This window comes from Aquarana catesbeiana, linkage group LG03 (genome assembly GCF_042186555.1).
Source record: "Aquarana catesbeiana isolate 2022-GZ linkage group LG03, ASM4218655v1, whole genome shotgun sequence".
Taxonomy (NCBI): Eukaryota; Metazoa; Chordata; class Amphibia; order Anura; family Ranidae; genus Aquarana; species Aquarana catesbeiana.
Genome location: NC_133326.1, coordinates 170,859,483 through 171,003,661, shown reverse-complemented (window position 1 = coordinate 171,003,661; position 144,179 = coordinate 170,859,483).

Here is a 144,179-nt window from a genome sequence, read left to right as displayed (position 1 = left end):
CTTTTTTATTCTATTTGTTTCTATTTTATTCTATTCCATTCTATTCTGCTCTTTTATTTTCTATTCTATTTTGCTCTATTATACACTATTATATTCTATTCTTTTATTTTCTGTTATATGCTTTTCTACTGTATTATTTTTTTCTATTCTATACCTTTATTTTCTATTCTATTTTATTCTCTTTGGAAATAGGAAAACTTTTCGAATTCGAAAACTATGCGAATTCTAAACTTAACAAGACAAATTATACCTCGGGTGAGGAACAAGGTGTGGCCAGTGCTTAATGCTTGGGAAATGGCATATTTCATATTTCCTTATTAAAGCGGATCTTCACCTAAAAGGGGAAGTTCCTCTTTAAGTACTCCCCCCCCCCCCCGCCACTTTCGGCATGTCATTTTTTTGGTGGGACAGAGGGTACCTGGTTTTGACAGGCGACCCGAGTGGAAGTTCTCCTCTCCCTCTCCCTCCCTGCAGTCCTCTGGGACATATCACAGGTCCCAGATGACTGCCGAACTATTCAGGACATTCTGCACGACTCGCACATGCTGTCACAGCCGGGTGCCTCTGCTGGGGAGAGAAGAGGGAGAGAAACAATGGCTCTGGTGAGCACATCGTTGGATCGTGGGACAGGTGAGTGTGTGTTTATTAAAAGTCAGCAGCTATTCTTTTTATAATTGCTGACTTTTAATAGACATAGAAACGTCGAGCTCCGCTTTAACGTTGTCTCACAATATCTAAGAAAGCCTCCAATATCCTGGTTACTTTAACTGACTTCATACCAAAGGAATGTCATTACAAACTGGCCAAGTCCTTAAAATGTCATATTGCTTGCAGTGGGGGTTGACCATCTCCTTACATACAAGTCCTATATACTACAGCTATAACTTGGAATATTCAGTCTCTACCAGGGCGAGCATGCACCTGGGTCTGATCATCTGTACCACACCCTATCAAAGCAGGCAGGACTCCATGATGAAACCACATCTTTAGTTAGGTATTCTTGTTATATTTTCTGATATTATTACATTTGTTGTCTGTATCTCTCATTACTTAAGTAAATGTTATACTTACAAGTGTTTGTGTGATCTCTCTTTGTACATCTCAAATACAACCCCAAAAAACGTAAACTATCATGTACCGTGATAAAATACTTAACTTAGGCCCCTTTCATACGGGCGACCCCCTGCACCCTACTACAGACCTTTCACTGCCACCCATTTATCTCTCATGAACCACAAAATCCTAAGCAGCAGAACAGGGGCTGTTTGTCATGTTTTTTACAGTTGAGCAGGAGATTACTGTGGTGCCAGGTGGAATGCTAGGTCCACACCAATGGGACCCACCTGAGCCAAGGTTCTTACATTACCTCAACGCAGGTGTGCCCCCTAGGTAACCCAAATAAAACACAGCCTTATTTAAATGAGTGAATTGGAAAAAACGAAAGCTGGAAGGAGGAGAGCCTGGTCATATGACCTGTCAAAGTCATGTGAACCTCCAGTCCTTAAATCACAATGTGTTTTCTGCAGCCTTATGCAGAGGCACTTTATGGGACACTTCAGCTTCAAAACTGGAGCTTGGCATATTATGTGGAGACACAGTAACTCACTGTAGCCTGTAAACGTATAAAACGCTGTGTCGGTACAGACAGCCAATCAGAAGCTGCCCTGAGATGTAGGAATATAGGGCAGCAATGGCAACTCTCACACTTCTGGCATAAAATTTGCTCCATCCAAAAGGTTGGAGTTCCACCGTATCCAAAAGTCTAAATCATACAAGTGAGGTGTTAAAGTGTAACTTAGGCCCCTTTCATACGGGCGACTCGGTGGAAGGGAATCCGCTTGCTCATCTGGGGATCGCTCCGCTGATCCCTGCTGAGCAGGTGGATGACAGGTCCATCTCCCCTCACAGTGCAGATCAGATGGGATAGCAGCGGATGTCAGTGAGCGGACATGCCACCACTTACATCCGCCGCTCCATAGGGGAGACTGGAGGGTCCGATCAGGTCTGCCTGAAAAAGTTAAGCACTTTTTCCATGGGCACCTCCATTTGCCGGACTCCGCTTGCACATCGGGGGATCGCTCCGCTGAGCAGGGGCGGACTAACAACTCATGGGGCCCTCGGGCCATAGGAGATTATGGGGCCACCCAGCCAGTGATGTAGCGTCGGTTGTCAGTGCCCGGGGCAAGGCAAGTAATTTGAGCCCCCTAACCTGCGGACTTTTAGCACTCCCTGAGTCCCTTCCCTTCCTACAATAGTACTGACCAACCTGATTCCTACATTGACCACTGCACTGACCTACCTGATTCCTACACTAACAACTATACTACACTCTACACTGTCCATTACACTACATTACACTACACACTAAACTGCCCACTACACTACATACTAAACTGCCCACTACACTACACACTAAACTGCCCACTACACTACATACTACACACTAAACTGCCCACTACACACTAAACTGCCCACTACACTGCACACTAAACTGCCCACTACACTACACTCTAAACTGCCCACTACACTACACTCTAAACTGCCCACTACACTACACACTAAACTGCCCACTACACTACACACTAAACTGCCCACTACACTACAAACTACACTGCCCACTACACTACACACTAAATTGGCTTACTGGCTGCTCCCTCTCCCCAGACCATGTCCACTCCCCCAGGCCAGCAATGCGACTCATGAGGGAGTCTCTCACTCACCTGCTTTAATTCCATTTGTTCTGCTCTGCCTCTGCGGTCTGTCACACTGCCAGACTGCTTGTCACAACAGGGAAACGATCTGGGATCCAGTCCAGACTCCGGAGGAGAGGAGGAGGGGGGAAGACAGCAGCGGCTCACAGCTAAGCGGAGGCCAGCCCGCTCACTAACGATCGAGGACAGGCCAGCCCCGCCCCGCCGCTGCACATGACCCCATTCGCCCAATCACAGGATGCCAGCGGCCATCCTGCGCCGGAACATGGGGGCCAAATCCCGAAGACATAGGAAATCATAATTAGGAGGACGGAGCTGGGGGGACACACACTGGCGCGGGATTTCACCCCCCAAATGTTGCACCCAGGGCCATGGCTCCCCTCGCACCCCCCACGCTACACCACTGCCCCCAGCAAGCTGCTTGCTGTGGGGGCACTCGACAGGAGAGAGGGGCCAGGAGCAGGGAAGAGGGACCCGAGAAGAGGAGGATCCAGGCTGCCCTGTGCAAAACCAACTGCACAGTAAGTAAGGTAAGTATAACATGCTTGTTATTTAAAAAAAAAAAAAAACGAGACTTTACAATCCCTTTAATTAAAACCAGCAACTGTTGAGACAACACCTTGGTCATGTCTATGTACAGCAAATTGTACAGAGTATGTGGGTCAGGAGTAAGTAACGAACAAAACAACATATAGAGTACAGCAGTCAGGATGAGTGCCACGCTCACATCAGAGTCCTCCCTTACACCAAAGTCCCAACATTCTCCCTATAATCACAGTCCACAGATTCAGTCCCCCCTTACATCAGAATTTCACCTTACGGCAGACCCCCCAGAGTAGCACCCTATGGCAGAGCCCCCAGACTGATACCCTACGGCAGAGCTCCCAGAGTGGCACCCAATGGCAGAGCCCCCAGAATGGCACCCTATGGCAGAGCCTCCATAGTGGCACCTTACGGCAGAGCCCCCAGAGTGTCACCCTACGGCAGAGCCCCCAGTGTGCCACCCTACAGCAGGACCCCCAGAGTGCCACCCTACGGCAGGGCCCCAGAGTAGTACCTTATGGCAGAGCCCCCAGAGTGTCACCTTCTATCAGTGTCCCCTTACACACGAGGCAAGGCAGAGTGGCACCCTATGACAGAGCCCCCAGAGTGGCACCTTATGGCAGAGCCCCCAGAGTGGCACCTTATGGCAGAGCCCCCAGAGTGCCACCCTACGGCAGAGCCCCCAGAGTGCCACCCTACAGCAGGGCCCCCAGAGTGCCACCCTACGGCAGGGCCCCAGAGTAGTACCTTACGGCAGAGCCCCCAGAGTTCCACACTATGGCAGAGCCCCCAGAGTGTCACCTTCTATCAGTGTCCCCTTACACACACCTTTGCACCTTAGTGGGAAAAGGCTTTAAAAAAAAATCCACTTGTTGCAGGCTCTGAACTGTGCAAGTGAGTTGTGGATGTGTGCCATGATATCACTGCACAGGTGTGCACCCAGACCTGCCCTGCTGCCTGATCCGAGGCCGAGCTCAGCAGTGCACCAATCAGCTGCCTCTGAATGGCAACAAGTGGATTTCACAGGCATGGGATTGTTAGATATTGAGCATACAGTACACACACAGTATACAGACACATACAGTATACATACACAGTATACACACAGACACACGCACAGACACACACATGCACAGTATACATACACATAGACACAAACAATATATATACAGTATGCATACACACACATAAACACACACATTAAGCATATACACACACACACAGTATACGCAAACACAGTATACACACACACAGTATACACACACCAGCACTTTTCATCTAGAAATTAGCCCAATTGAACACACTGCTGCTGCCTGCTGCTCTCCTGGCATGCTGGTACTTGTAGTGCCCCAGCAGCTCACAGACACGTTCGGTGGTAATACAGGAGAGGAGAACGATGTGCCTGTGTACTGGTGGGCAGGTAATCAGTAGGGAGATGTAGCAGAGATTGGGGGAGAAGTTCAGAACATCCTTCCTCCAGGAGAAGTGCAGGAGGAAACACAGCCTCCCCCTTCTGCTCACCAGAGAAAGCACTGATAAAACGAGATTTAACTCAGCCAAGTTAGTAAGCTTACCTTATTTCAGCCCGCAGCCCGTCCCACACTGCAGGCTGTGTCCCCGCCTCCCTCTAATCTCCTTCAGATGTCGGCGTGTTCCCACTGGCTGAGGAGGTAGTGGAGGGGCGGAGCAGCTATAGCCTCCGGAATTTTACATCAAAATTATGTCAGTGTCAGACATTTCAGGGACAGATGTAAAAAAACATAGATTTTTACAATCTGTCCCTGATGGGGCCCCCTAGTGTCCGGGCCCTTGGACAGTGCCTGAGTCAGATGACAGGTCCGTCTCCGCTTACTGAGCAGAGCTGACACAGACCCAGTCCCGCTCTCCTCTATGGGGAGATCAGATGAAAATGGACTGCCTGTCTGTTTTCATCCAAGCTTATCCGATCCATCAGACGGATGCAAAATAGGACCACCATTCGTTCGTTTTTTTTTGGACAGGATTGAATCAGACACCGGCGGATGTCAGCGGACATGTTTCCGCTAAAATCCACTGCTCCATAGGGGTGAATGGAGGGTCCGATCAGGTTCGCCTGAAAAGCTGACAGGCGCACTTGATCGGACAGGCCTTGTGAAAGGGCCCTTAAAGGCTAAACTCTTTCTTTTTGTTCTGGATAGAGTAAAGAGTAATTAGAGCACCTGCCAGCTTTGTATTACTGTCTGTGCCCCCGTTAGAAGGTATACCCTCTCTATTTGTCCTGCTTACCATTATCACTGAGAGTGAAAGTGAAAAAAAATCCCAAATTTTGAGTTGTTACAGAACAGGAAAAGAGGGAGATCTGGTGAGAACCATGGATTCCCTCAGTTTGGAGAGATTTCCTCCCTCTTCCTGTTTTAGCTATGGGACAGGAAGTGAAGGGATTTCACTCCAACTGGATACAGATAACATAAAAAACAAACTATACAAAATGAAAAAAAAAACAAAAAACGCCTTTGGTAATGGTAAATAAATGTGAATACGTTACCCAGTGAATAAATTAAATGCTAAACTAAGTCATTTTCTGGCTTTTGCAGGGCTTACCATATTTACATGCTGGCTAAGTTCTTTCCTTGCATAGAACACAATTAATTAGCACATGACAGTCATATTCAGCATTGGACACCCTATGAATATTTACAGTTGTTTCCTAACAGTTTGGAAAATGAACTAGAAAGTGTATTCACATTAACTGGTTAGCAGTCATTTAAAACACTTCTCTTTTCAATGTAACTAATAGTATATCTAGGTGCAGTTTTAAGAACTTTTTTATTTAGTAATATGTATTTATGGGGTATTTTTCAAAATTTCCTGCAAGTGCTGGGAATAGAAGTCTTGGAAGTGATCACCCTTCACTTATTTCACATGTGCTGGAATAATAGGTACTTCTCATTGCAGAAAATAAACATAAATTACAGCTGCTTCCAAAGCAGAAGTGACAGCATCCAAAAATACATAGCAAATAATTACCAAGCTAAATTTTGGTGCAATTTCCTATTTTTGCATGAAATTGAAAAGCTATTGTTTGTCCAAGAGGTTAAAAATATTTTTGTTTAAAAAAAAAAAACTCAGAGTAAACAAAAGTAATGTCTACAGAGCAAAAGAACTATCTATTCAAAAATGTAAAAAAGGGAGTTAAAAAAAAATGGAAAAGCAGTATGTGAAACTCTATGCCTCTGGACGGTCTTGGATCATTGGCAGTTGCATTTCCACTGATTACTAATGCATTGTTCAAATCAATGTGTTTATTTATGCTCTATGATGTGTATGCTTTATAATTTCAATAAAAATGTTATCAAAAGTGAAAAGCAGCACGTGACATCTACCACAGAGGCCCCAACCCCTGGGCTCTGGACCGGTGCCAGTCCGTGGCCTGTCGGGGACTGAGCTGGCGGCAGGCGAGCGACCGAGGCATAATCTGTATTTGTTGTTTGTGGGGGACCTGCTGTGGGCTGTGCGTGCGGGGGCCTGGGTTGTGCGCTTTTTCTAATGCCTGGTGGTCTGGGGTGGTAGGTGACAATTGGGCCTGAAATAAAAAGATCTGGGTGACTCTTGCATCATCATTGTTAGTCTTCCTCTTTCAGCACAAGCTGATAATGTCTTTGATGCATACTGGAGACTGTAGTTCCAACCTTTAGCAGATGAACTGCAGTGCCAGCCAGCAGTATAGGTAGGATGCAAAAGGCAAGGTGGGCCATGGATAAGTGCACAGGGACTTGTCACTAGTAATAGTTTGCATTTGTCTTTCGCGAGGCTGGTCCCTGGTGTCGGGGATGTTAGGTACTGTTGCACTACCTTTCGTTATACTGACCTAAAATCATTAACTAAAATACACATTTACACATACTCAAAGGGTAATTCCACTTTCATGGGAAAAAAAAAATAGCAAACAAAAAAATAATATTAAATATATAATTGCTGCACAAGCCATATGGCAATTGAATATTATGAAAAATTACCTTTTCTTTTCAACTGCAGCACTGAAGGTGTTCCATACAACATTGTTGTTTGAAACGCCCCCAGAAATGTAAATTCCGGCTTGTGTGATTCGATCACTGATTTTCACAGAAGTCTGCACTAAGACACAAGTACGATATAACCACTTCAGCCCTGGAAGATTTGGCTGCTGAATGCCCAGGCCTTTTTTTGTGACTCAACACTGCATCGCTTTAACTGACAATTGCGCGGTCGTGCGATGTTGTACCCAAAACAAAATTGACGTCCTTTTTTTCTCACAAATAGAGCTTTCTTTTGGTGGTATTTGATCACCTCTGCGTTTTTTATTTATTGCGCTATAAACAAAAAAAGAGTGACATTTTTGAAAGAAAAGAAATATTTTTTACTTTTTGCTGTAATAAATATCCCCCAAAAATATATTAAAAAACTAATTTTTTCTCCAGTTTAGGCTGATATGTATTCTTCTACATATTTTTGGTAAAAAAAATCGCAATAAGTGTATATTGATTGGTTTGTGCAAAAGTTATAGCGTCTACAAAATAGGGGATAGTTTTTATTATTCATTTTTTTTTTATTAGTAATGGCGGCGATCTGCGATTTTTATCATGACTGAGACATTTTTAAAGGGACGTACCTGTACGCCCATTTGCCTGCCTGTGCCATTCTGCCAACGTACATCTCGGTCGGCAAGTGGTTAACCATCTACTGCAGAAAAAAATGTAATTTTTGGTGAGATGCTCCTAAAGGTATCTTCTGAAGGTATCGCTGACACAGCAAGTTTCCTTAAACTTCAGAGTAAAGGGGGCAGAATACAAATGCACGCCACTCTTTCACATATTTATTTGTAAAAAAATTGGAAAACCATTTATTATTTTCCTTCCACTTCACAATTAAGTGTCACTTTGTGTTGGTCTATCACATAAAATCCCAATAAAATACATTTAAATTTTTGGTTGTAACATGACAAAATGCAAAAAATCTCAAGGGGTATGAATACTTTTTCAAGGCACTGTATATTCTACCTACTCTAGTAGTGAGATTCAATAGCTACATTAAGGAAGACCAAAGAAATTTTTTTGGCCCTCGCTTATTTCTCTTTTCCTGCTTTATTAATTACAATGACCGGAGCATAGATGCAACGTAAATGTGAATGTATAAGGCAGAAGAATGCAAAATTCCACTTTCTTTTAATGCAGATTTGTGTGAACAAAAAAGAGGTTAAAGTGCTCAAAATTGCCCCTTTAGATGACCCAATTCTTGCAGATAATCCTTAATCAAAATTTAATTGTGTGTGTCTTTTTTTCTCTTTGTTAAGTTTTGGTGTATTGTGTGTTATTGTGTGTAAAGGCCCTTAACACTAAAAAGGGCAAGCATAGTTTTCATACTTGGTAAACTTAGTGTTTGCCTTTAGATTCATACAGACATTAGAGAACATTTGTTAAATCAAGTTGATTATGGTCAGGTGATAGAATTTTGTATGTTTGTAAGTAGAGTTGGGCCGAACCCCCCCCCCCCCCCCCAGTTTGGTTCGCTCCAGAACTCTCAAACATCGCAAAGATTCAAACCAGAACCCCAAACCCCACTGAAGTCTATGGGACCCAAATTTTAAAAATCAAAAGTCCCCGTTTTGAAGGCTCATATGCAAGTTATTGGCCATAAAAAAGATATGGGGGCCAGGTATTTCCCTGGGGGACATGTATCAATGCAAATGTATTTTTTACAGGAGCAGTGATTTTAATGATGCTTAACCGGTTCCCGACCAGCCGCCGTAGTTATACTGCGGCAGGTTGGCTCCCCTGGGTGAGCCGTCGTAGCTGTACATTGGCCCTTTAAGACGCTGTAGGAGGCACGTGCCCACAGCGTGTCCCTGGAGCCGATGTGAGTGCCCGGCGGGCGCGATCACTGCCGGGCACCCGCGATTGCTCGTGACAGAGCGAGGACCAAGATCTGTGTGTGTAGACACACAAATTCCGGTTCTGTCGGGGGGAGGAGACAGATTGTGTGTTCATACTAAGTATGAACACCAATTGGTCTCCTCCCCTAGTCAGTCCCATCCCTCCCACAGTTAGAACACACCTAAGGAACACAGTTAACCCCCTGATCGCCCCCTAGTGTTAACCCTTTCCCTGCCAGTGACATTTATACAGTAATTAGTGCATTTTTATAGCACTGGTCGCTGTATAAATGTCATTGGTTCCAAAAATGTGTCAAAAGTGTCCGATTTGTCCTATGCAAATTAAAGACAGGAGGCAGTTTTTAAAAAACAATGTCCCCTGATGTAGATCCATTGTCAATCATGACGCCCGCCACACCACCGCACCCGAAAAAAAACCTCGCTCCATCCACAACGAAGGCTTACCACAGAATGCCTGCTCCGCTGTCAGGGCATGTGGCCTGGTATGGTTCATGAAAAAAAAAATGCGTGGGGTTCCCTTTAAAATCCACACCAAACCCGAAGGGCCTTCTTTTTTCTTTTGCCGGAAATTTTTTTTTTTTTCATTCAGCTATCTGGCTGTTGACAGCTGATGACTTATCTGTTGTTAAGGAAGCAACGGCCAGCTTCCCGGCACGTTCCTTAACAACCATCTATTCACTGTGCCCTGATTGGGCAAAGCTTTGCCCAATCAGGGCTTAGAATGCACTGTTCAGTGCGCAGTGCATTGTGGGTCACTCGTCGGGTGAACATTACGTTGATGTTCGGCCTGAACTTTTGCTCGGCTCCAACTGTTCGCTCAACTCTATTTGTAAGCTCCTGGATGACTCTTGCAAACAAGTTGATCAACAGGATGGATTTTCCCAGCTGATAATTTATCTTTCCTCTGAGGCAGGTTGGCACCTACAACATTCCTTTTTGCCTCCTTTATCGGTGCTTGAAAGTTTGTAGAATGATCTTTTATTAGATTGTTCAATACAGGGGGTCCCCAACTTACGAACATCTGAGTTGCGAATGACTCCTACTTACGAACGGGGCCGGACGAATCTTCCTCTCCTTGCTGGAGTGAACCGTTCCTCCGTTCCTGGCCTGGCTGCGGGCCCCCCTCATCATCCTGCCTGCCCTTCCACAGGCCTGGTACGGTCCGGTGGCCTGCCAGGCCGCTAAAACTGCCCGTCGTGGCCGGGGCCTTGTCCGGCCTAGTGCGGCCTAGTGAAGCCTCCAGGATCCCTGGTCTTTCCTGCGCCGCTGCCCCGCGGAGGTGCAGCACGGCCGGCCTGCCTGGACTCAGATCGCAGACACTGCTGCTTTCACCATCCATCCATCCATCTTCCTGCTGTGCCATCAGGTGAGCTGCCCGGCAGCTCCCCTCTCTCTGCTGTCCCCTGTCCCTGCCGCCATGTAAGCATTGAGAGGGGAGAGCTGTGCTCCTCCCCTCTCAGCTGTGACAGGAAATCTAGCACAGTGCTAGGACTCCTGTTTTGGAGGTGACAGGGTCAATAAAGAGAACCTGTCACCTCCAATTGCTATCACACAGGGAATTGTTTTCTCCTGTGTGATAGCAATAAAGTTAAATGAAAAAAAATTGATAAAAAAATAAATAAAAAAAATAAAAAAATAATAAGAAATACAGTAATAATTAAATTAATAAAATAAAAAACGAATTTAAAAAAGTAAAGAATAAGAAAAATAATATTAAAAATAAGAATATTATACCGACTTACAAACAAATTTGACTTAAGAACAAACCTACAGTCCCTTGTTCGTAACCTGGGGACCTCCTGGTAGTTGGGTCAAGAGTGCATGCCCAGCTGCTATTCATTGTCTGTATGCAGCTTAAGTTAGTATTATGGTGACGTCAATATCTCTTGGATTGGAAAATGATTAAAATGAGCTGGCACCGGGCCTCCAATTAATGCAAAACTCTGTCTTGCATTATCGATTTAAATCTCAAGGACAGATCTAAATGAATGAAACAAGAAAGTTCAACCATTTTCATTATCTATAATTATTAATTATTTGCACTACAGTGTACATATCTTTAGCTCAGCATATTACTTTCTATAAAATAATTGATTATTGGCTTTTGTTAGAACTCAGTGTTCCAACAACTAGCTCCAATTAGTTAAACAATATCCAGAACTTTATTTAATGGAAGCTACTGGCTAGTGTAACCTCTAAAATAAAGCTATCAAGTCGCTAATAACTCATAGTTGGTCTTCAAAAGCAAACCATTTAATTCCAGCTGTACATTAGCCATATTATCTGAATATATTAGCTAAATCCTTCTTTAAAAAAAGAAATCAATATTTCCTTCTTAAACTGAGGATCTCAACTAATGTGTATCATTAATATTCTTGCTCACGTTTCATGCAGCCATTACTAGGAAGAGCTGCTTATTGCTTAACACTCCTTTAAAGGGAACTTGTTAGAAATGCTTATATGCATCTCAACAGGGACTTACTTTTAGCATTGAAAAAAAATGTTGTTTGTGTAGCTGCACTGGCCCTTCAAATGTGTATATCAAACGATGCCTCAAAATTTCAGCTTTATCACATATTATAAACAAAATAAAAATTACTGCGCTATCAAAAATCAAGTGAAAATGTGAAAGCTGCGACTTCACACCTTTCAATAATTAAGTTGCTCTAAACTCCTAAATCATTCATACATAGATATAGTGAAAAGATTGTAAAATGAATATCATAAATAAAGTCCATGCAATGTAAGATGAAAAATTGATGTGAAACTAACAAACGATGCACCCAAATAATGTGATAGGAGAAAGATGACTTCCACCGCAAAACACACTGCAGCTTACCGACTTCCAATGATCTCCTTTCATGGGAGATCACAAGCGCTTTCGGCTTAATACCCAGCCCAGGCCTTTGGTAAACACAGTAATGGTCACAGCATCTTCCTAGATTACACCACTCAAAGGGACTTATTGCCACATGATCCCCATAAAGAAATAAAGGCTTCCATAGTGTAAAATCTTTATGGTAATTTAATAGGTAAAAAAATATTGCACTTACAATTAGGTAGAATATATAAAGCATAAAAATCAAGCCGGCCGGCTCTCCAATGCAGCCCGTCAATCCAGGATCTGCGTGAACGCGTTGACTTCAGCACGTTGCTCCTCCCTATGCGTTTCGTCAGACCTGACATCGTTCAGGGGCACGGCGGCAAGCTGACTCGCTGCCTTATATTCATCTCCATAACAGGAAAAAAACCACACCTCGCTCTGAGCTTTGGGTAGCGGCCTCATTTTGGAAAATACCCTCACTAATGGGGAATGAACAACTCACAACCTGTTGACAATCAGGACGATCCTTCTCATCTAAAGTCAACCGGAAATATAAAAACTATCCCGACTATATTAAGTTAAACACTATCATGTAATATCTAAGATACCAATGGTCCCACCGCTCGCTGTGCAACTCTCGATGGGACTTCATAGGATGACTTTATACTCCTGCTACAGCAATTTGAATCGGAATAAGTCTATCCATTATTTGGAGGCATGATTAAGTATTGTGTAATTCCTCCAAAAAGTATATACATATAAAAAATTAAAAGAAATCAAAGGAAAATAATTTTTCTCCACCAGTTCAACCGGCCGGAAAATAATCAGAGCACGGAAAACGGAGGGGATGAAATGCCTCAATGGTGACACCCATCCATAAGGGCCAAGCTACCTCTGGTGGTAATTTCTCCAAATGAGAGTTGCAATAATCACCGTCACCACTAGAGACCAAACGACCTTTAGTGAAGAAGCTATGCAGATCTCTGGAGCTCTATGTTTTGGACAACTATTGACAATGGACAAGAGATTGAGTAATCTAAAAACTGGAATTGGTTTATAAAAGGCCAATCCGACCAACAGGAAAATTATCCGGTATGGAGGTCTAAAGTCCTTACAGAAAAAAAAATTAATAACGAGAAACCAATGATTTCTAGTTTCTTAAATAAAAAACTAACAATATATGGACATTAGAAATTAACAATATAAAGACATTAAAGATAGATATGAAAGTCACTCTCCCTATCATAAAGATTATGGAGGAGTGACTATTACAGCTATAGGGAAAATTTTACTCAATACAGCATGAACCCCCCTCCCCTTTACAAAAAAACTCTAGGTAAAAAGCAAGCAATACTGTCATCCCAAAGCTCAGATCGGGTTAACAATGTTACATACATCTTTCAGTGTTCAGGAATTATCTATGAACGCATTAACATCCACCTCTACGTTAAGACTGAAAGGAGTGTAACAATGTACCCTATGTATCCATGACATTTGTAGTCTCGACAACTCCCTCACCAAGGAGCTACCCCTCCAATGGGCACTGAATCTATCTATGCCCAAAAAGAGGGTATTTACCGGATTCCTATTATGATGTATGGCATAGTGTTTGGAAACCGAATGGTAAAAGCCCCTAAAGCCGCTTTTCATGTTATTAATATGTTCACCAAGACGTACCTGCAAGGTACGCTTAGTCCTGCCCACATACTGCAACCCGCATGGGCATTGCAGCAGGTAGACTACACCTGTCGTAGAACAAGTAATGAATGTTTAATCCGATGTTCCACAGATTAAGTTGATGAAACAAAAACATCAGTCCTCCTATTAGTTACATAGTTACATAGTAGGTGAGGTTGAAAAAAGACACAAGTCCATCAAGTCCAACCTATGTGTGATTATGTGTCAGTATTACATTGTATATCCCTGTATGTTGTGGTCATTCAGGTGCTTATCTAATAGTTTCTTGAAGCTATCGATGCTCCCTGCTGAGACCACATGCTTGCCGCTCTTACAATAAAGAACCCTCTACGTAGTTTAAGGTTAAAGCTCTTTTCTTCTAATTTTAATGAGTGGCCACGAGTCTTGTTAAACTCTCTTCTGCAAAAAAGTTTTATTTCTATTGTGGGGTCACCAGTACGGTATTTGTATATTGAAATCATATCCCCTCTCAAGCGTCTCTTCTCCAGAGAGAATAAGTTCAGTGCTCTTTCCTCATAACTAAGATCCTCCAGACCCTTTATTAGCTTTGTTGCCCTTCTTTGTACTCGCTCCATTTCCAGTACATCCGTCCTGAGGACTGGTGCCCAGAACTGGACAGCATACTATCACGGGTACTCACCAAAGCCGAGATGCTGGGAGTGGCTTCCCTTGCAGCTAAGCGCACTATACCCCTGGTGATGGTACAGAGGGTACAGGGCACAGAGAGGCACGGGTCACCAGCAGGCAGATAGCTCTTGAGAGGAGGACTTCTGTAGCGTGGAGATGAGAGCAGCGATGACTCTGGCCCTGGAACTGGAGAAGAAGACCCGGCTGGGGTTCTAACCCGTAAACACAACGGAAGCTGAGTGGAGTGCAGGAGATCAGGCACGGAGAACCCGGTAATAGAAAGTCTGTGGTGCAGGCCGGGAACATATACTGGAAATAGGTGGATAAGGAAGTCCTTTAAACGGGCCGAGGGTCAAACACAGCAGACAGTAATCGGAGAAATCCTGAAAGCAAGCCGGAGGTAGTGCACTGGAGACGTCAGCAGAGGGGTCCGTTAGACAAGCCGGGGTCATACACAGGAAGGCAGGAGAATCCAAAGACAGGCCGAGGGTCAAACACTGGAAGCAGATAGCAGAGAAGTCCTTTTAAACAAGCCAAGGTCAAACACTGGAGAGAAGCAAGGTAGGTCAGGCAAATCCGGGTCAAAACAGGCAAATATAGTAGCAGGAATCAGGAACGGAACACAGGAAGCTGAAAGACAAACCAGCAATTAAACAGGGAACAGATCAGTCTTTATATAGGCCAGCAAGGGGGTGCAACGCTGACGTGCGAACGTTCGTATGCCATTACGCCATTGCGCCATGTCGTGAACCCGTGTGTGCCGCTAATTTGCTAACCCGCATGCGCCGAAGCGCGGCTACGCCGCGCAGACGCACAGGAACCTTTCGATGTTGGCAAGCTCTTTTCTTATTGCTTCTCTGACACATACTCTAGGTGCGGCCGGACCAGAGTCTTGTAGAGTGGGAGAATTATCGTTTTATCCCTGGAGTTGATCCCCTTTTTAATGCATGCCAATATTCTGTTTGCTTTGTTAGCACCAGCTTGGCATGCATGCCATTGCTGACCCTATCATCTACTGGACCCCCAGGTCCTTTTTCATCCTAGATTCCCCCAGAGGTTCTCCCCCCAGAGTATAGATTGCATTCATTCATATTTTTGCCACCCAAATGCATTATTTAAAATTTTTATACATTGAACCTCATTTGCCATGTAGTTGCCCACCCCATTAATTTGAATTTAATCTTTTTGCAAGGTTTCCACATCCTGCGGAGAAGTTATTGCCCTGCTTAGCTTAGTATCGTCTGCAAATACAGAGATTGAACTGTTTATCCCATCCTCCAGGTCGTTAATGAACAAATTAAATAGGATTGGTCCCAGCACAGAACCTGGGGAACCCCACTACCCACCCCTGACTATTCCGAATACTCCCCATTTATCACCACCCTCTGAACTCGCCCTTGTAGTCAGTTTTCAACCCATGTACTCACCCTATGGTCCATGCCAATGGACTTTATTTTGTAGAGTTTATGGGGAACTGTGTCAAATACTTTTGCAAAATCCAGATACACCACGTCTATGGGCCTTCCTTTATCTAGATGGCAACTCACCTCCTCATAGAAGGTTAGTAGATTAGTAGGAGGGACCGGATGACTCCATCCTGAATATTGTCCTCCTCCGTTCCCCCCATGTTGTTCTATATGGTGATTGGTATGAAGGACGTCTACCTTTATTTGGGGATTTTCCAGGGTTCTGAGGTGTCCTCATAGGTGATCTATGTGGTTCACCCTGTGCCGGGGAAATGTCAAACCTCTGAGGAAGCACCTGACCCTGAGTTATCAGCCTGGGTGATAGCCTCCTGAGTCAGTTTTTTGCCTGCTGTTCAGCAGCCAGTTTCTTCTGCCACTCTAACAAGCTACCAGCCATAATCTCTATTGTAAGTGGTGTTTTTAACCTTATGCTATATCTGTGTAGTGACTAAAAATAAAAAAAGGAAAAAACTCCTTAACTCTAAAATGATACCTATAGGGGACCTTTGAAGTGTCACCTATAGAAAATATAGGATACTGAAGTTTGACGCCAATTTACGGGCGCAAAAAAACCTGTAAGGTTTGGGTATCTATTTACTTGGGGGAGGGGGGTGACTTATCCGAATGACAGCTCCCCTGCCTATCCGCCATGGGGGTTACACGGGGATGTCATTGGTGACCCCCCCTTGTGGCAACATCAACCCATCATGGCCCACTAGTTTATTTAGCGGCGGCTGGGCAGCAGGGCTGTCATTCAGCAGGAGCTAAGCGATTATTTTTTCTCTTTTTCTTGTGTGGGCCAGCGGCCAGCATTCATTGTGATTGACACTAGATTTACTTAGGGGGGACATTTCTTCTTTTTTCTTGGGCTTTTGTAACCCCTTATAACACATATATGCAACCTCAGTGGACTGGGCTTATTGCCATGGGGCTGTAAATGCGTAGCTGTCTTTGTGCTCTCGCCGAGAACCCAGGGTCCCAATCATTAGTACTGGACCCAAGGCTCCCGATTTTGGGTAACCTGATTGCTGTGGTAGCCTCTGATTGGCTGCCACAGTGATCAGTCACTGTGAAGCCCGCCCTGTGTTTCTCTCTCTGTGAATGGAAAGGAAAGATACATTGGGGTTGATTCACTAAAACTGAAGAGTGCAAAATCTGGTGCATCTGTGCAGTGGTGTAACTAGAACCATCAGGGCCCGGGGGGGGGGGGGGGGGGGGGGGTGTCAGGATAAAAAGTAATGTGTAAACATACACACGCATGTAAACACACATGTACGTACATACACACTCATATACATACACATATAAATACACACAAACACACACACACATATAAAACACACACACAAGCACACACACAAACATGCACACACACATATAAACATACACACATACACACACCTAATTGCACACACACACACACATATAAAACACACACACATGCACACACACAAACATACACACACACCTAAATGCACACACACACATATAAAACCCACACAATTGAACACACACAAACATGCGCACATATACATATAAACATACATACATGCACACACCTAAATGCACACACTCACACATATAAAACACACATGCGTAAACACACACAAACATGCACACAAACACATATAAACATGCACACAAAATAAACGCACACACACATAAAATATGCACACACATGCAGATACACACATGCACACACCCAAACATGCAGACACACACACATATAAACACACACACATGCATACAAACATATATATATATATATATATATATATATATATATATATATCACCTTTTTAAAAGCCGCAGCTGCAGCACTGTACTTTTACTCTCCATGCCGGGTACTGCACTGTAGGGGGAGGCAGAGAGTACAGCACACACTGCAAGACACCTCTCCCTTGCTTTTACTTTCAGAGTAAACACAGCATGACTGAGCTCCTGCACTGCCGATTTACGCATTGGCTGAAGATCGGGGAGCTCGGTCCCATATGCAGCCACCGCTCGGGGAGTCGGGGGGGCACACGGGCCCCTGCAGCATGAGGCCCAGTCGCAATGATGACTTCTGTGATCTCTATACTTCCGTCCCTGCATCTGTGCATGATAGCCAATCAGCTTCTTACTTTAGCTTGTTCAATTAAGCTTTGACAAAAAATCTGGAAGCTGAAAAAAAACAAGGTATATTCTACCTGGATGCACAAAGAAGCTGTGATGATATGTACGGTTTACTAACACATGTCAAAGTTGCAAAATTGTGCTTATTAGGCAATAAGGTAGAACTATAGGCAAAACTTTTTTTTCATTTTGGATAGAGTAAGGAAGGGATATAACCCCTGTCAGATTTGTTTTGGTCATCTGTCTCCCATTGCGGAGATTTCCCTTCACTTCCTGTCCCATAACCAAACAGGAAGTGAGAGGAAATCCCTTCAAATTAAGGGAATTTCTTGGGGACCCCCATGTCACCAGAACTAGTGTTCCCATTGGAAGATTTCCCCTCTAATTCTTTTCTGGAGACAACCCAAAATTTTTCAGGCTGCATTCACACCTAAGCGTTTTCAGCGCATAAAACGTTCATAAAACGCCCGAAAAACCGCCTGAAAAACAACCAACAAGCAAAATCCCATTAATTTCAATGCCACCTGTTCACATCTGATTGTTTTGTCACCTGAAGCAAAACGCCTGAAAAACGTCCTAAGCTCAAAAAGGAACATGAGCTTCTTTGGGGCAGATTACAGGCGTTTTTCTGCCTTTTACATTGGTGACCTGAACAAAATCACGTCAAAAACAGGCAAAATCGCGGTAAAAACGCGCAACTTTGAAGCGCTCAGATGTGAATGCAGCCTCAGTGATAATGGTAAACAGGACAAATAGAGAGGGTGAATCTCCCTAATGAGGGTACAGACAGCAATACAAACTGACAAGTGTTCTAATCCATCTCCACTCCATGCAAATCTAAAAAAATAAAGTTTGCCTTTATTTTTACTTTAATATTTGTTTTACCCTTAGGCGTGAAGGGGTAATAAAGGACTTGTCAAAAACTGTCTCTTTGTTTTGGCAAATCAGTATGTGTATTATGTACCCCATACTCATTCATGGGGGGGGAGCGGGATCTGGAGGCCTCCTTGTTAAAGTCACCCCCTGCAACCTCTGGGCCAGGATTGTGGGGAAGAGGCCCCTGTCCTCAGCAACATGGGACATGGAGCTTCCGATGTTCAGGAACATTATTGTGTCTATACGAGCCGCTCTTCCGCAGTACCAGAAGCGGATAACTATCACATACCTAGACCACTTCTTTAACGCATGCATTTATTTATTTCCTTTAGTGAATTGATTTTAATGCTGTTTTATGCGATATTTACAGAGCGTTTACCGAGCGATAGTGAATTGACATTTTCAGTATCGCATGTGATATTTGGGAAAAGATTTGTCACGTGACCCAAATACAACACGTGATATGCTTTAGCAAATGGAGCCCAATGCTCCATATGCCACTATTGGATAGAGGAAACACACTTATCCATAGTTCCATGCTTGTTCTCCTCACCCTCTACATCTCCATGACGCCAGGCTAGGTCCCTAGGTACTCTGTGCCACAAGGTCAGTCACAGTATGTGAGCAACCAGCCACTAGTGGAGGGACCAAGTATAACACCCCTTCACTGCCAGAGCATCAGTCAGTCCTGCCATGGCACCAGTTTCCTGGCTGGTTGGTTGGTTGCATTAGCAAGTGACAATAATATGGTAGTCATTAGCAATGGCAATATAGCCTCTTTAGGACAGCTTCTTATTAGACTCCTGTACAGTATGTTTTCTAACCTCTTCAGTCCCCTGTTGTAAGCCCTGTTCTTTTGATACACCTTAATGCACCTCTTTAGGGACTACAGACTAGGCAGATTAGATGAATAACAGAGATCTTTTACTGAAGTAGTTAAAGGTAACAAAAGTAACAGTTCTTAAAGACATCTATCACACACTTTCCTGTACAAAGTGCCCCAGAGTAGTGCCTCATGAGGTAGCCATACCTGAATTAGGTAATGTCCATAAAAAGAGTCCTTTTCAGTGAATGAGTCAATAAGTGGCAGTAATCCACACGAGGTAGCAATAATCCACAAACAGGGTCCAGTTAAGGTAGCACAAGTCCATATAGATCCACAGGCTCAATACCCCACTGGGAACCCCAACTGGGCTCCCTCCAAGGGGTGGTATACCCCAACAGCATCACTGCCACATCTTGGCAAACTTTCTCCTAGCCAAACTCCTAAGGAAACTAAGGAGCCCCTATGTATATGGTATGACCTGTATGGGGTGGTAACCTTTTTGGAAAGAGTGGGAAAACCTGACAAGCAGTGTTAACCATTTTTTCTAAGGAACCATCAGCCTAATAGGTCAACCCAGCACACAGTGCAATAAACCTATTGCACTATACCATTGTAGCAAATGACCCACACACAGTGCCGACTGGTGATATTTTTCGGGGGCGGGGTGACAAACAATGCACGCACAGGGCTTGCGCCCCGAGCCCACCCTTTTTTGAAGCCTATTAGAGCCTCTGGCTCTAATCATGTGCTTCAAACCCCCCCCCATTGGAATCCATGCATCTGGCGCCCCAAATGTAGATTAGGGGGGCTGGATGCATAGATAGTGGGGCGGCACCCCTGCACCCCTAATGGCCCCTGCCCACACATATAAACATAGTTGAAAGGATCAAACACAGGGCATATATAAAGCAGAATAAAACCTTTAACACAGAAAACATTTTGGAAGCACCTGCTTCCAAAACCTCCTTACAGCAAATAGAACATCAGCCCTTTTAACTGCCTCCAGTACTAGCACATGCCTTTTGTGGGCCTTGCAGGTTTCTTTGGACAATTTGTGCCAGCTATGTCTGTGCTTTGCTTGAGATAATTGTCTTAAGTGATCTGGTTGGCCAAAATTGATAAATGAGTCTTGGCTTATAACAGCTGTGCTGAAAATGACTGCTGGAATATAGTTTTCCCGTACATTTCTTAGCAGACATTACCCCCCCCCCCCCCCCCTCCAAATGCTTCAATATCAATCATTTAATTTGATTTAAGGCTTTTGTGCTGTCACTAGCTTTTCCAATATTAACTTTATGTATAGTCAGTTTAATTACCATAGAGATCTGTTAGAAAATACTCCATCAGTGAATGGCATTCACATTTTTGTGTGTATGAGACCAATATCTATTCATTTCTCAGGACTTGGAGCATTTATGTGGAATTTCTTCTGCATTCTGAAAATGTTTTCCTATCTTTTACAGATATCCAGTATTTATGGTGGTGTAAAGAACCTCATAAACTATATCAGGCTTTGCTGTACTGGAAATTTCTTACCTGCCTAATCAACCATATATCCAACTTCGTTATCTTGATGTTTTCTGTTGCATTTTTTTCTTCCCTAATCTGTCTAGTTTCTATATAAGCCATAAAAACTCATTTTTATCATAACAAAAACCTAATCCAGTCTGCATGCTTCTGTACGTTTTAAACTGAAACCATAGTAAAGGAAATTCCCATTGCCTGCCCCAGAAAGTACCTTTAATAATGAACATGTCATCATTACATTTAAATTGTACTTAAATGCAGTTTTTAACAAAGTACTGTCAATGCTATTGATGTAATAATGTTAAATGCGGCATACAAAAACATTAACATGAAGTTTATTTGCTGTAAATTTCAAAGTGAATTTTGTGTAAGCAAAGGGAAATGCCCTGTCCTCTCGATCAAATCATCCACCATGAAATATAGGGCCGTGTTTACCATAAGGCTAATATGAGTCTGTGCATGAAGGACAGTCACAGGGCAAAAAAGGTCAGGCACGCTGTAAAACAATTACAATTAGAACATACTTTTTTATACTTATGCCATGTGTGCCAAAGAGAGAGAGTACATTGGCTGTTAAGAGTGACAATATTCTTTGTAGCTGAAGTAACATGCAGCTCTCTCTTTTTAGGTCGGTGTACTGAACAGTCCAATAGGAGTTATGCACGCAAAGGTGTTGATTTACTAAAGGTAAATAGATTAAATAGATGCACTTTGCAATGGAATTTTTCCTGGAGCTTAGTGAATGAGGGGATCCTCTGCTGACCTTCATCATCCAAGTATATGCAAGCAAAAACACTTTTATTTTTTTACTTTCTTTGCATGTGATTGGAACCACATTCACTAAGCTCTGGGGAAAGTTCCCTTGTAAAGTGTAACTTTCCTTGCAAAGTAACTAGCCTATTTGCCTTTAATAAATCAACCCCAAAGTCTCTAATAGCATTTCATTTTTGTAATACTGTTCATGTAAACGGCAAAGCTTAAGGCCCCTTTCACATGGAGCGGATCCGCTCAGTGGACTCAGCTAGCTCAGTAGGAGATCGCTCCGTTGATCTCCGCTGAGCTGGTGGATGACAGGTTCATCTCTGCTCACTGAGCGTGGAGGGACCTATCAGAGCCCCGCTAATTTCTATGGGGAGATCGGACGCAAACAGACAGCATGTCAATTTTCATTAGATCCCATCCCATCCACCAGACGGATGGCAGACGTATCACCATATGTCTGTTTTGAGCGGAGCGGATGGCAGAAAGGGGCCCAAAGCCTAGTACACACAGACCGTATGTTGGTCAACATCGGTCGGTTTAATAAAAAACGGCCAACATTCGGCCTGTGTGTACGGCAGCCGGTCTGACAGAAGCCATACATGCTGGAAAAACAGCAGCTGACCGACAGCCGATCAGCGCTCTCAACTAATGGCTGAGAACGCTGACCGGAGTGTTCTGACAGGGGGCCATCCCCCTGTCATAACACAATAGAACGGCAGGTGACACTGCTATAAGTGACACTAAGCCTCTGAAGAAGGACATTTATGTCCGAAACATGTCAGGCGTTTTTTGGCATTGATCTGTGCTAGCCCAGAATGCTTGTCCAGGGCAGCTTATGCCGCGTACACACGATCGGACTTTCTGGCATACTTGGTCCGGCACACTTTCTGACGGACTTTGTCCGCCAGGTGCGCCGGACTTTAAAATGGACGGACTTGCCCACACTCGACCGGACTTTCCGGCGGGCTAAGTCCGCCCGTCTTTCCGACGGACTTTCGCCGAAGTTACGGCGGACTTTCAGAATGAACGGACTTGCCCACACATGGACAAGTCCGTTCATTTTGAACGTGACTCAGGTGCGATGGGACTAGAAAAGGAAGTCAATCTTGCCGCTTTTATCGGCGAGAGTGACACCTTGCGAGCCCCGCCGCGGGGCATACCAGGCCCTTAGGTCTGGTATGGATTATAAAGGGAAACCCCTACGCCGAAAAAACGGCGTGGGGTCCCCCCTAAAATTCATACCAGACCCCGATCCGAGCACGCAGCCCGGCTGGTCAGGAAAGGGGGTGGGGACGAGCGAGAGCCCCCCTCTTCCTGAACCGTACCAGGCCGCATGCCCTCAACATGGGGGGTGGGTGCCTTTGGGGAGGAGGGCGCCCTGCGGGGCCCCCCACCCCAAAGCACCTTGTCCCCATGTTGATGAGGACAAGGGCCTCTTCCCGACAACCCTGGCCGTTGGTTGTTGGAGTCTGCGGGCGGGGGGCTTATCAGAATCTGGGAGCCCCCAATAATAAGAGGGCCCCCAGGTCCCGGCCCCCCACCCTATGTGAATGAGTATGGGGTACATGGTACCCCTACCCATTCACCTAGGGAAAAAGTGTCAATAATAAAACACACTACACAGGTTTTTAAAATAATTTATTAAACAGCTCCGGGGGGGTCTTCCTCCGGCTTCGGGGGTCTTCTTCCGGGCTCGGGGGTCCCTCCGGTTCCTCTTCTCCCGGCGTCCGGTTGGTTCTTCTCCACTCTCTCCGGCCTCTTCTCCCGGTGTTCCAGTTCTTCGGCCGGCTCCTCCGCTGTCTTCAGGCCGCTCTCTTGCCAGCGGAGGTCCGGACTTCTGGGCTTCTTGGCTTCTGGGCTTCTTGTCTTCTTCCCTCTTCTCTTCTCCAGATGATGACACGACTCTCTCTCTGGCTGGACTGCTCTCTGAGGGCTCCGTTGTGACTTATATAGGCGGAGACCCCGCCCCCTTATGATGTCACAGTCCCTGGGCATGCTGGGACTGTGGCGTTTTAGGGGGCGTGGTCACCGGGTGATATTGACACTTTTTCCCTAGGTGAATGGGTAGGGGTACCATGTACCCCATACTCATTCACATAGGGTGGGGGGGCCGGGACCTGGGGGCCCTCTTATTATTGGGGGCTCCTGGATTCCGATAAGCCCCCCCGCCCGCAGACCCCGACAACCAACGGCCAGGGTTGTCGGGAAGAGGCCCTTGTCCTCATCAACATGGGGACAAGGTGCTTTGGGGTCCGGGGGCCCCGCAGGGTGCCCCCCTCCCCCAAAGCACCCACCCCCCATGTTGAGGGCATTCGGCCTGGTACGGTTCAGGAGGGGGGGCGTTCGCTCGTCCCCACCCCCTTTCCTGACCGGCCAGGCTGCGTGCTCGGATCGGGGTCTGGTATGGATCTTAGGGGGGACCCCACGCCGTTTTTTCACCGTAGGGGTTTCCCTTTATAATCCATACCAGACCTAAGGGCATGGTATGCCCCACGCTCGCCGCAATAGGAAAATTTGTTTTTCTTGTTGCAGCGAGCGCGAAATGCAATACCCTGCCCTTGCGTCGTATCTGGTCCGTTGGAGCATACACAGGAGCGGGCTTTCCGTCGGACCAGCACACAGACGAGCGGACTTTCCACCAGAAACTGAGTCCGATGGAAAGATTTAAACCATGTTTCAAATCTAGGTCCGGCGGGCTTTTGGGAAAAAGTCTGCCGGAAAAGTCCGCCGGAGCCTACACACGGTCGGGTTGTTCGGCGGACTCTGGTCCGCCGGACCAAGTATGCCGGAAAGTCCACGGCATAAGTTTCATTTCTATCATGCTTTTAATGGTTCTTGAATAATTTTTTGATACTTGCATGTTATTTGTATTTACTTACTACATTGTGATTAATAAATATCTACATTTTTATTACAACCCCCTGGGTTCAAGGAAAACAAAAAACTAGTGGTGTGCACCAGGCTTTAAACTAGCCTTACATGGATCGAAATTCGGCTGGTTCAGCAGCGACTGGCTGAATTTCGATCTATGTATGGGCACTGTGGTTGTACGGAATTCGGTCTACCGATTGACTTCTATACAACTGCCCTGTTGGGTTTTCCCCACTTGACCAGCACTGCAGGCTATAGCCTGCAAGGCTAATGAGTGTATTGTGATGGTGGAGACGTCTCCCTGCTGTCAGAATACAAAGACACAGCGGGAAAGATGCCGTCATCCACCTCAAGTGTGTGGATGGGGGAACCAGGCCAGTTTGTTTAGTTCCACCCTCTGAGCCCAAAAAAAATCTATGGGCTGCCTTACAAAATGATTTTTAATCAAAATGTTGTTTAGGTCATACAGATGGTTTTGAATTAATATATTGCATTTCTGGTTTTCTTCAAACCCGAGTCTATAACATGATGTCTTTTTTATGAACGCTAGATGATTTTATTAATCCTAACAAATGAAGAGCATGTTATTATAGTTGCATACATGTCAAAGAAAATAATTTACCATTGTATACATCTGCGGATGTCACTTTGTGTGCTCGCTGAGGCATGCTACAGTTTTTCCCTTGGGGGCTGCTCACTGCGATAGCTACTTAAAAATAAAAAAATATTCTCATTTACTCCAGCTGAAATCACAGAGCGCCTTTCTCAATCTGGATTTAGACTCTTTTTGATGCACATCTTCTAACATACTGTACGTGTAATTATCTATATTTAAAACACAGTGCAGCTATAATAGTTGGAAGGATCATGCAATCTTTGCCTCCCCTGCATGGGCTATATTTCGTATTCAGAAGCTAGTGTTGTTTACACTACATTGCACAGAAACATTCCATTATTTAGGACAAAACATTCCTAGTTATCTCTGCTGGTACTACAACCATCAACTGCCTGATTTACTTAGCCTTGCCGAGAAACCAGAAACATCGAACAGTGCACATTATTTGGATATAAATAATAGATAATGAGCATATTCATGCTTTCAACATTGTTCAGCATCATTAGGGCCATTTAACGGTAACATCAGACTTCTTAGTAGAGTGTTCATTCTTTGTCGTTTATGAAATATGAATGAAGTTATGGGCCGCAATGCTGTGTGAATAATATTAGCATATTATGCTTTCAGACACTGCATTATTTAATGTACCTCTTGTCTGGTGAACCACATAGCACTGAACTTGATGTAATCTTATTACACAAGTGTCAGATGTAAGAGGGATTGTCATTACAATTCACCTATCAGTCACATTGATGCAGCAATTAAAAAAAGCTGAGAAGTTGAAATATGTGAAATAGTTAATATTTATTCTTCGGGGCTATAAGAGATGAATTATTGAATTGGCAAGTATTCATCTTGGTACCAGTTATAGGGGTGAATTTACTAAAGGCAAAAAGACTGTGCACTTTGCAAGTGCAGTTGCACTCATTTTACCCAGAGCTTAGTAAATGTGGTAAAGCTTCACTTAGAACTTAGAAAGAATACCCAATCAGGTACAAGGAAAAAAAAACATTTTGCTTGCATATGATTGGATGATGGAAATCAGCAGAGCTTCACCACATTTACTAAGCTCTGGGGAAAAACAAGTGTAACTGCACAGTCTATTTACCTTTAGTAAATCCACCCCATAGTATTCTGTCGCCTGCGTTTTGGTCAACCGAGGCAAAGGGAAAATGGTATTGTTATCCATGTAATCAAACATTTTAAGAAATGGTTATATTTACATTAAAGTGACCAAATTAGTTTAATTGAAACTTAAAAGCGGGCTTGTTTTATATTCTGTAATGCAAAATGATTCCAGGAACTATACTTGGTAGATAACATTCATATTATTGACATGTTGGTACTAAAATGTTTTTTTTAAATTATTGACTGAATTCAAAAAGTAGGACACTAATAATCTCTCTATTGTGTTCTGCTTTTGCCTCCTATCCTGAATTACATGAAGAACGGCCAAGGAGAAGAGTCAGCCATTAAAGCAGATGAAGTAGTTTCTGGCAGTGAGGCCTTATCAGGTAGGACAAAGAAAGTGTCTCATATCTAACATTTCCTGTCTGCTAATTGTTTCAGGTTGGATGGGTTCTTTCACTGACAACTTTAAAAACAAGTATATCTTTATTTGATTGCAAGCTAAGTGATTATGACAGAGGACATATAGCAGACTTCAAGAAGGCAATTACATCACGCTAAAGGCATTCTTTATTATCTCTCAACTTTAGAGTGATTAGCAGATCAAGAGGACTTCTCCTTTCCAGTTAACTAAAACCCATACCAGTATGTTGAGGAAGGGAAGGGTGTTTATTGTAAACAATGGAGGCTGGACATGCTGGCACAACCCAAAAATATTTTTTATTAAACAACTGGTGAATGAGTGTGTATGCTTATATCAACTGAGCATGCATGTTCATGCACAAGTCCAAGGCTGGCCATACGTTGTACAATCTGAATGTACAATCTCCTTCAGATCTCCCAACAAGTAATAAGTACGGGCCTGCCTGATTGGATACGAATTAAATCAGATGGTTAGGCTTGTCCTCATGTTGCAAAGTTTGGTAAAATAAATTGTACAGGTTGTATAGTGTAAGGGCACCCTTAACAATGTGTTCAGAGATGCTGGTAACATACATAGCAGGTGGTATCCATATAAGTATAGAGCGGTGAACTGAACCTCAGTGTGGAGCAGTGAATGAGTATAGACTGGGGCAAACTGCAAGGCACTGATGGGAAGGAGAAAGATACCCCTTTATGCTTGAGCTGGTTTTTATTGTGCTACTGAGCACTAATAACATGTGGGTGTTACATTGAATATTGTGAAGCTGCTTTGCACTATGTGCGATCTTTTCCTGTTTTCTTATATGGTGGATATCAGTGGCGGCCGGTCCATAAGGCGCGCAGGGGTGCCACCCCCCAAAATATTGTGGGGTACAAGTTGGAAATGGAGAGCCAAGAAAACATCCATATGAGCAGACTTTGGAAATTGCTCAAAAGTAATTACTGCAGACCAGAAAAGGGTCTTCAACATCTTGGTCAGCTGGTAGTATTCCACACACAAGCAGACTTGCTATTTAAACCAGTCCTTCGCACTGTGCTGGGCGCCGGACTAATGGGTGTCTATCAGGTTTGTCAATTTTTGAAAAGCATGTGATTTAAGGCTGTGGCTCTGATTGGCTTGTTTCAGGTTGTCCTTGAGGCCCGAACCCTTTCCACTTTTGATTTTAGTGAATTAATATTGGTCTTCGCGTCACTTACGGTTTCTCATCCCGTGGAACGCAAGGCGTCCTCTGGTGAGTGCATACATGGAAAAGTTTGTTTGCGCCCCCCCAAAATTTTTTTGCATCAGCCGCCACTGGTGGATATGTAAGAATGGATAAGTCAATACAAAGAGTTTGTTCTATCTGATCGTGTGCTGCTAGAACTGACCCTGTCAAAATAGGAATTACCAATGTTTTTCCTGTCTTGAAAGAGAAAGGCAAAGGAGATTTCAGTTGTTGGTGGAGGTTCATGTGTGTTGGGTGGGAAAGAAATGTATTGTGAGGAAAAAAATGAACTTGTTTAAAATTTTAACGGCAGTGGAAAAATACAGATACATCCCGTTTTGGATTTTTTGGATTTATTTGATTACATTGAATACATATATTCTTGTTTAGTGCACAGAGATCACACAATTTGGTATGTTCGATTGTTAATTACAGAGTATAGGGAAGTGGATATAATTTGAGCACTACAATATATGTTTATATGTTTGGGTCTGGGATCAAAAGTAACATTTCTGTCTTTGCAGATGACACCAAGCTATGCAGTGGAATAACGTCCTTACAGGATGTCTCCAATTTACAAGCTGACCTCAATGCTCTGTCTAATTGGGCGACTATGTGGCAGATGAGGTTTAATGTTGAGAAATGTAAAGTTATGCACTTGGGGGCTAAGAATATGCATGCATCATACATACTAGGGGGAGTACAACTGGGGGAATCTGTAGTGGAGAAGGATCTGGGGGTTTTGGTAGATCATAAGCTCAATAATAGCATGCAATGCCAAGCTGCGGTTTCCAAAGCGAGCAAAGTTCTTTCTTGTATTAAGAGAGGTATGGACTCCAGAGAGAGAGATATCATTTTGCCCCTGTTCAAATCATTAGTAAGACCTCATCTGGAATATGCAGTTCAGTTTTGGACACCAGTTCTCAAAAGGATATCGGGGAACTGGAGAAAGTGCAGAGAAGGGCAACCAAACTGATAAGAGGCATGGGGGAGCTCAGCTATGAGGAAAGATTAGAGGAACTGAATTTGTTCACTCTTGAGAAGAGGAGAATAAGGGGGGATATGATCAACATGTTTAAATATATAAGGGGTCCATATAGTGAACTTGGTGTTGAGTTATTCACTTTACGGTCAACACAGAGGACAAGGGGGCACTCTTTACGACTGGAGGAAAAGAGATTTCATCTCCAAATACGGAAAGGTTTCTTCACAGTAAGAGCTGTGAAAATGTGGAATAGACTCCCTCCAGAGGTGGTTCTGGCCAGCTCAGTAGATTGCTTTAAGAAAGGCCTGGATACTTTCCTAAATGTACATAATATAACTGGGTACTGACATTTATAGGTAAAGTTGATCCAGGGAAAATCCGATTGCCTCTCTGGGATCAGGAAGGAATTTTTTCCCCTGCTGTAGCAAATTGGAGCATGCTCTGCTGGGGTTTTTTGCCTTCCTCTGGATCAACTGTGGGTATAGTATTGGGTATATTGGATTGTACGTTTTTTTTGTTTTTTTTTTTTTTTTTTTTTTTTTTTTTTTATGGTTGGACTGGATGGACTTGTGTCTTTTTTCAACCTGACTAACTATGTAACTATATATATATATATATATATATATATATATATATATATATATTTGTATGATTGTAAAGTGTATGGCCAATTCAAGAGTTGGTAGAGACCACCAATGTGCAACTGAAGAAAGAACAATGATTAGGCAAAAGAAAATCGTCTTTGGCTTATGGGCGTTTCTTCAAAGGACAGTCAGCTGGAGGTGTCACTATCTCCTGTATAATCACTGGATATTGGCTGGATTAGAAAAAAAAGCCTCTTTTTGTCTTTTTGTGGACACCTTTATGTTTGCTTCTGTGTGAAACAAAAATGCTAATAAATTCATGTTCAAAGAAGTAACTAATGCTATGGTATCCTCTTGACGGATGGATGCGCAGATTGCTGAGGCTCCGGCTACCTATAACAGTAACAATTGACCACTTCCTTCCCCTCCAAAATTAAGCAGACGACACAGTAAATTTTGGAGTTGAAATGGCCATAGCAGCCTTTGTTTTATTATTTCAAACAATTGAAATACAACAATTCCATAAACAGGGAATGCATAACTACATACAATACATAACCCATTAACAAAAAACCTCAGTCTAATCTTACCCGGTCCAAAGATCTTTGAAGGACTGTTTTCTTTTTACCAACCAGTTATATCTGTCACCCATGAAAGGCCCCCAGCCGCAACTTACACCAACTCGGGGACAAGTACCCCTTACTTACTACCAGATACAACCAACTTAAAAACCCCAGATGTTACCATTGTATTATTATGAGGGAAAAGGACACCCATACCTCCAGATGGGCCCAACCCCCCTACTTCTCCAGTATTTTTTCCAGCACCACCTTCAAAGACCCAATAGACCACCCGCTGCTGCAGTGACAAGTAACAAAAGAACCCAAAAATTGAACAGTAAGGCAAAATCTAAACCCCCTACATATCCCATCATAGAATCAACCACACCCTTATTAATCGTTGACACATATCCCCAAACCCATCAACTAGGGAGGGTGGGTGGGAGACACCTTCCTTATCCTGTGAGAAGCTCCGACTACTCTCAAACTGAACACCTCCTCCCTCCACACCCTGCGGGCCTCCCCCCCATCCCCTCAGGACCCAATCAAGTAAGTAAATTCCCCCATTTTTCAAATAATACCCCTTATTCACTCCGCCTCACTGCCCACCCCCGTCATGCTGGCCTTCTTCCCAGTTTCACTTCTGCTCCGGGCCATATACTGAAATCCACGTAAGATCTAAGGCATCCATATTCCTTTTCTGCAATTATTTAAATCAGATGGAATTTTTCAGTGTCTAATCATATGAATTTTGTTTACTCTGTAAGCAGACATAATTGTGCACAGGGACACTTTATTTATCATAAAACTAAAACACATTTGTAGAAGGGCCTCATTTCTAAAAAACAGAAAAAGTTTAGTTAAGAAATAGATTTATATCTGTTATCTGCACTAAAAACAAGATAGCAGAAAGTGTGAATACATGGGCCAGAACTCTTTTGGTTGTAGTAAATGGAAGGATATATCACAGCCAGGAAAGATTTATGTGTCATATGCTAGAAATAGCTTATTTTAATTATATTTTAGAATGAGATATATTTTCTGGCTCCTGAATAACATTTATAATCTTTGTACCTGCTCTGGATATGGAGATTGCCTAATACTGTATATTGGCCTTTGTATGTAAAAGCTGGCAGAAAAAATCATGAATTGTCTTATAGTATCCAATCAAAATGCATGTTTTCGTCTTCTAACCGGTCCTAGCAAAATGACAAAAAGATTCCTATTGGCTGTTACATGCAAAGTATCCCTTAAAGGACATGTAATGCCTTATACACATGATCGGATTTTCCAACAACAAAACCGTGGATTTTTTTCCGAAGGATGTTGGCTCAAACTTGTCTTGCATACACACGGTATACATACGGCATACATACAAAATTCCGACCGTGAGAACGCGGTGACGTACAACACGTGCTACAGGACTATAAAAAGGAAGTTCAATAGCCAGTGTGCCACCCTTTGGGCTCCTTCTGCTAATCTTGTGTTTATCTCGTGTTAATAGAAGTTTGGTGAGAGACGATTTGCGCTTTTTCTCTTTGAGGTAAAAAAACACAAGATAATAATGGTGTTGTGGCAACTTGACACACAAAACGACAAAAAATATTATGGAGATCTGGAGAAATTAAAATTAAAAAAAAAAATTAAAAACAAAGATTATTCAGGAGATCACAAGAAATAATAAAAAAATCTGTTTGTCAGAACTCTGTGTGAATATCAGCAGCAAAGCAACTTCATTATTCTAGCATTCTAAAGAAGAAGAGAATGCGCTGCATTGAAAGATTTAAAAATTTGCAGCGTGACGAATGTGCTATCTCCATTGCGAACACTAGTTTTACAAGGCTGAGCGTTTCCGTCTCGTACTCGATTTCGAGCATGCGTGGACTTTGGTGCGAGGACTTGTGTACACACGCTCGGACTTTCCGACAACAAAGTGAAGTTGTCGGAAAATTTGAGAACCTGCTCTCAAACATTTGTGGGCGGAAATTCTGACAGCAAATGTTCGATGGAAGCTCACATCGAACATTTCCCGTCGGAAAGTCCGACCGTGTGTACGCGGCATTAGACTAAAACACAAAACTGTAATGTATTGCAACTTACCAGTCTTTAGATGTGGTGGATTCATTTGTTTTATTTTTTTTTTCTGACTAAAGACATTTTCTGCAAGTACATAAAAGGACCTTTGATTCTTCTAAAACTCCAGTGCCCTTGAAACTTCCTTTGGATTAAACTGAAATATCAGAAAATATTATCTGCTTTCACAGCATTGTTATCTGCACTACAAAAGAACTCCCCTCTATGTAATTTAGATGAGGCATGAGGGGGTGTTTTTAGTCCAAATAAACATCCTAAAGCAGCCTTTCCCAACCTATTTAAAAATGGGGGACATCTTTTTGGGTTCAGGGAACCACTGCTAATAATTACTATATCTACAGCACGCAGTTCATTATTGTGCTGGTCATTGGGAGGAATGTTCCTTACATTTTTGGTCATTGGGAAGAATCCCCCTTACAGTTAGCCAAAAAGATCACTGTTATCAGTAGTTACTCATTTGAGAAGCATAAATTGCTCATTGCTCAAGGAACCTTTAGCAACCTCTGGAGGAACCCAAGGGTTCCACAGAACCCCTGGTTGAGAAAGGCTAACCTAGGGTGACAACTCTGCTACTAATATAATACAGTGAGTGAGCATTTTTATTTCATGGGCCAGTTTACATAGAAAACACATTCTCGTGCGGTGTGTTTTTACTGCCCATTCATGTCAATGGGTTGCAAAATGCACTAGACTGTGGAAAAGTAGTGCAAGGACTACTTTTCCAAAACACACTGCACCAAAGCGCATGATGCTGCAGTACCATGCAATTTGGTGCTCACAAATGCACTGAGTTTTAGGGTGTCATTTCCAAAGCATTGGCACTTGCATGCAGATTGCAAGGGCAATGTGTTAACCTGTGATGCAGAAACAAGTATTGAACTTGCCTTTGCCACACATTTTGGTGTTAACTGGTTCTAAAACAGGATGGGCGTTACTGGCAGGGTTGAGGACTGGTAAACTGCAATATATTACTTTTTTGTGTTTAGATACACTTTAAGTTGTAAGAAATAATTATTACATCTAAAAATCACTTTTACAAAATCTCACTTTTGTCTTTATTTCTTGACAACTCTTTTTCCAGGTGTAAATGGCCTGTGTTTAGTAGTAGAGTAGCACAGACTCGTTAGGGATCTGGATTGGTTAAAAAAGATATAATAAGATGGGGAACTTCCCAAGCCAAGAATATGATGCTGTTTTATACGGTATGGTCTAAGAAATGGAGTGGATACATATTAAGCCTATTTTTTTCTCAAGAATTATAAAATGGATTTGATTAGAATTATGCAAAGTATACTCTACCCCTTATACCTATGATATAAAGAATTTAAATTAAACATACAGTGTATCTGCACACTAAAATATCTTTTTCCATTTCTCTCTAAGTGAATAGTACTTGGACTGATTATGAAGCAGACTGTTTGGCAGCTGAGAGAGCTGACTTGTGGGAAAGGAATCATCAGCTGTAGGAGAGAGCTTGATAGTGCGGAATGACAGTAAAACTCACTTTGGTATGCTTTCAGAGAAAAGGAAAAAATAAGTTATCATTCTGGGCTAAAAGCCCCTCCTAAAATATGCTGAGGTAGCTGGCATTGATTATAATAGTATATCAGAAACACCTACAGTATTCATTAGGAATTATGCCAAGCAAAATGGTAGCATTGTACCCATCTAGAGATGTCATAACCAATCCAAACCTGCGTTGAAAAAAAAAGAAGAGGGCTAGGTGTTGAACTAGCAGGCTGGTCACATAAGAAATAACACCTGCCTTGATAAGCGTTGGGTGATGAGCCTAGGTATCTAGTATAATGCATACCCACACACACACATACAGTAAGCATATGCATTATCTGACTAAGAGGACAACAAACCACAAAATCGACACTTTTTGGCCATTTATTTTAACTAACTTGACCACAGCTGGCTACTTGTGGTCAGGCTGTCCCGAGCTGGCTGCCCCTCTTTCCCACAACTTTCCATTACTCTGATACCCCGAAGTATCAGCATATAGTACTCACACTCTTCTTCTTAGTATACACAGACCAGACCACATGCTGCATTTGAACAGTTTTCCTTTGAAATCCAGTAACAGAACATCATTCCACATAATGGCATATTGATGCAAAACATTCTTTCCATGCCCTTCCATATAGTGCTGTGGTGTGCATACCTTCACTGAATCAAGAGGCCCTCTACTGACAAAATAGGGAATAATCCAAGTCCATGTCCATCATCCAATTGAAGGGTCCCACTCCACCAACTACATCCTACAGTGTGTAGATCCTAACCCTGGCATCCCCTCCCAATCTTCTTCCTCCTGTATTTATAATCCCCAACCAGACCTGACAGGAAGTCACACAGACAGGAGGAAGTACACCACAGCATAATAACTATTTAACCACCTGTCTACAGATTATGTAACAAATTATGGAAGAAGTTACTTTCCAAATGTAGGATGTGTTAAAACAACTAGTAGTTATTTAGACTATCCGAGTACTTAGATGTGCCATGGCCAGGACTCTGAGACTAAGATCACACACAAAAAAATATAACAGCTGCCTTACCAAAGAGCCAAGAACTACAGGGGCCATCATTCCCCAGTGATCAGACTGCAATACTTAAATTTGTAGCATGTCACAAAGTGATGGGCGGCAGCAGGGGACTGATTTACATTGGATATTATTGAACAAACCAAGAACTGCACAGATACTAGGATGTACATGATCGTGTCACCACAAAAAAAGGCAGTAACTCAGTAGATGCTGAGCCTGGATGGTGGCTGAGCAAAGATGACCATTCTACTGGACACAAAAGCAGATAAAGGCATTTCCAGTGGGAGTATTATGATTTCTGTTAGTCATAATAGAGGTCTGTAAGTATTACACTTATACTTCCCTAAAGTGTATGTAAAGGGTTTTTTCTTTTTTCTTGTGTAGTCACGTTGTCTACTTTCTCTGTGCCTTTATATTCAATGTCCTCTCCTTTCACGAAATGCTTACTGACTATTAATTCCTTTACAGGAGTATGGTTATAACTTGGGGGTTCTCGTCCCCGCTGTAAACTACAGGTCAGCATACCTAAAGCTATACCCTTATTTGCATAACTTTTTTTATGTGTACAGCCTTCTTCTCAGCCTACTATGGCCAAGAAAGAAATGATTGACGTTCCAATTTCTTCTGTGTTGCTGCCTCTCCACGGGACCTTGCGTAAAGTGTCACTACCACAAGCATGTAGATGGGACCAAGCTTATTTCACACACAACTGAGCCTCCTCCTAACAAACAGGGTTGCAGGTCATCACAGGATGCTCCACTCAAACCACATACTGTAACATGCACAGATGTTGGTCCAAGACCTCTATTCTCTACCTTCCTGGTCATCACACAGGTAACCCCTTCCGCCTGGAATACTCACACAAATAGGCCTATGTTTGACATGTGGTTCAGAGAGAAGCTCCCAAAATCCAGCCGACCTCGCAGGGTCCATGAAATATGGGGGCCTGGGCCACCTGATGCATGCTACATGAAGGAGTTTGTTCTCACCATCAAGCAGGGGACTTCTTTTCCTCCATCATCACCCACTCCAGCGTCGACCAGGCTTGCACTAGTAAAACACTCAACTCACTCCCAGGTATAGCCTGTACATAGTACCTTACTCCATCAGATCACAACACAAGGGCTCTCAGTTGCAATAACACTTCTTTACTTACATAAGATGGCAAAACAGAACAGTCTAGATAATGGTGTCAATAATTTCCAAATCATGGTTTGCCAAAATTCCACATCCAATAGCTAAATTAGCATTCAGGGACAATGCAGGCAGTTGGTTTAAGGATTTTACATCCTTTTACATAATTCTTCTCAATATGCTGACCACCCCCCAAAGGAGGAAGAAAGGGGAAACGGTGGAAAAGGAAAAGGTGCACAAAAAAAGAGGTACAGGTTTAGAGGTCAATGCAGCTAAGACTTGAGAAGTGGGATTTTTATCTTTGCTGCATGATTTTTACAGAAATTGCTTGGCAACAGTTAATTATTTTTTCAAGACTTGTTTAGTTCTACTTTAACATGACACTGTGGAGTTGATTTTCTAAAACTGATGGGTGCAAAATCTAGTGCAGCTCTGCATAGAAACCAATCAGCTTCCAGGTTTTATTGTCTAAGCCTAATTGAAAAAGCTGAAGTTAAAAGCTGATTGGCTACCATGCACAGCTGCACCAGATTTTGCACTCTCTAGTTTTAGTAAATAAACCCCTATATCCTAATACTAGGTCTGCTTAAGCATTGTTCAAAGAATGGTGAGCACAGACACATAACAGCTATACTTTGAGCAGGTGGCAAAAAGAAGATTAGCGTCTACTTTGCTCTCAAAGGACATTGTATTAATGTTTTCTCTATGAAATAATGTAGGAGACGTCTCATAATTAGACTTTCATTAATTGTACACCAGCTGTTGTCTGTAGGGTTCCTCCCATGTACTCCCTGGTGTTCTCCCACATCTGTCCTTATATATGTGTGCAGACCCCCACAGATACCCAGAATCTTTAGGAATTCCAGATTACATTAACAGTGTCACAGGACTTTTATCAACCCAGCAAGTATGGAAGTGTGATCTAATCCAAGTATTTTTATTTTGAAACCCGTTCTTCACAGTTCAGTAGTTATTGGGTGAGTGGGAGTATACAATTTAGTATCAAACATCTGTGAGCGCTGAAAATGAAAAGTATTAATGATGTTTGTTTAAAATCATCAGCATCAGGCTGTATTTTTCATTCTCCATTTAGTTTAACTCCCCCAAACGATGCCCCCCCCGACCCCTGAGGTGAACTGTAACAAAATGCATATGATGTCTTCCTCCCCTGTCCCTTGTCATGCTTTGGCACGAGCTCATGGATTATCTAACAGCTGTGTTAGCAGCTGTGAGGTTTTCTGCTTAACTAGTCTGTTAAACAACAATCTATTGATTGACGTATACTGTAAACTGGAAGGGGAGGATTTATGTTAAATGAAAGCTAGCAGGGTTTTATCTTTGCAGATCAAATTAAACCAACCTTTAAAATAGTATTAAAACCTCATAAATCTCAGCGTCTTTTTTTTTTTTTTTTTTAACAGATATGTTTTTATTTGTCTCCAATAGGAGGAATAAGGTGTACAATACAACAGTACATCATACATAGTTTCATAACCCAACAACAATCAGAGTACAATCATTCCCTCAGGTTACAACATTATAGGTTCAAGTCAATATACAATAATGTGAATAAGGGACCAACATGTGTCAATCTAGCGTAGGTACCCTGCAGGAGATCAGGTAAGAAGTAAGCTATTTCCTATTTCTAGGATGGGAGGGGAGGGGAAGGGGGGGCAGGGGTGGCCGGAGAAGAAGCCACACATTATCCAGGATCCATCAAGGAGAGGGTGTGGGGGGAGGGAAAGGGGAAGGAGAGAGAGGGGGGGCAGGTAGCAAAGTTATTAGACACCTCTTCCCTGGTGGCGAACAAGTCCTTCTCCCTCAGAGGCTCCAGCATAGTTCTACCTTCCCTTGCTCCGTGCGTCCTGCTGTCCCTCCCATTGTTCAGCTCTTTGCCCAGCTATCCCCAGATTTTGTCAAATTTTTGGGGGCATTTGCGACTCATATAAGTGAGTTTGTATAGTTGAAGGATGGAGTCAACCAGGGCTTTCCACTGCGCGACTGAAGGAGGATCTGGTTGCTTCCAGTTAAGGTGGATAGCCTTTCTGGCATAGAATGTTACATAGAACACGAACAGCTGCTTGTGTGTATTTGAGCCAAAAGAGGGTATTTTTTTTATGTTATATGTTGGTGCCATACACTTACTCATACACATTTATATATATTTTTCCCTTTTTAGAAACACATCAAAACTGCTTCTTTGAAACTCCTGAGGAAGGAAACATACACTATAGAAAGAACTGAGTCTTTCTATGTTATTCCGAAACATGTAGAGTGTCCTGTGCTGTTTTATTTTCACTCCAGTGAGCTGACCCTTGGGTCTACTGGGATGATCTATTACAACACTATAGCAGTTAGATCACAATTGATTGTTGTCTCCTCCATCTCTTTGATCTTATATTGATTCTATGTTTGTAGATATTTTGCATATTTTGTAAACAATAAAAACTTTGTGATAATCTTTTTAAACAATACTACTGTATTCTATTCTTGAACCATATAATTATTTCCTGGTGTTGTACTGCCAATAATATCCCCCTTGGGGCACATACCCTCTTTTGGCTTTCTTCCTTATATATGGGATGTGGCAGAGACCCCCGGAAAAACTCAAACACTGGTTCCTCCCTATTTTCTTTATTCCTTGTGTGTATTTGATGCCACTCTGTCACAGATACCCAGAAGCAGGACCAGTGGGTCCAGCCCCAGCGAGAGATTTCCAACCGAGTTGATTGTTAGGACCACTCCCTCCCAGAATTTTTGTATGAAAGGGCAGGCCCAGACTACATGGAGAAAAGTACCCAGCTCCGTGGTGCATTTTGGGCATCTATCTGATTGCATGGGGTATATTTTCTAGAGCCTCTGGGGGGTGTAGTACGCCCTGTGTATGAATTTAAGCTGGATATACCTCTATTTAGCAGAGATCATTAGGGGTATATACTGTTGAATCCCTTCCTCCCAATCGTCATCCTCTAGGGCTGGGAAATCTGTCTTAGAAAGCTCTCCACTCCATGCGATTTAAGGGAAACTCTTTTGGGAAAATGTGCCTGGACTGCATGTCGCAACTGGAGGTAGCGGAAGAACATTCTAAACGGAAGCTGGAATTCATCACAAAGGGAATTAAACGCGAGGAGTGCGCTTGGCATGATGTGTTGTATAATTTTAATACCCTATCTGGCCCATAGGGCTGGATCAGGGACAGATTGCAAGTGGCTCAATTTTGGGTTCCCCCATAGTGGTGTATAAGGTGAGATGGTGGCGGGTTTGTTTAGTTTAGCTGATATTTGCAACCACACTCAAACCGTAGTTCGCATTGTGGTAGTGATTTCTGGGTGTGCTTTTGGGCCTCTAAAGACTAGGTTGCTCAGTGCGGCATATGAGCCTATGATTGCTGCCTCTAAATTCACCGAAGGGTTGGAGCATGATTGGGTAAACCACCATCTCACCATCACCAACACTGCCGCCCAATAATACTGCTTGAAGCAGGGCAGTGCGAGTCCCCAAAGAGAGAGGGGCAGCTGGAGGGTAGTTTTTGCGACTCTAGGGGCAGTTCCGGACCATATGAAGGCGTTCACTGTCTGGTCCACCTTTCAAAAAAAGGAGTCAGGAATAGGGACAGGGGTGTTATGGAAGACATAGAGAAATTTGGGGAGGAACGTCATTTTGAGTAAGTTGATCCTGCCAACCGGGGACAGTGGCAGGGACTTCCAGGTTTGGCATTTAGTGATGAGACTCTGGAGCACTGGGTATACATTATCTACAAAATACAGCATAGGATCCCTCTGAACCTCTATTCCCAAGTAGTAAAAATCTTGTGGTGCATTTTAAGAGCATATGGGTCATTAAGGGGGAGGCCACCTGGGATTGAGGGAAAAGTATGGATTTATCCCAGTTAATTTGAACGCCTGAAAAGGAGCCGTAGCTGTCAATAAGTCTCAGGACCTCCTCTAGGGATGCGGACGTGTCAGGGAGATACAGGAGAGTGTCGTTGGCATAAAGAGAGACTTTGTCAGTCAACTGACCCACCCGTAGTCCCCCATAAGAGGACGGCCAGGGGCTCTATGACTAGGGCGAATAGACCCAGAGAGAGGGGGCAGCCCTGCCTCGTACCCCTACCTAAGGAGAAACTGGAGGAGAGGAGGCCATTGGTTCGCACCCTGGCTGTAGGCTGTTGATAAAGTAACTTTACCCAAGAGATGTATTTGGGGCCAATATTAAATCTCTCAAGGACCCGCCAGAGGAATTCCCATTTGACAGAATCGAAAGCTTTTTCCGCATCCAATGAGGCTACTACCCCTTGTGACCCCTTGGCGGCTGCCAAGGAAATATGCGTGTATAGACAGTGTACGTTTATATCAGTGCCCTTGCCTGGCATCAAGCCCATTTGATCGCCGTGGACTAAGGTTAAGATTACTGAGTTAAGCCTATTTGCAAGAATTTTGGTAACAATTCTGGCGTCTACATTGAGTAGCGATATTGGGCGATACGAAGAACAGAGGTCTGGATCTTTATTGGGTTTAGGGATTACAACAATCACCGCCTCGGACATAGTGGGTGGGAGACACCCCTCCTCCAGCATGGACAGCAATAAGGTACAGTCAGGTCCATAAATATTGGGACAGCAACACAATTCTAATCTTTTTAGCTCTATACACCACCACAATAGATTTTAAATGAAACAAACAAGATGTGCTTTAACTGCAGACTTTCAGCTTTAATTTGAGAGTATTTACATCCAAATCAGGTAAACGGTGTAGGAATTACAACAGTTTGTATATGTGCCTCCCACTTTTTAAGGGACCAAAAGTAATGGGACAGATTAACAATCATTCATCACACTTTCACTTTTTAATACTTGGTTGCAAATCCTTTGCAGTCAATTACAGCCTGAAGTCTGTAACGCATAGACATCACCAGACACTGGGTTTCATTCCTGGTGATTCTTTGCCAGGCCTCTACTGCAACTGTCTTCAGTTCCTGCTTGTTCTTGGGGCATTTTCCTTTAACTTTTGTCTTCAGCAAATGAAATACATGTTCAATCGGATTCAGGTCAGGTGATTGATTTGGCCGTTGCATAACATTCCACTTCTTTCCCTTAAAAAACTCTTTGGTTGCTTTAGCAGTATGCTTCGGGTCGTTGTCCATCTGTACTGTGAAGTGACGTCCAATGAGTTCTGAAGCATTTTGCTGAATATGAGCAGATAATAATGCCCAAAACACTTCAGAATTCATCCTGCTGCTTTTGTCAGCAGTCACATCATCAATAAATACAAGAGAACCAGTTCCATTGGCAGCCATACATGCCCGGGCCACGACACTACCACCACCATGCTTCACTGATGAGGTGGTATGCTTTGGATCATGAGCAGTTCCTTTCTTTCTCTTCCATACTCTTCTCTTCCCATCACTCTGGTACAAGTTGACCTTGGTCTCATCTGTCCATAGGATGTTCTTCCAGAACTGGGAAGGCTTTTTTAGATGTTGTTTGGCAAACTCTAATCTGGCCTTCCTGTTTTTGAGGCTCACCAATGGTTTACATCTTGTGGTGAACCCTCTGTATTCACTCTGGTGTAGTTTTCTCTTGATTGTTGACTTTGACACACATACACCTACCTCCTGGAGAGCGTTCTTGATCTGGCCAACTGTTGTGAAGGGTGTTTTCTTCACCAGGGAAAGAATTCTTCATCCACCACAGTTGTTTTCCGTGGTCTTCCGGGTCTTTTGGTGTTTCTGAGCTCACCGCTGCATTATCTGCTCCTTGTAACTGGGATAATGAGGGAATAACACACACCTGGCCATGGAACAGCTGAGCAGCCAAATGTCCCATTACTTTTGGTCCCTTAAAAAGTGGGAGGCACATATACAAACTGTTGTAATTCCTACACCGTTCACCTGATTTGGATGTAAATACCCTCAAATTAAAGCTGAAAGTCTGCAGTTAAAGCACATCTTGTTCATTTCATTTCAAATCCATTGTGGTGGTATATAGAGCCAAAAAGATTAGAAGTGTGTCGATGTCCCAATATTTATGGACCTGACTGTATGGGACCACGGAGTGACTAGCTCAGCATTAGTTTTATAAAACTCTGCCGGTATTCCGTCTGGGCACGGGGTTTTGGCTGTTTGGAGAGAGGTCACAGCAGCCTGAACCTCTTTGAGGGTTATAGGGCTGTCCAATGTGGCACGGTCCGAGTCAGAGAGTGCCGGGAAATCTATGTGGTCCAAAAATAATTTCAGTGCTTTGGGGTAAAGTTAGCTCTGGAGGTGTATAGGGTCTCATAATAATTCGCAAACCTGGCATTAATTTGCTGGGGGTCAGAGAGCAGGCCACCCTGTTCATCCCTAACATTAGCTATATGGGATATTGAGGTTTGCTCCTTGGCTAGCCACGCTGCCTGTTCTTTCTCCCTGTTCAAATATTCGCTGTGTTTGACTGAGTAAGAGTTTCCTGCTAGCATCAGTTCTCAGCAGGGAGATCTCCCTATGCACAGCTTGCAGAGCAGCATAGGTCGCCTCATTTCTGCCATATACATAGGCAGTCTCCAGCTTCATAGCCTTCATTTCCGCAGCCTCTAGTGCCAACCTGGAGACTTTTCTAAGTTTGGCAATGATGCCCTGATATTGTCCGCGGTTGTACACCTTATAGGCATCCCACAGCATCGCCGTTTCGGCCTTACCCAGGTTATGTCCCCAGAAGGCTCCCAGCTCCATCGCTACTTCGGGGGCCACACGCTCATCCATCATCCAGTACCCTGATAGCCGCCACAGGGCAGGGCCAGAAGAGGAGCCCGTGTCGAGCTTCAGCAGTAGTGGAGCGTGGTCTGAGATGCCCCGGGGCAAAATCTCCACCCCCTGAGTGCGGGAGAGCAGCGAGCCATCAGCGAGTATCAAGTCTATTCTGGAAAGGGAGGCATATGTGGCAGAGTGGCATGCATATTGTTTGTCACACAGGTGTTTCCACCGCCATACATCCTGCAACTCATACATTTCCATCCACCGTGACAAGGGAGAGTCGTGTGCTATGCCTGCATTAAATCTGTCTAAAGTGGGATCGGGGGTCATGTTGAAATCCCCAGCTAGTAATACCCCAGCCCAAGGGTAAAGTGCCAACAGTGGGGTTAAAGCGCCATTGTGGCTGGGGGGGTACATAGAGACCGACAATGAGCAGCTCAACCCTGTCACAGGTAGTATGGAGCACTACATACCTTCCCTCCAGGTCTAGGTGGAGATCTAGGAGGGTATACTGGAGGGACTTGTGAACCAGGACGCTGACCCCTCTAGAGAAGGCAGAGTATGTGGAGTGATAATAGGAGCCCACCCAAGGCTTCCGGAGGGCCAGCATTCTGCTCCCTATCAAGTGGGTCTTCTGGAGTATACATATTTGCGGTGAGTATTTTTTAACATAGGTGACCGTTTAATCTTGGAGTTCAAACCGCAAACTTTCCAAGACAAAGCCATCATAGGTTTCTAAAACATAACAAGGGGATCATTAATACAGTAGAACCTCGGATTATGAGCATTGTCAGTTCCAGGAGTATGCTCGTAATCCAAAGTACTCGCATATCAATGCGAGTTTTCCAGTTGAAGTCAATGGAAACGAAAATAATTTGTTCCGCATTGACTTCAATGGGATGCAATACCGCATGCGGCCAGAGGCGGGGGGGGGGGGGCGCTGGAGAGCCTCGGAAACGGCCGAAAAGGCCCGAGGGTTTGGTTTGCCAAGGCCTTGGCAAACCTTGTCAAACCTCGGAAAGGCTTCCTACCCGAGATTTGCCGAGGTCAGCCGAAGTGTCCTCGGGCCTTTCCGTGCATTTCCGAAGGGCGCCGATCAGCTGCGATCGGCAACATTCGGTTCTTCTGCTCGGCTCCGGCGCCCCCCCCACCGTAGGCCAAAAGCGGTACTGCAAACCGATTTGGCCTGAATCGTGCTGGTTTTGCGAGACAACACTCGCCAACCGAGTTACGATTTTTAAAAACACAGTGCTCGTATTGCGAAACACTCGTTAACCGCGTTACTCGCAATCCGAGGTTCCACTGTACATAAAAATGTAGCACTGTCACTGGAGGCAATGCAATAACCATCAGTAATATGTAGGTAGGCAGGGCTCTCTCGCCACCTAGTGGAGGGAGAGCACAACCACACAGTTGTAACCGACATGACCATGAGATACCGAAAAAATGAAAGGAATAAAAAACCCAAGCTAAAGAGATGTGATGTACACCATAACCCCCCCCAACAGCACCCCCCAAACTTCGGTGTGTCTTCCCCCCGAAACATGAACCCCTGGCAACTGCCATGGAGGTGCGTGTAAAACGGAACCCCATGAGTAACGTAGTCCTAGCACACGGTAGTCCGGCCGGACCTAGCTTCAGGATAAACGGGCCCTGCAGATTCAGTATTTCCCCCGGACAAGGCCGGGGGCACAATCTTCAACTGAACTGGTTACTAACTAGAACATGAGCGGCGTCACTCCATCCTTCTGTGAACTGTCGAGTGTACTAGGGTCTTCCATGGTGGATACGAGCCAAGTACGCCGTATGCTGCAGGCTCAGAGCAACTTGTCAGGTGGTGTGGGAAATTTTGCCTGCAACATGGTGCCAAGTCGCTCAGGGGGACTCGTCCATAGCACCTGGGAACCTAGCATAAAACAGGGGGTGTAGAAGAAAACAAAAGTCCCAGTATGGGGTAGCTTACGGACAGGATCATCCTCTAGGCAGAGCTTCCAACCATTGTGAAGCCTCTTCTGGTGAGGTGAAGAACTGCACTGTTTCTCCATCTTGCACGCGCAGCCGGGCTGGGAACAGCATACTGTACTTAATATGTCTGTTCCGGAGGTTTAGCCTGACCTGTTCGAAGGATCATCTGAGTTTTTGGGTGTCGACCGAGTAATCCAGGAAAATCATGAGGCGCACTCCCTCATAATTCAGAGCAGCAATCTTCCTGGCTTCCCGGAGGACCTGGTCCCAGTCTCCGAAATTCAGGAGGCGGAGGATGAATGTACGTAGAGGAGCTCCCCGGATTCCCCAGGTAGCAGGCATCCTGTGTGCCCTTTCCACTATGAAAAATGGCGAGAATTGCGCATGTGGCAGGAGGGTGCGCAGGAGGTGCTCTGTGAAGGCTGGGGGGTCTGAGCCCTCCACCCCCTCAGGTAGCCCCACTATGCGAAGGTTATTCCTTCGATTGCAGTTCTCTGCATCTTCCGCTTTATTTTCCAGCAGCTTCACTCTGGTCTGTAGTGTGCAGAGGGAGGCTGAGTGGTCCCGCAGCGTATCCTCTGAATCACCCACGCAACGCACGGCCACGGCCAGCCTGGCACGGAAAGAGTCCATGTCCCGCCTAATGAGGCTGATGTCGAGTTGCACTGACTCAATTTTACCTGTTAGGGTGGACTGACAGGTAGTTACCGCCTGCATGAGTGCGATGAAGTTAGATTGCTCGGAGAGAGCGGGGTCAGATTCATCTGTCTGGGACGCAATGTGGACAGATGGAGCGGGAGCAGGGCCCAGTCCGGGCTGGGGCTTTGCTTTGCTTGCGGTAGTGGACTTACGGGAGGCTGGAGTACCTTTACCCTTGGTCATCCCAGGCTCCGTCCCTCTCCCGTCAGTAGTGGCAGGTTGCAAGGTTCAGTCTGCAGGGAAATAGCCGTTGAATTAGGATGGTTGGCAGGAGCTCAGTCCATGTGCGTCCTCTCAGGTGGCATCGACAGGCCGATCTCAGGGTCTTTTTAGCGTAAAGTGTTTGTAAAGGCAAATTTTTAAAATTAAAATAAAAAGCAGGTTATACTTAGCTGGTCCCTTAGCTCTTCTTTTGCAGCCCCCCACTGGCCTTGTCCTCTCCTTTTCCCTGCAAATGCCCCCCCATGGTAAGCCATGTGTTATGGGGCCACCTGTGCGGGCACGCTCCTGAGCTGGGCTGTGTGTGTCCATAAGCAAACACAGTGCAGCTCGACCACGCTCTATCTTCCTCCTCACAGGGTGTGACTGACAGCAGCAGGAGCTAATGGCTTCCACTACTGCCTGTGTCTCCTGTGAGAAGAGGAAGTCAGTGGAGTGGTGCTGCAGATGGGGAGAGTGCTTGATTATGAGAGGAGACAGGCAAGTGTTTAGGGGGGGAAGAAGAGCTAATGGAACGTTTTTTACCTTAATGCAGAGAATGCAGGAAAAGTGGCTGTAAACCTGCAGTGCATGCTGTATAAAACAAAGGCACTATAATAATGTGTCCACATATGCAAATGAAATCAATGTAGCTTTATCTGAAAATTCTTTTGCCCTGTGCCTGTATGAGCCCTGTGAATATCGGAGATCGATCTGAATGCTGGCGCTTCGAATGGCGGAGTTGTGACCTCACAGGACTCCCCTCCCATGTCTTCTGCTGATCTCCTTGATGACAGCAGGATGGGGTCAACCCACATCGGAGGATTTCTAAATGCTGGATTCACCGTTCTTTGCAAGACTGGGCATAGATGTCTTGTGATGCTTTACTGCAGCCCTCAAAATTTCCACTCACCTGCTCGCATTTGGAGAGTGGAAATAAGTTGAGATCGAGTATTGAGCCACATCGGAGGGCAGATGAATTAATCTCCTTTTACTTCCCAGAACTATGCCTAGAACACTGGATCTGTCTCCTTTATATAGGAGTGAGTTGTGTGCTTTACTGGTGTGATAGGAGGAACTTCCCAGGATGGATTTCAGAGCATCTGATAGGGCTTCTTCTTCATGCAGACGATCTGAAATGCATCCTGCTAAATAGAAGTCACTTCCGGCCTGTGCGTTCCACGCTGGCTCTGGGCGTATCTCCCGTGACGTCATCCATGCGCCCAGCGTTCTATGCTGGTTTACTACAACACAGCTATCTCTCCACTGGTCTCTGTCACGCAGTTTTCCTCTGCTGGACAGCCTTGCTGTGGACCTGACCATCCTAGGACTACCCCTACTGCTGGACTCCTTTACACCTATGATGAGCCTTTTACTTCTTGTCACGGAACGTCCAACACTCCGCTTGAGTGCTTCCATCAGTATACCAATTCCTCCCAGTCTGACTCTAGATATCAGATATCCCAACCGCTCACAAAGCACAAAACAAGGCGAGACTTGCTTTGCTGCTAACATGGACTGTTTTATTATCACACGGACACAACAGATAAAATAACTTAGAGACTCTTCCCCCCCCACCCTTGGAAAAGAGGGCGGGTTAAACTGTCCAAAGACAATGGACACACAGGTCAGGTGTGTTCAAACTTCTTCTCAGTAAACAGTCTTATCAGCAGGGGGGCTGCTGGAGGAACCCCCCCTCCCCTCATAGAGATACACTTCCCAAATGATCACAGCAAAGAGTCCACAACAGAATGAGACAATATACAATATATACATATATACAAGTTTGAGTCTCATTAGTACAGATCAGACTGGATTTCTCATTCACCTCTCAAAGAGTATTGTTCCCTTGAAAATCCAGGGCCCATAATCAAAAGGCAAGAGGCTTGCATTCAGTCCTCTCCAAAAGCCTCTGTCCCGCCTAGGTGTGTCACATTTCTACCTCTAGTAAGTGTTTTTTAACCCTTTGGCTAATAAAGTCCAAATGCTGCTGCACTTAGAGGCGTCTTCATTTTTATATTTACATCACCAGTGCCTTAAAGAAACCAGGAAGTGAAAAAACAGCAACTGTAAGTAAAGGCAAAAAATGTTTGTTTAACCACTTGCTACCTTGCAATATACCCCCACGTTGTGGGACTTTCAGTGGTTATACCGGGAAGATGCCTGCAGTAGCAGGCATAATTCTGGTATTGTCTTTTTCAGCCGGCAGAGCACTTTACTGTAAAAGCAATCCTAGTGGCTAGGGTTAGATTCACCTTCTCTACTGTTATCATCACAAGTGAAAGTGAAAGAAAATCCCCAATTATGAGTTATCACCAGAACAGGAGTAGAGGGGAAATCTTCCAATGGAAACACTAGTTCTGGTGACCACACTCATGGATTTGTTCAGGGGATTTGATGCCTAACATGATTTTCTCTCTTCAATGTGAAATCTAGGTCTCAATAACAATAGAAATGTTACATCTGTAGACTATAATCTGTTTTGTACCAATTACCATTGGCAGAAGGCAAATTATTCAATTTATCAATAACCATTGTTTTCTATACATGCTTGCTTTTACTTGCTCACCACTACATGCATTCTGCACATTTGATGCCCCACAAGTGAAAATTTTAACCAAAAATATTTATTTGCGTTCATCCCCTAAAGCTAATGTGAATCTGCAGGGAAATGGTAGCAAACTGCTGGCGAATGTAATTTAATGTCCGTACAGTAATCATACAAGCACACATGCACTTCCCCAGTTCTGCAAGGCAGTGTAAACTATTTGGCTAATGATGCAATTTGTTTATTTTTTTGACAAAACCAGGACTTTTGAGTTTATATAATAAGAGAACAAATTTCAAGGAGTGGAAACTGCATTTATTTTTCGACATACTCCCCTGCTACATTTATACACTTATTCCAGCATTTAATGCCTGCAAAGCTACAGCATAGAAAGATTTGTCAATACGCCTGAACCACCCTAGGACAGCTTGCTTCACTTTATCATCAGTGCTGAAATGCTGTCCTCAGAGGAACTCTTTTAGAAGTCCAAACAGGTGGAAATCACACGAAGCGAGGCCCGGGCTGTAGAATGTGGCAATACTTCCCAGCCGAGTTGCTGTAATGTGCACATGAGCGGTGAGTAGTATGAGCTTGTGCGTTGTCCTGGAGAAACAGAATGCCCTTAGTGATCAAACCAGGCCGTTTTTTCTACAGACGCATGATACAGTATGTACATCACTCAGAACATGACAGTAATATTCACTGTTGATAGTGGCACCACGGGGTAGAAAATCTTCATGAATAACACCACGTTTGTCCCAGAAAACACTTGCCATCATTTTACCTGCAAACACAATTGTTCAAATTTTTTTGGTGGTAGTGAGTCTGTGGTGGAGCTGTTCCCTGCACACACTAATGCCCCGTACACACGGTCGGACATTGATCGGACATTCTGACAACAAAATCCATGGATTTTTTCCGACGGATGTTGGCTCAAACTTGTTTTGTATACACACGGTCGCACAAAGTTGTCGGAATTTCCGATCGCCAAGAACGCGGTCATGTACACCACGTACGACGAGACTATAAAAGGGCAGTTCAGAACCAAGCGTGGCACCCTTTGGGCTCCTTTTGCTAATCTCGTGTTAGTAAAAGTTTGGTGAGAGACGATTCACGCTTTTTCAGACTCGTGGTTTTCAGATCATTTTCTGCTGTTCAGTTTGTGCTTGTGGGTTTGTATCTGGTCTTCAGTGCGTGCAGCGAGTTACGCGTGACTCTGTCATTGTGTTCTTGTTCGTTCGTTACTGTTTTTCAGGTCGCTCTTCACAGGCCTTGCTGTTCTTCAGTGCGTTCTGTTACTTCGTTCTGAGCAGCCGGCCATTTTCTAGCCATGTTGCCCTATAGGGTACTCCTCGTAGAGTTCGTGCTGTGCGGGGGCTTGGTGTTGGGGTACTTACCTTGACACAAGTCCAGTCCATGAACAGGGTGGGGAGGAGTTCATGGACCAAGAATTGGTTGCTCCAGCGTGACCAGTTCTGTTATATGCCTTTGCTCCGTGAGAGCCGTGAGAATAATCCTGATGATTTCATGAACTTTCTCCGGATGACGGACCCAGTATTTCACCGTTTGTCGGCTTTGCTGAACCTCTATATCAGCAGGCAGGATACCTGCATGAGGCAAGCCATCACTCCGGAGCAGAGGCTAGTCACCACCCTGCGTTACTTGGCGATGGGGAGAAGCCTGCAGGACTTGAAGTTCTCGACAGGCATCTCCCCCCAGGTTCTGGGGATCATTATCCCAGAGACCTGTTCTGCCATCATCCAGGTCCTGCAGAAGGACTATATTAATGTAAGATTTATCCTTTAATATCATATTTTATTGTATAGAATGTTTGCTAATGTATTGTATTTCTTTCCTCATTCCCTAATTACCATGATTGTAATATGCTGTGAATGTCCCCTTTGTCCTCATGCATGCTGGAATTTTAGGTTTGTTTTTTTTTTGTCCTTCATACATATTTGCCTTCACTTACCTCCCCAGTATGCTCTCCTGGCCCTAGATTCACCTCATGTAGTCAATTAACAATGTATTTTGTCAGCTCCATAGTAGTGCTTTATCCTAAAAAAACTCTAAAATGTAGAAATTTGTGATGTGTGTTTGAAATTCTGGCAGAGTGCCAGAGGCTTTTTTTTTGTGTTCCAAAATTCCAAAATTATTTGGAACCCTCCCCCCCCCCCCAACTGCTAACTCAGCTGATACCAATCCTCTATCTGCTGACTTTGGCAAACCCATACACACTATACCCACCTCTTTAGTGGTCATATTTATGGATGAATTCCCCAAAGCATGTAGTGCAAGGGCCTGCCTGAATACTTACAAATTGTACTGTTTAAAGTTTTTGTATCCTTTTATTATCTTGATAGGTAATAGCAGAATGTAAAAATGTGCTTCCATTTGTACAGTGTGTATTTTTATCTTTGTATTATGACACTTCTTACCTGTCCAGTGGGCTGACAATAGTGTAAAGTAAGGAGGGGCTGGCCAAAGTAATACACATTATTTAGGCATTTATCTCTCAATGAAGTGGAGAGGGTTATCTGTCCCAAACATATCCCCCCCATAAAATTTATCAAATAGACCATGAGAGGGGGGGGGGGATCTGATAGGTGGACCTTATACCTTTGTTTCTAAATACTCACTAAAATAAATGTTATATTGATGTTGGCCAAGAATGTTTGTGTCTAATCTGCTTTCCATGTTTATGTGCAAAATTATTAATTGTCTTTTCTTGTTTGACTCCACAGTTTCCTTCCACGCCACAGGAATGGCAGACTGTGGCCTCCCACTTTGCCCAGCGGTGGGACTTTCCTAACCGCGGAGGGGCAATTGATGGGAAACACGTCCACATCGTCCCACCACCCAACTCGGGGTCATACTATTTCAACTACAAGGGGTTCAATAGTATTGTGATGTTGGCGGTGGTGTCGGCTACTTATGAGTTCCTGTATGTGGACGTGGGGAAGAATGGCCGGATGTCCCATGGTGGAGTCATCGCCCAGACGGAGTTCTACAGGCATCTCCAGAATGGCAGCTTGGACTTGCCACCTCCAGAAGACAATGTGGAAGGACTCCCATTCGTCTTTGTTGCGGATGAAGCGTTTGCGCTGGGGGACCATCTTATTCGGCCATTCCCTATGAGGACGCTCACCCCGGACCAGAGGGTTTTTAATTACCGGCTGGCCAGAGCCAGAAGAGTGGTGGAGAACACATTTGGAATCATGGCCAGCCGGTTCCGCCTATTTATTACACCCATACACATGGCGGAGTATAAACTGAATCATATCATCCTGGCGTGCTGTGTTCTCCACAACTTTTTAAGGCAAAATTCTGCCAACTATGCTGCCTCAGTTGGACCTGAGGCGGGAATTCCTGGAACTGAAACAACCCTGACGGCGCTTGAGGCTGGCCGTCCTTGCTTGCCCCCCCGAGTGCCCGTGAGGTCCGTCTTAGCTACCTTGAATACTTTGCGGGTAGGGGGCCATCAATATGCCATGCCAGACAAATGTATGATACATTTTTCAAATTAAAAAAGCATTTTAACTACTAAAATCTTTGGTGACATTTATTGCTTGTGTTTCTTTTAGCTGACCCTGACAGAAATGTGGGGAGTCCTGAAAATGGCGTGATTGTGTAACATAAAAAAGCACTGTTGGGTTTTATTTACTAAAGGAAAATCCACTTTGCACTACAAGTGCACTTGAGACTGCACTGAAACTGCACTTTTAGTGCATAGTGGATTTGCCCTTAGGAAATAACCACCATTGTCACTGAAAACCACAATTTTACCACCACAAAATTTAAGGAGCATTGAAACAATAATCCACACATTCTTGAGTATCAATATTTTTAATACCAGCACAATCACATGTGCATTTATGAAGGGTTTTTAAAACAAACCAACATGTTTGTTGTATAAAAATTTTTTGGGTCACATTAATAAAAGTAGAAATGTCCATTTAAGGTAAAACAGGCAAACCAACAATAAATACACAAATCTGGAACTTACAAAGTTCAACTTTTGTAGAAATTGAAGGCAATATCAGACATCAGTATTTAGAAACTGTGTTTGATATTGCGTTCAGATGGGGTGAAGTCACCCCTGGAAAAGCCAAATTTTGAAGATGCACACAAATTGCAGAATGTCAACATGTGCTAGCTGCCATCATGGGGATCAAGGGACGTGTTTTGGGGGTGCAACTCCTTCCTCACAGCTACTTTATTATTGAGGAAGGGGTTGCACCCCCAAAACACCTACATTGATCTCCCGTGATGGCAGATAGCACATGTTGACACACTGTGTGCATCTTCAAAATTTGGCTTTTCTATAAAATGTCAAAAAATGTAACAAATTCTTCCATTACAAATACCACCAAAAAGTCAGGTATTTGGAGGTCTTTTAAACTCTCCCTAAAACATGAATGATGTTCTTCATTTTGTTTTTAACCTCATTGATGTTTTTCTGGATGTTTTCCAAGTCTCTATTACACCTCATGATCTCCCCGATCAGGATCTGGGCACTCTCACTGGTGAAATGACCTGGATCCACAACATCACGATCACCTACAAAAATAAATAAAAAAAAAAAACATTTATTAGAAATATGCCGGCATCCATCTCTTACCTGAGCCTGTGGTTGCAGACACTCACCTGTTGTGGTGACTAGTTCCTTCTTCCTCCTCCTGCTCTGTTTGGCTTTGGGGGATTTCCCCTTCTTCCAGAGGTGGGAGGTCTGTGGTCTCCTCTGATGAGGGGTGTCCTCCGAGTCTTTTCTCCCCTATGTCCAAAAAAAATAGGTAAACTTAGCACACAGATATTTCATGGCAGAAATAGGAATATGAAACATTGCTTGGAAGTGGGGTACAATTGTCTGTTTGGTCAGAGTTACAAGATAAAGAAATATTGTTTTCCTTTGTCAAGCTTGAATACTTACCTGTTTTGGACAAGCTTCACAGATGGAGACACCCCTATAGTATACACTGGAGCACCTGTGTGGGCCCCCCAATAAAAAGGGTGTTTTTGTGTCCCACACTAGTGCTCCAGCGTCCAGATGTGTAAACAGCTGCTGAGTGTCCTCTCCTTACACAGAATCTAGTTTGCATTTCATTCTAGTAACAAACACATCTACACAACCAAATTATTTTAAGAGAAGTAGGCCAGAAAAAAGGTATTCAAATGCATATGGCCAAAACAATGGGGTTTTCTATGCCGAACGAACAATGTTTCATACGAACGTACAATGTGCCCATTAACATGAAAGTTGCCATTTTAAACTGTACAACAGTAAAGAAAAGCACATGGAGCAGCACGAATGTTATAAAAATAAAGAATAGGAACACAGGACAAGTACTTACTTTTTTGCAGCACTCTCCTGATCCTTCTGTACTGCTCATGCTCCCTTAATTTGAGGTCCAACCACCGCTTCCTGAGTTGATCTTTCGATCGTCGTACCCCAAAATTCCGGTGCAGACTCTTGACTACTTTCGCCATGATCTTGGCCTTTCTGACATAGGGGTTGGGGTAAGGTCCATACTTCCCGTCATAGTCGGCCTTCTTCAGTATGTCCACCATCTCCAACATCTCCCCAAAGGACATATTCGATGCCTTAAATCGTCTCCTCTGGGATCGTGACGTTTCAGGCTCCGGGCTTTCCTCCTCCTCCTCCTCCTCGTTGCTGTAATTAGCACGCACCTGTTGTGTCTCTGCCATGTGCTCTTCCCCCACTGCGCCGAATGAGAAGGGGCGGGGAATAGACTAGAAAGAATGTCAGGGGAGGGTGGAGTTTCACGCATGCGCAGTGTATATAAAGTGTAACACGCATGCGTAGTATGTACGATCTGTGAGCGGAGGAAGGAGTATCAGAGGCGCCGATCGTGATAGCCTATATTGTAACAAGATTAGGAGAGTTTCGCATGACATTAGGGTTTGTCTTGTGTCTTGCAGATAAAATGGATGGCTTCAATGACCACAACTTCCTCCCCCTGTTCATAGATAAATACAGGGAGCTGCCCTGTCTGTGGCAGGTGAAACACCCACATTATAATCATAAACAAAAGAGGCAGGCAGCGCTGGAGAAACTGCTGGAGTCGGTGAAGCCGGTGGTCCCCACGGCAACCATCCCCTATTTAAAAGCCAAAATTGGTGGCCTGAGGAGCACTTATCTAAGGGAGCACAAGAAGGTCACGGATTCCCAGAGATCCAGAGCTGCAGCAGATGACGTTTATGTCCCCAGGCTGTGGTACTATGAGAGACTTTGTTTTCTGTCAGACCAGATTGCAGTCAGGGAATCCCTCTCCACCCTTCCTTCCACTCTTCCTTCCACCCTATCTTTCACCCCAGCTGAGGCTTCCGATGTCCAACCTGGGACTTCCAGCCAGGAAAAAGTGGAGGAGCCCAGCTGGAGTCAGGTATAGCATTGTTCTACAGATTTCTGGTCAATAAATAAATGATGTTTATTAGATGTTAATATTGATCACTAATTGCTGATTTCATAAAGTGTTTTACATATCAATAGACAGTAGTGGGCAAAAATAATTGGGACAAGAATGAAAAATGCTGGGCTCAGAATGATAGTTAGTTATATTTGTTAACTTTCAATTAGCAACAGTCATGAGGTGAAAATTGTGTGTGATTGATGAAGAAAAAATGAAAACTATGTCCCTTTTTCATACACAGGAAGACCTCAGCCAGGACGAGGCTCTGGAATGTGGCACACAGGAGGAGGCGGTGGTAAGTGGCAGCCAGGAGGACGCGGGGCTAAGTGGCAGCCAGGAGGAGGCGGGCCTAAGTGGCAGCCATGAGAAGGCCGGGCCCAGTAGGAGCCTGACCGAATCAAAGGTTCCTTCCCTCCGCCTTCCAACCAAAAGACCCAGGAAGGGGAGTAACGTGCAGGATTCAGCACTCAGGCTGATTCAGGAGGCTTCTGCTTCCCTCTGAGCCTTACCCACTCCTGAAGAGGACTTTGCCTGCATGGCTGGCACAAAACTGCAGGGCATGCAGGAGGGCCAACGCCTCATGTGTGAGGACCTTCTTTATAAAGTCGTAACTAAGGGGGTGAGGGGCAAAATCACACGCAAAACCCACCTGTGTGAGTTGGACCATCCTCCTCCTCCTCCTCCTGCCACAACTCCACCATCAGAGCCACAGCGTGGAAGGAAGCATGGTAGGAAGACCAGAGAGTGATGACCTGGGTTCAGTTTGGTCTGACAAAAGATGCAGGCTCTTGTATGACCACAGCCTGGGGACACAGATGTCATCTGCTGCTGTTCAGGATCTCTTGGACTTCTGGACCAGACTGCACTCCCTTATATATGGACTCCTCAGGCCATCAATTTTGCAGTAAAATAATTGATGTGTGCCCTGGGGGCCAAAGGCTTCGCCAATTTCTGCTGTTTCTCCAGCATTGCCTCCCTCTTTGTTTGGTTCGGATCCCTTAATAAAGAAATTTTTGTTTCAATTATAATTGCCTATGTGTGTTTTCCTTCTAAAAGGACAGTTGGTTTGTGAGGAGGCAGGTACATTTCAAATATACAATGTGAAATTAACAAGAGACACCAACACCAAGCAACCTCCTTGAGATTAAATAATACAAGATAATAATGGTGTTGTGGTAACTTGACACACAAAACACACCCAAAAATATTCTAGAGTAAAAAATAAATAAGTAAAGAAAAAAAACACAATCAGGCTTGAAAAAAATACAAACCCAAAAATATAAACATATTGCTTTTTTGTCAGATGTGACAAATCAAAATATATTGATGAAATCATGATAAATAATAAAGAAAGAAGTTTGGAAGAACTCTGTGTGAATATGAGCAGCAAAACAACTTAATTCTTCTCACATTATAAAGAAGAAGAGAGTGCGCTGTATTAAACAATTTTAAACATTGCAGCCTGACGAAAGTGCTCTATCCATTCCGAACGCTAATTTTACCAGACCGAGCTGTTCTTCTGAGCATGCGTGGCACTTTGTGCGTCGGAATTGTCCACACACGTTTGGAATTGACGCGATCGGATTTTGTTGTTGGAAAATTTTATAGCCTGCTCTCAAACTTTGTTTGTCGGAAAATCCGATGGAAAATGTCCGATGGAGCCCACACACGGATGGAATTTCCAACACGCTCCGATCGCACATTTTCCGTCGGAAAATCCTACCGTGTGTACAGGGCATAACACTATTGTCTGCCATCTTGATTAACGGTCTCTGGACTGGCCCGTGTATCAGTGAGCCGCCTAGCAGTAATAGGACACACTTGCCACTTACTATTGCATGTAGTACAGCCATGCTAGCATCCCTTTTTAGACCTGTAAAATTAACAGTCCCAGTTTGACTTGAATGCCCCTTTTAACATTCGGTGGAATTCTTTAGGCTCTAAAGATGATTATTTCTTTTGTATCTATTAAAATCTTAAATTGCATTGGCACATCTTTCATATGAGCATATTTCCCAATTCCACAGCGCAGAAACAGCGCAGTTGATTCACTTTATTTATATATAAACAGGTCTTTCTATAGTGCTCCCAATTTGGCACAACACTCCCTCAAGGAGCTGACAGTCTAAGGTTCTTATCTCACACCCATGCACCCATATATACCGTATATATATCATACATACATACGCACATATTTGGAATTGAACCATTTAACCTACCAACATGTTTTTGGAATGTGGGCAGAAACAAGAGTACAGTGCTTTGAAAAAGTATTTGAAATTTTCCACATTTTGTCATGTTACAACCAAAAACGTAAATGTATTTTATTAGGATTTTATGTGATAGACCAACACAAAGTGACACATAATTGTGAAGTGGAAGGAAAATGATAAATGCTTTTCTATATTTTTTACAAATAAATATCTGAAAAGTGTGGTTGAATTTGTATTTAGCCCCCTTTACTCTGATACCCCTAACTAAAATCTAGTGGAACCCAATTAGTAAATAGAGTCCACCTGTGTGTAATTGAATCTCAGTATTAATACAGCTGTTCTGTGAAGCTCTCAGAGGTTTGTTAGAGAACCTTAGTGAACAAACAGCATCATGAAGGCCAAGGAACACACCAGACAGGTCAGGGATAAAGTTGTGGGGAAATTTAAAGTAGGATAAGGTTATAAAAAAACATCCCAAGCTTTGAACATCTCACAGAGCAATGTTCAATCCATCATCCAAAAATGTAAAGAGTATGGCACAACTGCAAACCTACCAAGACATGGCCGTCCACCTAAAGGAGACAGGAGAGCATTACTCAGAGAAGCAGCCAAGGGGCCCAAGGTAACTCTGGAGGAGCTGCAGAGATCCACAGCTCAGGTGGTAGATTCTGTCCACAGGACAACTATTAGTTGTGCACTCCACAAGTCTGGCCTATATTGAAGAGTGGCTAGTAGAAAGCCATTGTTGAATGAAAGCCATAAGAAGTCCGTTTGCAGTTTGCAAGAGGCCATTTTGGGGACACAGCAAACATGTGGAAGAAGGTGAGTCTGGTCAGTTGGGACCAAAATTGAACTTTTTCGCCTCGAAGCAAAATGCTACATGTGGAGGAAAACTAAGACTGCACATCATCCTGAAGACACCATCCTCACCGTGAAACATGGTGGTGGAAACATCATGTTGTGGGGATGCTTTTCTTCAGCAGGCACAGGGAAGCTGGTCAGAGTTGATGGGAAGATGGATGGAGCCAAATACAGGGCAATCTTAGAAGAAAACCTGTTATGGTCTGCAAAAGACCTAAACATACAGCAAGAGCTACAATGGAATGGTTTCGATCAAAGGATATCCATGTGTTAGAATGACTCAGTCAAAGTCCATACCTAGATCCAATTGAGAATCTGTGGCAAGAATTGCTGTTCACAGGCGTTCTCCATCCAATCTGACAGAGCTTGAGCTATTTTGCAAAGAATAATGGGCAAAAATGTCACTCTCTAAAAGCTGGTAGAGACATCCCCAAAAAGACTTGCAGCTGTAATTGCAGCGAAAGGTGGTTCTACAAAGTATTGACTCAGGGGGGCTGAATACAAATGCACCCCACACTTTTCACATATTTTTTTATTTGTAAAAAAATTGAAAACCATTTATTTTCCTTCTACTTCTCAATTATGTGCCACTTCATGTTCGTCTATCGCATAAAATCCCAATAAAATACATTTAAGTTTTTGGTTGTAACATGACAAAATGTGGAATATTTCAAGGGGTATATATACTGAAAGGCACTGTACCTGGAGGACACCCATGCAAGCCCAGGTAGACCCTGCAAACTCCATGCAGATAGTGTCCCGAACGGGATTCAAACCAGGGACCCCAGTGCTGTAAGGCTTAAGTGCTAAACTACAGTTGTGCTCATAGGTTTGCATACCCCTGTCAGAATCTGTAAAATGTGCACCATTTAAAAATAACAGTAAGTGACCAAACACATTTCTTTTTATTTTTAACTTGTTCATCTCTCATAAAGGTTGCACACTGAGCATTTCTGCTCAGTTCAATGCTTTGGAGGGCAGGAGACACAATGGGGTCTAATAGATCACCAGTGTCTTCATAAAGAGTGCCTGTTACCTGCCCAATGCTATCGCATGGGGGGTTGTTAATCCTTTGTGATAGTATTAAAGTTAAAAAAATAAATTTAATAAAAAATAAAATTATACAAAAATTTATAAAAAAGCAAAAAATGGTTAATGTGATTCAAATAAACATCATGAAGGAATAGTTCAGTCATTAAACAGACCACAACAATAAAAGAAAATAATAAAATGATCCTATTCAAAAGTTTGCATTAAAGTTTTGAAAGAATTACTAAAGTGCCCTTCTGAAATTTTGCTTGGAGCTGGAGTTTTTCTTTTTGTTTATCATATCAAAAGAGACATGTAGTTTCATTTTGCAGTAAAACCTTTGGTTCACAGTCCTAAAACTGTTTCTGTTTCTAAATATGCTGTGTAATGTGCACCCATTCATTTTTGGTATGTCGGGGATGATGTAAGTCCTGTGCACATGTGCAAGAGTTGCATCATCTGTAGCCAGAGGAAAACATTGCCAGACTGGAATAAGCAGTGGGAAAGATGGTGGTGGTGAGCTAAGGTTGGACCTTTCATCTCTGAAAGAGGGCACTGTGTAAGATAAGTGTGCCATAATGTGCAAGTATGTTGTGCATACTTTCGTATTAAGGCAACAGCCCACCATTATCCTGCGGAATCTAATTCCCACTTTAATATCATGTATTGCCCCATTTAGCATCAATTATGGCTTGCAGTCTTTTGTGATAGTGAATGAGACCCTTGTTTTCTCATGTCGTAAAGCTGCCCATTCTTCTTGGTAAAAAGCCTCCAGGTCCTTTAAATCCTTTAGTTTTCTAGCATGAACTACAAGTCTGGGCTTTTGCCAAAATGACTGAGTAAACATCAGGAGATTGTGATGGCTGGCCAGACCCTACAATTTTTTTGCTGCAGCCATTAAAAGGACAACTTAGCCTTATTTTTTTTGGATCGTCCAAGTGCACCAGGCTTCCAGGCTATTAAATACACTTTTTCCTCCAATACTAAAATATTTAAAAATTTTCAGATTTTTTTTCTGATAATTTGGACTAAATTCTATGTGCCACAGTAGCTTACACACCCCAAAACAGCAGATATTTACCTCTATGCTTCATTGTAGGGATGGTGTGCATCGCTTCATAGGCTGTGGCCGTTCACACTGCAGGTATGCAATGCATGTAGGTAGTTTCTCCACTAGCAAGAATTGTAGATTCTGGTCAGTCACCACCTGTGTGAATAGGCCCTAAAGCTTAACTCTGGGGGGGGCAGTTGCAAGCACTGATCTCCCTGTATAGTTCATTGAAGCAGCTGGCAGCCGCTTCTCATGCTCTCCCACCCGTGGCTGTCAGCTGACAGTTATACAGGGAGATCGGTGCTTGCAGCTGTCCCCCCTGTCACCGATCATCCCCGACTGTCACCTGTGTCCTCATCCTCCAGCCTCCGTGCCCTCCTCTACCCCCCCCGTGCTCCTCCTCTTGCCCCCCCTGTGTCCTCCTCCTCCGGCCCCCTGTGTGCTCCTCCTCTGTTCCCCCTCGCCCCCTGCAGCTGGCTTCCCTCCTCTCCTCTCCCGCCGGCTGCTTTGGTTGATCTGTCAGGATGGAGAGCAGAGGTAAGGGCTGGTAAATATGTAATTTACCGGCCCCTTCTTTTTCTTTTTTTTTTTTTTTTTTTTTTTAAATTCCTTTATTTTATTTCAACAATGCTTGTTACAGTGTGATATACATGTTATCAAGATCTATAACATTTAGTGAGTGATAAAAAAAAAAAAGATAAAACAGAGGCATGAAGAGGACTTTAACAGAAAACTACCGTCGACTAAAGACGTGAACACATATTCATTCCTCTAGTTTACACGGTCTGCATAAAGAAAACAGAGCCTGAGTGTATGGGAAAGTCTGATGTTATGATTATCATACTATCCGTTTGCAAGCAGTTCCCTGAGATATGTCTCGTTTAAACTAAAGGCTCGTGTATTTATCCTTAGACAACAGGCATATAGATAAACCAAGATAACAAAGATTTTTCTCTTGAGAAGCTCTCCACTGACCGGGGGTGGAGATATTCCCTGCCGATCAGTAGAGTCCGGCAAGGGGCAACTAACGTAGAGTAATGAATACCATGATATTCAACATATCTGATCTAATCTTCCCTTAACCGAAAAAATATAGGGGGTTGTGTGAGAACCTAGGGAGAGAGGAGGAGGGGGAGGGGAGGGAAGGGGAGAAAAGCGGGAAACAGTAAGGGGGGAGAGGCCAGAGAGAATGAGAGGCGAAGTGGAGGGGGAGAGGAAGAGAGAGGTAAAGAGAGGAGGGTGGCGGTGTCACCCTCCAGCCAGGCAGGGTCCTCGTATCAAGGAGTGTCCGCATTAAGTCATCTCCCGGAGGTAGGCCTCGGTGTAGATGAAGTGTTGCCAGGGGCGCCAGGTCTCCCGAAAGGCTTCCTCCCTGTCATGCAGGGTGGCCGTAAGATCTTCCATGTCCCGCATATCATTGACCCTTGCATACCACTGAATCTTCGTTGGTGGGATTACCGATCTCCAAAATAGAGGGATGCAGGCCTTGGCCGCATTAAGCAGATGTATGGTGAGTGAGGCTTTATATTTCTTAATTGAACTTCTAGAAAGGTGCAGTAAACAGGCCCCGGGGTCTCCCCCCAGTGCGACACCCGTCAGATGTTCGACCGTATCCGTCACCTCTTTCCAGAACGGTTTAATCTTGGGACAGTCCCAGAAAATGTGCAACATTGTTCCCTCTCCTGCTCCACAACGCCAACATAGATCCGGCACCTGCGGGAGAAACCTGTGAAGAGTGGATGGTACTCTGTACCATCTGGTCACAATCTTGTAGCAAGTCTCCTGGACCCTTGTGGCCAGAGATGATTTTTGGGCAAAGTGTAAGATCTTTTCCCTTTGTGTTTCATCAAAATGCGCTCCCAGTTCCGTCTCCCATTTAGTAAGGAAGGGGGGGACAAAACCTTCAGCCGGGGCGATCATAGAGAGGTAGATCAGGGATAAAGAGTGGCGTATGGGTTTTCCTTTTCTGAATTGAACACAGTGAGCAATCGCTACCGATCGCTCCTGAGTCCTTTGATAACTGAGCATAGTAAACTGTGTTTACTCTGCTTCAGTTTATGAATGAACAGGAGCCTCTGTCTCCTGTTCATTCATTTTCAATGCTGAGAAAGGGACTGGGGAATCTCTGTTTTTTTCTCTGTCTCAAAGGGGAAATGCCAGTGGTCTGTTTAAACCACTAATATATCACCAAAGCCCACCAACAGAGCTGATAAAAGAAAAAAAAAAAAAAAAAATTTTCATTAAATATTAAAAAAACTAAATTGTAAAAAATGATAAAATATTAAATTGTAAAAAAATATATAAAATAAAAAACTACTGACACTGTCTCCTGTCCCATACCCCGACCTCCTTCCCCAGAAGCACTGTGAAAAAAATATTAAAACAATTATTTAAAAAATAAAATAAAACAGCAAAATTGTAAAAAATAATTGATAATAAAATAATAAAAACAAAAAACTGATACCGTCCACTGCCCTACTGACTAAACAGGGGCAGAAAAATTGGGCCTTGGGTGGTGGTGATGGTGCCACAGCACTGTAACCCCTCATAGATACTCTTGTTGGGTGCAGGAACGGGCCTTGGTGTGAAATATTATAACAAAAATTGTAATTACATGCCCCTTAAACGGGGGCAGAAAAATTGGTCCATGGGTGGTGGTGCCCTAAACAAAAATATTGTTGGAAGCTAGAATCATCAAGATTGAGGAGGAATAGGATAGTCAGCATAGGCAGTCTTCAAGGGATCCCAGATCCATAGCAAATTCAATCAGTTACATCAGCATCAGGTGCATGATAGCTGCTGATCCAAGACTGATTCATTTTTATGAATGTGAGCCTATCAACAGAGTCTGTGGACACGTGCACTCTTTGATCTGTTACAAACTCTCCAGCAGCACTGAATGTGCATTCAGAATGTGCGTTCAGGATGCAGGACCGGTCAGTAGCTCAATTGCATATTGAGCAAGTTCTAGCCAGTGGTCCATCCTCAAGACCCAGTAACCTAGTGGATGCTCTGTTGGAAAGGTCTCCGAGTCTGCTCTTGCCCCTAGATATTCCTGCAACATATAATCCAGATGCTGGCGATGGTTGCGTGAACCGATCAGACTTTGGCGCTGAGGACTGAAAAATTGTTTAAAGGCATCGGCCAGCTGGCCACCTTTTCCACCGATCTTCTTGGGTTTCTGGGGACTGAAAACCATCCCTTGAAGACTGCTGCTGAGTGTTATCCTCTACATCCATGCTGACACAATCCTCCTCCTCTTCTTCCTGTGTGTTTGGCGGGCCCACAGGAATGCTATCTGGATAAAGGGGGCCTTGAGAGGAAAGGAAGTCCTCCTCTTCCTTCCTCTGTTCTGCCTCAAGTTCACTCTCCATGATTCCATGAAGCATGTGCTCCAGCAAGAAGACTAGAGGGACAGTGTCACTGATGCATGCATTGTCGCTGCTCACCATCCTTGTGGCCTCCTCAAATGGTGACAGGACAGTGCATGCATCCTTGATCAGTAGCCACTGGCGTGGCAAAAAGAAGCCAAACTCCCCCGACCCTGTCCTGGTGCCATACTCCCACAGGTACTCATTGATGGCCCTCTGCTGTGCATGCAGCCGCTGCACCATTGCCAAAGTTGAGTTCCACCTGGTGGGCATGTCACAAATGAGGCGGCTGGTGAGCAGGTTGCATTCCCTTTGAATGTCAACCAGCCGAGCACTGCCATTGTATGACTGGCGGAAATGACCACAGACTTTTATGGCCTGCCTCAGGAGATCCTGTAACCCTGGGTACCTGCTCAAGAACCGCTGCACCAACAAATTCAGAACGTGTGCCAAACATGGAACATGGGTCAAGTGTCCATGTCGGAGGGTGGAGAGAAGGTTGGTGCTATTGTCACATACAACCATTCCTGGCTGAAGCTGGCGTGGCGTCAAGCACCTCTGAGCCTGTCCCCGCAGAGCTTACAGAATCTCTGCCCCTGTGTGGCTCCTGTCCTCTAGGCAGACCAACTCAAGCACCACATGGCATCTTTTAGCCTGACTGCTTGCGTAGCCCCTTGAACACTTACAGAACACCGCTGGTTCAGAGGACAAATCTGCAGAAGAGGAAGAAGAAGAGGAGGGGGTGGAGGATAGAGCTGTGGCAGAATCACCATTATCATTTTGGAGGCATGGTGGTGGAACAAGCTCCAACAACACTGAACTCTGTCCTGCATCCTTCCCAGCTGCCAGCAGAGTTACCCAGTGCGCCGTGAAGGAAAGGTAACGTCCCTGCCCATGCCTGCTGGACCATGAGTCAGCGGTAAAATGAACTTTACTGCTGACTGCCCTGTCCAATGAGGCCAAAACACTGCCTTCCACATGCCGGTAGAGAGCTGGAATGGCCTTCTGTGAAAAGAAATGGCATTTTGGAACCTGCCACTGAGGTACAGTACATTCCACAAATTCACAAAAGGGGACAGAGTCTACCAGCTGAAAAGGCAGCAGTTGCAGTGCTAGCAATTTGGCCAAGCTAGCATTTAGATGCTGAGCATGTGGATGGCTGAGACCAAATTTCTTTTTACAGTTCAGAAACTGGGGTAGGGAAATTTGCCTGCTAAAATCAAATGGTGGTGTACTTCTAGCAGATTGCCTGCAAGTACTTGGGACACCTATTGCTATATCTTCATTCCTCTCAGTGCAGGTTTTTGAGATGACAGTAGGTATAGTAGGGTTGGAGATCCCAGATGAGGAGCAAGGAGAAGTCCGCCTTTTTCGTTGATGCTGGTCTTGCCAAAGGACTGCATGGCAGGTCGTCATATGTCCGGTCAAGCATGTGGTGCCCAAGCGGCTGCTATTCTGGCCACGCTTTATCCGCTTCAGACATAGGTTGCAAACAGCAACGTGTCAAAAAAGGCCCACACCAAGGAACTTTTTAAAAGTCAGCGGGGAGTGAGCAGCGCACTGCACCTGCGGAGCTATTAAGCTGCCCCCTAGAGGATATCCTGCCTTGTTGAAGTTGTGCCTCCTCCTCCTCACTTTCCTCCTCTCTTCTCTCAGGCACCCAAGTACAGTCATTGACCTCATCATCCCCTCCCTCCTCGTCACTGAAGCAAACTTGGCAGTATGCTGCAGCTGGGGGAACATGACTGCCAGTTTCTTGTCCTTCTGTGGCACCCCCTCTCTCTAGTCTCATGTTACTCCCTTCCTCAACCTGTGAACCAACATCGGAGCCTTCAAATCGCTGCACATCCTCCAGCAGCATGTACCTGACACTGTGGTCGAATAATTCTGGGGACTCTTCCGTGCATGATGGTGGGGCTATGGAAGGAGTGACTGTGGACAAGGAGCAAGTGGAATAGGCCGCTTTGGCAGCTACGCTGGAAGGCAAACTACTCTGAGCCTGGGTGACAGAGGATGAGGAGGATGAGAACAGCTTCGTTATCCATTCCACCAACTCTTCTGCATGTTGTGGCTCAATAACACGGCAAGCAGCAGAAAAAAAGGACAAGCATGCCCCATGGCCACCTGCAGAGGATGCACCACGTCCACGACCGCTGCAATCTGGTGCCTTCCACCGCTTACTGGAGCCGTCAGCAGCAGCGGAGGCGATCTGGTCCGTTTCCTAGCTGTGCATGGAGACGAGTGAGGGGAAGATGGCCCCCACCCCTCTCCATGACACTGCTGGGTGGAAGTGACGTCAAAACTTCACTTCTGCCCATAGATCTTAAAGGGCCATTTTTTTTTCATTTTTTTAAATGACAATTCTTTTTTTTTATTGCATTTTAGTGTAAATATGAGATCGGAGGTCTTTTTGACCCCAGATCTCATATTTAAGAGGTCATGCTTTTTTCTATTACAAGGGATGTTTACACAATTTTTTTTTCTTTAAAAGAGTGTAAAAATAAAAAATAAAAGGTAAAATAAATAATAAAAAAAAAATTTTTTTAAATGCGCTCTGTCCCGCCAAGCTCGTGTGCAGAAGCGAACGCGTACATGAGTAGTGCCCGCATATGAAAACGGTGTTCAAACCACACATGTGAGGTATCGTCGCGATCGGTAGAGCAAGAGCAATAATTCTAGCTCTAGACCTCCTCTGTAATGCAAAACATGCAACCTGTAGAATTTTTTAAATGTCGCCTATGGAGATCTTTAAGGGTAAAAGTTTGTCGCCATTCCACGAGCGGGCGCAATTTTAAAGCGTGACATGTTGCATATCAATTTACTTGGCGTAACATTATCTTTCACAATATAAAAAAAATTGGGCTAACTTTACTGTTGTCTTATTTTTTAATTCAAAAAAGTGTATTTTTTCAAAAAAAGTGCGCTTGTAAGACTGCTGAGCAAATACGGTGTGACAGAAAGTATTGCAACGACCGCCATTTTATTCTCTAGGGTGTTAGAAAAAAAGTTTATAATGTTTGGGGGTTCTAAGTAATTTTCTAGCAAAAAAAAAAATGTTTTTAACTTGTAAACACCACATCTAAAAAAGAGGCCCGGTCTTAAATTACAGCTTTCTGCACTATGTAAGTCATCTCAGACTCTATTAAACCACACCCCCATTAAGCCACGCCCAATATTTTGCACAATATAAGCCATGCCCACATTTCGCCACAGCATTTTCTTTTCAATATTTAGGGCCCACTTTTTATCTTATCACATGGGCCCAATGATTTCATGATATGCCCCTGCTCTGGTCCCTGCATGTACCTTATATTCTCTCCATTTTTCTGCTGTCCTCACCAGCTGGTTTAATGGTCTGACACTTTAAGACATCACTACACAGTGCTGGAGGCTGTGTAACAGCATTATGCGAGCAATTCCAAGCGCCCATTGGTGAGTGCTGGCCACGTGACCATGCTAACTAATGAGAATCTTTGCCTTGTTCCTGAATGTCATTCCAGGAAGAAAGGGGTTTAAAAGGGATTATCATTGGACAGTGCAACATGTGGCTAGCGCCAGCAGTGTATCTGAATTTGACCTGGTATTATTATTATCTTGCAGTCTCTGTATTGGAGCTGGAGTGTTAGAGGAAGTAGCATCACAAGGAGCCAATAAGTTCATATAATGAAAAAAAGCATGCTGATACGAGGATAAATCAGAGCGACAGAGAGAAAAGCTTATTTTTGTGCAGCTTATTTTTTTTTAATTGTCTAGTAACAGGCTGGGGTGGGTCTAAAATTAAAGGCCATCAGACTAAGGACATCTAGTAGTAGAAAAAAAGTACTACAGGGGAAATCTGTGGATTATAGTCGAACATTAAAGCAGAACTAGATACTTTTTTTTTAACGGAATATTTAATCTTATTAACTTTTATCTTTGGTTTTTGACTGCAGTTTTTCTTATAAATTTAAATATTCAAATTTTATCCAAAAACACATTTTACAAGCAAAGATATCTGAAACTAAAAAAACTCTATTCAGGGGAATGGCGCTGTTCAAATAATAAATATAAACTAAATATGAATCCAATCCACTATTATAAATGTTACCAGCTCGACGTATGAAGTGAAACAGTGTTAAAGGTATATGTGAACCTCTACAGACAAACAAACAAAAATTAAAATAAAATAAAATATGGTAAAAATGTGTGTGTACACAGCATAGGTCAAATTAAAAAAAATTAAAAATGGCATATGGTGTAAATGAGTTTCATCACCACGCTGGCGATCGCGGAAGTGCTACTGGGTTTACAGCAACGGCGCATTGCAGCTCCTTTTAAACTTTATATGAGAACATATATTTTTTAATAAAGTACCACTTTGGTTCCACGGATTCACGCTATAAGGCTCATCCTTCTACCTTATATATGGGAACGCCCGTCGTTGGAGATCCTTAATGCCGCTTCTGGAGAGGTGGAATACAGCAGCAAGGATTTGAGGGGACACCTCATGCTAGAGGGGGACAACACCATTGGAACCCATCCACTACGTCTATTACCCCTGTAGCGGTTGGGCGCTCCGGTGAGTGCAAGCACAATAGGGTGATACAGATGAAAGTGGGGATCACTGAAGATTCACCTGATTTTCACTACTCCTCCTTTGCACGGATCACTTTTCACAGACTGTTTTCTGATAGAGTATAAATATACACATATGTTCGTTATATATTTTTGGGACTTATTACTCTGGATTAGCACCTGTCACTTTATCACTTACTTTTTGTGCAGATTAGCACTGTGTTTTTTATATGTTTTTTATATATTATTACTCATTTGAGTTCACATTTATCTATTTATATGTGGATATATTTTTTTGTGTCGATATATATATTTTTTGGCACGTAACACTCATCCTTATTACATGTAATATATATTTTTTTTTTTCTCTGATTAGTTGAACACCTATAGTCATTGTTTTTTATTGTATTTTACATGTCCACATATTATACTTTTATCCTTTAAGATATTGTGTTATGTTGCACCTAACACTTATTATTTTTTGATCAAACTCATTTACACCATATGCCATTTTTAATTTTTTTGAATTTGACCTATGCTTTGTACACACACATTTTTACCATATTTTATTTTATATTATTTTTATTTTTGTTTCTTTGTGTTTAGAGGTTCACATATACCTTTAACACTGTTTCACTTCATACGTCGAGCTGGTAACATTTATAATAGTGAATTGGATTCATATTTAGTTTATATTTATTATTTGAACAGCGCCATTCCCCTGAATAGAGTTTTTTTAGTTTCTAGGACCCCACTTAGGTGGTGTTCTCAATAAGGGGGGCTGCAGTTCTCCTTTCCCTAAGCGCAGTTTTTTTGTGTTTCTATAGATATCTGAAAGCCCATAGACATAGAGCAAGCTAAAAAAATCTGGTCACTGCACTGCTGCAGAAGTGTATGTGGATGTATGAATCTTATAAAGAGTGATCAAGTATTGCGCAAAAAAACTTGGTGACCCTCCACTGCGCTCAGGTATAAATAAACATTGACCGCAGCTGCCAACTTAAAAAAGAAGAAAAACAATAACAAAGTATTCCAAAGAAAATCAGTGAAATAGTGGCGCTGTAAAGAAAATATAAACTCTACGTGAATCGTGACAATGAGTGTTACTAACCATTATTGTAAACACATGACCTAAAGTGCAAGTAATAGACCTAAAACAATTATCATAAAAATATATAATGATGGCTAAATATATAATGATGACTGAGTGAGTAAATAATCTGATGATGACAAACAAGTGATTATGAGTATCACAGTGAATAGTTCATGCAATATTGCTTCAACTAAAAAAATGTCCAGACCAGAAAAAATATATTAAAAGTCCAATACAATAAAAATTAAGGTGCCAAAAAAGGGTGCAACACAACAGGTGAATATGCAATAAAAATCTTCCTTTGATGTAAACACTCTCCTCCACCACACCGATTGTGATTGTAAATCACTCTAATGGAGCCGCACTCACCAGATATGCATGCCTTGCATTCTAATGCGCGGCAGGTAAGCTTTATAAAGGTCCCCCCAAGGGGTTCCACGAGCTGGATGAAAGTGGGTCCACACAGATGGAACTCCTTAATATGCAACGCTTCTCATCAGGCAGAGGTATATCACCATGCAAAAGAAATATTGCCTCCAATAGTGTAATAAAGTTTTAAAACATTTATTGGATAAAATCAAAAACGTCTTCTAACATTGTACTCACATTCTTAACTAATAAAAACGGCATGAGCAAGACATTCCTTGTAATGACAGTGTGCTAGTGGTCACGGCGGACCGGGGATGCAACTTAGAACTCTCACCCCTCCCCTCGTCAGATCCACAGTGCTACGAGGTGATATCAGCCGGCCAAAGACACATCACAGTACATCAAGCGCCATGCGCAGATGCTGGGTTGCCATACAGCCACGCCTCCGACATGTTTCGTCATATCGACTTCTTCATAGGATTGGCTGTACGGCACGGCAACCCCTCCCTTTCAATCCCCGCACAGATTACTGGCAGAAGCCGTCATCTCCACACAGAGTACTGGCGGAAATGACGCAAGCGCGTCAGCACAAACCTCATATAGAGGATGGGCTAACGTAATGTTCACTGCATTAAATATTAAGTAGAATGACACAAGAGCACCTGCGCGCATCCCGTGTCCCCGCAACCACAATACACTGATCTGACAACACAGCCAGCACAGGTAGCAGTGAAAACTGGTAAAAAACATCACAGATAATAGTTATTATTATTACAACACATATCGTATGGTGATGTACAATTGAAAATAATGGTCACTATATTAAATAATAAAAAATTTTCATGGGTAATATTATTTAATATTATAACATTTGCAAACTAGTGATATACAGTAAAAAATATATATATATTAACAACCTGTAATTTCATATGTGGATGTATGAGCCAGGGCAATGTTGAAATTCGTAAAAATGTAAGAGATTGCATAATGCCATTCCCTCTACACAGAGCAGTATATTGACTGGATCAAAAAATACCCGGTAACATATTAGGTAAACACCGGTAACATATCAGGTCATTGGTGAGACCTCATCTGGAATATGCAGCTCATGTTTGGGCATCAGTTCACAAAAAGGATATCGGGGAACTGGAGAAAGTGCAGAGAAGTGCAACCAAACTGATAAGAGGCATGGAGGAGCTCAGCTATGAGGAAAGATTAGCGGAATTTAATTTATTCTCTCTCTTGTGAGGAGGAGATTAAAGGGGGATATGATCAAGATGTATAAAAACATAAGTGGTCCATATAGTGAACTTGGTGTTGAGCTATTCACTTTAGGGTCCTCACAGAGGACAAGGGGGTACTCTTTACGTCTAGAGGAAAAGAGATTTCATCTCCAAATACGGAAAGGTTTCTTCACAGTAAGAACTGTGAAAATGTGGAATTGACTCCCTCCAGAGGTGGTTCTGGCCAACTCAGTAGTATGCTATAAAAAGGCCTGGATTTTTTCCTAGGTGTCCATAATATAACTGGGTACAAACATTTATAATTAAAGTTGATCCAGTGAATATCCGATTGCCTCTTGGGGGACCAGAAGGAATTATTTCCCCTTGTGTAGCAAATTGGTTCATGCTTTGCTGGGGTTTTTCACCTTCCTCTGGATCAACTATGGGTATAGGATTATGGGATGTAATGGTAATGCCGCGTACACACGAGCGGACTTTACGGCAGACTTTGCTCGGCGGACTTTTCGCCGGACTTTGTCGGCTCCTTGCGCCGGACTTAAAAAGGGACGGACTTGGCCACACATGATCACTGCAAAAGTCAGCTGGTTTGGAACGCGGTGATGTACAGCACGTACGACGGGACTATAAAAAGGAAGTTCAAGCCCCACTACGGCACCCTTTGGGCTCCTTCTGCTAATCTCGTGTTTATCTCGTGTTTGTAGAAGTTTGGTTAGAGAGGATTCGCGCTTTTCACACTTCAGCTTATTTCGATCATTTTCTGCAGTTCAGTTTGTGCTTGTGAGGTTTGTATCTGCTTTTCAGTGCGTGTTGGTCAGTTCGTAACCTGCCTTGCAGGCCATTCTGGTCCGCTCGTTCCTGATTTTCAGGTCGTTCTTCATAGGCCTTGCTGTTCTTCAGTGCGTTTGTTATAAGTTTGTTTGTTTGACCAGCCGACCGTTTTGAAGCCATGTCGCGTGGACGTACTCGTTCTCAAGTTCGTGCTGCTTGGGGACTTGGTGTTGGGGTTAATACTTTGACCCGAGTCCAGTCCATGAACAGGGCGAGGAGGAGTTCATGGATGAAGAATTGGTTGCGCCAGCATGACCAATTCTCGCATATGCCTTTGCTCCGTGAAATCCGTGAGAATAATCCTGAGGATTTCAGGAATTATCTCCGGATGACGGACCCCGTTTTTGAGCGTCTGCTGGCTATGCTGACCCCTTATATCAGCAGGCAGGATACCTGCACGAGGCAAGCCATCAGTGCAGAGCAGAGGCTAGTTGCCACGTTACGTTACTTGGCGACTGGGAGAAGTCTTCAGGACTTGAAGTTCTCGACAGGCATCTCCCCCCAGCCTCTGGGGATAATAATCTCAGGGACCTGTTCTGCCATCATTCAGGTCCTGCAGAAGGACTATATGAAGGTAAGTTTTCTACTTTAACATTACATGATATGTATTAAATGTTTGCTAATGTATTGTATAAATGTCCTCCTTACCCAATTACCATGCTTTCAATATGCTGTGAATGTCCCCTTTATCTTCATGCATGCCTGTTTTTGGACATTAATTATTTATTGCCCTACATGCATATTTACCTTCAATAACCTCCCCACCATGCAATCCTGGGTCCATTTATATCTCTAGCCTATAGTCCCTTGAACAATGTATATTGTCTGCTCCATTGTCTTGTTTGCCCCTCCCCCACCCCACAAATGTTTAAAACAGTCAGGTGTGTTTTGGACCCTAATGAGAACCCCTCCCCCACCCCACAAATATTTAAAACAGTCAGGTGTGTTTGTTAACCTAATTAGAACCCCTCCCCCATCCCACAAATGTTTAAAACAGTCAGGTGTGTTTGTTAACCTAATGAGAACCCCTCCCCCACCCCACAAATGTTTAAAACAGTCAGGTGTGTTTGTTAACCTAATTAGAACCCCTTCTCCACCCCACAACTGTTTAAAACAGTCAGGTGTGTTTTGGACCCTAATGAGAACCCCTCCCCCACCCCACAAATGTTTAAAACAGTCAGGTGTGTTTTGGACCCTAATGAGAACCCCTCCCCCACCCCACAAATGTTTAAAACAGTCAGGTGTGTTTGTTAACCTAATTAGAACCCCTCCCCCCACATTCAAATGGATCAATGGGCCATCAGAGGGGGTGATTAATCTTATAAGTGGGCCTTATGTTTTTTACAATTTAAATTACACACACACATATTAATAATGTTTGACTGCTGTTGTTCCCTAATGTTTTTGTGTAATCTGATATCCAAGTTATGTTTAAAAGTCCTTATCTTAATGTTTGTATTTTTTTTCACTCCACAGTTTCCTTCCAGTACACAGGAATGGCAGACTGTGGCCTCGCAGTTCGCTGACCGTTGGGACTTTCCCAACTGTGTCGGGGGAAGCATGTCCACATTGTGCCACCACCGCATTCGGGGTCTTATTTCTACAACTATAAGGGGTTCCATAGTGTAGTTTTGATGGCGGTGGTCTCGGCACATTTGGACTTTCTGTTTGTGGATGTGGGGAAGAACACCCGGATGTCTGATGGAGGAGTCTTTGCACAGACCGAGCTGTGCCAGCGTCTCCAGACTGGTGGCCTGGGATTGCCACCTGATGACCAGAATGTTGATGGACTCCCCTCAGTTTTTATCGCTGATGAAGCGTTTGCTCTCGGTGAGCACTTGATGAGGCCGTTCCCCCAAAGGACACTCACCTCTGAGAGGAGGGTATTTAATTACCAGCTGGCCAGAGCAAGAAGAGTTGTGGAGAATGCCTTTGGGATTCTGGCCAGCCGGTTCCGTTTGTTCCTTTCAGCAATAAATCTGGCGGACTATAAACTAAATTACGTCATACTTGCTTGCTGCATCCTGCATAACTTTTTACGGAGACATTCTGCAACATATATTTCTTCTGTTGGGCCTGAGGCTGGACTGGTACAACATCACACAATGACAGGCCTAGAAATTGGCCGTATTGGCTTGGCCCCCCGAACCGCACGTCAAGTGCGTGAGCGATATGTGAATTATTTTAATGGTCGGGGGGCCAGCAAGAGCTTTAATTTTTCAAAAAAAATACAATAAAAAAATTTGTAAAAAAATATCTTGTTTTTATTCTTGTTTGCATTTAGTTTGGTCTGTCTCCTAGTGCACTTGTAGTAGTGGCAAATGCATTTACCTTTAGTTAATCAGGCCCTTTGTCACTGTAACCACACAAAAAAAAAAAAAATTATTATTATTGAGAAATAATCAGCCACACACATTGTAGTAGTAAAAACATTTTACTGTGTGCACATTGAAAGGTGCATTTTTAAAAACTTTTTAAATTTTTTTTTAGAATATATTTTTTTTTGGGTAAAAATATTTATTTTGTTTTAACGTTATTAAAGGCATATTTTTACAAAAATAGACCTTGTTTAAAATCTTTACATTCACAACAGTGTTTTGAAAAACATACCAAAAAATTAAAGAACTTACAAAGTTCAACATTTTCAGAACGGTGCATGTGATGCACCCTTGTAAATCGTTAATTTTTAATATGCTCAAAATTGAGCATTACAAAAGGGCCAAGTCAACATGTGCTATCTCCCATCATGGGTGAGCAATGTACGTATTTTGTGTGTGCAATCCCTTTGTTCCTATCACCACTAAATAATTTTGAGGATGAAGGGGTTGCAAACACAAAACAAGTACATTGATAACCCATGATGGAAGATAGCACATGATGACACACCGTGTGCATCCAAAAAATATTTTTGGGATCCAAAATAAAAAGACAAACAAATTTCTAGAAGAAACAAGGGTTAAAATATGCACGCCAAAATACATTACCTTAAGCTGGGGTGTCAGTCACTCACTTGGTGGGGTTGAAACCTCGCACACTTCCTCCTCCTCTCCTTCCTCCAGGTCGTCGGGTGGGCTTGGTCTTGGGCTGGGGCTTGGGGTATCTTCAGCCTCAGGCTGGTGACTTGGGGGGGTCCTAGGATCCTTGGACTGTTGTCTGAGTCTTTTCTCCTCTATGATAATTCAACAAAGGGTATAGGTAAAACACAGTGATATTTTAGATTTTATCAAATAATATGAAACTTTGGTTAGGAGTTGTGGACAATTGCCTTATTTTGTCCACAAAAATTTAGAAGACAGGATGAACATTCCCTCTGATCAACAATTATAAACAATGCACATTTTCAGGCAAGTTTCACAGATGCAGACACCTCAATTATCTCCTATGTGTATTACCCCTCAAAAATTTAGTTATGGTCACATAGTACACTATAGTGCTCGTGAGTCCAGATGTGGAACCAGCTGCTGTGTCCTGTCCTTACATTACACTGATTCATTTTTGAAAAAGCATTATATTTTCAAACACATCTACACCACATCAACAAATTGTGGGAATACGAAAAATTATCAAGACATAAATGTATGTCCAACCCTGTACCATCGGATTTGGCGAAAAAATAACGTCTTTTTCGAAAGTATCATATGTATTTTACAAAGAACGGTCTTTACGAACGATGCTGTATAAAGTAAAAAAATATGGATCAGCATGCAAGTTAAGTATCTCAATATGAAAACACAACAAGTACTTACTTTTTTTAAGCAGCTTCTTTATTCGCCAATATTGTTCTGGCTCCCAACTTTTGATGTCAGACCACCGCTTCCTCAATTGTTCTTTCGACTGTTTAGTGCCAAATTTTGCTTCTAGAGCTGTGACAATTGAGGACATTATTTTGTCCTTACGCATATTCGGTCATGTGTACGGTCCTTTTTTGCCATCATAGTCCTCCCTTCTCAATGTGGACACCATCTCCACCATCTCTTCAAAAGCCATGTTGGTAGCCTTATATCTCCTCCGGGATGTGGATGGTTGTGGCTCCGGGCTTTCCTCCGTGCTACTTCCACTGATTCTCTCCGCCATCTTTAGCTATATACTCCCACTGCGCAACGAAGAGTGCAGGGGCGGGGACAAATCGTACTAAAGAACGTCAGGGGCGGGCGACGCAGGCGGAGCATGACACATGCACAGTGTATATAAAGCTATTACGATGGCCTACGTATGTCCGTGCGGAAGTAGCGAGCGTCAGAAATGAAGGTAAGATTAAAGTGGGGGTGTGTGTGTTTGGTGAATGTGTTTGGTGTGTGTGTGTGTGTGTGTGTGTGTATGTATGTGTCCCCTAGATTCCAAACACAAATAATCCTGTGATTTGTGACTGACATTAGTTTGGATCTTGTGTCTTGTCTTTCAGAAACAATGAATCCCTTTAAAGAGGCAGATTTTTTGTCCCAATTTATTGAGCTATATCAGGAAAAGAAAAACCCGTGGGAGGTCAAACACCCACTATATTACAATAGAGATGTAAGGAAGGCAACACTGGGCACACTTTTAGAGTTTGTGAAGACTCGAGTCCCCCAGGCAGACCTCAAGTTTGTGGACAAGAAAATTGGTATCTTGCGAAACATGTACAAGCGGGAACACAATAAAATCCAGGAGTCGCTCAGATCCGGTGCAGCAGCTGACCAAGTTTATGTACCCAAGTTGTGGTACTACCACAAAATGCGATTCCTGGATGACCAGACAGAAGCCAGGCAGTCACTTTCGACCCTTCCCCCCACCCTTCCCCCCACTCTTCCCTCCAGCCTTCTATCCACCTCCACCCCAGCTGAGGAGTCCCAGGAAGAACTGGGCCTTTTGATCATTGATGAAGTGGATGCGCCCAGCTTCAGCCAGGTATCCTTTTTTGTGGAATTTGTGATTGTGTCAATGTTATTAATGATGTTAACGTGTTAAATTTTTAAGTGCTTCATAAAAAATGACTTCATCACAAATATTAATATGTAGACATATCACTAGACAGTAGTGGCCAAAAATTCAGATATTGTTGATCACCTGAAATAATGGTGGTGTCAAATAGATAGCCTTTACTATTTGTTGAGAATTATATTTGCAAGTCATGAGCTGAAAATTGTGTGTGATTGCGTAACACAAAATTACAACTATGTCCCTTTTTTTGACACAGGATGACCTCAGCCAGGAGGAGGCCTTGACCAGTGGGAGAGAGGAGGAGGCCTTGCCCAGTGGGAGAGAGGAGGAGGCCTTGCCCAGTGGGAGAGAGGAGGAGGCTGTGGTTGGGCCAAGTAGAAGCCGCACGTAGTGTCAGGTGCCTCCCCTCCACATTCTCCACCAAAGGCCCAGGAGAATGACACAAACTGAGCAGGAATCCCTAGCCCTCATACGGGAAGCAAGCCAAATCCTGAGTACACCACCCAATGCAGAGGAGGCGTATGGCATCTATATAGCCAGCAGCTTGCTGAAGTTGGAAAAGGGCCAACGCCTCCTCTGTGAGGGTTTGATTTTTCAGGCATATCAGAAGGGCTTGAGAGGGGAGCTTACTGTTACCACGTATCTGGCAGATGAAGCCACTCCTCCTCCTCCTGCCCCAAGTACACCACCAGAGGCCCAACCTCCGAGGAAGGCTGCAGAGAAGCGTGGAGGGAAGGCTGCAGAGAAGCGTGCAGGGAAGGCTCCATGGAAGAGTCGAAAGTGATTGCCTGGTTTCTGTCTGGTCTGACTGTGCTCCCTGTGCTCCCTATAGTCGCAAGATACCAATTTTCTTGTCCTAAAACTTGATGTGTGTCCTGGGGGACAAAAGGCTTCACAGATTCTAAAAGTGTCTCCAGTGTTGGCTTCCAAATTTTTTTTTGATCAAAATAAATGGATTTTTATGTTACCTTACATTATTGACTATGTGTTTTGATTCAAAAACGCCATTTTGTTTGGGAGTAGGCAGGTACAGGTGAAAAAGACTATGGGGTTGATTTAATAAAAGCAAATAGTCTGTGCACTTTGCAGAGGGCAGTTGCCCTCTGCAAGTGCAATTGCTCCAGAGCTTCGGAAATGAGGTAAGGCTTGAATTTGCAAAGAGTACCCAATCCTGTGCAAGGAAAATTCTAAAAACAGCATTTTTGCTTGCACATGATTGGATGATGGAAGTCAGCAGAGCTTCTGCTCATTTACTAAGCTCTGGAACAACTGCTCTTGCAGAGGGCAACTGCAATTTGCAAAGTGCACAGTCTTTTTCCCTTTAGTAAATCAACCCCTATGTGTGTTTTTGCCAAAAGGCTAAATCATTTCTAAAATCAAGTGAAAAGTACTAGTGAAAAGTTCACTTTAGAAATTGCACAGCAAGTGCACTTGTTGGAAGTGTAGTCACTGTAAATCTGAGGGGAAGAGCTGAAATGAGGGGAAGCTCTGCTGATTTTATCATGCAATCATGTGCAATAAAAATGTTTTTTTTTTTTTGGGGGGGGGGGGTTCCTTGCATGTGCCCCTCGGATCCACAGCGAAGGCACTTCTGCTCTTTCTGTGCAATTCCAAGTAGAATTTGCACTTGTAGTGAAAAATTAATTTGCCTTTGGAAAATACACCCCCTATGTCTAATTAACAAGGGACACCAACCTCATTAAGGCTCAATAAAACAACACAAAATATTAAGGTTATTGTGGTAACTAGAAAATCCAGAAAAAAAAAATGTTGGTATAATTTAGCACACATTGTAAAATAGATAAGTGTTGAAATCAATAAAAAAAATAAAGATGAGTCCAAAATCTAATTTAAAACTTTATTTATGTAGATCTGGCTTTTTAAAAATATCATATTAGTCATGGTATGAGGATAAATCATGAAGAAAGTAGTTTGTGAGAACTCTGTGTGAATATAAAGCAGAAAAACAACTTCATTCCTCTCGCATTATAAATTAAAAAAAAGCGCTGTATTAAAAGATCACAGAAGAGGAATGTGCTAGCTTCAATACGAAGGCTAGTTTTACCAGACCGAGCGCTTCCGTCTTGTAATTGCTTCAGAGCATGCGTCAGTTTGAGTTCGTCGGACTAGCACACAGACGACCGGTTTGTCCGCTAGAAAGAAGAGTCCGTCGGATAGATTTAAAACATGTTTCAAATCTAAGTCCGTCCAACTTTTGAGCAAACAAAGTCCGCTGGTCCGAATTGTCCGACGAAATCCAGTACGCCAGACCAAGTCTGCCGTAAAGTCCGCTCGTGTGTACGCGGCATTAGAGTATATGGAATTGTATGGTTGTGTTTTAACTAGATAGACTTGTGTCTTTTTTTTAACCTGACGAACTATGTAACTATATATTAATTTAAACAGAAGTAGACCAATTGTTCCCAGATCACAGGGTCACTAGCAACAAAGCAGATTACAACAGTACAGTAACTTGGGGCACTATAGCCATGAAGAGGGGCTTGGCAGGTAGCCCTGGACCACTGTACATATTTAAACATTTAATTTCATGTTCAGCAATATACTTTGAGCTGTAATAATTGTACCAGCAAACATTTACTGGCTAGGTATTAAGTAATATTTAACATCAGTTTAAAACTATACAACCAATTCATTACTCCAGAAGAACAGGATATGAGCTAGAACTGTACTGTATATATATATACATACAGTATTTATATATAGTTATGGAAAATCCCCTGTATTGTGTCGGCTGTAGGTTTATGGGAAATAGACTTGTGGTAATGTTTATGTGCGGCCCCGAGGATGCAGGCTAATCTGCCACAGCTGTGAACATGCAAATAAAGCCTCCACGTTTCATCAGGAAGAGAGGTCACTCTAGGTCTACGGCTGTACAAAGCTCTAGTCAGATTCAAAACAATGTTCCAAGCCTCATTTCCGCATCTACTTGTGTGCTTCCTTTCCCTTTGCACACATTAGGAACCAAAATCAATATTATACAAAAAAATTCTAATACAGAGACTCTGAGCTGGAATAATCTGTACCCAATTAAATCTATTTTTTTATGAGTAATTACATTAACAGTAACTGTAACCAAAGTGATTTAGATGATATTCAGGGGTAAAAATCGTATAATATGAAACAGCTAAGCTCTAACAGGAAAATATAATGAAATACATTAATATTTGTGCCTGGCAATTTGATATAATAATTACTGAATATGAAATGTATTTCAGCTCAGTCATCATTATGCCTAGAGATTTGTTAGTATCTCCATTTTTTATTTATGTGCATTTGAAAGCACAATAGACTTCTATAAGCGAGGGAAAAGCAATTGGGTGTTGCCCAAAACCACCAAAAAACACTTGCAATAGTCAAAAGGCATTAAGGTGTGTAAGCATGGGAAATGGTGACCATAGTAAAACTACACTGCATCTGAGCACCACCAATTAAAAACACCATTTAAAGGGGAGTTCCACCCATTTTTTATCGTTGCAATGTACGTTATCGCCATTTAGAATGCTTTTCTCAATGGTAATTTTTTTTTTTGGATGTAAATACCTTTTTTCTTCTTTTTTCCTTTTTTCAGCAGCACTAATGGCAGTGGCGGCTGGTGTTTTGTTTTTGGGGGGGCGGCAAACAACTACCCCCCAGTCGGTTAGCGGCAAACCAATGACCCCCCCGCGTGGATGGACACTTGGATAGATGGGGTAAGCCCAGCACTTACCCCATCTAGGTAGTGGATAGGTGGGCAAGCAGCGTGTCTTAAGGAGCGGCCGCAGCGTGTCCTACGGACGGCCACAGCGTGTCCTAGCGTGATCCTCTTCCCTCCTCCTAGGCATCCAATAGAATCACCCGTCCTTTCGGCCAATCGGAAAACTGGTCTTACCGCCGCTTCTGATTGACCAGGTTGAGGATCAGTGTTTTAACAGCGAATATAACACACCTGGGTGGGCTCCGGTCGCACTCTCTGCGACCCATGCCCACCCTATTTTGAAGCCTATTAGAGCCTCTGGCTCTAATCAGGTGCTTCAAAAAAAAAAAAAACCCTGCGCGCTGTAATTCATGCGCCTGGTGCCCTGAAAGGGCCCGGAAGCATCACTAGGGGGTGGCCGCGGCGGCCATGGATATATTCATGCTATGCATGAATCTATCCTTTGCATATAGGGAGTGGCCTGGAGGGAGTGGGCGGCGCCCAGACACATCCAATGGACGGGCCACCCCTGACTTCCGGCTGCAGCCACCTAGGTGATTACATTACTAGGCGATTCGCAGGGGCTCCTGGGATAGGCGTCATGTATCCTAGGAGTCCTTGCAAATCGCCTAATGACGAAATCTTGCGTTATTTCCAAACCGGAAATGACACAAACAGAAGGAGTTAGGTGCCATTCTCGAAGAACTGCATCGGTCAGGAAGAAGTGGAGCATATCTGCCCGGGACCAGTCTAGCAGTACTGCGCAGGCGCCAGATCGGGAGGTGCATGCTGGGTAACCAGCTGCACCGAAATCCCGGAAATGAAGAGAAGAGCGCTTCAGATGCCCACAGCTAACATGGAACCTGCCTGCTTCTGAGATCTGGTTGATAATCAAATATTTTAACATAAACTAAAATGACATGTTCTAAATCTTAATGTATATGTTTAGACAAGTACAGAGGAGTCTTTTAAAAAAAAAAAGTGGGACTGGAACTCCGCTTTAATAAATTTTTAGGCCTTATGCATAAAACGCCAGTAGCTTTAGCTATATAGTTTTGATGTGTTTTGCAGCGTTTTTTCATTAGCATTTTTTTAGAGCTTTTTAGTCAAACTATACTCCCAGAAAAGCTTATGGCTCAAAAACGCTCATAAACACCAAATAGCAGTGTTTTTCAGAGTTAAAGCGTTTTTACAGCTGAAAAACTCCGCAGAAACCCACTATTTCTTGTCACTTATCTGGTCCTGAAGCCGAAATGCTGAGAGGGCTTTTCTTGTGGCTGAGTGCTCGGTGCCCCTGAAGGTGATAACAGGGGACATGAAGTCCAAAGAAGCAGGCATTGCCAGCGGTGCCACAGATGAAAGATGGTGGTATGGAGATCTCTCTGCAGGTGAATCCCAGATAAGGTGATCAGTAGGACCCAGGAGAGCTATAGGTGGTGCAGAGTACACACAGCAGGAAACAGGTTGCAATGGTAAGTGCACCAGGCTGGATACAGCAGGTATGTGCTGCAGGCTGGAGCAACAAGTGAGTACTGTAGATAGGTACTGCAGGCTTAGTACAGCAGGTAGGCACCAAGGTGGATCACAGCAGACCAGGCACAGCAGAAGGTGTAGCCTGGGACAAAAGCAGAGGTCAGGAAGTCAGTGGTCAGCAGATCAGGTATCAGAATTGTGGTTAGGCAAGCTGGGGTCATACACATGGGCAATCTGAGGTCAGAGCTGGGAGGGAGACAAGAGGTATCCAAGGGCAAGTCAGGTCAGTAACAGTTGATCAGAAACAGCAGCAAACACTGGAACAGGAAACACAGTTACATAGATTACATGGTTGGTAAGGTTGAATAAAGACAACAGTCATCCAGTTCAACCTGTGTAGATGTGCGTGTGTAGAAAAATCATTTCCCATATCCCCGTATATTGTTTTTACTAAGATGCCCATCCAAGAGTCTTTTAAAAGAGAGTTCCACATCCTTTACGCCCTAAGAGGACGCTGAAGACCATTCAGCAATGTCCATGTGCCACAGTCATCCTTTTAAAGGCCTGAGGGCGCTAGGATCTGATGTGCACTGCATGCACCAACATGCACATGTGTTCGCCGTAGCGAATGTGTGTTCGCAATACGCGTGGGGGTATTTATACGGGTGTGGCCATAATGGGAATTGGCTACTGTGCCAGGTCTGCGGATAACTATCCTCCAGCTCATTCCCTGACAGTTCTGTTTTTATTTTCAGCCAGAAAAACGCTGATAAAAGCCTATGTGTGCATGGACACATAGGATAACATAGGGGAGTTTACTGACTGCATAAAAAAAAAAGCCTGAAGCCAAAAACAGCAGCTATAAAAACATCCATTGTGCATGAGGCCTTAAAGTAATACAAAAGTCTTGTTTTTTTTAGATAAAAATAATAATCATGTTATACTTACCTGCTCTGTTGCAGTGGTTTTGCATAGAGCAGCCCAGATCCTTCTCTTCTTGGGTCCCTCTTCTGTGCTCCTGGCCCCGCCCTCCTATTTAGTGCCCCCATAGCAAGCAGCTTGCTATGGGGGCACCTGAGCTGAGCCTCTGCTCCCTGTGTCCATTCAGACACAAAGCAGCGGCCCAGCCCTGTCCCCCTTTTTCTCCTCATTGGCTCACTGACTTTGATTGACAGCAACGGGAGCCAATGGCGCCACGCTGCTGTCTCACCCATTGAGGAAGGGAGTCCTGGACAGCCGAGTCTCTCGTGCAACATTGTTGGATAGAAATGGGGCTCGGGTAAGTATTAGGGGGGCTGCTGCACACAGAAGGTTTTTTTATCTTAATGCATAAAATGCATTAAGATAAAAAACTTTCTGCCTTTACAACTACTTTAATATTTAAAGCAAACTCACCCATCCATCAATGTCTCCACACTTTATTTTGTTGAGAAATCACATTAAAGTTAGTTAAAGGGATTGTAAACCCTTGTTTTTCATGTTTTTTTTAAATAACAAACCGATCATATTCACCTCCACTGTGCAGTTCATTTTTCAGAGAGTGGCCCCGATCCTCTACTTCTTCCCCGCATCGGGAAACACCTTAGGAGAAGCGCTCTCCCTGGGGGTTACCGCGCGGGAGCTCTCCCCAGTCCAGCATTTGCGTCCATAAACGCAGAATGGCGGACTTGGCCCTGGCACCCGCGTCATTGGATTTGATTGACAGTAACAGGAGCCAATGGCTGTGCTGCTATCAATCTATCCAATCAAGAGCCGAGACAACGGGCAGAGAAGTAGAGCGCGTCTCCGCTGTGGGAACAAATGGGCTCAGGTGAGTAAAACGGGGGGCTGGTCAGTGACAGAAGTTTTTTCACTTTAATGCATAGGATGCATTAAGGTGAAAAACACAAGGGTTTACAACCCCTTTAATGTTGATTGAGGGAGTTTAGTTACGCTTTAACCACTTGCCGGCCAGCCACCGCTGTTGTGCTGCAGCAGAATGGCACAGCTGAGCAAAACGACGTTATGTAACGTCGCTTCACCCTGTGGCCACTAGGGGGCGTGTGCCCCCTGCTCGCCCCCCCGAGCCAATGAGAGTGCCCGGTGGTTACGATCACCTCCGGGCTCCTGCGATCGCCGCTGACACACGGAGAACCGGGATCTGTTTCCGGTTCTCTGAGGGGAGAACAGACAGATCGTCTATTCATACAGAGTATGAACAGCGATCTATCATCTCCCCTGTACAGTCCCCTCCCCTCTTCAGTTAGAACACACACTAGGGAACACATTAACCCCTTGATCGCTCTCTAGTGTTAACCCCTTCCCTGCCAGTGACATTTTTACCATAATCAATGCATTTTTATAGCATTGATCGCTGTATTAATGCCAATGGTCCCAAAAATGTGTCAAAATTGTCCGATGTGTCCGCCATAATGTCACAGTCCTGATAAAAATCGCAGCTCGCCGCCATTACTAGTAAAAAAAAAAATTAATAATAAAAATGCCATAAAACTATCCCCTATTTTGTAGACGCTATAACTTTTGCGCGAACCAATCAATATATGCTTATTGCGATTTTTTTTAACAAAAATATGTAGAATACATATTGGCCTAAACTGAAGAAAAAAATTGTTTATTTTATATATTTTTGAGGGATATTTATTATAGCAAAAAGTAAAAAATAATGTGTTTTTTTCAAAATTGTCGCTCTTTTTTTGTTTATAGAGCAAAAAATAAAAACCGCAGAGGTGATCAAATACCACCAAAAGAAAGCTCTATCTGTGGGGAAAAAAAGGACGTCAATTTTGTTTGGGTGCAACGTCGCACGTCCGCGCAATTGTCAGTTAAAGCGGCGCAGTGCCGCCTCGCGAAAAGTGCTCTGGTCAGGAAGGGGATAAACTCTTCCAGGGCTGAAGCGGTTAAGATTCCCATCAGAACTGGAAGTTATTTTGGGATATTTTGCTTGATCCAATATATTTACAGTTGTCATTCCCCGTGATTACTTGATCAATCACCTCCATGGTTAGGATCCTTAGAACAGGTAATATTTTGTTGATTTGCCCACTCAACCACAAAGACACAACCACAATGAAATAAATATTGCCAGGGTGTAGCTGTGTCATCATATTATCTGTAATAATACCCTACAGCACGCTCAAGACAGACTCCACATGTTTTTTTCTGTGCAGATGGACTTCTGATGAACCCTGCTTGTTGCCTAAGAATACTATACGAATTATTAAATCATTTCAACGGGTTGGGTTTGTTGTTTTTTTCCCAACTTTAATTATGTAACTGAGAAAATTGGTTCTTAGCTGCTAATGACAGGGTTGATAGAGGTGCTGAGGCTTAAGTGCCATCTGTGTGCATTTTTTTTTTTTTAAAGTCAGTTACAGTTATTGTAAGTAAAAGGGGTTGAAGAGGAAGCAAAGAAGGATGTTTTCAGCATCTGTTATTTGACCTTGATAGCAGGAGAAACAGGCAGGGTAGAGTTGTTATTTCATTGACCATGTGCAGCAAAACATATATCGATGACTTTGTTGGCTGCTTTGACATGTTGTGCAACACTCTGTTGTATGTCTCATCAAAAAGACAGGTTGCAATCTGCAGAAAACAAAAAGGGAAGAATAGAATATTTTCAGTGAGCACATATTTTGATTTAAATCAAGACAGATCCATGCTGCATTTCTATATATGTAACTATATTTGTCTGAGCCTATAGTTCTACATAAAAAAAAAAACATAATTTAAATTGATATATTATTTTAGACAATTCCTGAAAACTCAAAATAGATATGTTTGGCCTGTACATGCCACATCCCAGTTATACTAGAAAGACCAAAACCTATTAGGCATGGTGGGACTTTCAAAGCACAACAAGACTAAAGCCCTAACACACGATCGGATTCTCCGATGGGAAATGTTGGATGTCAGGCTGTTGGCGGAAAATCCGACTGCGTGTATGCTCCATCGGACAATTGCTGGCTAACAAATGTTGGCTAGCATGTCTTCAAATTTTCCGCCAACAAATGTGTGTTGTCGGATTTTCCGATCGTGTGTACACAAGTCCGTCGGACAAAAGTCCAAAGTACAAACAGGCATGCTCGGAAGCAGAAGCGGTGGGTCTTGTAAACTAGCGTTTGTAATGGAGAATTAACATTCGTGACGTGGCAAATTATGAAATCTCCAAATGCAGCGCACATTCTCTTCTTCTTTAATGGGATGATAATGAAGCTGCTTTGCTGGTGATACTGATGGAGTTATTGCAAACAAGTTTTCAAAGGCTTTTTCTTTCTAGTGATATCAAGAATAATATATATATATTTTTTTTTTATTTGTGCAAGTTACCACAACACCATTATCCCGTAGTTTTTAAGATCAAAGATACAACTATGTTGGTGTCCCTTGTCAATTTTACATTGTATTTTTAAAAATGTAACTGCCTACTCCCAAACTGTCATTTGAAGTAAAACACATAGCCAAGTATTATTCTACACAATTTTTTATTGTGCATTAAAAAAAAAGTAGCTATCTGCCAATAGAACTTAACCAAAAATTGCATTCTATCCATCAACAAAAATATATAAAATATCCCAAATCAAATCATTATTCAACCAAAAAAATAATGTCAAAGCAATAATTCCAAGGCCAATAATAAATAATACGTTATCTCCTCCGATTCCGCAACATGTCTGGTTGTCAAACGGCCGTTCAGAAATGAACTGAAAGGCACGAAATGAAAAGCGCAAAATGAAACGCGCTGAATGAAAAACGCGAAAAGAAAAGCGCAAATCAACACTCACCAAACTTCTACTAACATGAAATTAGCAGAAGGAGCCCAAAGAGTGGCGCTAAAGAGCTGAAAAACCACATAGTACGTCTAGTACGTCACTACATTCGTAATTGTTGGCCAACATTTGTGTGACCGTGTGTATGCAAGACAAGTTTGAGCCAACACCCTTCGGACAAAATTCCACAGATTTGTTGGCCAACAATCCGATCGTGTGTACAAGGCATTACAGTTAAAAATATATAAAGTTATTTATACAGCAAAAATCTTTTAAAATAAATTTCCAATTACATTTTGAATAAAAACTTATTAGAATAGGTACATTTCTTATCATTTATCTCCATATTGTATTGAGTACACTTCATTTAAAGTGGTTGTTAACCCACTTCTATTAAATCCTCCCATCCTCTCTGTACCATAATAATAAGTGTCCCTGTGCCTGTGTTATGTAAAAAATCTGCTGGATAGTACCTATATGAACGTGGCTCCCGGCGCTCAGCTGACTGTCAGCTCTCTTTTCTCTTCGGCTCACAGCTCGTGTGGGTGGGGCCGAGCCCTCCCACTGATCCAGCCAGGGAGGAGGGGAATAGAGGAGAGAGAGAGCCGACAGTCAGCTGAGCGCCGGGAGCCGCGCTCAACTACTATAGGTACTATCCTGCTAATTTTTTACATAACACAGCCACAAGAACACTTATTATTATGGTACAGAGAGGATGGGAGGATTTAGTAGCAGATATGAGAGCAGCAGGAGCGGGGTGGGCACTGGTACAAGCAGACGAGGGGAGGGGAGGGGGGGAGGAGGACAGAGGAGACACAGACACAAGAGAGCAGGGCTGTGGATGACCGAGGCATGTACTTTGACCACGGTGTCAGGGTTCAGCAGCCCTGATATATAGTGGTCAGCGTACAAGGGGGAGGGTATAGCCAGGCAAGATCAACCAGGTTTTTTAGGTGATACAGGGAGTCAAATGACACAGCACAAGAACTGTGCTGTATAACATGCTTTAAGGGAACAGGATCTGTTGGTTTTTCTTTTGGAGTTTAAAAACATTATATATATATATATATATACAAACGGGCATATTCAGATATTCCTTTCCAAAGCTCAAAGTGTTTCCTGGAATGTATTCACTTTTTCAGGATCTATAAATGGGATAGATGAACAACTCTAGGTATAAAGGTACATAAAATTCATAGAATATATAGTTTATAACAATAACTTTGTCATGCACACCATATGTATATCTTAGTATTAATTCCTACCACCAAACACAAAAAAACCCTACCAAAAAATAAAACAAGTTAGCAAAAAACAAGAAGTGTCAAAATAGATGTGAAACACCGCGCTAACTAATAAGACAAATGGGAGCTGCTGCATACAGTCTGACAAAAACAGTGAACTTATATATGGAAAAATGCAGCGCATGTGCAATAAAGGTAAATAGATGTGATTGTAATGGTGAGATAGTGCTAAAATAATTAGCCAGAGGTGAGTTAAACACAACGTCCGTAGATGGGTGTGAATGTCCAACTGCACAGGAGGTGTGGATACTCCAAGGGGTGGTGGTAATCTGATGTTTGTCAGAAGTCACCTTGCATCTTAAAACGACTTCCCAGCAGGATGAGCCAATAAGAAGAAATGCAAAAAAGACTCTTACCAGATCCTGTGGATTCCCGTGTCAGCGACAGGGAATCGCATGCGCAGTTTGTCACCAATGACATAGAATGGAAGGTCTGGAATCTCCAATCCTCTGGGTTGTGGTCTGCATAGATCTCCGAAGGCAACCAGATGGGTCCTCACACCGAACAGCCAAAGCGTGAATCGGGAGTTTCCAAAAAGACACCAAGGGGACGGTTGGAGGTGCTGGGCCTCATGCAGTGAATGTAAAGACAAAAAGTATATGCCTCCACATGGTGCAGGTAAAAAAGGGTGTTTTTATTGAGAAAACAACCATAAACAAATAAAAACGTGATCACGATGCATAAAAACAAATGGGCAACATAGAAAGTGGTATATGAACCCGACACGTTTCGACCTAGGGGTCTTCAACAGGGGCATAGGCAACTCCTATCCTCATATTGATTAGTGGTTCCAAATTAATAATAACTACTGCAGTAGGGAACAGACACAAAAGATACGCTCAGCATCTTTCCAAATAACTGTTCTGCTTTATTATGACGCAATTGAAGGTTTTTATGCACATGATTACGTAGGTATCACATTAATATTACAATTGTACATTTATGGTAACAAGGGGCGTTACATAGGCAGGCTAATTCTAATCAGGACTCGAAAGAATGTAAACATTTACTGAAAACATTATTAGTGCTGTGTGCACAGTGAGGGCAATGTGCAATACATACAAAATACAATACAATTATATACAGAACTTACAAATTTCCATTACAATTTTGTTGTCGGAATCTGCGATCGTGTGTACGAGGCATAAGATTCAAAGTTTAGTCCTGCATAGCACTTACGGTATACAGAATGGTCTTGAATAGACTGTATAAAATATTACACCAACTTCAGCTGGCATATTGTATGAGAGGCACAAACATCCTCACTAAGCTAAAAGAATTCCAGGAAGATGCAATATTTCTCCTTTCTCTTTTTGCCCTAGTGCGTTCTATTCTATTAATAATCCACTATTCTGTTATAAAAGGCATCTCAAGCTGATGACTTTGCTCTAACCAGGTCTCACAACTGCTGTACTTGAGCTGTTGTATCAATTAGTCATCTGTTCTGGCAAGTGCTCTAAAGACAAGAGGGACCTAGTCTTCCTCTGGTGCACAGCTGTGACACACTCGCTGCCAGAACAAGCATGGACACTGTCTGGGAAGTAAGCTTCATTCCAGGGATATTTACCCATTGAGCCCATTTTCCCTAAATAGAAAATCACTACGTAAAAATGTTAATGGGGGCATATATCAAAATGGCCATTTTTAGCAGCACAATGGGAGTTCTTCGTTATATATGGGCCTTAGAGCAGCAGTTACGAGAAGTCCTGTTGTTATCTGTCCTTCAGTCTTTTTTCTCTGTATCACTATATATGTTTTATTGGTCACAGTGTTTTATGGTTCTAATAAATAGTTCAGTATCTTGAAATGGGAAATTACATAGCAGATGGTAAAACATAACAATAAACAATGAAGGGCAAAAGAGATTATAGTCTTAAGAAATGAATGAAGCAAGACTTGATTACTTATGTCTGATACACACGATGAGATTATCGGAAGAATGATCGTCCGTTTTTTTTTTTGCATGCTAATCTCAGATCGAACCTGAAGAGTTTACTAAAGTCAGGAAAAATTCTCGTACAACAGAATAAAGATTCGGAAGTGATGTGATGTGTTGTAGTGTATTTGTACAAAATTTTTATACTATCGGATGAACTTGTCTGATCGGCTCTCGAAAGCTCTGTACTAATGGTCATATTATCATAGGATTGCTCTAAAATCAATATTTTTCATAGGATTTTCTGATCGTGTGTACGGGGCTTTAATGTATAAAGGAGCAACCACAACCAACAACCAAATAAAAACCAATTAAAAAAAAAATTTAGATTAGTGTTTCATGAAGCAGTCACCCATTTGGAGTCTTGGTAAATCAGATATAAAATTCATTTTTTTTTGCTAAAAATGGAACAGCACTGGTAAAAGGGAGTACACCAGCTCAGAATAAACAACAGTAATGTAAAGCATTACAAATTCAAGTGCAGCATTTCTCAACCTTTTTGCACTTGAGGTGGCTCTAGGCTTTGTGAGGCCTTGTTTTAGGTTTTAAACCCTCACAGTTTTTCACCCTAATGCATTCTATGCATTGGGGTGAAAAACCTTTTGTGCTGCAGTACCCCCCTAGAGCCCCCCTTTTTCTTACCTGAGACCGATTGTTCCAGCGAGCGGAGGGACCCCAGAAAAAGAGGATTGGGGGCCAATCTGTGCAAAACCCTTGCAAAGAGGAGGTAAGTACGACATGTTTGTTATTTTTAAAAAAATTTAAAAAACAAAGCTTTACAATCACTTTAAACATGAGGCTCCACTCACACCCATAATCAAAAAAAGAATTCAAGTGATTAAAATTAACTGTATAAATTGCACATATTAAGAGTGTTAAAGTGCTGGTGTCAGTGCACTCTCTCTCAGCACTGGTGTTGGGGCACGCTATCTCAGTGCAGTGTGTCTTGGAGTTGGTGTCAGTGTCCTTTATCTTCGTGTCCTCTATCTCAGTGCTGGTGTCATGGCACTCTTGGGCAGCAGTAGGTCCCCATGGGACTCCCCGTAGGGGAAGAGCTCCTGGTGGGAGATCACAGAGAAGCCGTGAAGTGGGAAGAGATCCCTGTCCCCAAGGGAGATGGGGTCCTTGTCCCCAAGGGAGATGGGGTTCTTGTCCCCAGGTTAGAAGTGGTCCCTTTCCCCAGGGGTGAAGAGGTCCCTGTCCCCAGGTGAGAAGGGGTCCCTGTCCCCAGGGAAGATGGGGTCCCTGTCCCCAGTGAGAAGAGGTCCCTGTCCCCAGCCTGCTCTTTTCCAATGTCCTGCCACCCCCTCCCCCTGCACGGCTATTCACTGGGAAGACCAGTGTGCTCCTGCTTTTCAGCTCTTTAGGGTCCTTATGCAGCTGAGAACAGAGGGAATGTGATCACTTTTTAAAGAAGGGGGAAAAAGGTATTTATAATGTTTTTATATTTATACACAAATGTTTTGCCTTTCATTTCAATTTTAAACTGAACAGGTTGTTTTACAGGGTGAGATTTTACATATACTTTATTTGTAACCTAGTGTATAAAGAGCACAGAGCAATTATGGTACCAATGAAGGAAAATGTTCTGAAGATTAACTTGCCTGATTAAAATAGATCATTTTATCTGAGAGAACACAAATTGTATCAGTAATGAACGTACTCATTGTGTCTACTTTGTTCTTTGTGTACATGTAAACATTAATATGCAAAATCTTGTGAAGGATCCATTCTGTTCCCTTTCGCTTGTATTATGAAAGCACATACCAAATAAAGTGTCAAGCTGCCTAATGACGTAGCGTTCCTTTTTTATAAGATGGTATCATTACATTGCTCTGGATATAACATCCATTTTTTTTTACTTTCTGAGAATACTATGTAAAGTATGCTTGAATTAGGGTTCATTCACACTGAAACCCAGTGCAGGAAACCCGTGTTCCGTGTGCATTTCCCACACCATGTTCAAAATCCACTGGGTGTGTGATCTGCCGCAGGTGTCGCTCAGTAGCGCTCTTCAAAGAGGCAGGACTCTTCTAGATCTGCGTTAGAACATTAGAGACAATCTGAATGCTTTTCAAAATATGGGTTATTAACCCCTTGGTGGCAATCGTACACAAATATGTGGCCCCACTGGACTGGGCTTTTTTCTGCGGGGCTGCATATTTGCGTATTTGTCTTTGTGCTGGGAGCGCCCAGAGCCCCAGGGCACGTACTAACGATCGGGATCTGAAACTCCCAATTCCTGGTCACCTGATTGCTGTGACAGCCTCTGATTGGCTATCATAGTGATTAGTCACTGTGAAGCCCACCACACAATTTTCCTCCGGCTCATTTGACAAAATTGGATTGAAAAATGGACTTTTGAAGACAGTAGTGTCACCAATGGCTCCAAATTCAGTTGGCTATTGCAGCCTTAACAGAGCCAAAAATATGCCAGATGGAGGTCATGTCATAAAATAGAATGCATTGCCACCAATGGAAAGTATATGCAAAACTGAGACAAGCTCATTTCCGCAAGTTTACTGGATTTGGATGCAGGAACCTGAGTGGCAATCCAAAATTTTCCTTTCAGGTTCGCATTACCACCCATGTTATTGGTCCTTTTTTTGGCTGCTGACAATCACCAGCATGAAAACTGACAGAACCGTTTGGCACCCCGATTAGGTGCTCCCTTCCGTCAAACAGTGCCTCCTGCCTTCCAAACCGTTCCGAGCAGACTGAGAGCTAATACCAGCCCTGTTACCTAAATCACCATACACAGACGAGGTGTTGACGTAAACTCCAAAGGAATGACTGTTTATTGAAACTCAGACACATACCTTATACCCCACAGGAGGACATTCCCCTCCTAATCATATTACCCTAAGGCTCGGTTCACACAGGGACGACTTGTCAGGCGACCTAGTCGCCTGACAAGTCGCCTCCCGTTCTGTGCTATGGAACCGTTCTAAAGGGAGCGACGCAAGTCGCTCCGACTTAGAAAAAGGTTCCTGTACGACTTTGGGGGCGACTTGCATAGACTTCTATACAGAAGTCGTTTTGCAAGTCGCCCGGGCAGTCGTGTGCAGGTCGCCTCGGTGAGGCGACCTGCAAGTCGTGCCGCCACTGGTGTGAACCGAGGCTAACAATACAAACTCTAAACAGGAACATAATTAACAACAGCTGGAGAGATGTCCTGATGTCCTAAACGCCCCCCACCAGAAGGCTCCACAGATGGCGGGCGATGTTCAAATCCAGTCCAATAGCATCAATACCAGGGAGTGCAAATATGCAAAAAACAAAAAAAACTCCAATAGTGCAATAATGCCTCTTAAGAGTACTTTAATGGTAGGTAATGCAATGCTGCATATAAAAATCTGACTCACAAACGAGTCACCCAATTAAGGTGGATAAAAAATGGAATTCAAAAATTAAATTTTTTATCTACCAGAATTGGATGACTCATTTGTCAAACGTTAAAACAAATCTTGTGAGCTGGAGGAGCTACACATGGTTTGCAATTCAGCCGTTTCCTGCTGAACCAGACAAATTGTGTTTGATCTATGCACAGCTTAAAGCAGACCTTCACTGCATCTGAGAACTGCAAAGCAAAAACACTATTTAATTAATTTGTAATATTCAAAGCAAACTCCCCCATCCATCCATGAAAATCACCCCCCTAGCATTTCTGGCCGTGGCCATCTTGAGTAAGGGCAAATGATTTATGTAGCATTTACTTCCTGGAATCCATCTGCCCTTAGCTCAAGCATCCATGCAGGAGAGTTTGTTTAGCTGAGAAAATCCCTCCTCCCTTCATGAAGACTCCTGGGATGTATGATATCATTTGCCTAGGCACAAAACCAGGAAGTAAATGAAAAAATTAAAAAAAGAGCTCAAAACAAATAAAATATGATATACATTCTTATCAATTTATTAATGCTAGCAACATGAGGATTAAAAATAATCAATATTGATTGGGAGAGTGAAGTTTTAAGGCTTGTCTAACAAAGGGATGCAGACAACAAAGGCAGCATTCTTCATTAGAACACTGAAATTTGTTCAGAATTTTAATGACCTTCCCATTCAGGAATCAGATTGGAAGGACATGGGGAAAGAAACAGCTATTTCTTCAGAACAGGAAATGTAGGAATGTGCAACAAAGCTTTCTAAAATCCTTACAATGTACATAGATCACCTAGGGGGGGCACTTTAAACACTTTTATACAGGGACATTTTTTTAATTTTTGCACACATGTTAAAATCTGAATTTTACTAGAAAATGACTTAAAATCTCCACACAAATATTTACTTCTGGAAAGCAGAGGTCCTGTTCGACAAAAATGGTTGCAGTTGCAGTTTTTCAAATCTATATTTTCCAGAACAAAGTACAGTAAAATGAATTTTAGTTCACACAACCTACCCACTCCAGACGATCAAGCATTGGACTGTTCTTGATTAGCTGTTTAATTGTCTTTTCAGCCAAAATTTTGGCAGCTCTGAAGCCAGAAATGCGCAGAGCTGAGTTCTCCAATAGTAGATTATTCACAAAAGAGATTGCTCCTTCCACTCACCATGCTGATACAGTTTCTGAAGGTCCTGGGCTCCCTGGAGCAGCACGAGAGCTTGGGCACCATGGCAAGGGGTGGGGTGGGGTGGGGGTGGCACTTCACATTAACATAAAAGTGAATGAGTGGCTTTATAGCCAGCTGGATCACTTTTACATGAAATCTGGCAGGTGTCCGAAAAAAAAAAATACTAAGTTGTAGCAGCTGCTGGTAGATTTTTTTAACCACTTACATACTAGGACATTTATAAACATACCTTGGTAGACAAGGTGGTAAAGCCATTAGGAGTCAGTGTTAGCCATTATATATGTATCCATGCCTCCTCTATTACATCATGGGTGACTCAACACAGACTTTCTGTTGGTTCTTATGTTTTTTTCCTATTTGTCATTCCTGTGTGGAAGTAGTCATGCACATTTTTTATAAATATTTCACATGTGTAGGACTACTGAAGGCTTGGGAATCCATTAAGGATTCATTTTTTTTTGCCAAACCACAGCTGAATAAACAACAAAAAGTTTACCCATTAATACAATACTTTATAAAAATGCCGATATGGAAGATGTAATATCAAAGTGCAACCTACAAAATGGTGAAAAAATAGAAGCTTTGGTGAAAAAGGTGTAAAATTAGCAAATAAAATAGAAATCATGGCACCTTGGGGTAAGTTCCTTAATGGATTACATCAATATGAGTGTTATGTGAGTCAGTACAAAAAAAGAGATTGTAAATTGAAGAAACCCGTGTATAAATCAGATTTCCCTGAATTATTTCTAGTTTTATTGAAAAATGGCCATAAATGCAAAGAAACATTGCCTTATAAGTAGGCTCTTGAAACAGATAATGTGAAGAAGAATTATTTTTTTGAACTTGACTTCTTATAAGTGGGCCCCTAAGTGCTTTTGTCACATAATGGATCGTTGTTGTTTCTGTAACTCCCCTGGGCTATACAAAATAGTCTGTCACAAACAGTGCATAGTTCTTTTTTTAATATTCATGTCATAAGAGACAAGTAAATGTTCACAAATGTTCTTCTGGTGACTAGTCTTGCATCAGCCACACAGTCCCATTTTCTCCCATGAACTCTTTGATCAAGTAAAGATAGGAAAGTGTTGTCATTTCCAGTCACTGCATGAGTCAGCTATACAACAGATCTGACTAGAGGTTTAAATGATCTCTGGCATTGATTAGCTGTGCTAGTAGCATAAATCAGGCCCCTCTTTAACTGCATTACATAACTATTAACTTATGATTCAAGAATGGATTTTATAAGTTAAATAAATATTTGAACTTTGCAGTGTTTTCCCTAAGTGTTATTAGATAACGCTAAAGCACTTCAAGTGAATCTGTACTGAATTAAAAGTAAATAAACTGATCCCAGCGTGTAAGTGCAGCTACTCGAGGTACCTTGAGTTTTTAGAATTCCCTAGGCACCTCAAAACACACACTCCTCTGCACAAGCAGCAGCCTTAACCTAGAAATCAAAGCATTTGGCTTACCCTACCTCACTGACCAACATGCTTTTGGTCAGTGAGGTTGCCCTCTGTATCTCATTAGATGTTCGTGATGTGTGGGACGCAAAGGCACAAACTTATGTGAAGTTGGTATTTGGAATAGATTGTGTTGTATTTGGAATAGATTGGACAATAACTCAAGGTAAGTACAGTATTTCTGGGTGCATGCATTTAGCTTCTGGGGTCAGTTTCATTCAGTGGCTTATCCAGGATATGACACGCATGGCACATGGACCGAGCATCACTTGAAGAGGGGTGCCGTACTACTTATATAGCGCTGCCAATTTATGCAGCGCTTTACATATACATTGTACATTCAGTCCCTACCCTCAAGGAGCTTACAATCTTAGGTCCCTAACTCACATTTATATACTGGGGCCAATATAGACAGAAGCCAATTAACCTACCAGCATGTCTTTGGAGTGTGGGAGGAAACCGGAGGAAAGCCATGAAGGCACAGGGAGAACATGCAAACTCCAGGCAGGTAGTGTTGTGGTTGGGATTTGAACCAGTGACCCTTGTTACTGCTAGGTGAGAGTGCTACCCACTACACCAGGGATGATCAGGGCCACTGACAGGGGGTACAGGTAGCCCTCCTGTCTGGGGCCCAAGCCCTCGTTGGGTCAGCAGGGGGGGCCAAGAGAAGCTGCCTCTAAACAACTCCTGACAGCCTGTAAATTGTCTGGTACAGGAGCAGGCACTACAGGGAGAAAACAGATCAGTCATATGACTGGGGCTGGGGGGGCTCTGATGTAAGAGGGGTTTTGATGTGGGAAGGGGGTGAACTACTCTTATCTTGCTATGTTAGTGTAGAAAGATAGGAAACTGAAAATGATCACATCATAAACCAATTTGCATCAGTGAAAGTAAGGAAGGTGACGTTATAATTATCACGTAATGCTATAATTTATGAATTAAAGATCAACAAGAAGAACAGATTTGATTTGCAAGTTTACCATAAAGTTACATCCGATGTTTGGACATGGGTGCAATTTACATTGTTGCCATAAGCTCTATTTTCCCTAGATACGACTCTGGTTTGACACATTTCAATTCATACCGTTTAACCATAGCCATTAAATCACCACAATGAAATTCATCCCCTTATTCATATGAGACATGGCATCTCAATTTGAAAATCATAAAAAGCATCAATATTACTCCCACCTCAACTTATTCTATGCATCTTAGAATCCAACATTCCATACCTTCCAAATTGCAGATGATGTCATGGTAAACCAGCCAAACATGATGCACTGCTGCAAGCTACACTAACACATCAACCCAGTGATTTACTCCCTGACCAGTGCAGCTCCCCAAGAGCTTGTTTTGCCTGATCATTAACAGGATAGAAGAGAGAGATGGAAGCATACACCTAAAGACGCTCAATTTCAAATGTAACAGGAAGGCTTCAGCTCCCCCCCCATGGGCATTGTATACCATTAAACTCATGGTGCGTGAAATGCGGTGGAGGGGAGGGGTTTGGTAGGGGGTGGAGCTGAAGCCTTTCTGTCACATTTGAAATTGGCCTTGCTGTAAAAAATGTAAAGTTGACGCCCTTGTCAAACAGTTGCGGAAAAAATTGGTCTTTGGGTGTTGATGGTGCCTTCACCCATATAACCTTCTAGAGGTACTCTTGATGAAAGCAAGAATTGGCCTTGCTGTAAAAAATTTAAACTTGACGCCCCTGTCACACAGTTGCAGAAAAATTGGTCTTTGGGTGTTGGTGGTGCCTTTACCCCATAATCTTCTAGAGGTACTCTAATGAAAGAAAGAATTGGCCTTGCTGGAAAAAGTTGACATTTTATGCCCCGGTCAAACAGTTGCAGAAAAATTGGGCCTTAGGTGTTGGTGGTGCCTTCACCCGTAACCTTCTAGAGGTACTCTTGATGAAAGCAAGAATTGGCCTTGCTGTAAAAAAATTCAATTTGATGCCCCTGTCAAACAGCTGCGGGAAAATTGGGCTTTGGGTGTTGGTGGTGCCTTCACCCCGTAACCTTCTAGAGGTACTCTTGATGAAAGCAAGAATTGGCCTTATTGTAAAAAAATTAAATTTGACGCCCCGTCACATAGTTGTGAGCAACTTTCAGTGTGCGCTTCCATATCTCTCTTCTATCTTGATGATGTCATAATAGTCATGGCATGATTACAGAATCAGCATGTGAAGCTGGTCTCCCCAAGTTAAAATGAGAGTGTCACCACCTTTTGAATGCAGCTAAAAGCTTTATCTCTAGATATTGGAAGCAAAGTCACTGTCCTGCTATTAAGGAATGGGAGGGAGAGGTGGAGAAGATCATGGAGGCAGAGAGATGGGTCTATAACAGTAAACACAAACAGCAACAGTTTCTTGACATCTGGTCCGGTTGAGTATATTACTCATATATATTACACCACATCTACCCCAATGGTACCTCATGTCTGGTCAAGAACATATGCTACAACACCAGCAAAGGCATTATTACCCTTTTCTTATCAGGGTTATTTAATTACATTTAATTTCTTCTAATTTTGAATTTACCTGGCTGGTTAGCAACCTGGCCTTCCGCCATGGATAGGGACCTTATGCTGTTATTTCTATGCTAATTTAGAGACAGGCATCAATCGCAGTATTGGACACAGACAGGCCTTAGTAATGCTCATATTTTTATTTGTGGTTACGCTGCAAGACTCTAACTGATGTATGTCGATGACAAGATTTCATAATTATTGTATTGTCTGTAACTGGGAATTTTTCACTGTTCTCTTTTCACTTTTGTTGTTGTAACAATTGTCTTGTGTGCCTGTCAGACTTGGAGCCTGTCCTCTCATGGTCATGGACTGCTATTTTGTATTTTATTGTTCTCTGTTTTGTTTTGTTAAAAATTAATAAGGATTGATTATAAAATAAGAGGGCCCAAATGGCTTCCAGTCACAGTAAAGATTATCAAAAGCAGAAGAATGATGTGCATATTTAAAATTAGACTTCAACACTGTGCAAATAGTGTGAAAACACTGGAGCAATTGTCCACAATTTCAAAGCTTCTAAATGGTGGTAAAAGTAATCAGTGTGACACAATGCTTTTTAATTACCAAATTTAATTAATGTAAACAATGTATAAAATTATATTCAATTTTGTCATGGCTTTCTCCTGATTTGGGGAGCCACACACAAAATTAAAATCCTTATCCCTGTGTTAAGGACTTGTGAACTGAACTTGCAGTCCAACTAGTTGCTATAAAAAACAGCTCCAAAGTTCTTTGCTTTTCTTTATAGGACCAGACTTACATATATTAAAGCGGAGTTCCACCCAAAAGTGGAACTTACGCTCATTGTACTCCTCTCCCCCTCCTGTGCCACATTTGGCACCTTTTGGGGGGGACAGCATACATGTCTTTCACAGGTGTGCTTTCCCCACTTCCGGGAGCCTCAGCCGCAGGTATTGACATCACAGCTGGGGCCGAGCCAGTAGGAGAGAGGAGCGGAGCCTCGCGCATGCGTAGTAGGGTTCCTGGTGTGAAACCGAAAGGCTACACTGCCAGGTTACCTCACTCGCAATGGAAGCGGAATGCACCGGACAGCTGATGGAAACATCAGCTGCGGTGCCGACATCGCTGGACTCCAGGACAGGTATGTGTCCAATTATTAAAAGTCAGCAGGTGCAGTATGTGCAGCTGCTGGCTTTTAATTTTTGCAGCGGTGGGCAGACCTCCGCTTTAATGAGCTTGACAAGTTCACATATCTATATAACATAAAAACTCTAAAGGCACTCCTGCGTTTACCTTTTCTAAATGCAGAAGTGATCTGGGAAGTATAGACAACTTTTATGAACCCCAGATCACTTTTTCTTGCGTTTAGATCAGTGGCGCTCCGTCCATAGGGGGCAAAGGGGCGCCACCCCCCCACCCAGCAGTCACAAAAAAAAAAAATAGAAAAAATTTTTCTTTAAGTGCATTGTGTTCGGGCGCCAGACACAGTGCACTATGGGAAGAGCCACATCAATGCAATCACTCATTTTGCAGACGAGGCACTTCATTTGCAGGCTTTTGACCTGCTTTGTGGCGCATTCCAAGGCGCCGAACAGCTTCAAACAAAGTATAATGATCTTTTTTTAAATATTCCTGGCAGGCTGGCAACAAAATGTATAGCTCTTGTTGTTTGGACAGGTGTTCTAAGGGCAATGCTGTGGGCTTTTCCAACAAGTTCCCAGTCAGAGGCTGCATTTGATGGGGCACAGTGGGAGCATTTGATGGGGCACAGTGAGTCTGCGTTTGATGGGGAACAGTGAGGCTGCATTTGATGGGGCACAGTGAGGCTGCATTTGATGAGCACAGTGGCTGCATTTGATGGGCACAGTGGCTGCATATGATGTCACAGTTGCTGCATATGATGGGCACAGTGGCTGCTTTCAATGCTGCACAGTGGCTGCATAAGATGGGCACAGTAGCTGTATTTGATGGGGCACAGTGGGAGCATTTGATATGGCACAGTGGCTGCGTTTGATGGGCACAGTGGCTGCATTTGGGCACAGTGGCTGCGTTTGATGGCACAGTGGCGGCAATTGATGGGCACAGTGGCTGTGTTTTATGGCACAGTGGATGTGTTTGATGGTACAGTGCCGGAAATAGATGGCAAAGTGGCTGCGTTTGATGGCACAGTGGCTGCGTTTGATGGTACAGTGGCGGCAATTGATGGGCACAGTGGCTGCGTTTGATGGCACAATGGCTGCGATTGATGGTACAGTGAGGCTGCAATTGATGGGGTTTTTTTTCAGAATTTTCCAGTTTGTTTGTGCTCCCCCACAAATTTTGAGCACCAGCCGCCACTGGTTTAGCTGTTCCTGCTTTACAGCAGATTTAGGCATGTTTACATGCAGTTACATGCGTTAAGGTGTGTTTATAGTCTCTAATCAGAGACTGGATGCACAGAATTATATTTTCTCTAAACGCAGCTACACTGACCGCACCTAAGCACAGATAAATGCACAGTGTGAATGGCCCCATTCAAAAAAAATCATTACATGCATGTATATATGTATATATGTATAGTCCTCTAAATGCATATAAAGTAAATGCAGGTTTGACACTGCTAGTGCGAGTAAGGCCTAAGCAAATGAAAATATAATATATATCAAAAACAGATGTAACAGGTATTATGACTTGAGGTAGACCTCCTCCCTACTCGCTATTTAATTTAATTTATTTCAGCATTATTGATTGTAGTGATTGTAAAGGTAAATTAAAAAAACAAAAAAAACAAACACGTTAATACTTACCTGCCCTGTGTTCTGGAATTGCACAAACCTCCTCTTTTCAGGTCCTCCGCCGGTGCTGCTGGCCCCTCCTCTCTGTCGTGTTTGCACCCAAGCCCCGCTGCTGCGTCCATTGACACAGACAGCGGGACTCGCCCCCGCTCTTTCATCACTGGCTTTGATTGACAGCACTGGGAGCCAATGGCTCCCGGAGCCCCAGCAAAGCCAGCAAGACCCAGAAGTGAGGGAGAGAAGAGCTGCAGATGTGCACGGCGTTGGATCGAATGAGGGCTCAGGTAAGTAGAAGGAGGGGTGAGGAGGCATGCTGACACCTAAACATTTCCTACCCTAATGCAAGGAATACATTCCATAATGTTGAAGACACTTTACTGCTTATTCAAGCAGCTGCTCCACTTCTAATGAGTACCATAAGCATACCCAAGAATTTACAGTATATCCACACGGGTACTTTTGTCACCTTAAAGCGATATTAAACCCAAAAGCAACATTTATTATATTACAGCGTACCAATTCTTATGCCGCGTACACACGGGCGGACTTTTCGACCGTACTGGTCCAACGGACTTTCCGACGGACTTTCGAACGAACGGACTTGCCTACACACGATCAACCAAAAGTCCGACAGATTCGTACTTGATGACGTACGACCGGACTAAAATAAGGAAGTTGGTAGCCAATAGCTGCCCTAGCGTCGATTTTTGTCCGTTGGACTAGCATACAGATGAGCGGATTTTTCAACCAGACTCGAGTCCGTTGGAAAGATTTGAAACATGTTTTATTTCTAGGTCCGTCTGACTTTTGGGGAAAAAAAGTCTGCTGGAGCCCACACACGATCGAATTGTCCGACAGAGTCCGGTCCGTCGGACCAAGTCTGCCAGAAAGTCCGCTCGTGTGTATGCGGCATTAGATGTGATGACTGTAGTCATTTTCTTTGTTTTATTTTCACTGGTGATCCAGCCAGTAAGTCTGTTGTTTTCAAAAGAACAAGCTCTTCAGCAGAAGTTTTAGTTACAGAGATGAGACAAACAATTTAACGCTAGCAGGGGTGTTTACAATAATTCTATTTTATTGAATTAGGTAAAACCTTTATCACAAAAGAAAAAAAAATGTTTGCTGTAACTGATATAAAGTATTAGCTGAAATTCGGCTTCAATTTGTTAGTGTATCTAAATCTGCTAATACATCTAACACTTCCTTCCCACTACCCAGACTGACAATGCTGCTGTCCAAAGGTGCCCCTGTGCTTCTTCCTTCAGAGTGAAGGTATTGTAATACAGAAGGTGTGTTACTGGCCAGGTCACCAGGTGAAACAAAGGGAAAAAAGATTGAAAAAGGAAAACAAATACAGCTACCACAGCTTATTATTGGCAAGCTGCAATGTATTACATTTTTATTTTTGGGTTTAATACCACTCTGGTTTATGGCGGTGTCGGTTGGTGCTCAAAATTTTTTTTTGGGGGGGGGGGGGCGCAAACAAACAAAAATTCTGAAAAAAAAACACATCAATTGCAGCCTCACTGTACTATCAATCGCAGCCACTGTGCCATCAAACGCAGCCACTGTGCCCATCAATTGCCGCCACTGTGCCATCAAACGCAGCCACTGTGCCCATCAATTGCCACCACTGTGCCATCAAACGCAGCCACTATGCCATCAAACTCAGCCACTATGCCATCAAACGCAGCCACTGTCCCCATCAATTGCCGCCACTGTGCCATCAAACACAGCCACTGTGCCCATCAATTGCCACCACTGTGCCATCAAACGCAACCACTGTGCCATATCAAATGCTCCCACTGTGCCCCATCAAATGCTCACACTGTACCCATCAAATGCTGCCACTGTGCCATATCAAATGCTGCCACTGTGCCCCCCGCTCACCGTCTGCACTTACCCTGTCTCGGTGGCGGTGGGACAGCTCCTCGATGTCTTCTCCCATCCTCTCTTCCCGTCCTCTGCTATGATTGGATGCCTGATAGGCGTCCAATCACAGCGCCTGTCGTTTCAGCCAATCAGGTGACGGGTAACAGATCCGAGCACCTGATTGGCGGAGAGGCGGTTTAATATTAGGAAAGCGAATATTCATTTGCTTTTCTGACACAGCTGAGTGACCTGCAAGCGCCATCACGTTTTTTTACGCCTATGAGAGCCTATGTGCTTAAAAAAAAACCCTGCCGCTGTAATTCAGGCACCCGAAAAGGGGCTGGGTGCCTGAATAGGGGGTGGCAGCAGCGGCCATAGATAGATTCATGCAATGCATGAATCTATCTATTAGTGATAGAGGTGGGTGGCAGGAGAGAGGGGGCGGCGCCTTTATGGACGCACCGCCACTGGTTTATGGCATGTTTTCTTATTGTTTAAAGTACTAATAAATATATGTTTAATTCTATTAAATATTTATACTTTAATTCTTTTGAGTAAGTGCGAAAATTGGGGCAGGCTGGTAGGTGCCCCAGAGCATTACTTTGCCCAGGGGCCCATGATGCTATTAAGACGGCCCTAGGAGGTTGGAAAGTGTTTGAAACCATCCTGTTCTAATTACACAGTCCAAATGACCAATTATTACTGTATATTTCTTAATTGTATAAACTATTACAAAGTAAAGTGCTGCTAAAAAGTATTAAAAAGCATACTGTCCAGAAAGTTCAAACGTTTGCACGTCATACATCCTTATGGTCAGTGTCAGCAAATATTAGGAATATAAGAGGGGAACAATTGGAGGATTTCCCTTCTGTCACTACATTAGTGCAAGTATTTTAGGTATGCCGTGGCTATAGCAATAATGTGCTAAACTGTACACTCTTTGTCCCCATACAGTATATGCTTTGTAGCGATAACACACAAAGGTCAGGATTTTATTAGGTACACCTGCCTTAGCACTACTATCTGAACTTGTACCTAAATCCAAACATACAGACCTGGTCAAAAGGTTCAAACAAACATTAAAATGGGGAAGATACATGATATTGGTGACGTTTACTGTGGAACTGTTGTAAGATCAAGGTCTTACATTTTAAAGAAACATTTTTGATAAATTGACCACTGAGCATAGAATAGCATTGCACTCTGGAACTGCAAGGTGTCCATTAACCCCATGTGAACCAGGGCTTTTTTGCGCATTCAAAATAATGGTTTTGCATCAATTGTATACATTAATTAATTTTTTTTTTAAATCTACATCTTTTTAAACTTTTTAAAACATTTTTATCACGTTTTAAATCATATATAAAAAATATTTATTTTACATATAAACATTTTAAAGGGGTGGTAAAGGCTCAAGGTTTTTTTTACCTACTTGCACTCTATGCATGAAGGTAAAAAACCTTCTGTGTGCAGCAGCCCTCCCAGCTCCCCTAATACTTACCTGAACCTCATCTCTCTCCAGTGCTGTGCATAAGAGCAGTTCTCCTTGGTCCCTTCCTCTTCAGTGGCTGAGACAGCAGCAGGGGCCATTGGCTCCCGATACATCAATCACAGCCAGTGAGCCAATGAGGAGAAAGCAGGGGTGGGGCTGAGCCATGCTCCGCATGTGAACGGACACACAGAGCAGTGGCTCTGGAGGGAGCCTGCTCTGGGGCCCCCATAGCAAGCGGTTTGCTATTGGAGCACTCAGCAGGAGGGAGGGGCCAGAAGTGCAAAACCACTGCACAGAACAGATAATTGTAACATGTTTGTTATTTTTTTTAAATCTGGCTTTAATACTCATTTAATACAAAGTGCACCAGGTTCTTCAGGCAGCACTGTGGGCTCATTTACATGGACGTACCAATTTATACGCCTGTGCAAAGGAGCCAGACTGGTACGTCTGTGGGCCTGTCAGTCTTACATTTGCTGTTGCCCCCCCCTCAGTTGTACTGTTTTTGGACATCCCATTGGTTCCAGAATACATGCTGTACCCTGTAATGTAAGAAAATAGGATTTTTATCTTATCTGAAAAATCCTTTTCTTGCAGTACATTACAGGACACAAGCCCCTCACCTCTGGGAGCAGGTGGGGGGGGGGGGGGGGGTATACTGGGCTGTACTTTCAGCTTTGCTTGCCAGTATCCAATTCTCCTGAAGGTGACAGTATAACCCACTTGTATCGAGATACTTCATCCTGTGTACAGTTACCTGGACTTTAGGATTTACGTTTAGCAAAACTATCACAAAGAATACTTTTAATTTTAGTTATATTTAAAAAAAAAAACATGTAAAATAAAATGTAGTTGTGTTTTGTATGAGAACTGTATATGAAAAGAGAAATAGCATTCTAAAACATGGCAGAGTTGTTTTAGCTACAAACAAAATGTGGACAATTGTAAGAATTTCTTTACCGGTTTCATCTTGCTGTGGAATAACTTTATAGTCTTTAAGGTATGCAGTATACGTAACCCTTTACATATTAGCTGAATGCCTTTTGTACTGTAAATTTACAATTTGCTTTGCGTCACATTGTTTACTTTTGTTACCTAACAGAACTACTGCTACTCTACACAGTCCAATAAAAGTTGTAATTAGTAGTTTATTATCCTTTGGTTTATTATAGGTGGCAGCTGACACTAGACAGTACAGTGTCTGTCTGTTAAATGATATAAGGCAGTTATGCAGCAATTGCAGTTGTGAATGAGAAGTATTTACACTGATAATTGTTAAAGCTAACACCAGGGTTAACAGTAGTGCCTTGCATGACGGAACTAGTAGTTCCGTCATGTGCAAAATTAAGGGAGTGCTCAATATGAGAGATTGTGAAAATTTTGATAGAATATATTTATTATACAGTATAAATGTGTGTGTATGTATGTATGTATATTTATATATATATATATATATATATATATATATATATATATATATATATATCAACAGAAAAAGTGCTTGTGATAGTTCATAAAATGCCATCCTTACAACCATTTGCAACCAAACTGTTATATACAGTTACTGTATATACTATAAGTGTAATGGCAGCTGCTTTAGAGATCACAGATTTGTATATGCGGTTTATTTATGGTGCAGTTTTATACTGTTTTTTGGTTTGTCTTAGTCTGGTCTGCTAATAAAGACCAAGGCTGCCCATTGATTGTGTAAACCTTATCAGTAATGATCAGCATGAAATACACCAGACCTGCTCACTGTAATTACTCTGGACCTACTGCAATATTGTACTGTCAGGGTTTGTTCCTACCAGAACCTATGGGTTCATTGTTTACATGTGTTGAATTACATTTTACCGGGACTTTGAATTGACTTAAATGGCAAACTGCAAATCTAAGCAAAATCAAAATGCAAACAAGTCCTGACTTGGTAGAATTACATTCTTGGTGAATGTGTTGTAAAAATAATTATTTCTTTTACATATCAAAAAGGGAATGATCGTTGTATGACTTCTGAGATTCTCTCCCATGTTGTAGCATCAATCACAAACCATTGCAATTTTCTGGCAAACTATTCTAATCTAATCTTTCACATATTAAAGCATACCTCCCAACTGTCCCTAAATTTGAGGGACTGTCCCTGATTTGGAGCAATGTCCCTCTGTCCCTCTTTCCCCTTCATTTGTCTCTCATTTTGGTCAGATCCATATAGGTGTATATAAAATGCACGTTTTATCTTTCAAAAAGTTTTTCCCAGTGCTAAACCTTTCAGCCAATTTTGAAAGCCAATATAAAGGAATAGTAGTGGTAAAAAAAAGTCCTTGTGGATTTAATTAACCTTTTTTTGGTTTATTCTCCTTTAAGGGGGTGTGGCAGGGGGCATGTCCTATGCCTGCATACGTTTGTTAGTAGGTGTCCCTCATTCCCATCTCAAAATGTTGGGAGGTATGATTAAAGTGTTTCTCTGGTTAAAACATTTTTTGGTTAGACCCTTTGCCAAGTTTTATTTATTACTGTCTGTGTCCCCATTGGGGAGCTTCACTCCTCTGGTGACTACTGTCACTTAGAAAAAAAAGTGAAGAGAAATCAAAAAATGTACAGTTTACCCCAGAACAAGCAGTATTGTCGAAAGGGGATACCATTTCCAGGAAAATCTAAGAGGAGAAATCCCTTCTCTTTGGGAGATTTCTTCTAACTTCCTGTTGTGTCTCTGGATCAGGAAGTGAAGGGAAACTTTCCCAATGATACACAAACAGAAAAAATATAACCTTCCGGGAGATATAACCCCCTCGCCTGCTCTATCCAAAATGAAAAAGAGTATTAGCCATACAGTATATATACTTTAATCCCTACCTAACGTTAAAACAAAACATGTTCCAGAGGAAAGGGTTCAGCTATGTTATAATACCTTGTTTATTGTTTCCACTGAGAGAAGACTGAGCCCACGTTCACACTGAAGGCCGGTTTGAAATCGTGCGCGTTCACCTGAACGTGCACAATTTCAAACCAGCATTTCAATCCGACTTTGGGGGCGATTTGAAAGACATCTGTGTGGGTTCATGCACAGATGTCTATTCAAATCACCCCCGATGATGCCAAAAGTAGTGCAGGAACTACTTTTGGGATTCGTCGGCGATTTGACATGTCAAAATGGCTCAATGTGAATGTGGGCTAAACAGGAACCAATTCATTATTGGCCAAAGCTGTGTACAAATCTACAAATGGTTGGATCATGTCTATCTGACTGTCTTTGGGGGGCTATGGCAAGCTTACTGTCAGGACCTGGATCACCTGCTGGTTCCCTGGGCGGAGGGTTGTAATTCCAATGTCCACCAATGGGTGTCTCCCAGCAGCCAGCAGACTCCAGTAATCAGTTTCCATCTGATGCAGGCTGCTGGGAGGGTACTTAGATCCTCCCCTACTAAGTGCTTCTTATTCCAGTGTTTTGCTGCTGCCAGATACTGTGTGTCATTTATTCTGATTCTAACCCTGTATCCTGTACCCTGCTGTCTCTTATCTGTTACCCTTGTTCCTAAACCCAGTCAGGGTTCCCCCTTCCCATCTGCTTCCTACATCTCCAAGTTACCTTGTTGATCTGTGTTCCCTATTTTGTATATATTGTATATAGTTCGTTTATCAGTTAGGCTTCTGTCACTCAGTCAGGTTGTTAGCATTTGTCACTGGGTTTTTTGGTTCACTTGCTAAATGCTTGTGTTGGAAGGATTTTGGTTCACTGTAAATAAATCTCACTTAACCACATACCCACTGGGCACTTATAACAATTACTCAGTCATACAACACTGCACCCATATGACATTTTTGTCCTTTTTTTCACACAAATAGAGCTTTCTTTTGGTGGTATTTAATCACTGCTGTTTTTTTTATTTTTTGCTCTATAAAAGAAAAAAGACTAAAAATTTTTTTTAAAAAATGAATTTTTCTTCGTTTCTGTTATAAAATTTTGCAAATTAGTCATTTTTCTTCATATATTTTGGCCAAAATCTATACTGCTACATATCTGTGGTAAAATGAACCCAAATTGTTGTATATTATTTGGTCCACAAGCTATGGTGCCAATCACTGAAAATTGATCACACCTGAAGTACTGATTTCTTGAGACCCTAACAAGCCAGCAAAGTACAAATACCCTCCAAAATGATCCCTTTTTGGAAAGTAGACATTCCAAGGTATTTAGTAAGAGGCATGGTGAGTTTTTTTGTTGTAATTTTTTTCCCACAATTCTTTGCAAAATCAAGATTTTTTTTTTCCTTTTTTTGTTCACAAAATTGTCATATTAGCAGGTTATTTCTCACACACAGCATATGCATACCACAAATTACACCCCAAACTACATTCTGCTACTCCTCCTGAGTATGGCGATACCACACGTGTGAGACTTTTACACAGCGTGGCCACATACAGAGGCCCAACAGTGAGGGAGCACCTTCGCGTTCTAGGAGCATAAATTACACATATAATATCTTGACTACCTCTTGCAATTTTGGAGGCCCTGGAGAATCAGAACAATGTAAACGCCACAAAAATGACCCCATTTTGGAAAGAAAACACTGCAACGTATAATCTATGAGGCATAATGTGTCTTTTGAACATGTCATTTCTTTCTACAAGTTTTTGGGAAATGTGGAAAGAAAATCAGAACGCATTTTTTTCACACAAAGTTGTCCATTTATACAATATTTCTAACACATAGCATGTACATACAAAAATTACACCCCAAAATAGATTCTCCTACTCCTCCCAAGTACGGCGATACCACATGTGGGATCATTGTCCTACATTAGCACTTTTTTGTCTTTTTAAGATTGAGAGTCATTCTGTTACGAGAATATTTGCAAATCACATTTTTCTTTTCAGAAGAACTTGTAATGTGAAAATGCCTTCATATGCTAGATGTTGGTCTCACCATTTTTCTGAGGGGAGTAGGAAATAAAAACAAGAAAAAATGACTACTTTGCAAGAAGACACTAATCTATGGTTGTGTGTGGGGGTGGGGGAAGAACCAGATTACTGGTAATTAATTATTTACACAAAAGTTTGTAAAGATAAACTAATTTAGCTAAATGATTCGGTTTTCTGGATTCAGAATGAGATAAATGTAAACTCTTACCTTTTTTAATTAAGTATATACTTTCAGGTCCTTTTTGTTGCTCTGTATTTTCTTCCAATGCTTTTGAGGCCTAGTGAAGAGGACAGAACAAACCAAACACACCCACTAACATGCAAAAGCAAAACTGAAACCTTTTTCTTGTTACAATAGCAGCACAGCACCTCTTAAAGGAAGAAATGCATACTGTTCTTGCATTGGAGGGTTCAGTTTGTTACCTAGGACTTGCTTGTCCTCACTCAGTGCACAGGAATTAGAATAATCTGATATCATACATTTTTTTTAGAAATGATTTGGAAAATATTTGAACACCCTGTCTTAAAATATTTTTTTCATCATTTTAAAATAAAATATTCCACAATCTTTTTTCTTTTTTCAATTTTTCCAATTTTTGGGAAAAAAACAAAAAACCTTCATAAAAAAAACAATAAAAACCTGTTTTTTTTCCGAATTTTTCCGTTTTTTTTCCGGGCCTTCACATCTCTAGGTATGACTGAGTATGACTGAGTATGGCTGGGTATGGCTGAGTATGGATGGGGTGGATGGGATGGCTGAGCATGGATGGATGGATGAGTATTGCTGAATATGAATGGCTGAGCATGGATGGATGGATGAGTATTGCGGAGTATGGATGGCTGGATGAGTATGACAGAGGGATGGCTGAGCATGAATGGCTGAGTATGACAGAGGGATGGCTGAGCATGGATGGATGGATGAGGCTGCAATGGGCACAGATCAGTGCTGTGGGCACTACAGATCCAGCCCACAGCACTGCTGCACCCGATCTCTCCCCTCTTAGCTCACATTGTACCGATCTCTCCCCTCTCCCCTTGCACTTTACCGTTCTCGATACAGAGAGGGGAGAGAGGAACCGGACATGATGCTGGTTTGTTTACAAGTGATCGTTCCGTCATTTGACGGAGCAATCACGTGGTAAACGGCCACTGTCAGCTGCCATTTACCGTGATCCATGATGCGCCGGGTCCTCCGGATACTCCCTGTGATACTGATACTCCCGTGTGCGTGCCCCAGGTAATGTACGCCCTCCCAGAGTTATCGAGCCGCGCTGTAGCCTTCATTCAGCTATAGCGCGGTTGTTAAGTGGTTAAAGTGATTGTAAAGCCTTGTTTTTTATCCTATAAAAATAATTAACATGTTATACTCACCTGCTCTGTTGCAGTGGTTTTGCACAGAGCAGCTCCACTTCTCAGGTCCCTCTTTTGTGCTCTTGACCCCTCCCTCCTGTTCAGGCCCCCCACAGCAAGCAGCTTGCCCTTCAGACGCGGAGCCCCAGCCTGCCCCCGCTCTCCCCTGATTGGCTAGCTGACTTTGATTGACAGCAGCTGGAGCCAATGGCACCGCTGCTGTGTCTCATCCAATCAGGAAGGAGAATATTGGACGGCTGAGACACTCGTGGACATCGCTGGACAGAGAGGGACCTCAGGTAAGTGTTAGGGGGCTGAGGGGGGCTGCTGCACACAGAAGGCTTTTTATCTTAATGCACAGAATGTACTAAGATGAAAAACCTTTTGCGGTTACAACCCCTTTAAAACACAGGTCCCAGTTTCCTGAGTGTAGTCATGCAGATCTGGCCATCCCTGCTGCTGACTGCTGACACTTACATTATAGAGTTTGCTCTCCCAGCAATTCTGTGGGTTTGTTCCATACGTACCAAGTTCTTCCTAAGGCACAAAACAAATGACTAAAGACCCTTGTGTGTCTGAATGACTAGGATACGGATATTAAATTATAAGCAGTATGGAAGCCACAAACTGCTAAACTTCATGTACATTGCAATTTATATGTCTATTTATTCAAGGCAAATATCTAATCAGTATGACTTTGTTATAGGTTGTTTCCAGGCAACATATAAGACCAAACAGAGAACAGCTAAAGCTATTCCACAAACACTGCAAATCTACTAAAATTGAAAACTACATTTAGCTTAGCTTGGCGCTAGATACTCAGCCCATCGTCGCAAGAGCCCTACTAAGTAGCCAGACCTGCCACAAACCTTCCCTCTTGCTGACATCAGTGGTACCCGAAAAGGATATAAATTAGGGGTGCACCAATACCTGTATCAGTATCGGCACTGGTACCGAAACCGATACTTTGCCGTGCAATTTGGGTCCATACAAAATGAATGGGTGCAATACGCAGTGCAAAGAATTGCATGCCATTTCCTCCACCACTCCTATGTATGTGAACACAGTCAGGTCCATAAATATTGGGACATCGACACAATTCTAATCTTTTTAGCTCTATACACAACCACAATGAATTTGAAATGAAATGAACAAGATGTGCTTTAACTGCAGACTTTCAGCTTTAATTTGAGGGTATTTACATCCAAATCAGGTGAACGGTGTGGGAATTACAACAGTTTGTATATGTGCGTCCCACTTTTAAAGGGACCAAAAGTAATGGGACAATTGGCTGCTCAGCTGTTCCATGGCCAGGTGTGTGTTATTCCCTCATTATCCCATTTACAAGGAGCAGATAAAAGGTCCAGAGTTCATTTCAAGTGTGCTATTTGCATTTGGAATCTGTTGCTGTCGACTCTCAATATGAGATCCAAAGAGCTGTCACTATCAGTGAAGCAAGCCATCATTAGGCTGAAAAAACAAAACAAACCCATCAGAGAGATATCAAAAACATTAGGCGTGGCCAAATCAACTGTTTGGAACATCCTTAAAAAGAAAGAACGAACCAGTGAGCTCAGTAACACCAAAAGACCAGGAAGACCATGGAAAACAACTGTCGTGGATGACCGAAGAATTCTTACCCTGGTGAAGAAAACACCCTTCACAACAGTTGGCCAGATCAAGAACACTCTCCAGGAGGTAGGTGTATGTTTGTCAAAGTCAACAATCAAGAAAAGACTTCACCACAGTGAATACAGAGGGTTCACCACAAGATGTAAACCATTGATGAGCCTCAAAAACAGGAAGGCCAGATTAGAGTTTGCCAAACAACATGTAAAAAAGCTTTCACACTTCTGGAACAACATCCTATGGACAGATGAGACCAAGATCAACTTGTACCAGAGTGATGGGAAGAGAAGAGTATGGAGAAGAAAAGGAACTGCTCATGATCCAAAGCATACCACCTCATCAATGAAGCATGGTGGTGGTAGTGTCATGGCATGGGCATGTATGGCTGCCAATGGAACTGGTTCTCTTGTATTTATTGATGATGTGACTGACAAAAGCAGCAGGATGAATTCTGAAGTGTTTTGGGCAATATTATCTGCTCATATTCAGCAAAATGCTTCAGAACTCATTGGACGGTGCTTCACAGTGCAGATGGACAATGACCTGAAGCCTACTGCGAAAGCAACCAAAGAGTTTTTTAAGGTAAAGAAGTGGAATGTTATGCAATGACCAAGTCAATCACCTGACCTGAATCTGACTGAGCATGCATTTCACTTGCTGAAGACAAAACTGAAGGGAAAATGCCCCAAGAACAAGCAGGAACTGAAGACAGTTGCAGTAGAGGCCTGGCAGAGCATCACCAGGAATGAAACCCAGCGTCTGGTGATGTCTATGCATTCCAGACTTCAGGTTGTAATTGACTGCAAAGAATTTGCAACCAAGTATTAAAAAGTGAAAGTTTGATGGATGATTGTTAAACTGTCCCATTACTTTTGGTCCCTTAAAAAGTGGGGGGCACATATACAAACTGTTGTAATTCCTACACAGTTCACCTGATTTGGATGTAAATACCCTCAAATTAAAGCTGAAAGTCTGCAGTTAAAGCACATCTTGTTCGTTTCATTTCAAATCCATTGTGGCGGTGTATAGAGCCAAAAAAATTAGAATTGTGGTGATGTCCCAATATTTATGGACCTGACTGTAAAGTGAAGTGCCATGTAGTGCAGCAATAGGCAGTTTATTAAAATGTTATAGCAACTCACAAAGTAAATATCTAGTCAAATCCCTATCCACAGTGTCCCCGTCCTGCTCATGCTAGCAAACCACGGCCGCTGGAGGTGCTCACAGGGCTGGGGGAGATGTCTGGCGGTCCGCCCCCCAAGCCGACATCACTTCTGTTTACACCACAGGAGTCCCAGGAACTTCTCCTCCAACCCTGTGAGCACTTCCAGCGGCCGTGGTTTGCCATCATCAGCAGCACGGGGACACAGCAGATATGAATTTGACTAGATATTTACTTTGTGATTTGTTATAGCATTTTAATAAACTGCCTATTGCTGCACTACACAGCACTTCTCTTTCTGGGTGGGTGAAACTGCATTCAGACAGGAATTGCGCTGCATGCCAAATCACATGCAATTCTTTGCAGTGCAATTTGCACCCATTCATTTTGTATGGAAGCAAATCACACCGCAAAGTATTGATACTCAGCATCGGTGAGTACTTGACCGAAAGTATTGATACCCATACTCGCCGATAAAAAAACAGTATCGGTGCATCCCTAATTTAAATAGATTAGCATTACACATGGGATTTCCAATATGTCTGAATAAGATCTGTGTGATGTAGATGAAAACTAGCGGAACCAAAAATTAATATTGTATTTAAATGTTTCACTGGCCCCATTGTTCTCCCCTTTCACTTGAGAAAACTCTGTTCATAGCAATAAATATATACAAGGTGTGACAATTCCCGGAATGGCGTGACATAGCACCAGGACTGGAATGGGACAAACATTTGGCCCTGGACTTCATCTAGACCAGCCCACTTTAATTTTGCAAACACGCACAACTCACCTTTTTCATTATTTCACTTATTCTCCATTGTATGCGTGAAGTGGGGGCTAAAGTCATGTAGGAACATTGCTAAATCTTTCTATTTTTATTATTTTTTAAATAATTTATTTTTGTATTATTTTTTCACAGTGATTGGAGGGGGGGGGGGTAGTGGACAGTCTCAGTAGTTTTGTTGTATTATTTTATCTATTATTCTTTACAGTTTTGTTGTTTATTACTTTTTTAAAATCATTTTAAATATTTTAATATATAGGGTAGTGAATGGTGTCAGTAGTTTTTTTATTTTTATGTATTTATTTTTTTACAATTTAATTTGTTTTTAATTTTTTCACACTGCTTTTTGGAGGGAGATCGTTGGGGCAGTGGACTATGTTGATAGGGAAAGGGGGGGGGGAGTGGTGTCAGTAGTTTATTGTTTTTATATATTTTTTTACAATTTTATTTTTTATAATTTTTTTACAATTGTATAATATAGATATATTGCAGCCCTGTTGGTGGGCTTTTCTGAGGTATCAGGGGTCTAAACAGACCCCTGATATCTCCCCGTTGAGACAGAGAAAGGGACTGAGGACACAGATTCCCCAGTCCCTTTCTCTGCTGTCTCAGCATTGAAGATGAATGGACAGGAGACAGCGGCTCCTGTTCATTCATAAACTGATGCAGAGTTTTTACTCATGCTCATTTATCAAAAGACACAGGAGCGATCGCTCAATATGTCCAATTAAGAAAAGGAAGGGGCCGGTAAATTACATATTTACCGGCCCCTTCCTCCGCTCTGTATCCTGACACATCCCCCCCAGCATCCGTGGGAGAGGAGAGGAGGAAAGCCGGCTATGGGGGACGAGGGGGGTGGAGGAGGAGAAGGACAGGGGACCAGAGAAGCGGCCGGGGAACATGGGGCAGAGGAGGAGGACACCAAAGAGGAGGACACAGGGAACAGCCAGGGATGATCGGCGCGGCAGAAGCCACACAGCCATGACTTTGACAGGCTCAGGCTGTCACTATAACCGGCCCACTAAGCCTTCGGCCCACCAGGAATCTCCCGATAGTCCCGATGGCCAGTACATGCCTGCATAGCACTATGGTGGTGAGTCACACAGCCATTCACGCTCGAGAGTGTTCTGACATGTTCTAACTTGCACTTGCCTGGGTTGCAGACCAGTTGACTCAGTCTTTACAAAGAAGTAGAAGAAATAACACGTGTGCGCATTGCGCTGTTGGCAGAAAATGAGTGGGAGGATCTGGAGCAGTATATTAACATCACATTTTGTGTAAGAATTGACAAAAGTGCGAGTGGAACTTTAGCTCTGTTACAAAAGGCTTATGATGGACATTCCATGAAGAAATCAAGTGTTTTTGAATGGCATAGGTGGTATGAGCAGGTGTGGGAGGATATACACAATTAGTAAGAAGTTGGCAGCCAAAAGTGCAAAGGATGGGTAAAAATGTGGGCCGAGTACAAACCCTAATATGCTAATGCTGATGTGTTTTTTTTGATCACTATGAGTTTATAGAACATGGTACAACTGTCAACAAACATTATTACTTAGAAATTCTGAGAAGGTTACAGGAGAAGGTTACAGGAATCTGTTCATAAGAGAACATCGGAACTCTGTCCTGACAAATGGATTCTCCACCATGACAATGCTCCTGCACAAACATTTTTTTTACAGTCCTTTCCAGGAATTGCATTTTCACACCTCGTATACTGAACAATGTCCATGTACGGTGCCAATAAAAAGCTGGAAATTCTGAATTTTTTCCCAAAATCCCCATCTAGTCTATGCAGCCAGCTACATTTTCCACAAATAAAAGAGTATGTCCACGTGGATGCTCAGCAGCCTTATAAAGATCAAATCTTTTACTGACAAGGCTTAGGCTGTCCATACATACTGCTGAGGTGCATAGGCCTAAGCAAAAACCAACTTTTGACATCATGATAAAACCCCTTGCCCCCACCCCATATAAGAAACCACACTTACAACCATTAAGCTGGAAAGGGCAAGACCACAGCTTTACTTAATTTCCAACACAGAACATGTGAACACTTTAAACCAGTGCCAGTCACAGTTGTACTGTGAGCACGCTTTAACATTAACTAGTTGAATTCCAAAAGTCCAGCACTTACCATAAATGCTGGACAGACAGCCTACTTCCAATTTCCAATGAAGGGCATAGCCCATTACAGCAACTTTACATGCTGGCAAGGTCAAGACACTGCTGAAAAGCTGTGACAGACCATCCAAAAAAAGGGCGGGAGCAGGCATGTACTGGCCATTGGGACTACAGGGAGTTTCCCGGTGGGCCGATGGCTCAGTGGGCCGATTTCAGTGACAGTGGACCGCTGCCTCCCTCCAGTCCTCTGTCCCCCCCCCCCGCAGTGCTCACCTCCTCTCCCTGGCTAGTTATGCAGCGCGCCTGAATACAGACATGATGCTCAGGAGTCAACACTTAGAAGCTCATCATACGATCTGGAAGGAGGGCGGCCTCACTTTCCTGCCTAATCTTGTTCCATTGGGGGGAAGGGGGGGGCGCCAAACTGATTCTTTGCCCCAGGTGAAATAATGTCTAGCTTCCCCACTGATACTATATACTATATACTATAAGAGAAATAATGTAGAACGGCTAATAGCCTAATAGCTAGTGGGGGGGGGGGGGGCTTGGGTGGCAAGCCGGCATGGGAGAGACCTGTCAAAGTGGGCCAGTCTGGGTGAAGTCCAGGGCCAAATTTTTGTCCCAGTCCAGCCCTGGGCGGGAGGGTGGGCAGGTCTTCCAACCATGTTTTGTTCAACAGGCCCATAATTCCCTGGGGGCAGTACTTTGAGTTCAGACCCAAGCCACCCCCCCATGACTTTACCCAATCTTCGTTGACCACTCACATGACGCTTACTTCCAGCTCCTGGTCATGCCCCCATCAGTCAATGCTCTCTTTCCCTAAAGGGGATCAAGAGGATTTCATTATAAAATGTTCTTATTCAATTTCCTTTAGATTAACCTTCAACTATTTAGTTCAAGGGGCTGCTTAACTGCATACAAATTGAAGGTGTTTAGGCTTGACCTCATATGATTTTGGTAAATCTAAAGAAAGATTGTATAAGAAAATTGTATGGCCAGCCTCAGTATGAATGTATTACTTATTGTACTGGTTTGAAATATTTACATACTAATATAGTTATTTAAAGATGAATGGAACTAGTGACAGTACACAGATGTAACAAAAAGGACAGTTACCAAATTATTTTAGATGATGGGGAACAGAACAATCGATGGTTACACTGCAAACAGGGATGTAATATTTATCAAGTCATTATATTGTTTTGCTATTTACATAATAAATATTTAAAAAAAACAAATACGCAGATCTAGAAACAAGTGTCCTTGTATGAGCTCACTGAGAACATTGCTGTTTGCCCTGAATCTTATGCAGACAGATTCCTGTAATGTTAGGACACTCCTGTATACTCTCGTAAAGCTTGAAATTTGAGCTTGGATTCTGCTCAGATTATATGTACAATGCCAATGAAGTATACATGGCTTTAGTGTGATTAGGAAGAAAAACTGTGTGTTTAGTGATGACTAATAATGAGCTAAACGTACCTGGGCTAGGCTTGGGCAGGTCTGCCAAACATTACTGCAGTTTGGGTTTTGGGTCCCGAATCTGAGCCTCATTGAAATCAATAGGGGGAACCCATGTTTTTTTTTTTGGGTTCCCTCTTAAAGCCGACAGTAAACTCTGCAATTTTTTTTATGGACTCCCTGCAAGTTTGTACTATAATGTGTTAGTATGCACTACATCATTCAGAGTAACAAGAATAAGCTAGAAATAACTGAAATAGCATATAGAAATGATGGTTTGATTTAGATTTGAGTAGAGAGGAGACAGCAGAGGAGGATATCCTGCGGTCTGACATGGAAGAGATGACTGTTGCAACTTTACCTAATGGAAGTGATTCACCCCAGGAGGGGCAGAGGGATCTGGATGCCCCAGTTTTTGCACTACTTGAGACTGAACTTTAACCACTTGCTTACTGGGCACTTAAACCCCCCTCCTGCCTAGACCAATTTTCAGCTTTCAGCGCTGTCACACTTTGAATGACAAATGCTACACTGTACCCAAATTAAATTTTTATAATTTTTTTTTCCCACAAATAGAGCTTTCTTTTGGTGATATTTGATCACCTCTGGTTTTTTATTTTTTGTTAAAAAAATTAAAAAAGACCGAAAAAAACCGTTTTATAGTTTGTTATAAAATTTTTCAAACGGGTAATTTTTCTCCTTCATTGATGTACGCCGATGAGGCTGCACCCATGGGCACTGATAGGCTGCACTGATGGGCCCTGATAGGCTGCATTGATAGGCACTGATAGGCGGCACTGGTGGGCACTGATAGGCGGCACTGGTGGGCACTGAGGGGTGGTACTGATGGGCACTGAGGGGTGGCACTAATGGGCGGCACTGAAGGGCATTGATGGGTGGCACTGATAGCTGGCACTGATAGCTGGCACTGATGGGCACTGATAGGTGGCAGTGATGGGCACTGATGGGTGGCAGTGATGGACAGTGATGGGGACTGGTAGGTGACACTGATAGGCAGCACTACTAGGTGGCATCGATGAGGCATTGATTGGCACCACTGGTGGGCATTGATAGGTGACACTCCTGGGCATTGATAGTTTGCACTGATTGGTGGCACTAATTTACACTGGTGGGCAGTGATATTCACTGTGTGGGCACAGGCAGGTGGCACTGGCAGGCGGTACTGGTTGGCACAGATGAGGCGGCTGTGCCTCTTCCTCTTCGGGACCGATGTCCCTTACACACAAGCCTGTGATCGGCTTTTTTTTCTCCTCATGCTGTCAGCGTGAGGAGAGAAAATAAAACGATTACCGATCTTCTATTTACATCACGTGATCAGCTGTCATTGGCTGACAGCTGATCACGTGGTAAGGGCCTGGGATCACCCGAGTCTCATTGCAGGGGGCGCGCGGGGAGCGTGCAAAGGGGAGGACGTCTATTGATGGCCTCTTGGCAATGTAGGTCCACGCTGTAGCCGTCATTCGGAACAGGTTTATGTTGCTTTTATTTATCTTTTACATCTTTTCAATTTTTTGAGACTTTTTTCACTGGACTGTTTATTTAAATTTTTTTATGATAATCAATTTTTCATTAATTTATTATAGAGGAATTTGCACAAGCATCATGTACTGTTTGGGATGAATTATTAAGGATGAAACTTGGTGTTTTAGATGATCTAATGAGATCACCACTACTTTTTGCACTCTTTGCACATTTATTTTAGGACTGGGTGTTGGATATATGGTTGCAAAAAGCACAATTAACAGAGCAACAATAGTACACTACCCAATATAGGTCACAAGGTGAGCACATTCCATATGACTTATATCTCACCATTGGGGAATCACTCTTTACCTGTTTGAGAAGGGTGACCCATTGGGGAATCACCAGGTGAGGGGAATTACTACCACCCATTCATTGCATATTCACCTGGGAGGAGTGATTCACTGGAGAGAATCACTCTTCAGGTGATGGGCAGCGCCATCCACCCCTACATACACAGAAGCTCTAATACGGGAGCTTTAAATCAAAGCATTCGGGGGAGGCAGCAGCCTATCTTAACCCTAAACGCGGAATACAACAATTTTTATATATTGATTTAACATGTTGACCACAGATACACACGGACTGAATATTGGGTGGCATCGGCTGGTTCAAAAGAAACTGTCCGACATTCGGCCTGTGTGTACGGCAGTCGACTTTCAGGCGGGCTTCTGTTGAATAGGCATGATCGAAAAAGGTCTGCCGATCGGTGTGTTCTGGCGGGGGGCATCCAGGAGATCTCTGGACTAACATCACATACAATGTTGTAAAAAAATATTTGCCCCCTTTCTGATTTTTTTATTTTTTTGCATATTTGTCACTCTTAAATGACTCAGATCATCAAACAAATTTTATTAGTACACAAAGATAACCCGAGTAAATACAAAATGCAGTTTTTAAATGATGGTTTCATTTATTAAGGCAAAAGAGCTGTCAAAACCTGCCTGGCTTTATGTGAAAAAGTAATTGCCCCCTAAACCTAATAACTGGTTGTGCCACCCTTGGTGGCAACAACTGCAATCAAGTGTTTGCGATAACTGGCAATGAGTCTTTCACATTGGTGTGGAGCAATTTTGGCCGACTCTTCTTTGCAGAATTGTTTTAATTCAGCCACATTGGAGGGTTTTCCAGCATGAACTGCCTGTGTAAGGTCATAATACAGCATCTCAATTGGATTTAAATCCAGGCTTTGACTAGGCCACTCCAAAACTTACATTTTGCTTTATTTGAACCATTTGGAGGTGGACTTGCTGTTGTGTTTCAGATCATTGTCCTGCTACATAACCCAATTGCACTTGAGCTTGAGGTCACAAACTGATGGGCGGACGTTCTCCTTTAGGATTTTCTGGTAGAGCTCAGAATTCATGGTTCCATCAATTATGGTAAGTCGTCCAGGTCCTGAAGCTGCAAAGCAGCCCCAGACCATCACACTACCACCACCATGTCTGGTTGTTGGTATTATGTTCTTGTTATGAAATGCTGTATTAGTTTTATGCCAGATGTAACGGGACGCACACCTTCCAAAAGTTACATTTTTGTCTCATTAGTTTACAGTCTTGGGGATAATCAAGATGTTTTTTGGTAAATGTGAGATGTTCTTTTTGGTCAGCAGTGGCTTTGGTCTTGGAAATCTAACATGGATGCCATTTTTGCCCAGTCTCTTTGTTATTGTTGAATCATGAACACTGACCTTACCTGAGGCAAGTGAGGCCTGCAGTTCTTTAGATGTGGTTCTGGGTTCTTTTATGACCTCCTGGATGAGTCGTCATTATGCTCTTGGAGTCATTTTTGTAGGCCAGCCACTCCTGGGAAGGTTCACCACTGTTCCAAGTGATCTCCATTTGTGGATAATGGCTCTCCCCGTGGTACACTGAAAATCCAAAGCCATAGAAATGGCTTTGAAACCCTTCCTAGAACGATACATGTACATTATTTTGTTTCTAATCTGTTCTTGAATTTCTTTAGATTGTGGCATGATGTGTGGCTTTTTGTGATCTGTTAGCGTGCTTCACTTTGTCAGACAGCTTCTATATATGTCATTTCTTGATACAACAGGTTTGGCAGTAATCAGGCCTGGGTGTGGCAAGTGAAATTTAACTCAGCTTTCCAAAAAAATTGTGGTTAATCACAATTCATTCATGATTCAGCATGGGAGGGGGCAATTACTTTTTTCCCTTAATAAATGAAATAATAATTTAAAAACTGCATCTTGGATTTACTCGGGTTATCTTTGTGTAATATTAAAATTTGTTTGATGACCTGAATTATTTAAGTGTGAGAAATATGCAAAAAATAAAAAGTCAGGAAGGAGGCAAATACTTTTTCAGAGCACTGTAATTAGTACAGTGGCTCCTCCTGAGTTCTTCAGTTTTTTCTCGTTCAGCCCGCTGGGTTGAATGAAAAACAAAAAACAAATAGTGTGTCAGGGCCTGGACTTGAACCTGGGACCTCTGCTGTGTGTGGCAACGACTCTTTTCCCTGAGCTATTTGAGATACTAGATAGTACCTTATCTGATCCACAAGGGGAGGAATGAGAGTATTTGTAGGGAGTAGGGATAGAATGATTACTTTTTTACTTTTACGTGGGTTCAATATATGGGGGAGGGGGGTGTATTTGTGCTATTGTGCTGGGAAGGGAATTCTGGGGGGTTGTGCTGGGATGGGGAATTTGAGGGGTGCCAGGATAAGATTTTTTTTTAGTAGGAGCATTGGGGGGGGGGGGAATGTGCTAGGAGGGGTGATTTGTGCTGGGGGATGGGATGAAGATGATTTGGAAAATAGTTTTGGGGGGATTTGTGCTCGGAGGGGAAATCCTGGAGCTGTTACAAAGGGAGACGGGGGGGGGGGGGTTGTGCTTGTAGGGATGATTTGTGCTAAGAGGGGGAATTTGGGGGGTGACAGGGGTAAGATTTGTTCTAGGAGGGGGGGTTAGTGCTGAGAGCATGAAGATTTGTGCCAAGAGGGGGAATTTGTGCTGTGGGGATGGGGGGAAGAGGTTTTGTGCTAGAAGGGGGATTGGGGGGGGGGGGTTGTGCTAGAAGAGGTGATGGTGGATTTGTTGTGCTAGCAGGGAACATTTGGGAAGAGAGAGGATTTGAGCTTAGAGAGAGGATGGAGAAAAGATTTGTGCTGGGAGGGGGGATTTCAGCAGGGAGAGATTTGTATTGGGAAGGGGGGGGGTATTTGTTTGGGGAGAATTTTGGCTTGCAAAGTGAATTTATGCTTAGGGCTAAGTATGCCAATTAGTGCTCAATTTAATTTTTTTTTTTGGAGGGGGGTATTTTTGCTAACACATGATGCTCATACATCTTGTGTATGTGTGTGTGTGTGTGTGTGCGTGTGTGTGTGTGTGTGGGGGGGGGGGGGGGAGCGCAGTTTGGCGTCTTTGCCCTGGGCGCTAAATTAGCTTGTCCTGGCACTGCTCCTACTGTTAGAGCTGCTGGTCTTCGAGCCTGGCCTCTAATCGTGACATGTGTGTAACAGGCTTAGGTTTAACAGTGGGTCTAAGACAAATTCTATTGCTTTACCCTAAACCTTACCCTGTGTCCTTCACTAATACTAACCCTGTATATCCTAGATCTAATACTAACCCTGTATATTCTAGATCTAATACTAACCCTGTATATCCTAGATCTAATACTAACCCTGTATATCCTAGATCTAATACTAACCCTAAAGCCTATTACATACTACAGTTTTTTTTTTCGTGCAACGGGTTGCACAAAAAAAAAAACTGTCAGCTCCGGTCGGAGCCACTACACTAACCATGCAAGGTTAGTTTGGTGATCTCCCCTGCTGAGCTGTTGTGTTCTGACAGGGGGACTCTGTTTGGTTTCTATAGGCACCAAGAAATATTATTGACAGTCCCTCCTTCCTAATGATTGGCATGTTTTCCTTCTTTTGTTTCTGATGCATATACCTCCATAAATAAATTTGCTATTTAACTCTCAAATGCATCACATTGCACTAAATATCTTGTCCAGCATATAAATGATTTCCAAATAATAGTAAAAGGTGTAAGTATAAGCATTTACAAATTGAACAGATCATTTTTTGTATATGCATTTTTCATTATCCAGCTGGAGGGTTGTTAACCTTTGACTGCATATTCTGCTTTTCCATCTAAGATATGAGGTATATGTGAGGAATATGTTACAGACAGGTGAGCAGATACAAACAATCTATTAATGGACATTATATTAAAAAAAAAACTATATATAATTGTCTATACTACTTACCACAGCTGAATTAGAACTGAAAGAAAGCAATTGTATTGCTGTCTCCTTCTTGATTAGCCCATCGTGTTCTCTGTTCTGTATATTATTTTATAAGGAAACTGCTCAGGAAATTTAGTCTACAGGAGACATAAATTGTTACCAAATGGAAAATTGAAGGCCGTCTTCCCAGCCTACAGACTCGCTGACACAGAACAAATTAATTTAAATAAAAGTTCCTATTTATTATTACTCTGTTCTGTGACTACAATTTATTGATGCCTTCCATGGCATATTGACCTTCCTATTATATCTTATGCCTGTTTTAGGTAGCACATTATCCGGGTGTTCATAGCAACATCTTTCCACCACTGTCTACTAAGTCTTTATAACTTGACAGCTTACCGTGCTTAAGGACACTGTGGATTCATTAAAGTGGTTGTAAACTCTTATGCCGCGTACACACAAGCATCATTTCCGACAGAAAGATTCCGATGGGAGCTTTTCATCGTATATTCTGACCGTGTGTATGCCCCACTTTTTCTGTCGAAAATTCAGACTGACTTAGATAGAGAACATGTTCTATATTTTTCCGTCGGAACAAATTACTATCGTAAAAAACACTCGTCTGTTCCGACACACCAAAAACGACCCATGCTCTGAAGCAAGTACGAGATGGAAGCTATTGGCTACTGGCTATTGAACTTCCCTTTTCTAGACCCATCGTACGTGTTGTACGTCACCACGTTCTGGACGGTCGGAATGTGGTGTGACAGTGTGTATGCAAGACAGCTTGAGCGGAATTCCGTCAGAACTCCGTTGTAAAAACCTTCAGAGTTTATTCTGACGGCAAAACCGGTCGTGTGTACAGGGCATTACATATACCTAGTGAAGTGACTGGCCTCAGGTGATACACAGAGATGAAACAAATCTCCCTACAAAAGTTGTGCATGTCTATCTGCAGGCTTCTCTTCTTTACATCCGATCAAAGTGCTGAATTTTAAAGCTTGTCTGAGCGGTCAGAAAAAAAGGGGGTGGAGAGCTACAGTCACAATCTGCAGGGCTCAGTGAGGAGAGCTATGAGAGCTGATTGGAGGGAAGGGACACTTCCTCCTTCACACAGCACACAGGAACAGAGCTGAGACTGTCAATTAGCTGGAGGTCCCTCCACTGTCACCTTTTTGCTCTTGGTGTCAGGAAAACTTGTCAGAGGTAATTCATGCTGAAGGAATGCTGGGGAACAAAGCAGCAGACAAAAGTGACACTTATGCTGTGTACACATGACTGGTTTTGCCGTCGGAATGAACACCGAAGGTTTCTCCGACGGAACTCCGACGGAATTCCATTCAAGCAGTCTTGCCTACACACGGTCAACCCAAAGTCCGACCAAAGTCCAACCGTCTAGCACTCGGTGATGTACAGCACGTGCGACGTGACTAGAAAAAGAAATTTCATAGCCAATAGCTTCCATCTCGTTTTTGGTCCATCGGAACAGCATATAGATGAGTGGTTTTTCCCGATAGGAATTGGTTCCGTCGGAAATATTTCATGTATGCTGTGGAAACATGCATGTTCATATCAGGGGTATTATACTTTAATGACACCTCCAGCACTGCAGTATATTGGGAAGGGAGTGGGGGATAAAAGTGATCAAAAATTACTCCCCACTAATCAACTCCCCATCTGAGAAGGCTTGGCCTGGGGCTGTTGGAGAAGGCCTACAGTGTGATTAACATTTCCCCATCTGCCCATTCATGGTTTGTGTACATGAGTATTTATTATGTGTTTGCCATGTGTATTCCATGGAATTTGGAATGATTTCACATTGACATGTACAGAAGAATAAAAGCAAAGCACAAACTGACTATAATTATTCTCAAAAGCCTGTGTGCACTAGTCCTTGTCCTGCAGGGAAATGCATCCAATACAACTATCCTTCAGGTTATTGTTTGAATGTGGTGCTTCATTATCTGTCACACAACATTATTACAGGCAGTATTTGATTAAATTATATTGTAATACTGTCCACCTAATTTCTTAAATTGCTGACCACGAAGCAAACATACAAAATCAGTTTTAGCCTTCATGCTATTGTATTGTTATGATTTCTATATGAACTGTTTTAGCAAATCCCTTGTCCTGAACAGTCTTTTAATACTAGCTAAGATAATACAATAAAATCCAGTCCAAGCAAGCAATACAGTAATGTGCAAGAATAATTTACCTCTGACATCATAAATCTACTTAGATGTGTTCAAGACAATCACTGTAATGCAATGCTGGCAACCATCCAAAGTCCGGATAAAGATATTGCTATTAAAAGCTTTCTGGACAGAGACACAGACTTGACCGTATCATGTTCATAAGGATACCTGTGCAATTTATATAGCCAGCAAAAGGCAACCTGGGCCATATGATATCCTTCAAAAACGTGGATTGTTCTCTGTATAACATCCTCTAGAACTCCTGTTGGCTACATGTATTGTTTTTATGTAATGACAGAATACTACCATCAATGTAGAATGTGTAGCCCAAAGAGCAAGTCAGTTCACAACTACCAAACTGTACATGCTGCCAATGAACATGTACAGGTAGAACATTGCCAGTCATTGCAATACACACACCTTACTACATATGCAAAAAAGAACATGCAAACAGGAGATTGTATTAGGTTCCTTGAAATGTGTCAAATTGGAGACACAACTTAACATGCAAATGACTGCATTTTCTGCGAATATGTGTCAGTGTAGGTCAATATGTGTCAAAGTGTTGAAGCATTTACTCCTATGGTGCACACACTTATTAGTTTGGCTTGCATTTAATTAAAACAGACAGCTCCAAACTGCACACTCTGCACCTTTACACATACCATGTGAGGGAACATAGTCAACAGCACCCACTGGCAACAGGAATCTTCAACACTCTCCAATTGGCTCAAGAAAACAGTCTAGGGGTTTTAGTTTAGGTTGTTTATTTAGGGAACGTTGAACTTGGATAAGGATTAGGATACATGGGATGCCCAAAACTGACAGCATTTGTAAACTCCAAACAAACGGTTGAGGAACTGCTAAAGTCTCTGGCTGTTAAAGTCCAATTGAAGTATGCTGCACACTAGTAGGAGTAATGATGCAGCTCACACAGTAAGGAAACAAATTGGACTGAGTCAATGTTCAAGAAACAGCACCTGGCTGTATTGCATAGCACCTGGCTGTTCTAGGCCCAAAGTAGAGATATTGGGGTGCTCCTGGCACTGCACTCCGGCTGTCCCCTAGGTCTCAGACATGTGCGGTATTGCAATACACTGTCTTCTCTGTGGCTTTGGGTGTGATGCTGGTTTGTACTCCCCTTTAAATTGTTTCTTAAATCCAGAAAGCTGCTGCCCTGGCCTCTATGCTGGGCAGGCTGTTCCTGGCTTGGCTTGAAGTCTGCAGCTAAGTTAGCTGAGTGATGTCTTGGAGGATTCCTTTTCTCTCTGCTCCTGCTCCTTTTTCTTCTGCCCCAGGGGCAGAGCCCCCAGTACAGGGGTCTCCTCCAGACTGCCAGGCTTCTGAGTATTTATAGGCTATAGCCCCAACTTTTGGACCTCGCCTCCCCAGGGATTGGTGGAAACCCCATAAATAGTCAGGCTGCAGCCTCTGTCCCTCCACCCACTATGTTCTGGAAATATCCAGAGAGTTCCAGAAGACTGAAGACTTTGACTCCCATGCCTACATGGGAGCCAAAGTAAATGTACCTACACTAGCAACAGTGAAAATGCCAGGCACAGGATGGCACACATATACAGTGTCATCCTGCCCACTATAAAAGCAGTTCACAGGATTGAAAATGTATACAGTCCTATGCTTTAGGACTAAATAGGATAGGCTAGTGAAGTGAACTCCAAGCTTTCTAAGCAAAGGGTCTCTCAGGCTTTAGGGGATGCTAGATTGTCTGTGGCCATTGGGAGCAGAAAATGCCCCTTCATTTGTTTCAATGGAAAAAAGTGTGCCCTATTGTTTGTATCAGTGGAAGGAATAGAGATCCATCAGTTGTGTCTTTTGGAGGAATACGACCCCAAGGGCTAGCTAAAGGCAAGCAAAGGGCCCCATCTGGTCATCAGGCCATAGTGTGGAGACTACCAGGCTAGTGTACAAGAATCTGAATAATCCTATACACGCGTCTGCAGCCCTCTGCACATGTATTCAGATGTATGCAGTTCTATGCGCTATGCGTTTATTCTATAAACTGTGCAAGATTAAACACATCAGCAGTCCTAGGCAGCACCTGTGAATGAATATACCCAACAATGTGTAAAAGACATTACTTCATAAAACTGGAAAATTCCTTTGTGTTTAATACTACAGAAGCATCACACAATTTCAGTGCACATAATTCCTCACAAGAAGAAATTCTTTGGCCTGATTTCTCAAGGTTCATAAACTCGATCACCAGGCCATTCATTTTAACAGATGCAGCGAGCATAGCTTAGGCTCGGGTGATTTTTAATCTTGAGATTTAAAAATCTCCTAGTGGTAAAAAAAAATTGTTCTATTGTGCAAGTACGGGAGATTGCTGGGTGTTTGTTAGATTAGATTTATGAGATTAAAGTTGCAGGAGTATGCTTGAATGGGAAAAATCTAGCAAAAAATCTTCCATGAGTGATTGTTGAGTGAATAATCTCCTGCTCCAATTCAAGTCTATGGAGGGGATTAATTGCTAATAGTTTCTGCTACATACTGTTGTGTGATTGTGGGAGAGAAATACCTTGGCCATGCTACTAAAAAAGTCTTTCATGTTGCAGCTCACATAGCAGTAATGCAAACAAGACATCAAGCGTATTTTATTAGTACAATTGGGTTACTAAATATTGCTCATGAAGCTTTATACGTATTTTAAATATTGAACTCACACTCAAGTGTGTGCCCTTAGGCTTGATTCGCATCTATGCATGTTGCTTTTGAGCGTTTCTGCAGTGCTTTTTGCGGCGCTTGCCACGTTTTTGGACACGCGTTTTTACCGCGATTTTACAGAGATTTTGCCGCAATTTGCATTTTTTTTTACACTGTATATAGCTGGTTGCTAAGGAGGGGGCTGGGAAGCCGGCTGTCGCATCCTTAACAACCGATGAGTCATCAGCTGTCAGCAGACTTCCCCACTGAATGTAAAAAAAAGAATTGCCGGCTAAAAAAAATTGTGAAAAAAAAACAGTGTGGGGTCTCCCCCAAAATCCATACCAGACCCTTATCCGAGCATGCAGCCCAGCAGGTCAGGAAAGGGAGGGAACGAGCGAGCAGCCCCCCCTCTCCTGAACCATACCAGGCTGCATGCTCTCAACATGGGGGGTGGGAGCTTTGGGGCAGGGAGGGCTCTGCGCCCCCACCCCAAAGCAACTTGCCCCCATATTGATGGGGACAAGGGCCTCTTCTCGATAACCCTTGCCTGGTGGTTGTCGGGGTCTGCAGGCGGGGGCTTATAGGAATCTGGAAGCCCCCCTTTAACAGGGGGGGCCCAGATCCCAGTCTCCCCCCCATGTGAATGAGTATGGGGTACATTGTACCCCTACACATTCACCAAAAAAAAGTAGTGTAGGGTGAAAAAATACAGTAGACATTTTTTGACAAGTCTTTTATTAAAAATATCTTCTTCTTCTTCCTCCGGTCTTTCTCCATCTTCTCCCACATCTTTCTCCTCCGGGCATCTCCTTCTCCCGCTTCTTCTTCCACTCTTCTTCTTTCTCCTGTCTTCTTTGTCTGGTGTTCTTCTTCCTCTGCCGTCGCTCCGGCCGACGACCCTCCTCCCATGCTGCTTCCCGCTGATCTGTCCGCGCCAAAGTCAAGCATGTCTTAGATAACGATGGGGGCGTGGCCATCGGATGACATCATCTGGAGGCCCAACCCCCTTGTGATGTCACCGCCTGGAGCATTATGGGTCTGTGACATTACAAGGGGGCACCCACCCTCCTATGTTGAGGGCATGCAGCCTGGTATGGTTCAGGAGGGGGGGAACTCGCTCGTCCCCTCCCTTTCCTGATCTGCCGGGTGCTCCTTCATCCACAGTGGAGGCAATCTAATACAGGAAGTGTGTTACTGGCCAGATCACCAGGTGAAAACAGAGAGAAATAAAGCCTAAGGCTCCATTCACACTAACGTGTTTTTTGATGCATTTTGCAGAAATGCATGGGAATTTTTTAACATGGGTTCCTATGGAACATGTTCACATCAATGCATTTCTGTACCTCTGTGTTTTTGGAAAGGGTCAGGGACTTTTTTTCATGCAAAATGCAGCGTTTTGCATGTAATAGAATTCAATGGACCAGCATCAAAAATGCAAGTACAGCGTTTTTACAGCGTTTTTGACGCGTTTTGCATTTTTGGCGTTTTTTTTTTTTTTTTTAGACTGTATACAGTCTAAAAAAAACTGTAAAAAAAAAAACGCAAAACGCGGCAAAAATGCAGCAAGAACGCTGTAAAAACGCTGCTTAAAAACGCGGCAAGCACCACAAAAAACACTGCAGAAATGCTCAAAAGCAACATGCATAGATGTGAATCGAGCCTAAGACTTGATTCACATCTATGCATGTTGCTTTTGAGGGTTTTTGGAGTTTTTTTTGTGATGCTTGCCACGTTTTTGAGCAGCGTTTTCGCTGCATTTTTGACGCATTTTGTGTTTTTTTTTTTTACAGTTTTTTTTAGACTGTATACAGTCTAAAAAAAAAAAACGGCAAAAACGCAAAACACATCAAAAACGCTGCAAAAACGCTGTAAAAACGCTGCAAAAACGCTTGCGTTTTTGATGCTGGTCCATTGAATTCTATTACATGCAAAACGCTGCATTTTGCATGAAAAAAAGTCCCCGACCCTTTCCAAAAACGCAGAGGTACAAAAAGGCATTGATGTGAACATGTTCCATAGGAACCTATGTTAAAAAATTCCCATGCATTTCTGCAAAATGCATCAAAAACCGCGCTAGTGTGAATGGAGCCTAAGGCCTGATTCACACCTATGCATCTTTAGTGCTTTTTGTATTTTGCAGATTTGCACTACAGAACGTGTTACGTAGGAAACAATGTTAAATGGACTGTAGTGCAAATCTGCAAAATGCAAAAAGCACTAAAAATGCCTCAGGCCTGATTCACACCTATGGAGGTTGTTGTTTGCAGACTCCAGGTGCATTTTGAGTTTTTCAATACACGTTTTTGATCCATTGAAGTCTATGGAACAAAAAACACAACCTAGCGGTCCCTGACCCTTTCCATAAAATGCACAGATGTGAATGTGACCCATAGGAAACCATGTTAAATGGACTGTAGTGTGTTTCTGCAAAACTGAAAACGTACTAAAAATGCATAGGTGTGAACCAGGCCTTACACTCAAGTGATTATAAGAGAAGCTAGACTAGAAGGAGTAATAAGACACTCCCAGAAGAAGAGAAGGCTATGATGGGGCTGTGCTAGGAAACTGACTCTCCTAAAGTAGTCACATTCTTACTTTTGATATATTTTTATTAAAGAATAACAAGGTACAAGCAGTTGTTTAGAATAACATGCAGCTGCTAACAATGTACAATTAGTTGCCAGTAGCATAAGTTTATATTAAAACATCAAAAACTTACAGATTCACCTGTCGATGAGACAATGGTATAGAAATGGCCTAGAGATATTAGATACTGAGTCAGGTAACTGGTAAAGAACTTGTAGCACCCTCTACCCAGGTAGGTGGTAGAAGTTAGGATTTTTGTAGTACAGGCAAATTTAGGCTGGCCTTTTCTTTTGATCTGTGTGGGCTGGGAGTGGAATCCTTCTAGAGGATTCTACAAGAAGAGGATTGGGAAAAGAGGTGGAGCTGCCTGGGGTGTCTCAGGGAGCCCTGACCAATCCCCAACTAGGATTGGCAGGCCTCCTTGAAATACCCAGGGTCGGCCCAGCTGGGGAGGAGTTGTCGGGTGGAAGAACTAAGGATGGAGTACTAAGCTGTCGGGGCCTTTGAGGAAACTCCCCAGTCTGAGGGGGGTGACCTGGGACTCGTGTGCAGGACGGAGTCCTTTAAGAAAGCATGAAGGATCTGGACAGGAGGCACAGGAGAAGTCAGAGAGGACAGCGGGAGCTAGTACTGCCGGGCAAGTCTTCAAGAGGGAACCACCGGTTGCAGCCAGGAGGGCTGGTGAGTGGCATGTGCAGTCAGGAGGACTGGAGAGGCATGCCAGAGAGGACTGAGATGAAACAGTCAGAGCTGGGTGTGGAGCCAGTAGGGAGGATTGCAATGTCATAGGCAGTGAAGTCGAGCAGCTGCAGCCAGGAGGGCTGGCAGGGCCTGAAGAGGACTGACTGGGAGCAGTAGCCCACCAATAGGACAGCTAGCACTAAAGAGACTTTCTACATTTCTGCTACATTATAGGGGCCTGCGGTCCCTGCCTCCAAAAGGCTATTGCTAAGGCCTGGCTGAGCCAGTGTCAGGCCTAACCACCATGTGCTAGCTGTTCCTGAAACCACAAGATAGGAAGTGAAGAGTTGTGCTGGAGGAGTCTGGAGAAGTGTACAGAGAGTGTACATAGTTATCCTTAGCAACTTTGCTATTATTTCACTGGGCATCCCATATTTTCCACACCCCATCCAAGTTAAATTCACTCAATAAAAATAACAAAAACAAAGCAACGGACTGTTCATTGTCTTGGATTGTCTGGGAAGTAAATGCCGGGCTGGGTAGGGTGACAGGTGGGCCACATCACTCAGCAGCCCCTATGGGGGAACTGCTACAAACTTGCCAGATTATAACGCTAGATTCCAATTTGGGGACAGAGTCTTTTCAAAAAGTGGGGAGAGGACGTTGAGTTTGTGGAAAAATCCCCTTTGTAAAAGGCTATAAGAAAGCATGAAAAAAGAATTTATAGGAATAAGTGGAAAAAGTAAAAGAAGAAGAGGGAAATATATACCGTATTTATCAGCGTATAACACACACCGGCGTATAACACACACCCCAAGTTTAGGAGGGAATTTTAAGGAAAAAAACTTACATTTAAATGCCCATCAATGCAGTCTCATCAGTGTCCATCTGCAGGCTTGTCAGTGTCCATCAGTAGCATTGTCCCCCATTGCAGCCTTGTCAGTGTCCATCTGTAGCATTGTCCCCCATTGCAGCCTTGTCAGTGTCCATCTGTAGCCTTGCCCTGTGTCATTTACAGACATCTGCCGCTTAAAAATGGTGCCGCCGTCCCCGGCGGCTCTCGGTGGCTTTCGGCCGTTCTCGGCCTCTCTCGGCGGCTCTCACCACTTTCGGCTGCTCTTGCCCATTCACGGCGGCTCTCGGCGGCTTTCGGCCGTCCTCGCCGGCTTTCGGATGCACTCGGGCACACTTGGTGGCTCTTGGCGGCTCATGCTGGACTGCGAGAGCCGGCAAGAATGGCCGACAGCGGCCGAAAGCCGCAGAGAATGGCCGAGAGCCGCCAAAAGGCTCACAATGGGCGGGGGATCGGCGTATAACACGCACCCACGATTTCCCCCTGATTTTAAGGGGAAAAAAGTCTGTGTTATACGCCGATAAACACGGTAGATAAGTGGGAGTAGAAACCAAAGTCAAGAATGTGGAGGGGCAGGGGTGATGGGGCATTGGGGACACCCAAGTGGAGACTCTGGAGCTCCACACCTATAGGGAAGAGCTGCTCTCCACTGGCAGTGAGGGGTGGGTGTATTGTACCACAAAGAGATCATACCACAAAGAATTTCTTATGGATGTCTGAAAGAATACTGGTGAATTATTTGTAGATAAAAATATATCGACTTGGCAATGTACTTCAATAAAGCTGACAAAGAATTTCTTATGGATATCTGAAAGAATACTGGTGAGTTATTTGTGGATAAAAACACATCGAATAGGCGACGAACTTCAAAAAAGCTGACAAATTGCTTTTTCCAAGCTTTCGCTATGGTCTGTTTCACGATAAATAAAATATAGGTCGCTAATTTGAATTGGGAGCAGTCAGATTTTCTAGAAAGTTCAAAGGCATATTGCAAGTGATTAAAAAATAATTTATGGAAAAGGAAAACACTGCAAATACGCATTTGCAAATCTTGATTTTATATGCTATTATCAGATTTCCTTTTACATTTTTTTACTTTGTGAATAAAGGTTGACTGTTGTAAGCCCTCCAGTCAGTTTTTCAAGACCCCCAGACACTTTTTCTGTGCAACTTAGTTTGCATTTAAATGGGGAATAATAAACATTTTCCAAAAAAAAAATGAAAAAAATAAAAAGGAATTAATAACTCGAAATTTTTATTATGGAAGCAGTCCTTCAACTTTGCAGACAATCATGAAATTCAGTAGCTGCCATTTTTAGAGAATCTGCTTTAATCCCTTCCCGCCTAGCCCAGGCATCCCTTTATGTGGTCTTTATGCCCATTGAATGTGTTCTGTATAAATGTTAAATATACCTGTTTATTTTTATAGGGCAAAACTGACAACACATGCTTTAGAATTCAAAGCCACAAATACAATGTGTTGTCATGTCAAAGAGGAAGGAAACAGCACGCTATATTTCTGGCACATCAACAGTTATTTTCTTTTGTACTTAAAGGGATAAAACATGAAAAAATCTGCATGTATTACGTAAATGTACCAAATTTTTTTTTTTTTTTTTTTTTACCTTGACAGATTTAACTAACAGTTGTGCTGAGCCGCTCCTCTGCATGCTATAGCTGGCAGTTTTTATTGGGCCCAGGGGTGGGATGTAGTACTAAGAGGGACAGGCCTTAGTACCAAGCTTGGCTCTCATGGATCCCATTAAGGGCATAGCTGCATGAGGATCCCTATAAACTAGGTGGTGAAGTCCCTCATATGATTCCATAAGGGATGCCTCTATAACCAGGGGCCTCGTTGCTGTCATCCTTGAGCAACCATAGGCGTGCAAATACCATTTGTCCAGCTAGAAGATATTTTTATAAGTCAGGTAAGACAAGGTGGCCCCGGCCCAAGGGCTATTTAAGTGTACGTATTTGTTTTCTAGGTTGTGATGAGGGCCATAGGAAGGAACTGAAAAGACCTTCAATTTTCTTAAAATATGAACGAGGGACCCAAATAAATGTTAGCAGCATTGTTATCTAAAAATGAGTATACCGTACAATGAGAGATTCACGATTGCAGTCTGTGCATTCACACATTAATGCGGGCGGAATCGCCGCAATTCTGCCCCACGATTTAAAATGGCTGCAAAACACGGGTGCCATTAGAAATAATGGCATCCCAAAAGCGTCTTGCATTTTGCAGCGACTTAAAATTGCGGTACGGAATCGTGGCATTTCCGCCCGCGACCATGTGTGAATGCAGTCTAACAGCATACATGCAGGTAATTCATAAACTTGGATCATAGGAACTGCAAACACACTACTCCTGCAGCTTATCTTTTCTTGGTCATTAGAACGACCTTGAAACATTGTATACTTCAGTAAGGAATATCGTTTTCTCCAACAGTAAAAAAAAAAAAAAAAAAAAAAAAAATCCATCATCAAAAAATATGGTATATTAGAAAAGAACAACGATTCAGGAATAACTGGAGGACTTGTAGCAACTAGATAAACATTTGAGGAATTCAGAATTTGCAGTTTCTTAGCCATGCAACAATAGGATGAAATGTGTAGTATTAACATAGCATATCTGATGCCTGAAGCAAGGGCATGGAGGTATGACTACATCATGATGATTAGATATAGACTGAACAATGACAGAATGAGAATATTTGTTTCCTACGTAGATAGCCCTCCCCCTTGCCTATTTGAGACTCTTCTACACCATCAATCCATATAAAAGTGCATATACAGTAGCTTTGGGCTTTCCAGCAACTACTGTAAAACATTCCTAGGTAACAGACAACTGCAATAGATGCCAAAAGGTTTTACAGTATTTCTGCCTGCACTACGTCTAACAGTAGCCTGTAGGTTCTTTAAAGCATACATCCTAGACCATGTAACCCAACAAGTTAGTATACAACAAGAGGTGAGATTCCAACAAATGTTGAAACAGGTCCTAATATTCAATACAGTTGCAGTTTTTTTTTTTTTTTTTATCATTGAACACATAGGATAGCCTCCAACACTTAAAAGAGGAAAAAAAAGTTGCACCTTTCCCAGTGCACCTGTAGACCAGTGCGGGCTTACGCTCATATTAGTGTGCATGTGCATTGTTCACATGCTAGTATTTCTAGGCAAAGATGTACTATGCCTGTTCATTGTGCTTGCATTCAAGTGCACACTTGAATACATACACGCATATGAATTAGCGTGCATACTTGGTGCCCAGTTGCATGGCCTGTCACCCTGAGCAGTTGTTAAATGATCTTCAACTTGTACCTGTATTCCTGTGACCTAATCCATTGAACCTGCTTACCTGTGTATGACCCGGCTTTCTCGTGGACTCTGACTTTGCTCCTGCATTAACCTTGTTCACCTGATCTCTCTGACCTTCACCTGTTTACTGGACTTGTCGTTGCCTGCTGATTCTTTACTGCGCTGCCTGGCTGTTACCAACCTTGGCCTGCTTCCTGGGCTTGCTCTGCCTGCTGACTCTGTCCCTTGTTACCTGGCTGCCATTTTTCCCTGTCTGCTACCATCTCATATTCTGGTGCCAAGCTGTTTCAGTATCCTGTTCCTAGGACTGTAACACCCAGCTTCATCCACCTAAGATCGGACTTCACCAGCCAGCTACTTCGGCACTCATGCACCTCCCTGTCTCCACACTCTCTCAGGGTAACTATAAGCAAGACACGATAGGTAGGGAGCTAGGTAGCTGACACTATCAGAAGCCTGGAGCCCTGGGCTTGTAATGCTTAAAGCGGAGTGCCAGGGTCCCTCAGAAAAAAAAGTCAGCAGCTACAAATACTGTAGCCCCTGACTTTTAATATTACGACACTTACCTGTCCACAAATCCAGTGGTGTCTTCACCTGAGCCGATTTTTCAATCGTCTCTCGGGTGCTGCCACCACCATCTCGGGTAAAGAAAAATGGCAGTGAAGCCTTGCGGCTTCACAGCCGGTTCCCTGCTGCACATGCAAGAAGTGCGGTGCGCTTTATGAATGGCCCGTTGGTGGGGGTAGGAAGAGGGGGGCCAAACTTCCAGATGAGTTTGCCACGGCACGTCAGCACAAGGGACATAATTTACAGTCAGTTGGACGTGTCCCTTGTGCTGATTCTTCTTTTGTAAGTGAAAATCTTCCTCTGTCCTGCCCCCCCTGCCGTGATCCAGTCTATACAGGTAGCAGCTAGGTGGAAAGGGTAGGCATAGTCAGGCTTTCTTGAAGCTTGTAGTTGTATTAACTCTCCGCCACACCAGAAGATTAGGGTGCTAGTAGAGGGGGGACAGGACAGAGGAGGATTTTCACTAACAGAAGAGGAATCAACACAAGGGACACATCCTACTAACTATAAGTTATGTCCTTTGTGCCTATTTCCTGTTTGTAATTTTGGCTGCATCCAGACTTTAAAGCTCAACATTAGCCAAAACTTTGCTGTAGATTGCGATGAGTTTAAAGAGGGAGTAAACCCTGTATGTTTTTTCTTATTTTTTTAATATAATGATCCTGCAATGTATTAGTAAGCCATACACATTTAAATATGACAAAAAAAGAGGTTTTAAAATACCTTATTTCCCCTTTTTTAAATTTTGTGACTTCCTGGTATTGACCGCGTCATCGTTACTACTGCTTGATGAATCTTTTGTGGGCGTCATTTCCGCCCTTACTTTGTTTTCCTGTCCAAGCCTAAGCCAAGCCTCTATCTTGATTGCCGTTACTACGGCAACCAAGCTAAGCCATTAATCACAGCAAATCACATTCTGTGCTGCTCTGGTTCCCTCCCCCGTGTGACGTCTTACACAGTCACAAGGGGGAGAAGCAAGAGGAGATAATCAGAGCAGCATCGCGAGACTCCCTCTGTGCCATTCTGAGAGGAAGCTCGTCAATCCTAATGTCCCGGCATGCAGGGGAGATCGAAGCGGCACACTAAGTGTGCCGTTAATGAAATTACCTACTGCGCAATCGCGCCTGACGTCACTTTTGATTGCATGGCGATTTCTATGGAAACGAACACAGTGAGAACACTTTCACAGGCAGCGACCAGCTGCCTGTGCTATGTAGATTACTAAGAGATAAAGTTGTATTGGAGGGTTTACAGCAGTGTTAATTTAGTCGACTAAAACACTTTAGCGACTAAAATGACTAAAACATTTTAGTCGACTAAATGAATACTATTTTAGTCTACTAAAATACGGCTAAAACTAAAACAATTGAGATGACTAAAATACGACTAAAACTAAAAGCCATTTTAGTCAAAAGACTAAAATGAGACTAAAACTAAAATGCCATTTTAGTCAAAAGACTATGACTTAAAAACGAAATTGCAATTACTGAAATGTACTGGAGATTTTAGTCGACAAAAATGTACTGGAGATTTAGTGGACTAAATACGACTAAAACTAAAACAATTGCAGAAGACTAAAATGGGACTAAAACTAAAATGCCACTTTAGTCCTAAGACTAAAATAAACACTGGTTTACAACCACTTTAAAACATCAGTCAATTTGATGGGTGTCAGGCAGAACAGAAAATTAGGGAAAATGTCATCACTTCCTGACCACATGATGGGTGTGAGACAAACAGGAAGTAAGGGAACATCCTGCCCAAACATACAGGCCGTAATAAAATCACATTTTCTCAAAAAAGATTTTTTTAGATTGATGGAGGCCTAAATCCTCTGATTTTATTGTGTACTCCATGAAGGATTTTCCCCTCACTTTGTGTCTAGGTGAGGGGTGTCAGAACAAAAATCATAAATCTCCTACTACAGTAATAATCTACATGTATTTTCTGTTTAAAAAAAAAAAATTCCACCTCTAAGTTTTCTTATGAAACTGTCCACACTGCTACCAAGACCTATGGACCCAGATAACAAGGATGACATGCCACAAATTTGTGGCAGTGTTGAATTGTAAGTCTGTTAACCTTCTGCATATTTCCACTGGAAAGTTTTAGACCCCTTTCACACTGAGGCACTCTAAAGCGCCGCTCCTGCCTCTCCAGTGTAAAAACCTGAGTGCTTTCACTGGAGCGGTGCGCTTGCAGGACGTTAAAAAAACTCCTGCAAGCAGCATCTTTGGAGTGGTGAAAGAGCGGTGTATACACCACTCCTACACCACTCCTGCCCATTGAAATCAATGGGGCAGCGCGGCTATAACGCCAGCATAGCGCTGCTGCAGCAGCGCTTTGCGGTGGTATTAACCCTTTCTCGGCCGCTAGCGGGGGTAAAAGCTCCCCGCTAGCGGCCGAATAGTGCGGCAAAATTGACGGTAAAGCGCCGCTAAAAATAGCGGCTCTTTACCGTCGACGCACCCACCGCCCCAGTGTGAAAGGGGCCTTACACTTGCAAATCACTTGAAGCACAAGTTCTAGTTGACACTTTCCCAATTTGCAGCAAATTTGCGTGGCAAGTCCCTGCAAGTTGCAGTGATGAGTCTACAGCAAGAGCTCTGCGAGTCACAATGACCCCTGTGGTGGGATGACTATTGTAAAACATAACTGAACCAGAACTTGCAGCAGACTTGCAGAATGTTTGCAAAGAAAGTTGATATGGAGTCATGCAATGTGAACTTGCTGAGTGCCGCATGCACAGGTAGTGCAAGAAGGAAACAGTGTCGCTGTCATTCACCGCTGTGGAGGGGGAGATTCCTTTACTCTGTGTCCCTCTCGCGCTGCCTGTGTGTGCGGTGCTCTGAACAGCCGCATGTACAATTATAGTTTCATGTAGGAGCACAAATGTAGAGGGTGGGCTTTAATTACCTGCTGCTGTACCTATGTATTCACAGTGACATAAGCTTTGTGTTATGAAAGCTCGCTCTCTGCATGTTCCCAGCACACTGAAAGAACTGTCACCAACAGGTTTCGGTCAAGGCTTCTGATCAGGAGCCAGCGGGATGGGCTCCCGATAATGTGACCCAAGTGAGAGCCAATACAGAAGCCACACCACCTCCCAGGCTTTAAATTCCACTTATAGGGACCACTGGAAGGTGGTATTAAGTGGTTACCAAATATACAACTGCTTTTTATGCCTGGAGATTAGAATTCATAAATCTTAGCATATTCAATTGCAAAGTGATTGACAGCTACAGTATATTTTGCTTAAAGTATAACCAAAGAGAATTTTTTATTGATTTAAAATTGGAAAGAGTGGCGAGGGGTTAGAGCCCCCATCAGACTTTTATTGCTTTCTGTGTTCCTGTTAGGAAGATTTGCTAATAGTCCTCATGTAATAGCAGAAAGGACATGACAGCTTTTACTTACAGCGCCACTACTGGCAACTAAGGCAATTATCCCTTGCAGCAGGGCTGTGCCTGCACTGAATGCTTGTTTTGCTTGTTTTGTTCTGGGGGAACAAAAATAAGATTTACTTACCCGATCCTTTGCAGTTAATCTGGCCATAGATGGAGCGATTTTTTTTTCCCTGCAACCAAGAAAATCGACATGAGGCAAAAAGGAAGTTTTGGACAGCCACACTCCGGAATATAGCCTTTATTAGTAAAAAGTCCAACAGATACAAGCCACAGCAAAAAATGGGACAAACGATCTGACGACTATGACTAAGCAATTAAGTGTGAAACGCGTCAGCTCGTTTGTCCCATTTTTTGCTGTGGCTTGTATCTGTTGGACTTTTTACTAATAAAGGCTATATTCCGGATTGCGGCTGTCCAGAACTTCCTTTTTGCCTCATGTTGCTATATGCTTAGCCGACACCTGGTGTTCCAGTTCCTAGGAGAGTTCTTTATCCACATTTCCACCTGGAGCGGTGATCCCTTTCCCTTCCCCCAACCAAGAAAATCGCTTGATTTCCCCATCAACACAGTAAGGCTGGGTTCACACTTGCTGCAGCCTCGGCTCACAGCAGGGGGTCCGGTGCGTCCCTGTTCACCGATTCAGGTGCAAATCAGATCCAAATTTCTGCCTGAATTCGCACCTGATTCGGAGCCAAAGACGCACAGGATCCTTTCCAAATCCGGACTGCAGCTGCCCCGGAGGTGTATAATCTGGCTCCATTGAGAACCGGACACACTCTCCTGTCATGTGAATTGGATGCGGGGAAACCCACATCCAAGTCGGATAAGTGTGAACCCAGCCTTAGTGTTGATGGGGGAATCCCTCCCACTGAGTTATTATTAGTGATTATTGGTAGTGGCTATAGCCACTGGCAATAATCACATGAAAAATCCACTGGTTGTACCCATTGATCAACTTGGGTACAATCAGCCTGCCCATACATGGTTTGACTCTTGGCCAGTCCTTGCTGAACCAGACATTTTCAAACTATCTATGGCCCGCTTTAACCCTTGTGGTGTGGGTTTTTACATTTCCTGAACTGGGAATTTAAATAGACATCAAGAGTCTATTAAATTCCTAATGTCACCTCTGGACCCCAAAGAAGCTGATCAAGCACATATATTGCTTAATTAGCTCTTTCCCTTCCACAGCAACCAGGAAATGACAAAGCTAAACCCTGGATTGACAAAATCCTCACCATCTGCTCTTACCGTTGACACCCACTATGCCTGTCTTAGGCCAGCAGAGGGTAAGTGTAAGTGGTGCCCAGGATACATGGCAGGGGTGGTACCTTACTGGTGGTGTGAAGGTCATTAAGTGGAAGTCATTAGGTGGCTTTAGTCTGCATTCATACCTGAGCAGAGCGTATTCCTAGTGGTTAAGAATTTTATTCAGGCAAATTACAGCTGTTTTTGCACGTCAAGCTTCAGGAATTTGTTTCTTGGGCAGGGCAAGGGGAGGAGAGGAGTTCTACAGGAGGAGAGGAGTTCTTCAGGTGAAAAAGCATGTTTACAGGAGCACTCACTGAAGACCAAAAACACCTGAATACACTCAAACAAAGCTCTGGTATTTTTCTGAGCATAGGACATAGAGTGTGACATAACTGGGTGTGAACAGGAACAGATAGAAAGAAAGCGACTCTGCATGGTCAGGTCACAAGTGTAGGGAAACAAGCAGAAACACACTCAATTTTGAATGGGGTCTTACAACCACCTGAATCTCTTCCACCAGAAAGCTGACAGTCAACTTAACAAAGACCCCCTGGCTGCCATAACTTGGCCAGAAAAACTGCTCAATGACTGGAGCATCCTAGTGACAAGGCAGGATGCAGGGTAATGCTAACTATGGGAGTTTTTCGGCCATGCTATGGGAGGTGCACAAATGGCAATTGCATTAACCAAAACTGTTCAAAGCTGCAGTTTTCTTGAAAAGGTGAACTTAGCCTTACAGTGGTTATAAAGCTTTGTTTAAAAAAAAAATAACAATAACAAACATACCTATACTTACCTGCTCTATGTAATGGTTTTGCACAGAGCAGCCCCGATCCTCTTTTTCTGGGGCCCCCGGCGCTCCTGGCCCCTCCTCTTCATCGAGTGCCCCCAGAGAAAGTTGCTTTACCTGGGGGCACCCATGCATGCTCGCTCCTAAATCCGACTGCTGTGTCCATTGACAAAGATAGACAGCGGGACTCGGACCCGCCCCCACTCTCATGTCACCAGATTTGATTGACAGCAGCAGGAGCAAAAGAAGGGCAACAAAGCTAATAAAGGGTCTGGAGGTTATTAGTTATGAGGAAAGGTTGCGAGCACTGAACTTATTCTCTCTGGAGAAGAGACGCTTGAGAGGGGATATGATTTCAATTTACAAATACCGTACTGGTGACCCCACAATAGGGATAAAACTTTTTTGCGAAAAGGGAGTTTAAGACACGTGGCCACTCACTAAAATTAGAAGAAAAGAGGTTTACCCTTAAACTACGTAGAGGGTTCTTTACTGTAAGAGCGGCAAGGATGTGGAATTCCCTTCCACAGGCGGTGGTCTCAGCGGGGAGCATCGATAGTTAAAAAAACTATTAGATAAGCTCCTCAACGACTGCAACATACAGGCATATGTAATGTAATACTGACATATAATCACACACATAGGTTGGACTTGATGGACTTGTGTCTTTTTTCAACCTCATCTACTATGTAACTATGTAACCTGGAGCCAATCATTCCCACTGCTATCAATCTGTCCAATGAGGAGAGAGACAGTGGCAGAAGCACATCCTTGGATTGGATTGGGCTCAGGTAAGGAAAAGGGGGGTCTGGGGGGCAGCTGCAGCACAGAAGGTTTTTTTTACCTTAAAGTGGTTCTAAAGGCAGAAGGTTTTTTATTTTAATGTATTCTATGCATTAAGATAAAAAAACCTTCTGTGTGCAGCAGCCACCCTCAGCCCCCCCCCCCCAATACTTACCTGAACTCCCTCTCAATCCATGTTGCACGAGAGCCATGAAGTCCAGGGACTTGCCCTCCTGATTGGCTGACACACAGCAGCAGGCGCCATTGGCTGCTGCCAATGAAAGTCAGTGAGCCAATGAGGAGAGAGAGGGGGCAGGGCCAAGCTGCGGCTCCATGTCTGAATGGACACACAGAGCAGCGGCTTGGCTTGGGTGCCCCCATAGCAAGCTGCTTTCTGTGGGGGCACTCAGCAGGAGGGAGGGGCCAGGAGCGCCAGAGGGATCCAGAGAAGAGGAGGAAGAGGAGGAAGAGGAGGAACCGGGCTACTCTGTGCAAAACCATTACACAGAACAGGTAAGTTATTTTTAGCCCCCCCCCCAAAAAAAATAAGACTTTAGTATCACTTTAATGCATAGAATGCATTAAAGGTGACAAGCCTTAAAGTATAACTAAAGGCAAATTTTTTTATAACCCTCCCTTAAAGTGATTGTAAAGGATCGTTTTTTTTTTTTTTTAAATGACAAACATGTCATACTTACCTCCACTGTGCCGCTTGTTGTGCACAGAGTGGCCCCGAACATCCTCTTCCGAGGTCCCCCGGCGGCTCCTCCCCGCATCAGATAACCCCGTAGGAGAATCGCTCTCCCGGGCATGCTCCTGAGTCCGGCATTTGCGTCCACAGACACGAATGCAGGACTCGGTCCCGCCCCTGCGACATTAGATTTGATTGACAGCAGCGGGAGCCAATGGCTGCGCTGCTATCAATCTATCCAATCAAGAGCCGGGACCCCATGGAGGGACAGCGTGTCCCCGCCGAAGAGATGAAGGGGCTCAGGTAAGTGAAGTGGGAGGGAGGGGTGGGGGGCCGGTGACTACCAGGTGTTTTTTCACCTTAATGCATAGGATGCATTAAGGTGAAAAAACACGAGGGTTTGCAACCCCTTTAAGTGGGGTACACACTATAAGAAAATCAGGGGAACGATCATCCAATTTTCCTTGTTTCACAGCAACTTGAAACCGAGGAAGGAAATAATGTACGAAAATTCTCATACGACAAAGGCTTTTTTTTTTTATCATATTTTTTATTGTATCTGATTGAGTGCAGTCTTTCTTTACTGATTTTTCTTGTACGAAAATGGTACATATTACACGAAAATTGTTTGTTCTGTTCCTGTACAAGAAAAATTTTGGAGTTTGTCTCTTTGGAAATTTTTGTGCAGAAGGTTGGAATTGGCTGTCTAAAGTCGGTGAAACACCCTATCAGAAGATCGGACAATCGTTCCTCAGACAAAAATGTTTGCTGATTTCCTTATGTATGAGCCGTGAGTGCCGGTTCACCCATATGCGATGCGGTAACCAGTGCGATTCCAGTGCGGGCTCCCGCATCGCATACAACTGGCAGAACCGCTGCGGGTGTCAATAAAACGTTAATGACATCCCAGGATCGCTTTGCTCATCGGAATGAATGGATGTGAACACCCATGCAATCTGATTCTGGTGCAGACAAAACGGGCACACAGTCTGCGTTTTTTATGCGTACAAATCTACGCGCAGCGTGCATCTAAACGCAGCATTTTATTTCTGTCCTGTGCCCTTAATAGAATCTGGCTACAAATTTCCATGGAGAAAAGTAACATTTGTCAGCCTTTGAGCTTGGATTGTGACAGAGGCACAGCATGGCTCTCCCTATAGAGCTCTCCCTATAGGGCTCTCCCAGGCTCTGATCAGATGAAAGCAATGTGTGTGTACAGATTACAGGG